The sequence below is a fragment of the Mesocricetus auratus genome, unplaced genomic scaffold, assembly GCF_017639785.1.
Source record: "Mesocricetus auratus isolate SY011 unplaced genomic scaffold, BCM_Maur_2.0 Super-Scaffold_4256, whole genome shotgun sequence".
Taxonomy (NCBI): Eukaryota; Metazoa; Chordata; class Mammalia; order Rodentia; family Cricetidae; genus Mesocricetus; species Mesocricetus auratus.
Genome location: NW_024429182.1, coordinates 116434704 through 116578882, shown reverse-complemented (window position 1 = coordinate 116578882; position 144179 = coordinate 116434704). Strand labels below are relative to the sequence as shown.

The 144179-nt window shown below is 45.5% G+C and overlaps 2 protein-coding genes, 1 long non-coding RNA gene and 2 other non-coding genes across 9 annotated transcripts in view; 1 reads left to right on the top strand and 4 right to left on the bottom strand.

Annotated features, from left to right (window-relative positions):
• Positions 1-2140, bottom strand: part of Furin (furin, paired basic amino acid cleaving enzyme) — a 13238-nt gene extending 11098 nt beyond the window's left edge. Inside the window, exon 1 of one of the 3 annotated variants that reach the window (XM_040729619.1) lies at positions 2003-2140. The gene's annotated coding sequence lies outside the window, so the exon portion shown is untranslated. Of the gene's footprint in view, positions 1-696; positions 953-1629; positions 1651-2002 lie in introns of those variants that run through there. The other 2 variants (XM_040729624.1, XM_040729622.1) reach the window with 2 other exon arrangements.
• Positions 2141-19023: 16883 nt separating this feature from the next.
• Positions 19024-19982, top strand: LOC121135375. 2 transcript variants are annotated; one of them, XR_005872516.1, is made up of 2 exons: positions 19024-19111; positions 19407-19982. It is a non-coding gene; the product is annotated as an uncharacterized LOC121135375 (long non-coding RNA). The 2 variants fall into 2 exon arrangements; XR_005872517.1 differs by having other exon boundaries at positions 19075-19186.
• Positions 19983-52377: 32395 nt separating this feature from the next.
• On the bottom strand, positions 52378-130056 carry Blm (BLM RecQ like helicase). 2 transcript variants are annotated; one of them, XM_040729605.1, is made up of 22 exons: positions 129933-130056; positions 109288-109388; positions 107462-108147; positions 103070-103238; positions 100181-100308; positions 98546-98678; positions 97598-98265; positions 95314-95505; positions 93164-93282; positions 91744-91857; positions 90152-90250; positions 89663-89811; positions 76613-76719; positions 75717-75877; positions 69363-69558; positions 64686-64876; positions 61852-61990; positions 60684-60883; positions 59696-59888; positions 57550-57672; positions 55630-55831; positions 52378-52717 (listed from the first exon to the last, which is right to left on the bottom strand). In XM_040729605.1, exons 2-22 carry the CDS (start codon positions 109383-109385, stop codon positions 52540-52542), a joined length of 4245 nt encoding a protein of 1414 aa, XP_040585539.1. In that variant the 5' UTR covers positions 109386-109388; positions 129933-130056; the 3' UTR covers positions 52378-52539. The 2 variants fall into 2 exon arrangements, with proteins under 2 accessions (XP_040585539.1, XP_040585543.1); XM_040729609.1 differs by lacking the exons at positions 107462-108147; positions 129933-130056 and having other exon boundaries at positions 109288-109390.
• Positions 124283-124418, bottom strand: LOC121135599. Its single transcript, XR_005872708.1, has one exon. It is a non-coding gene; the product is annotated as a small nucleolar RNA SNORA70 (small nucleolar RNA).
• Positions 130057-132331: 2275 nt separating the features above from the next.
• Positions 132332-132461, bottom strand: LOC121135623. Its single transcript, XR_005872725.1, has one exon. It is a non-coding gene; the product is annotated as a small nucleolar RNA SNORA31 (small nucleolar RNA).
• Positions 132462-144179: the final 11718 nt, after the last annotated feature.

Below are 144179 nucleotides of genomic sequence, written 5' to 3'. Positions count from 1 at the left end.
AAGGGCCCCAAAGACATGTCTGGGAGTTACAGCTCCACATCCCCCTGGGAGATAAAGCCACTATGTGTGACTAATCAGGTGCTCCAGAGCTAAGGAGTAAGGGGACTCCAAGCCCCCATTTAAGAAGATGTGTGACTTAGAGGCAAAATCGTGTGGAAACAGGGCCTGTTCTCCTGTCACAGCTGAAACCTCTTGGGTTTAGACATCAGGCAGACTTCCTGCCCAGAGATGGGAGACCTGCCTATAGCTTCCAAATTATGGCTGGGACCGTCTGGGTCTAGCTCAGGTTCCAGCAAACTGTAGATGGGGCTACAACTGCCGGGCGTTAAAGGTGATTAACCAACTATTTAATTGCCTTGCAGCACTGCAAAAGGGAAGCAACTGAGAGCTTCAGGCACAACTGACCAGGACGGGATCCCATCCCCACCCCCACCCCCAAGAAAGGTGATCTGCCTCCCTCCACCAAGTGTCCTCACCTATGGCAAGGGTAGCATATGGATCCCAGTCATCAGACAGCCCGGCCTCATCATATGACACAGAGGGAGGACCAGCCCCCCAACTCGTGCTCGAGCACACCACACACACACACACACACACACATACACACACACACACACACACACACACACACGACCAAGAGCTGAGAACAATGAATGAACAGGCTTCTCCCCACCCCCATCCCAGACTCTGACTCACCCTCTGAGTCCCAGTTGTCTCAAACCAGGAGGCTGGATGTATTTCTAGCCTCTCTGGGTCAGTCCTGCCCAGCACTCAGTATGGGCCTGGCTACGTGGTTCCTAGTTGTTTTCTTGGGCAAAGCCTTTTCTCCCTCCCTAGGACCTGCCAACAGAGACGGCCACCCCACGTATCAGAGCTGCACCTACTGCCAGGTGTGGCTGCTGTTTCCTGGGACCTGGAGCCACAGAGCAAGTCACTGAAGACTGCTGGGAACTCAATCAGGTCTCTCTTTCTAGCAGAGACCCTCAAGGGAGGTCCTGTGACAGGCACACTGACACTCCCATGAAATTCTAACTCCTAGTCCCAGCTTAACTACTGTTCCCGGCATGATCTTACACAAGTCATTTCCTCTTTCTGGGCCTCAGTTTCCTTGGTGGTTAAAAACTACTAAGCCAGCGGTTTTCAAACTTTTTCCTTTTTAAAGCCAACGAATCCTCTTTTTTAAAAAATGTAAGTGTTAAAAGCCCAGCATAGGAAACAGACAAACACCGAATCTGCTCGACCACTCTCCTTTGCTGTGTCCACACCTGGCCAGCAGCCACAGGCCCTCACTGGGCCACATCACCTGCGTTGCCTTGGTACTTCCTAAGTGAGAGAGAAGCCCGGCGCTCCAGAGAGATGAAAGTCAAGCCGGCTTCCCCCAGGCGCAAGGACCAGGGGCGGTGGGAAAGTAGGCACTGGCCATAGTGTCTGCCTTCAGACCTGTCTGGCAAGCAGGCCGCCCCTCGATCAGCCACCCGACGGGGGCAGCAGGGGCCTCGGCCAGGCCTCGGCAGAAGGCAACCCAGACCTCCCCAAGCCGGCCTGCGCGCGCCCGCCCGCCCGCGGATCCCGCCCCCGACTGCTCCGGCCGCACAGGTGTGCGAGCCGGCCGAGGACCCCGTGCCCTACCAGAAGCGCGTCCCGCGGGGTCCAGGCCCGAGCCGCCGGAGCCCCGGAGGACGGCGGCCAGGCGTGAGCACCCAGCGCCCGCGGAATGCTCTGCCCAGCCCGCCCCAACAGGGGCCCCGCCGGCGTTTCCTGAGGTCAGAGGGCTCGCCCTGGCCCCAGCGGAAAAGTACCGGCGCGGGCCCAAGCCCCGCGCTCAGGTGGGCTGCGTTGCTCCCATCCTCCCACCGCGGCGGCCGGGAACCCATGGCCAGAGCCCGGCGGCCGGCGAGGCCCGGGGCTGCGCCGCCCGGCTCCGCGTTCCCCCGCCCGCTCCGGGCCCGGCTCCCCGGCGGGCCGCCTTCCCGGCCCCGGGCCGCGCGCCCTCGCCGCTTACCCTGGGGAGCCGGGCGGGGAAACTTTTCCGGGCGACCGCCGCGGCTGCTCGGGCACCCCTCGGCCGAGCGCGGAGCCCGGCGGCGGGGGCCTGGCTCGGGCGGTCCCCGCGCCCGGCAGCGGCGTCACGGCGCGCAGGCGGGGAGGCGCGGCGGCGCGGCCTCGGCCCGGCCGGAGACCAGGGCAAGGCTCGGCCTGGGCTCGGGCGCGGGCGGGGGCAGCGGCCCGGCCGCGGCGGCGCGGCTTGTTTACTCGGGCCGCTGTCACGGCGGCGGCGGCGGCGGCGGCAGCGGCGGCCCCGACTCCTCCTCCTCCGCGCCGCGCCCTTCCCCCTCGCGGCGCCACCTCCGCGCTCCGCGGCCGCAGCCCGCCCGGCCCGCTCGCAGCCCGTGCCGGGCGGGCGTTCCGAGCGCCCCACGCGGCGGGCCCCGCGGCCTTAGGGCGCCCTGTCTACGGCTGCCGGCGGGGCGGGTAGGGAGCGCGGCTCCTGCGTGCCACCCCCAGGCCCCTCCGTTCACGCCGGGCTCGGCTCTCGGCCCCGCGGATTCCCGGGCAGGCGGTCTCGAAGACCCAGACCGGGAGTCCGCCGGCGGGATGGCCCGGGAAGAGCCGGGAGTCGTGGAGAGCCCAGGCTGGCCCTGCCTTCCCCGCGGTCCCGGCTCCAGAGCCCCGAGTTCAGGGATAGTCCCGGGAAGCGCCCTGGGATGGCCGACCTGGCTGGGGCAACTCCACTCCGGAGTCGGACCTCACAGCGGCAGGGCAACCCTCACGCCTCCTGCTAGAGGAGTCACAGTTTTATTTGCTTCTGTAGAGACAGGTGGATAAACAGAAATAGCCCACCTCCTTTCATGTTTGGCCTTTTTTTCCCCTGCAACAACGGAGAGCCAGGCACCGAGCCAATCAGTTCACTTTATCTTCTCCTATGTACATTTTTTAATCCACATAATCCGTTCAGGCTGATTTATCAATCCCACTTTACAGATAAGGAAACTGAGGCATGCAAAGTTTAAATATTTTTCCTTAAATCACACAACTTAGCAGGCCTCAGATTTGGCAGCACTTCACCCCAAGCTACTTAGAATATACCAACCAGAGTCCTTCCCTCCCTCCTGGGTTCCTGCCCTAGAAAACGGCTGTGCTACTTGGCCCAGGTCGACATTCTGCTTGAGCTGAGAAAGAGGAGGGGAAACGAGCCAAGAACATCCCAAGGCTGGGTTGTTCCAAGGTCGTCGGCAGCCTCTGCCCATCCCTTCTTGCTCTCTGTGAGATAACCTGGCTACATAACCCTCTCCTGCCCTCTCCTGTGAGTCTTTAACATGGGTTTATGTACAGTCAGAAACAAACGCCCCTGAGTGCTTCTAGGAGCTAGGCACTAACCATCCTAAGCCATGTGTTAACTCTTCATCCGAACCACACACCCCACGAAGTTCACGCAGCAATTATTTAGGTACCTTTTGTTTATCCCAAGCTGTTTTTACTGAGGATGGAATCTAGGCCCAGGGAGGTTAAATCTGCTAAGGAGCCAAGAGTGGTAGCACTTGCCTGTAATCCAGAACTGGGGAGGCTGAGGCAGGAGAATGGCCACAAGTTTAAGGCCACCCAGGACTACATATCAAGACTTTGTCTCAAAACTCCAGAAGAGATAGACAGACAGACAGACAGATAGATATAGTCATCCAGCAAAGTTGATCTCAAATCCCTCTGGCACTGCTTTGTAGTGTGGCAATCTTAAATTCACAGGGCCTCAGTTTACCCCTCTGTAAATGGAAACATGTATGCAGTTAATGGAGTGTTATAATTTGAGGACCCTTAAAAACACTGCAGACACAGGGTCGTCAAGGTCTGGAGATAAGTCTGTCAGTCCTTCTGCCTCCTCCCAGTTTGGGCGCTTTCTCTTAGAAGGAGCTGGGATCTGTAGGGACCACTGAGGGGGAGCCCCTACCAGCTCACGCCATGCACAGTTGGAAGAACAATGTTCCTGTGGTGAGACCGAGGCAGGAAGTGACTCAGAGTTCTTCCTCAGGCTGTGAGCAACAGCACCCATTTAGGGGAAATAGGGACAGGGTTGGCCCTATCTAGCAAGGGAGTCCCCCCCCCTGCCCCTCCCAACTGTCCTGTGACCTAAAAGAAGACACCCCAGAATGAAAGCCTCTGGGGTTCTACCCGTCCGTGGAGGCTGGCCCAGAGGCATCTCAGTAGATCTTTGGAAGGGAAGAACTAGCCAGAACCCTGAAGGCTGCACCCAGACGTGACTGTTTTCTCTTGCCAGCCTTCCCCGCTGATGCTGCCTTGAGAGGGAAACAATCCCTATGGGCGCCTCCTTGAGGGCGAGGGCTATGTGGAGGGACCAGGCAGGCGAGCAGCTGCTTCTGCTCTGTCCTGCTCTCATTTGGAAGTTCACATAGATTGCATTTGCAACACCTCTGCGGACAAGAATCTGGGCGTCTTTCTCAGCTTAGTTAGAGAAGGCCTTACCTTTCTGAAGCAAGCCCGGCAGGCAGGCATTGGCTGTCTAGCGCTCTCTGCCCACTGACTGAAGTCTAAGCTCCCAGGAAACCGAGCTGTCTCTGACACTCCTGAGGAGTCCACCATGGGGACACTTATCTGTTCTACAGAATCCTTAGGACTTGGAGTGACTGGAGTCTGGAGATGGGAGAAGTGTGGCCAGGCAGGGCGGGGTAAAGGAAGGGCTGGATCTCTCTTTATCCTTAGATTTGGAGTTGATCCATAACTAACCACAGACAACTGTAGAGCTAAAATCCACCCAGTCCCTTTGTCCCCTTGGGGAGCTGGGGGGTCTCTGCCTTTCAAACCTCCCCCACCCTGAGGCACCCAGAAGCCTTCGGTAGCAGCCATCCTTGGTTTAGGTCACCATACACAGCTTGTATGTATCAAGGGTGCACCCTGTCTCTGGATGGGCGAGCTTTCTGCTGGCTTGCTGGCTGGATTGCTAGCTTTCTCTTACCTGAATCTTCAGTAGTGTCTCCATAGCTCCTATAATACAACAATGAAAGCTTTGAGTCATGTAAAATAGGGTAAAGCGTGCCCATACTTCACCATCTAGCTCCAGAGAACCCACGATCCATCCTGACTGCTTCTGCTTCCCTGTGGACTGCTGGTGCCCCGGTGAGGCTCCTGTCACATCAGGCAGTAACTTCCCAGCTCTGTCTAAACCACTTTGGGAGAAAAAGCCTTTTATATGACAGGCCAACTGGTGTGTCAGTAGGTGGGGGGAGGAGCTTCAAGCTAGAAGTGATGTGGCGGTGACGTATCTGGTCACGTTGGAACTGAATCCCAGCATGACTAGCCCTTCTCATTTTCTTGTTTATTGGGGCGGTCTGCCCTTACCTTTTACCGCTGGCTCCTCTGCATCCCGCACTTGATGGGTTACTGGCTTCCTTTGGCTAGCCGTATGTCTTCAACCTCACCTTCTGTGCCCAATGACTGCTACCCACAATTAGGCACCTAATAAATGCTTTGGGTGCAGCCCTGTTTGCCAGGCATTGGCTGAATACCTGCTGGGTGCCTTGCCCTGGTTCCCTTGGGGCTTGTCCTCAGGAAGCCAGAGTTGCCTCTGACCTGAGACTCAGCAGGGTCTCTACCTTTGTGACCTCGCTGCTCCAACCAGCCCACTGCTCCTCCTGCACCTTAACAGCTGACCACCATCACTACACATTGAACTTCCCATCGGTTTGTCGTTGGTACAGGGTTTCTCTAGTCTCTGTGGTGTGCACTCACCGGGCACCAGAGAACATTGGCCACCTCTCTGGTCTCAACACCAGATGCAAGTCCCTCAGTAATAATGTCCCTAAGTTCCTAGACTTTGTCAAATTCCTTCAGTGGCAAAGTCACTCCCCCAGAGAAACCTCTGGTCCTCAGTAAGGAATGGAAAGTTCACAGGGTGGAGATGCCAGTCTGGAGGCATTTAGGAGTTGTGGCTGGGAACCATATACCCAGATTGCTCTCAAATGCCAGGCTACCTCGCATGGCAGTCTGACAATGGGTTATTTAGTGTTCAGAGCAAACGATGTTACACATCTTCATGATACCTGAGGACATCACTTTCAAAATGTTAACGACAAGGTAAATCAAGGACCATACTCTATTGACTGAGGTGGGGAAGTGGCTGGGATAGCTTAGCATTAGACACTATACTCAGAAAGGCACGTCTATGATTGCTTGGGTAGGGAGGGGCCAAAGGAAGCCTCTGTGATGGACGTGTTCCTTATCTTGATTGTGGTGACACTGTCATGGGTATGTACATGTGTCAAAGCATACTAAGTTGTATACTTTAAGTATATGCAGTTTAGTGTGCCAGTTATACTTCAATAAAGCTGATTTTGGTCATTTACGGTTTTAGCGCTTCACAGACACATTACTCTGAAAATTCACACATGGAGTAGCCCATTTCTCAGCTATACTATACATGAGAGTTACTGTAGCACTGAAAATAATAAGTCCTGGTCACATTTATAACCCAAGCCCTCAGAGAGGCTGAGAACTGGTTTGGGTTTGAGACCAGCCTGTACTACATAGTAAGACCCTTCTAAAATAAAATAAAACTCACTCTTGGTGATGCACGTCTGTAATCCCAGCACTTGGGAAGCAGGTGGATGGGGCGGAAAAGCAGGGGAACAGGAGGGGGGGCCGGGGGGAGGGGAGGCGGGGGCAGGGGGAGGCAGGGGAATCAGGAGTAGAGGCCAGTCTCAGCTACAACCAAGTTTGGGATCAGCCATGGCTGCCAAGAACGTGGAGAACAGCTGGCTGTCATGTCATGGAGATGCTGTCCATCCCCCAGCTCAGGAAAGCTTAGTCCTGTCAGATGTCATCAAACTGACATGTCTGGAACAGCATTATCAAGGGCTCGAGAAGTAAAACAATGAATGTAGTGTGGATAGCCAGGAAAGAAACAGATGATGCTGGAAATTACAGGTTCTTTCACTAACTTTAATCCTTAAACCAAATATTGCAAGAGAAAAAGTCAGCTAATACCTGGGGAAGGGCAGCGCTTTCTCCACAGGGCGGGTCCACCTGGGGAGCCAGCCTGCCCTGTATAGGCTGCCGCCCACCTGCCTGAGAGGCCCACGAGGGAAGCCTGGGAGTGGCAGACCCGGGAGCCTCTGCTAGGGACCAGATTCCTTTGGACCCCTGGAGACCCCAAGGTCCAGAGGAGCCTTGAGCAGAGTAGGGGGTCCACTCATCTCTCAGGCCAGTTAGGCTGGCTGCTGCGATAAAACCCTGACCAAAGGATATGTGGGGGAGAAACAATTTTATCTTAGGCTTTGCAGTGAATCATTGAGGGAAGTATGGCAGGAAGGCAGACGGGGACCTGGAGACACAAGCAGAGATCGTACACCAGTGCTGCTGGCTGACCGGTTTCCTCGGCTACCTTCCTGATACAAGCCAAGGACCACATTCTCGGGGTGGCAACCCAGGCCCCGGTGGTGGGCAGGCCCTTCCCACGTCAGCTAGCCATTAGGAAAACGCCCACCGAGATGTCTACAGGTCGATCAGATGGAGGCAATTCCGCATTTGAGGGTCGCTCTTCCCGGGTGTGTCGAGTTGACAGCTGAAACTAACCACGACATTGATGGAGCACCTTCAGATGGTGGACTTCTTCCGGTGTCCCAGATGTGGTGAGGTCCCGATCAGCATGTACCATCTAGGAGATAATGAAGGGGTAGGGACGTAGCTTGAAGAGCACTCTCTGCCGGGGACAGTGTTGGAGTGTTAGGACTTGCAAGGCACCATAATCCAGCACTCAGGAGACTGAGGCAAGAGGATTCTAAGTTCAAGGTTAGCCTGAGCTTTATAGTTCCATCCTGTCGCAAAATCATCATCATCACCATCGTGTGGCCTCCTTGGGAAGAGCCCTGGGATGTCAGGGAAGGCCCATGAACACACATGATCAGTCAGCCAAGTCTCGAAAAAGAAGCGGAGGCTCCAGAGGAAGGGTGAGGTGGAGAGAGCCCCAGGAGCAGGGGTTGGAGAATAGACACGTGGGAGAGCGGGTAGAGTGGGAAGCAATGAGACAGGCAGCAAGGACAAGCTCACAGACAGCACACGGCGGCAGGAGCTGAGATGCCAAACTTAGTGCTCCAAGGAACGGACACTTTTCACAAGTTCACTTACTTGCCCCATTTATTTAATTTTACATTCTTACTATGTAGACAAAGTTTGTCTAGAACCCACTAAGTAGCCCAGGCTGGCCTTAACACACTCATTTGCCCCCTTGTAGAAATAAAAGGTGTATCTGAGGCTAGGCATGGTGGTGGCTTAGGCCTTTAATTCTACCACTCTGGAGGCAGAGGCAGGTGAAGCTCTGCTGGGTTCGAAGCCAGCCTGGTCTATAGAGTGAGTTCCAGGAGAACCATGGTTATGTAGGAAGACCCTGTCTCAAACACCACACACACACACACTCACACACACACACACACACCTGTGGGAAGGCAAGAATAGGACCCACAACATCCCTGCACCGTAGGTACTATATCTGACTCTCCTGACATGACACGGGGACTCTCACAGTCAGTACACAGGTGTGTGGGCTCTGCGCTGGCCTGCGGGGTGGGTAGATGCATAGGTTCTATACACCCCTATGAGAAAGGAGTCTACAGGATGAGAGAAGACGAGAGCAGCTTGGGATCCCAAAGCTCAGTCAAGTAGGTGGACCAGGTGCTTCTCCCTAAACTGCATCCCCCGTGGGCATCTTTGGAAGGAGACAAAGAGATCCTTTGAATTCCCAGCCTTCATTGGCTCGCTGTAGGGCATCATCCTCATGCCTTAGAACTATTGCTTCATTTGCAGCTGGCTGCACACACAGCTATTATTGTCCCCATTTCATAGGTCCTGAAACTGAGGTCTAGGGATGTCTGGGAAGAGGATTTGGACGGGAGAGTATAAATGGGGACAGCCCACCCACCTACACCACCCTGCCTTCTTCTGTCCCTGCATGAGGGAGCTCTGGCTGAATCAGACTCAGCTCACTCGGGAAGGCTCTGTGGGTGGCACAGCTGTGGTTCACACTTGACTGTCTTGGATCAGTCTTGCTCACCTGTGTTGTCACAGTAGGTACACTGATTTTTCCATAACGTTCACTAATGAATCACCAAATGCCAGCGAACCTCCCCCTGAACTTGGCAGGCGATGGTATAGAGTGCCTGAGTAGTCCTCGCCGAGGCTCAGTTTCCTCATTTTTTCAGGCACAGTATTAACAGTACTGACTTATCACGTTAACTAAGTGCTCAGCACAGGGCCAGGCAGCCACCAAAGTGGCTGTGACTGTGTTGTGTCCTCAGAGTACTCAGGAGGTGCTGGCTGTGGTCGCTCCTACCTGGCTGGCACCCAGGGCTTCCTCGTAGAACTGGGAACTCACGGTTTTCCTATGAAGGACGGGCCAGTCCCCTCACGTGGCTGTCCATGTACAGTACTGCCTTCAGCGAGGTCTTGGCTCCTGGGCAGCCCGTTGGAGCCTGTTTATTCATTTGGCAAGCCACTCGTACCTTCCACCTCTCCCCTCTGCAGTCGCAGACCTGCAGTTGTCTGAGGCAGTATCTCTAGACTTTTCCACACGTGGAACCTGTGGGCAGGGCTGCTGGGACACATGGACTGGTCTGACTGAGACCAGTGGGGCCTTCCTAGCAGCTGTCACCTGTTTGGGGGACAGACAGGATCTAGAATTCATTCCGGTTACACCAATGGGCAAGAGTCTCTGAGGGGGTCCCTGGTGGCCTTGCCTCATAAGGACAGTAGCTCTGCTGCTCCGGCACTGTCTTGCTGAGGGCTCTCCTCACAGGGCTGGGGTAGCCCCACCATCCTGATCTGGTTCTCTGTTCCTCTTGCAATGCAGGCATCCTCTGCCTTGAACTCTGTACATCGTCTTAACACAGTGGTTCTAAACATTCCTAATGCTGTGACCCTTTAAAACAGGGTAACCCCCAAGCATAACATTATTTTCATTGCTGCTTCGTAACTGTAATTTTGCTATTGTTATGAATCACAATGTAAATATCTATGTTTTACAATGGTCTTAGGTGACCCCTGTGAAAGGGTCTCTTGACCCCCAAAGGGGTCACAGCCTTTAACAGGAAATAGACCATGGAATCTCCCCAGCACCAACATAAACGAGGTTTTATGTAGCCTAGGATAGTCTCAAACTTCCTGTGTAACTACAGAATGCCTTGATCCTCTTGCTTTCTATCCTGAATGCTGGGATTACAGGGCAAGACGAGCTAAACATTGGCTCTTTTTTTCTTGTTGCTGTTTTTCAAGTCAGGGTTTCTCTGTGTATCCTTGGCTGTCCTAGAACTCACTCTGTAGAGCAGGCTGGCCTTGAACTCACAGAAATACACCTGCTTCTGCCTCCTGAGTGCTGGGACTAAAGGCGTGTGCCACCACTGCTGGTTTAACATTGGCTTATTTTATTTTATTTTTTTGTTTTTGTTTTTTCAAGACAGGGTTTCTCTGTGGCTTTGGAGGCTGTCCTGGAACTCGCTTGGTAGTCCAGGCTGGTCTCGAACTCACAGAGATCGGCCTGCCTCTGCCTCCCAAGCGCTTGGAAACATTGGCTTTTTTGATGCTGAGTGTACCTTGTGTCTTGCTCTTACGTGACTGTCAGGACAAAATAAATAGATGAGTGATGACACAAAGGTCAGAGTACACAGGGAAACCGTTGCTCCCTCTGCCCTCTGTGCAGCCCCCTGTTGCATCTTACTCATCCCTGCAATGTCTCTTTTGTTTGCTTCTTTCTTCTTTTCTTTTTTTCTGCCAGAGTTCACTCTGTAGTCCAAGCTGGTCTGGGGCTCACTATGTAGCAAGAGTTAGCTTTGAACTCTTGATCCTCCTGCCTCATCCTCCCTAGTGCTTGGACTATCAGCATGCATCACCATGCTTGGGTCTCCATTGTTTCATTTGGAGAAAACACACACACCACACGCACACACACACACACACCTGTTTACATACCTTTTCATATTACATTTTTCTTTATTTAGCAATATATCTATATTAGAAAGATGCACATGCTACATAGCTCAGTGGTGGAACTTTTGCTGACCCTGTGTGTGGCCTTAGGTTTGAGGCCCAGCATCACAAAAGGGAATGAATGAATGAATGAATGAATGAATGAATGAATGAAAACTGCAAACCCAGCAAAATGCTAAGTAACTACGAGTTGAATGGAACCAGATGATGTTATCTGGCTGACACCAAATTGCTACTAGTGGAGAGATGACCAATTAGAGCCGATCTTGTCTGAGACAGGCCTCGGGATGCTGCCCTGTGCTGGGGATGACTCAGTTCTCCCCCACTTTTCTCTGTCTGAGTTACTGCCTACTTCTGTTTGCACAGTGGGCTGTTACATCATCTGGACCTCACTTGGCTTCAATGCATCATTTACACGTTAAATCCGCCTCTGTTCTCTCCTTGCTCACCAGCAGCAATTAAAAAGGACTACCCCACGCCAGCACAACCGTAGACACAAATGCAAACTTGGGCCGTGAGATCACATGTCAACAGTAAATTGTAAGTTGGTCATGCTGACAGGGCTGATCATGATTGCAGTAGCGAGCTTACTATTCAAGACACCAAGTCTCATACTCATGGCTCTTTCTTTTCTTTTAAAGACAAGGTCTCTCTTGTATATCCTAGGCCTGCCTTGAACTTCCTATGAAGATGAGGATGACCTTGAATTTATGATTCTCCGGTCTCTACTTCCTAAGCTCTAGGAATGTACATTACCATCCCTGGTTTATATGGTGCTGGGAATTGAACCCATGGCTTCATGCATGCTAGGCAAACACTCTACCAACTGAGCTACATCCTCATTCTACACATGATGTCTTATTTATTCTTCTCCAAAGGCCAGTGAAATAAATATAAGCCATTTTACAGATCAGAAAACTCAATCTTGAGCTGCACCTGATGTCATAGACCTGAAATCTCAACTACATATGAAGGTAAGCAGAAAAATTTTGCAAATTCTTGGTTGCAAACTCAAAGTAAAAAGCAGTCTGAGGGGCCAGGTGGTGGTGGTATACTCCTTTAATCCCAGCACTCGGGAGACAGAGGCAGGCAGATTTCTATGAGTTCAAGGTCAGCCTGGTCTACAAAGTGAGTTCCAGGACAGCTAGAATGTTAAACAGAGAAACCCTGTCTGTAAAACAAAACCAAAAACCAAACCAAACCAAACCAAAACAAAACAAAACAAAAAATATAACCTCAAGTTTTAGCCAGGTTTTGGTGGTGCAGTTTAATCCCAGCACTTGGGAGGTGGAGGCAGGCTGAATCTCTGTGAGTTTGGGGTCAGCCTGGTCTACAAAGTGAGTTCAGGACAGCTAGAGCTACACAGAGAAACCCTGTTTCGAATACCCTAAAGGGGGAGGACTGAGGATATACTATAGCTCTCCCTCTAATCCCCAGAATCAAAATCCCCTTTCTCCTGATAACCAAAAGACAGAAAACACTGCCCAGTTTTAGGGGCACTGAATAACTAGCCAAAGTTTAGGAAATGATGTCACAATTTGAAGCTTTTAGTCTAATTCTGAGAACCACTAGGGCTGGTGAGTAACAGGGCCAGGGACCCAACTATGGTCTTTGCCATCAGTTCCTGGCATCGGGAGTTCCCTCTGGCTAGATCTGGAATGAACGGGGCCTGAGGCTGTGGGAGGAAGGGAAGCAAGGTAGGCATGTCCCTGTTGGAACCTGGATTCCCGAAGTACTTAGTTCCTGTGGTCCTGGAGCAAAGCACCTCACCTTCCTCATGTGACCTGGACTCCTCTCATACAAATCAAAGTGAACAAGCACACACACTGCAATGCCATTTAGGAGATAATGGCCTATGTCCATGACTGTAACAATCACTCTGTTTTGGGTGCTGGCAGAGGACTCAGGGTTCTGCATGATCTTGCAGAGTCCTTGGCAGGCCAGCCTGGGCTTGGGACTGGCAGTGCTGAAGATGGAGCATGTGGGACTAGGCATGTGTAGTTTAGTGGCAGGGCACTTGCCTAGCCCTCGGCGCTGCCCCCCCCCCACGCACACACAGAAAAGCACACTCAGGGCCATTGTTCCCTGCAGCACCCACCTCTTCCCCTCCTGCCTCACTTCCTCCCCCACCATCTCTGTTCCTGCTGCCCTTTGCTTATTCCCGGTTCTGAGCCTCTTGGCACCTGAAACGGGAACTGCATCTCCAGAAGAGACACAGGGCAGCCAAGCAGGCCTGGAGTCGGGGCTTCCCGCCAAACCTGGATCCCAAGTCACCGGCAGACCTGAGCGTCATTGGGTTTCCTGGCATCAAGCAGATCCCTGATTCCAGTCCCAAGATGGATGCCCTGGCGGTCGTTTATGATAGGGGCTGGGCGGGTAGTTGTCCAGGAAGGTCACCCAAACACATCAGACTGAGTCCCAGGCCCCTGCATGGCTTCTCCAGGCCAGAGACTCCAGAAAAGGACCCCAGAGCTCAAGGATACATCAGAGGAGGACAGTGCCCTGCTCCCCATTCCAGGTCCGGGTCTGAGGATGCCAACACACTGTCTGACAAGCCAGTCAGCACCCTCTGCCCCAGCCTGGGTTCCACACAGCAGTCTGTTTTTGCTCTTCCTAGTCTAACACAGTTGGCTGTAGAAGCTAAGCTCCAGTAGCTCAAGCAGCATGCCAGTCACTAGCCAAGCTCAGGTAAGTGGCCCCACCTTGCAGTTCCTAGAACAGTGGCCATTTGACTCCCTATGAGCAGGTGCATTCGTAGGAGGGGGTTCCCAGTCTTTCACCTGGGTATGGCGTCTGCTAGACACTAAACTTTTCCTACCTAAAACATTTACTTTCTTACATTACAAAAAAAATCATCTATTGTAGAGACGCAATTGTCCTCACTCCTGTGCCCGTCTTACCTTATTTATATTTTCTCTGCTCTGGGCTGTACTGGTGACCCTGCTGTTTCTCCATCTGTCCCACCACAGGGCCGTTGCATGGGCCATCTTTGCCTGTGCCTCTCTCTGCCCAGGTGCCTACACCCCTCCTGCCTTTGGGGGCTTTTCGTTCATGTCACCATTTCTAGCAACTGTACGTTAAAAAGCTTCCATGGCACCTGGGCCGCCCTCGTCGCTTCCCGTTCCCACCACCGTCCTCTGTGCTCTGGTCCATCTGTTTGTTTATTGCCTTTGCTTCCCCACTAGGCTCAGATGGGCAGAGGTCTCTGTTGTGTTCACTACTATCTCTAATGGCTAGAAATGTCACCCAGTAGACCATGCCTCTGTATTTGCTGAATGAATAGTTTCACCGCAGAAAACTTCACTGTAGAGAACCTGTTTCTACATAAAAACACAAAGAAGTAGAAAATTCCTAGAAGGTAGGCATGGTGGCACATGCCTGTAATCCCAACGCCCAAGAGGGAGAGACAGGAAGATAGGAGTTCAAGATCATCCTCAGTTACATAGTGAGTCCAAGCTGGCCTATAAGGCGCTCTAAAAACGACAAAGCAAGGCTAACTGCTGGGGTGCCTGCCTTCCACCCCTCCACCCCTGGAAGCAGAGGCGGGCAGAGGGCTGAGTTAGAGGATAATCGGGTCTAATAAAGGGTCCCGGTCAGCCAGGGAGTCCCTGTCTCAAACAGACAAAAACCAAATAAAAGGGGCCAGAGAGATGGCTCAGTGGTTAAGGACACTGGCTGTTCTTCCAGAGGTCCTGAGTTCAATTCCCAGCACCCACATGGCAACTCACAACTGTCTGTAACTCCAGTTCCAGGAGTTCTGACACCCTCACACAGACATATATTTAGGCAAAATATGAATCCAAATAAACAAACAAAATGACCAATAAGATGCCTGGACTCCACCACTCTTCCAGACGAGCTCGCAGTTTCTGGAAACCATTCAAGAGGAAGCCAAATGGCCTTTAGGGGAGGGATTACGGAAAGATGTGTCGAACTGAGGTAAGATTAAGAATTCCCTGTTCAGCAGCCTGGCTGTGGTGGTGCATGTCTTTAATCCCAGCACTGGAAAGGCAAGAGGCAGGAAGAGGCAGGAGGAAGCAGGAGGCAGGCAGATCTCTGTGAGTTTGAGGCCAGCCTGTTCTATAAAGTGAGTTCCAGGATAGCCAGGGCTACGCAAAGAAACCCTGTCTCTAAAAAAAAAAAATCTATCTATATCTATCTGTTTAATTGTATATTCCCTGCTCTAGAAGTTTGCAGAACATCTGTCTACTTCCCTAGTTAGTCTCTGGAATTTTGAGACCATAGATGACTCTTCTAACATGAGGCTTTTCCCTTGGTCCTCTGCCCTGGGTGGGGAGCCCTACGACCCAGAAGGCTTGGGAAACGGGGTGGAGTGGAACCACCCATCAGAGCCAAACAAGACTGCCTCACGAGGAAACAGCAGAGGCCTGCTCGGGGCTTAGCACACAGACGTGGGTGGAGTGCAGCCAGCTTTCGGGTGCACCAACCCGAGTTTATTTGGGGAATGCAGTCCCAATAGACACGGGAACCCCAAATGGGTCCCCTCCACCTACTACACATCCCGAAACTCCACCATGAGAGCCATTTAGGTTTCTGAAATTTCTGAGACAGGGTTTTGCTGTGTAACTTTTTAAAGTCCAGGCTGGTGTCCAACTAAAGGTAGTCTTTCTGCCGAAGTTTCTCACGTGCTAGGATTACAGGTGAGGCACTAGAGCTAGCAAGTGCTATGCTTTTAGCGTGCGTGTATGCGTGTGTGTCTGTGTGTGTGTGTGTGTGCGTGTGCATTATATGCGCATGCATGACTGTGCACACCGAGGTGTGGGTGGAGGCTGGAGGTTAACCTGAGGTACCATTGCTTGTTCTATTTATTTATTTATTTATTTATTTATTTATTTATTTATTTGTGGTTTTTCTAGACAAGGTTTCTCTGTATTGTTTTGGAGGCTGTCCTGGAACTCGCTCTGTAGACCAGGCTGGTCTTGAACTCACAGAGATCCGCCTACCTCTGCCTCCCGAGTGCTGGGATTAAAGGCGTGCACCACCAATTCCCGGCTCATTGCTCTCTCACTAGACCTGAGGCTCCTGCTTAGGCAGAAGGACTTGGCACCCCAGGACTCTGTCCTCTGGCTCCTGAGTTCTGTGGTTACAGGTGGTCACATCGCCTTTATTTCCTGGTGCTGGGGTTGAACTCAGATCCTGCAAATGCTTTAAGGACTGAGCCATCTCCCCAGTCCTAGTCTCCTGCTTTTAAAAACGGGGTTGATAGTGGCTTGGGAATAGACTGCTTGCTGGCAGAAGAAAGGCTCCAGGTCAAGGCCCTAGCACCTTCAAACAAATGAGAAAACCCAAACCAGAATCTGCTGCAGGGAGGGCCGCGTAAACCAGGTCTGAATTTGCATGTCATCCCTGACAGTGGGTGTAGGCTGAGGTGAGGGGAAACGGGGACACTGCTGGGAAAGGTGGTGACCTCAGAGTGGTGTTCTCCGTGACAGGAGTCCTCAGGATTGTGGCCTCCAGACAATGGCTGCTGCCTCGTGGATAACCCCCAGTGTGGGCCCTAGCCCTTATCTGGGGCAGGAAGTGGCTATGGGAAGCCTGAACCAATGAGAAACTCCCTCAGCGCAGTGTTTCCTCAGGACTCATCTTCACAGAAATAGGTTACTGGGGCATCTCACCTATGAGGACATTAGGGGAACTTCTTGAGGGTTCACTGAAACAGGCCACACGAGCATCCTAGCTAAGCAAATTCGGAGGCCACAGTCATCAATTCGTCGTCTTAGCCTGCGGCAGGCAGGCCTTGTCAATCCATCAAGAGGGATGGAACCCTTTGTCCAAAGTGTTCCAGTCACTGCTGCTCTATCCGGGGTTACCCACGAGTCCTGGGTCTGGGGACGCATGACTAGAATCCCAGAGCTTGGAAGGCTGCAGGAAAAGGATTGCTGTGAATCCAAGGTCAGCTTGGGTTACATAGGGAATTCCAGGCCAGTCTGGGATACACGTATGTTCCAGGCTAGCCTGCAGTACACAGCAAGACCCTGTTAGTTTTGTAGGCTGGGAGCTGTGACCCAGGTCTGAGGTTTTGTGTCAGGACAGTAGGGCCAAAAAAAAATAGAAAAGTGCCCACGTGTGACATGCCGGGCAGAAGATGACATGCCAGCCCTACATGTCAACAAGCAGAGTGTGAAGAAGCCCCGGGGTGCTGAGTGACCTTATAAAATTTGGACTTTCTGAGTTCCATGAGTCAGCTGGGCAGCACTGGACAGATGTTAGGAAGCCCAGGGCCCAGACGGGTAGCTGACTCCTCATGTCCATTTGAACCTTCGGCCTCAGGGCCTGTCCTAGGCTGATCCCATAGTACCAAGAATGGTGTCTTTGCTGGGTCTATGACATGGGTGACACATATGTGTCCTGTCTCTTGGATTAACCATCCAAGGTACAGATGGCAGAGCTAACACAGCCGAACAAGTCTGCCTCAGGGTGGTCCCTGCTCTGGACAGGTCATCTCTACTTCATATTCCTGATCCATTGCTGAGGAATCTGACCCAGAAATAGCTTTGTGAAGCCTCGGTTTCTTCATCCATTAAGTGGGGATGATACCTTCTCCTGAAGCAATGCCACAAGAATGGGCTGGACTACTTCTATAAAACACTTGGCATGATGCCCGACACACACCAGGTGTTCACACAGGACAACTGGCAAGGTGACCTGACTGGGAGACTTTTCCAGCTGTAAGAGACCAGTCTGTGAACCCATACCTTCCTGTGGGAACTGCTACCTCATGCCTATTGAGTAGACACCAGAACCAGAATACATTGGCCAAACTTGCCAGGGGGGGTGGGGGGGTGGTGAGAAAATTCTTCTCTATGTGGGAAATGGCAGAGGGTGTTGTTCTCAAGTATTCCTTAGCCAGGCCTCAAGTGCCCTGTAGCCTCCCCTGGTGTGTGTGTGTGTGTGTGTGTTTGAGTGTGTGCTCACTGGAGTGTGACTGAGGCCCCTCCCTGTCCTGTCTTCTCAGAGAAACTCTGGGACCAGGGTGAGTAGCCTCAAAATGTTCCCAGTTGGAAACAGACAGGAATGTACCTGCCCACTCTGCCCGGACCTGTACCCCAGGCCATCTGCTGGTCCTCAGTCCCACGTGCCCACTCATATCTCCAGAGAGGAATGGGAGGCTCTGGGTGGGAGGATGTTTGGTTGTTGTCTATGTTAATTTGCTTACTTTTATTTTGAGACAGGGTCTCACTAAGTTGCCCAGGCTGACTATGAGCTCGTATTTCTCCTGCCCCAGTCTCCCAAGTATCTGAGCTTAGGCCTGTATTCCCTCCCAGGCCCGGCCAGTGTCAGTGGTCTGTTGTTTGTTTCTCTCATGATTTTCTCGGTGAATGGATCCGAGATCCCTTTCTGCAGTGCTTTTTATTGCCAGCTGCTGCTTTTCATCCTACATCAGGGAGCAGTAGCCCATTACAGAGCTTGCATCCAGCATGCGTGAGGTGCTGGATCCTAGTCCTAACCCTAAAACAAACAGGAATCTGGGGCTTTGTGTTGCTTGGCGAAGGACTTGAGGCTGGATCTCATTAGTAACCATGATTTGCATTAAAAAAAAAAGTCACGCCGGGCGTTGGTGGCGCACACCTTTAATCCCAGCACTTGGGAGGCAGAGGCAGGCGGATCTCTGTAAGTTCGAGACCAGCCTGGACTACCAAGCGAGTTCCAGGACAGCCTCCAAAGCCACAGAGCTGTCTCGAAAAACCAAAAAAAAAAAAGTCAGAATAGCAGGCCACGCTGGTCTAATGTCAAGTTCTAGCAGGTCTACATAGTGAGACACACACACACACACACACACACACACACACACACAAGCATGCACGCACAAACAAACCCAAATAGCACAATAAACACTATTGGACTCCACCCCTCCAACCATGAACCCAGAGCCAGGAACATAAAGGCGAGGAAGGGCTCTAACCAGGTGACGTGAAACCAGGTGACAAGGCCTCAGGGTTGCACTGCAGCTGCGAACGCAGCAGGCTTCCTGCACCTATCTAAACTGACATCAGCCTAGGGCTGGGCGGGTCCATTGCTCAGGCTCTAGTCAGCTTCCTTGTTCCTCAGTCCTTGGAAACCTCAGTCACCGCCTGAGAGAATCCAGACCTATCTCCTCCTATCTAAGGTAGCTAGCTGACCTTGAGGAAGCTCAGGCCCGTGGCCCCAGGGGGTGGTGGTGGGACCCGGGCCAGATGGAAAGGTAAGTGACCAGCAAAGGTGACTTTTTTCCCCCACATCCGTGTCACTGCTGAATCGGAGTCCTTTGGAGGACGAGGAGGATGTGGGTTTCTGAATAGTCCCCAAGGCCCCGGGAAAGAAGGCAAGAAAAGCTGAGAGGAAAGCCCAGCAGACACGCCTGTGTCCCCACCTGTGTGGTCCCCTCCCTTTCTCAGACCTCGGTCTTCCTGCTGTGACCACAGGTGCCACCACTCCCACTCCATACTGCTCTCAAGTACCTGCGCTGAGGCAGACCTGCCCGGACAGTGCCAGCGACTGGCTGAGGCCAGCAGCTCTCCTCACCGGGGACTCCATTGCAGACTGGAAGGGCTCTTGACATTTGGGCTGGGACAGTTCTTTGGGTGTGGCTCTGCCTAGCCCTGTTCAGCAGATAATGACACCTCCTCCGGCCTAATAATTGAAAAGACTTCTTGCAGGGTGGGGCAGGGGAGAGGATGCTGATAATGCCAGCACTTGAGAGGTCGAGGCTGGAGAAGTATCAAGCTTCAGGCTGGCCAGAGCTACACAATGGCCTTCAGAAGTCAACAGCCAAAGGGTCCCTGTCCTGGTGAGGATGGGGGCAGGACTCCCATCCAGACGCTCTAGGACCCTGCCACTGCAGACCCCTGGTGAGATCCTAATACAGTCCATCCAGTGTCAGCTCGCTGAGAATGGCCACGGAAGTGTATCCTGTCTCAGGCATTATTCCCTTTTGTTGCCCCCTCATGAGGTGGAGTTGGCCCAGGCTGCTTGTTGAATGAAATACAGTGAAAGCAATACTCTTTGGGCTCCAAAGTTAAGTGTCCGCCCCTGCCCCCATGCTTGGTGTGTGAACCCTCTTCGTTGTGGTGAGGAAGCCCAGGCCACATGGCAGGGCCACACAGAGATGTCCAGCTGGTGCTCAGTGCTGGTCGTCACCAGCACTAATAGCCAGACACGTTTGTGAAGGAGCCACGGGGATTCCAGCTGCGGCCCTGATGGCTTTTCTCAAAGGACAGACCCAAGAACCTATAGGTCAGAGTTTGACTCTCTTGAACAGGAAGCCAGGAGAGTTTCTGCTGCAGGTCAGAAACCACTGAGCTTTTGGCCCAGAAGGTCCTGTGATTACAGTGGTGGTCTCAGAGGCCGTGTGCAAAGTGGAGAAGCCAGGGGTAGGGAGGTCAGTGACGCGGCTCCTGCCCTGCCCAGACCTTTGTGCAGAGAGGCTTAGGCAGGGAGGTGAGGGCAGAAGGTGAGAGCAGGGCGCTGGGAAGGGCGCCAGGGAGCCCAGCTGGGGAGGGGGAGGGGCTCAGGCCTGCAAGAGATGCCCAAGCTTCGAAGCTGGTGGGGCAGTTTAATGAGACCCTGTCTCAGAAGGAAAAGACACTGAAGGCTGGGCCGCAGTTCCGTGAGATCCCAACCTATGGAGAGGGAATACCTGGCCCAGTTACAGTGCTACCGCAGAAGCAGGGGAATGACTCCCAGGAGAGACCTGCACACATGGATACTGTGGCAAGGATGTCCTCACACCCGCACATACCCCCACATACACACATTCACACACACATACACACACACACTCATACATACTCACACCCGCACATACCCCCACATACACACATTCACACACACACACACACACTCATACATACTCACACCTGCACATACCCCCACATACTCCCACATACCCCCACATACACACTCATACATACTCACACCCACACATTTACTCCCCACATACATATACACATGCTCACAATTCACACTCATACATACTCACACCTGCACATACCCCCACATTCACACTCATACATACTCATACATACTCACACCCACACATTTACTCCCCACATACTCCACACACATTCACACCTATTTCTGTGAAGATGAGTCCTGAGGAAACACTGCGCTGAGGGAGTTTCTCATTGGTTCATACACGCATTCACACCTAAACATACTCACACCTGCACATACCCCCACATAGACACACACATACACACGCATTCACACTCATACATACTCACACTCATACATACTCACACCCACACATACCCCCACATACACACACATTCACACCTAAACATACACCCACACATTTACCTCCCACATACTCCTACACATTCACACACACGTACTCACACACGCATTTACACCTATACATACTCACACATGCACATACCCCCACATACACACACACTCATACACACATATTCACACATTCACACACGTACTTACACACACATTTACACCTTGAAGACTAATAATAATAATAAAATAAAATTCAAACACACACAAAGCATAGAAAAAGAAAAATTTAAAACCAGGGAGACAAAAGACAAAAGTTTTCCATTTCTTCCCGTTCAAATTGTCTCTAGTGCTCAAAGCTTAGGCTGTCTCACTTTTCCGGGCCAGCCTGTGGTGCCGAGAGGCCTCTGATTCAGCTCCCCCGCCCCAGCGGAGCCTGTGACTGCTTGGCGTTTGCCTGTGACTGCGTGGCATGTCTCTTGTTGGACTGTTGTTTCAGGCTGTGGGTTAAACCTGACGCCTCGTGCTTGCTAAGCCCACTCTGTGTGTGAACCACGCCTTCCTCTGCTCCTTGATGTGCCCACTTCACACTGTTTCCGTGTTCAAGTACCCTGCTGACCAGATGGTTCTTTTTAGCCTGACTTAAATCATTTTTTTGTTATTGTTGAAGAACTAAATAATTTTGAGGCTGATTCTACTGCTGTTTGAAACTACTTAGCCTAGATTGACCTAGAAGTTACCATGACCCATGTGGGCCACCACAGGTATGTACTACCATGCCAGGCCAAGAGTTAAATGTCTACGTTCCTTTAAACACAAATATTGAATTATTTTATATATGTTTATGGGTGTTTGCCTATGTGTCTATGCATGCCTGGTGTTCTGGGAGGGTACAGAGTCCCCGGAACCATCACCCCGGTGCTGGTGACCCAACCTCAACACAGTCTGCAGCTCCATCCGGGGCTGTTTTTTGTTTTTCCAGACAGGGTTTCTCTGTATAGCCCTGGCTGTCCTGGAACTCACTCTGTAGACCAGGCTGACCCCAATCTCACAGAGATCCGCCTGCCTCTGCCTCCCGAGTGCTGGGATTAAAGTTGTGTGCCACCAACGCCAGGCTCGTCCCTGTTTCTTTGTACGTGTTTTTACTTTTGTTTTTTCCAGATAAGATTTCAAATATCCCCTGGCATTGGTGGCACACGCCTTTACTCCCAGCACTCGGGAGGCAGAGGCAGGCAGATCACTGTGAGTTCGAGGCCAGCCTGGTCTACTGAGCAAGTTCCAAGACAGCCTCCAAAGCCACAGAGAAACCCTGTCTCGAAAAACTAAAAGAACCACAAACAAACAAACAGGATTTCAAGTGTCCCAGGCTGGCCTTTAACTCAGTGGCCGAGGACAGAGGACGGCTCTCCCACCTCCACCTCCCAATGCTGGGATTTCAGGTGTGCACCACACTGTTCATGCTTCACTGAGCATGAAGCCCGGGGCTTCCTGTCTGTTATACAAGGATTCTACCGGCTGATCCCAGCATTTAAACTGGCTTTTTGTTTGTTTGTTTTTTGGCTTTTAAAGACAGGGTTCCTCTGTGTAGTGCTGGCTGGCCTCAAAGTCAGGTACTTGCCTGCCATTGATTCCCTTGGGCTTAAAGGCATGCGACACCACACCTGACTGTTTTTTTAAAGACAGAGTCTTGGGTACCCCGATCTAGCCTTGAACCCCCTGCACAGACAAGGGTGACTTTGAACTCCTGCTCCTCCTGCATCCACCTCCCATGTGCTGTGATTTCTTTCTTTTCTTTTTTTCTTTTCTCTTCTGGGGAGATGCTTGGGATTGAACCCAGGACTGTGGACATGATAAACATGGGCCTTCCTACTGAGACACACCCGCTCGGCTACCCTGCTTAGCTCCACCCCCAACCCTATGCCTGAGACAATCTTCTGCCATCAGAGGGAGTTGAGGGAGGTGTTGCTCTGCTGAGGGCACAGCTGGATTTACTCTCTGAAGTCCTGTCAAGCTGCACACTTAGCGCTCATCTCTCTGTGTGTGCAGCAAGTTTCAAGTGCACTTTAAAAAGATATATACCGGGAGATGGTGAAACTAGTCTGTATTTTCTTCTCCGAGTTACAATTTTGTTATTCACATGTGAGCCCTGAACCCACCTGTGGTTGGGAAAGAGCTAATTTTACTCTTCCCATATGGGCCGCCACTTGCCCCGACACCATAATAAAAGAGTCTGTCTTCTCCCGGTAGTTACAGTTGCCTCTGTCATATGGTGAGTTCTCCTGTTGGCGCTGTTCCATGACTGTGCCCCGCCCCCATCGAATCTCCATAGCCTGACGCCAAAGCCTTTCTGTCTTACTTTCTTTAAAAAGATTAACTATCTAATGGGGCACAGTGGCACCTGCCTGTCTGCCACTTGGTGAACAGGAGGCCTGGATTACTTTCTTGAGGGAGTCTTAGAAGAAAACATAATCTCTCAGTGGGTCCTGTCAGGCACTCAAAACTCTGTTGACATTGTTTGATCATTGACTCCTAAAATCTTCATTACTGTTCTTTTACTCATATTTGTTTATTTTTAAACGTTATTTATAAGACGAGGAGTGATGGCACACACCTTTAGTTCTAGGGAATAATTAGGTCTTGGGAGGCAGAGGCAGGCAGATCTGAGTTCAAGGCCAGCTTGGTCTACAGAGTGAGCTCCAGGGCAGTCAGGGTTACACAGGGAAACCCTGTCTCAAAAAACAGAAAAACCAACAAAAAATTTTAGTTTTTAAGTAACTACTGCTGCATGTTAGGTACTGCGTGCTTGCTTAGGGCCTGGAGCCTTGAGCTAGGTCCAAGAATGGTGGATCACTTGCCAGCAGTAAGGCCTGGGTCAGTGGCTTCACCTTCCAAATAATTACATCCTCCTCCGCCTCTTTTTCTGCCAGGGCCTCCTCCAGCTACGGAGAGTCATGTGTGACAATGCACACAAAAGCATGAACTCATAAACGACAGTTCCTCTTCGTGGGTAATAACGATACAGATGACATCAGACACACCGCTTCCTTTCCCTCAGTAACTCAGTCAGTCCTTTCATATAGCCCAGGCTGGTCTTGAACTCACTCTGTAGCTAAGTGAGTTCTGTGCCCATTAGCTGGCCTATGACTTGTGATCTGTTTACCTCTGCTCCCCAAGTGGGGTTCCTGGCTTGAGTCACCACAACCTATGACCTGTTTTGCTCAGTGACTTCACCCTGTGCACAGCTTGGAGAGGAGAGGTGGGGAGGGACATTGTAACCTTGTGTCTGAGTTTTCAGTCCATACTTTTAGGTGGGAGCCTCAGGAGGGACAGCTTCCACTATCCAGAGCAGAATGGCAGTGCCTGTTCTGAAATAGCAGAGTGAGTTAGGAAGGTGTGAACAAGGAAACAGAACAGAAGAAAAATAACTAAGTCAGGTGTGGGTGGTGAACGCCTGTCAGGACAGCACTTAGGACGCTGAGGCAGGAGGATCACCATGAACTTGAAGACAGCCAAGGCTACAAAGTGAGACTAAGTGGGGGAGGGGTTGGAAGACAGGGGTAAGGGAGGGAATATGGGGAGAGACGATTAACACTACAGGTCATTTAAGGGTCAAATGGAAACCTACTATTGTAGAAACTTCCTGAAAAATATATGTGTGAAAAAGAATGGGAGTCACCAAATAACAGGGGAGACAATGCCCATCTAGATATCATTTGCCACCGAGTGAAATCTCCCATGTGGGCAATAATGAGTCATTGGCCAGAGGGGCTCCATGGGAACCCCTCTATCTCAAGCTATTGCCAAGGCTATTGGCTGCACCCCCACAAACTATGGTAAGGCCCTACTGCTAAAGACAACACTTACATATCTCAGTAGACATGGAGAAGTTGAGCTGGTGCCTAATTAAAGCCTTCACCCCTGCTGACTAGTGTTCCTGGCTAACAGAAGAGAAAGGTAACCACCAGCCCAGCTACAAACTCTTTGATCCACAACGGTGACCTGCCTTTAAGATACACTGATGCAGTAGCGGCCCTAAAGTTGTGGGGGTGACCAATCGCTATCTGATTGAATGTGAGGCCCACTGCCTGAGATGGAACACATACCTGACCCTCGGGTGGCCAAGAACCAGAGGCTGGATGGGCCTAGGGGACAACCAAACACTATTGTTCTGCTAAAGGAACACAGCAGTAAAATGACTCCTAGTGAGATTCCGCTGCACCCATAGGTCAGTGCCCGGCTCAGCCACCATCAGAGAAGCTTCCCGTTGCAGTAGATGGGGACAGATACAGCGACCCACAGCTGGAACACATAGTCCTAAATAGGATGCCTTCGTCAAACTCCTTTCCTCAGGGCTCAGGGAGCTGTGCAGAAGAGGAGGGAGAAAGATTGTAAGAGCCAGGGGGGATGGATGACTGCAAGGAAACAGTGACTTTCAGACAGCATGGGACTGATGTACGCATGGACTCACAGAGACTGGGGCAGCACACGCAGGGTCCCTGCACCGTTCAAGACAGACAGGGTCCCAGCACCGAGAGGATGGGTGGACATGGACTCCCTCCCTTAGCCAAGAAGCTGTCTGCAACTGACACCTTCTTACAGGGGGAAAAATATGCTCCCCAGCGGAGTCTCACCGGGTATGTTAGCCACATGTAAGGGCAGGCTCCATGCCCAACAGTAGGTGGTCCACACAAAACAAACGCGATAGCATTTTTGTAGGTTTGGGGTTTTTTGGTTGTATATTATGATTTCTGGTTTTGTGGAGGTTTTTTTGTTTGTTTGTTTTTTTGAGACAGGGTTTCTCTGTATTGTTTTGGAGGCTGTCCTGGAACTCGCTCTGTAGACCAGGCTGGCCTTGAACTCACAGAGATCTGCCTGCCTCTGCCTCCCCAGTGCTGGGATTAAAGGCAAGCGCCACCAACACCCAGCTGTTTTTATGGATTTTGTGTGTGTGTGTGTGTGTGTGTGTGTGTGTTTTGTTCGCCTGTTTGTTTTCTAAGGAGAGAAAGAAAGGGCATGGGATTGGGTGGGTGGGGAGGATCTCGGAGGATTTGGGGAGGGCAATTGCTATCAATATGAAAACAATAGAGTGGGGCATCGGGAGGAGGACAGCTGCCTGGCTAATGAGAGACTGGGCCCAGGGCCTCCTGCAGGAACTAGGAAAGAGTTCTGCTACCCCAGCCTCTTCAGGGTGTTTTTCCTAAGGATTAGGGCAGAAGGGACTTTCTGAGTGTGTTGACTCAGGCAGATTGGAATCTCATTTTCAGGAAAAACTGGTCTGTCTGGGGCTGCATCTTCTTCCTAGAAGCTTGAGTATGGGGCCAGTGGTGGAGTCTGCCAGGTCCCAGCCCTTGGGGACTCCAGGGAAAAGGACCAGGAGTTCAAAGTCATCCTCTGCTTAATTAGTGAGTTTGAGGCTAGCCTTGGCTACAAGAGCCCTTGTCTCAAAATATAAATAAAATAAGTTGCTAGTCCTAGATCCAGGCGCTCGCTCTTAAATCAATTAATAAACATTGCTGATGGGAGAGCTCGGCTTCATGACTTACACTTGTAATCCCACACTCAGGCTGGGGCAGGAGAACCGCTACACGATCAAGGCTAACCTGGGCTATATATCAAGGACCACGGCTGATGGGCTATGTAGAAAGACAGTGGTCTCCAAAAACCCAAATCAAAACCAAAGCAAAATGCAAAAGAAACTGGGCTCCGTGTCTAAGAATGTTGTCTAATACACGCAGCGGTCAAAGAGATTGGTGATGGCTTCTCCAGCTCCGCCCAGTGTGAGAGGCTACCACCAGCGAGGCCCTCAGCCTCTAGGTTTTGATGTGTTCGGATGCAGGTGTGTATGTGTCTTGCTGCTACTGGGGAGGTCAGGTGACAACTTTTGGGTGTCAGCCTTCACTGTTTACCTCGTTTGAGGCTTTGTAACCAAGTCAGCTGGCCCTTGCACTCCAGGAGTCTCTCTCCTGTCTGCCTCCCGTTTCCTGAGGGGAAAATGGGGGTTATAGACTCTTGTGCTACTGTGCCTGGCCTTTATTTGGTTTCTGGGATCTGAACTCAAGTCCCAGACTTCTGCAGGAAGTGCGTTTCCCCATGGGGCCATCTCCCTAGTCCTCTTCCTCCTGTCTGCTCAGTTCAGGCTCTGGATTGTCCCGAGCGCGCACACACACACACACACACACACACACACACACACACACACACACACACACACACACTGTTTTCATGAGCTCCTGCAATGCCAGGGCTGGAAGGAGATACACAGGGGCATGGGCACAGGGGGAGCCCCAGGAATGTCCGTGGATCCTAGAGGCCCCAACTGTGAAGGAAGCAAAACACAGTCATTGTTGCAGAGCTCCAGCAGGGACTGGATTCATGTAAGGCCACCAGGAGTGCAGGCGGGGATGCTCCCCCCCCCCCGCTAAGGACAAATAAAGGCCAATTTCCTTGGGATCCTCTGGCCTCCGTAAGAGTTGGGGCCAGGCTTCTTTCAAAAGGCTAAGCTAGGCTCACTCAGTTGCCTTGATGACTACCTGCCTCCATAGCTGTGTCCCTTCAGCTATTTACACAGAGAACCCTGTCTCAAAAAACCAAACCAAACCAGAAGAATAAAAAGGGTGCGGTTCCATGGAGGTGCTCATGGGGCTGCTCTCGTACCCGTGAATATATGCTTGTTCCATGCCCATGGGTCTCCACAGACTGCTTAGCTGGGAGACTCCCAGGTTCTTCACTCAGTTCCCCTGCTCTGCCTGACTCCCCCCCCCGGGCCCAGCACTGGGTCTGTGCAGAGGAGAGAGATGGAAGATGGAATGCCCAGCTATGTGACCTGATCTCCACACCTTGCCTCAGTTTCCTCATTTGTGAAATGGCAACGCTGTATGTACCTCCCAGAGCAGGCCTTCAGTAACAGTTAACTCGGTACTGGGAATGTAGGTAGAGTGCCTAGCAAGTCCGAAGCCCTCGGTTCGACCCCATCCTCACTTAAAAGCAGGTGCACGCCTGTAATTTCAAGCAGGAAGGTAGAGGGAGCAGAATCTCAAGATCACCCCGAGTTCCAGGGCAGCTTGGGCTACAGGAGGCCATCTCAGAAAACGGCGAACAGTACTTGCCTGGTGGGAACTTCTAGGTGGGGTGTGTGTGGATGGGGGAGGGGGTCCATGGTTTGCTGGGTCTGCAGAGATGAGTCATAGCTTCAGGGCTCTGGGCCTGCCTGTCACCTCTGTGTGTCAGGAATGCTGAGCCGCCTTCAGTGCCCGCACAGCAGACGGTACACTGCAGGGGAAGAGTTCATGTCGCTCTTCCCTGAGGCTGAGACACAGGAGGTGACAGCCCCTGCCCTCCCCTGGGGTCCCGACATTCCCCTGCCCTGCTAGAGGTGGAGGTGACCTCAGTTCACCCCAGTCTTGAGAAGGGTGCTTGTGCTGGGACTGGCCCGGGGCTTCCTCTATCCGGAAGTTCAGTGAGGTGCTTAGGAGGCACAGCTCAGGCAGCTTGAGGGGAGATGAGGCCATACAGGGGTCAGAGTCAGCAGGGCGAGATCTTCCCATAAGGCTCAGGAGAGGAGGCATCAGGGAGTGACCAGCCTGTGTGTGTCAGATTTCAGGGGAATGCTTGGGGGGGGCGGCTGGAAGAAGCAGGGTTAGAAGGAACACAGCACAGGCAAAGCGTGGGGGTTCAGTCCCGACTGACCCAGTGACCTGAAGGCATGGGGCCGGCCTGGGCTTTCTGCTCGTGAGGGTGGGAGGACGAAGGACCTCAGGTGTCAGGGTGTCCGGCACCTTCTGCAGCCTGCCTGGGGGCTAGCTAGGAGACACCTACCTGTGCTTAGGAACCCACACTAGGGCAGACAGGCCGCTGGAAAGAGGGGCTTGAAAGCCTGAGAACCAACTTACCTTTCTTGGTAATTCCTAGTCCTCAGCCACCCCAGCTAAAGTGTGTGTGTGTGTGTGTGTGTGTGTGTACGTGAGCGTGCGCACTGGTGGTTGCGTGTGTGGGTGTGATTTGGGACCAAACCCAAAGCTTTGAGCACGATAGGTAAATACTTCACCAGTGAGCTGCATCCCAGCCTCATCTTGCTCCGAACAGCTGGGAGTCCGGGCGCATGTCCCAGGGCCTGATTCACACTGGGCATATCTTATCTTTAGCTGTGACCTTCAGAGACTCTGGTTCTCACACTGTCTTCCTGAAAAACCTATTTACATTAAACTGTCAATGACTCATACAGTTTAAAATGGAGTGACTATCAGGCCTGGGTATTCATAGGAATTATCCTGTGTGTGTGTGTGTGTGTGTGTGTGTGTGTGTGTGTGTGTAAGGTGATAACTACTGTTTGATTTGCTCATTCTCAAACAACTCAGGAGAAAACAAGGAATAGGATAGTGGCCCTCCCCTTTTATATTGTCAGCTTCAGCATTCCTGTCAGTACAGCATTCTTGAGGCTGAGGCAGAAGCATTGCCATGAGTTCCAGGCCTGGGACTGGGCTATTGCTTGGTTGGTACAGTGCTGGCCCCTGGTGTAGCTGAAGTCATGAACTCTATTCCCAGCATTCGATAAACCAGGTGTGGAGCAGACACCTGGAACCCTAGCAGTCTGGGGATGAGGCAGGAAGGTCAGAAGTTCAGGGCCATCTTTGGCTGTTTACCTACATTGAGACCAGCCTGACTTGTAGATCCTGCTCACAAACAAACAACAAACAGAGAGAGGCTGGCAGGATGGCTCAGTGGGTAAAGAAACTTATCCCTAAATCTGAGGACCCGAGTTAGATCCCCAGGATCCATATGGCGGAAAGAGACAATTGACTTCTTTATAGATATATTTATTTTATGCAGTATGGGTATTTTACCTGCATGTATGTATGTGTACCGTGTGTGCCTACTGGTTAGAGATGGTTGTGAACCACGGTGTGGGTGCTGGCCACCGAACCAGGTCTTCTGCAAGAGTCACAGGTGCTCTTGACCCCTGAGCCATCTCTACAGCCCAAGAGAGTTGACTCTGGACAGTTGACCTCTAACCTCCACACATGCACTGTAGCACACGGGGATGAGCATACATATACCCACAAGAAAAATGTAGTAAGAACTTAAACAAATAAGTAAGAATGCCAGCTAGGGCCAGGTTTTTCTGTTTCATTTTTCAGCTCTATTCCCAGAGCCTAGAACTTGTTGATACAGAACAGATGCTTGTCACAGCCATTGTCCTGTGGCAGGGTTGGAAGAATTCCCTCTCTCTCTCTCTCTCTCTCTCTCTCTCTCTCTCTCTCTCTCTCTCTCTCTCTCTCTCTCTCTCTCTCTCGCTCTCGCTCTCGCTCTCGCTCTCTCGCTCTCTCTCTGAGACAGGGTCTCACTGGCCTGGAGTGGGCTCCAGCTCATAGAGGTCAGCCTTATTTAGTCTCCTAATTTCTGAGCTTGCAAGATGAATCACTGTGCCCAGCCTGTTTTTCTTTGTTTTGTTTTTGAGGCAGAGTTTCTCTGTGTAACATCCCTGGCTGTCCTGTGGACCGTCTGCAGACCAGGCTGGCCTCAAACTCACAGAGATCCACCTGCCTCTGCCTCCCAAGTGCCGGGATTAAAGCATTCGCCACCACCACAGCGGGGCTTCTTTCTTTTTCAAGACAAAGTCTCACTATATAGTTTAGGCTGATCCCAAATTCATAGTAATCCTCCTGTCTCAGCCTCTCAAGCGCTGGGTCTGCAGATGTGCACCATCACAAGCAATGCGACTTCCATATTTACATAGAGAAGTTTGGCACAGAGGGGCCTGGAGAAGGGAAGGTAAATAAATGTTAGGTCTGAATCACTCCAGATGGTGGCCAATTGTAGCTCAGCTTTAGAGTACACGTGAGACCTGGCTCCAGGCTCCAGCACCAAGAAGAAAAGGGGTGATCTCTGACCTGTCACCTTCTGCCTTTTGTTGCCTTGAGACAGGACCTCACTATGTAGCCCAAAGCTAGCTGTGAACTTGCAGCAATCCTCCTGCCCCAGCCTCCTGAGTGCTGGGATTCTAGATGCTACCACACTTGGTTTAAGAGGACTGAATTTTATTGGAGTTCAACAGGAAAAAAAAAAAAAAGAAACAAATTGCTGAATATCAGACAAATCTTTTCATGAGATAAGCTGTTTTATTAATGATTTCTCTAAGGTTAACAACTATTACGAAGGTTGCTAAGAACTAGGAATGTGAGGTTAAGGAGGTTACTCGGTGGGTAAAGTCCTTGCTGCACAAGACCTGAGCTCAGACTCCCAGCCCCCACCGGTAAGCTGGTGGAAATGAGGGTGTGGAGGCCGGTGGACACTGCTACCTGGCTAGCCAGGCTAGATAAAACAGAGAACTCCAGGTTCAGAGACCCCGTCTCAAAAATCACGAGGCTGGAGAGATGCTCAGTGGTTAAGAGCACTTCCTGCTCTTCCAGAGGATGTGGGTTCAGTTCCCAGCACCCACATCAGGCAACTTGTAACCGCCCATAACTTCAGCTCTAGGAAATCCGAAGCTCCCCTGGACCTCCTTGGGCATTTGCCCTTATATGCACACAGCCACACACATGCAAACACATAATTAAAAAAAAACAAAAAAAGAACTGGGTGTGGTGGCGCACGCCTTTCATCTCAGTGCTGGGGAGGCAGAGGCAGGCTGAATCTCTATGAGTTCCAGGCCAGTCTGGTCTACAGAGCAAGTTTCAAGTCAGTCAGGACTCTACAGTGAGACCCTGTATCAAAAGATATAAGGCAAATGGCTGAAGAGATGCTGAGCGGTTGAGAGCACTTCCTGCAAAGGACTGGAGGCTCCCAACCGCCTGTGACTGCAGTCCAGGGCATAGCCTGGCCTCTCTGGGTACCACTCACCGATGACACGCACTTTCACAGTCACACACATGCTTAAGACAGAAATAGAAATAAACCTTTAAAAAAGTTTAAAGGTGGTGGGCGGGTGGCACAGCTCAGCTGTATGAGCCTGGTGGCCTGAGTTCCATCCCCAGAACCCAAGTAAGGGCAGGGGAGAACTGACTCCATCTAGTTGTCCTCTGTCCCTACATCATGCTTGCACACACACCCAATAATAAGCAAGTTAAAAAGAAAAAAAAGTAGAAATCAGTTGAGGAAGACATCCTGATGTAAATTTCTGGCTTACACACACACACACACACACACACACACACACACACACACACACGCTCTCACACACAGACACACACACACATGCACACACAAGCACGCATGCTTGCACACACACACATAAGCACACTTGTATACAAAAAGGCATTGGAAGCCAGATGTGATGCTGTGGCTGTAATCCCAGCTCTCAGGAGGCCAGCCTGAGCTGCACAAGGAGATCCTATCTTGGAGATGATTACTGTCTGTTGCTGTGATAAAATACTGACCTGACCGAGAGCAACTAGCTCAGGCCTATCACCCATTACAGACTAGAACCCATTGTCACGGAAGCCAGGCTGGAAGCACAAGGCAGGACCCTGGAGGCAGGAACGGAGCGGAGGCAGGAACTGAAGAAGCGGAGGCAGGAACTGAAGCGGAGGCAGGAACTGAAGCGGTGGCAGGAAGGGAGCGGAGGCAGGAACGGAGCGGAGGCAGGAACTGCAGCGGAGGCAGGAACTGCAGCGGAGGCAGGAACGCAGCGGAGGCAGGAACTGCAGCGGAGGCAGGAACTGAAGAAGCGGAGGCAGGAACTGAAGCGGAGGCAGGAACTGCAGCGGAGGCAGGAACGCAGCGGAGGCAGGAACTGCAGCGGAGGCAGGAACGCAGTGGAGGCAGGAGCGTAGTGCTGCTCTCTGACTTGCTCCCCATGGCCCATTCAGCTCACTTTTCTACAACCCAGGCCCACCTCCCCAGGGGTGGCCCTGCCCACAGTGGGTTGGGCCCTCCCACATCAATCATAAATCAAGAAGGTGCCCCACACATTACCCACAGGCCAATCTAATGGAAGCACCTTCCCAGAGGACTCTGGCTTGTGTTGAGTTGACCAAAAAACCCCCACAGAGAGAAGAGAACCAATGCTTCCCTTAGAATAGGATCATTTCTCGTACTGAAACGGATGCCCTTCTTTCTCCCGACTCCCTCCTCCCTTTACACCCCAGCTCCCAAGTTTTTATCTTTTCTGGAATAGGAAGCTTGGCCTCATACACTAACGAACCATGTCTCTGAGCCATACACTCAGTCTCTGGATCTTTCTCCTGAGCCGGGGATGGAACCCAAAGCCACATACCAGCTAGATGTGGTCCATCCATGAGTTATACTCTGAGCTCCAGTTACCTCATACTTTAGGGGATGTGTGTCATCATCAAACCAAAGCTGTGGAAATCTGGCAGCAGCACAGAGGATCTTGTCACAGAAATGAAAATGAATGGTGCCCGATGGAACGCAATCATTCGCTGCCCTGTGGGTGTTGGTCAACTCTGCATATGTATGTAAATCTATTCAGCATTCCTTCTTTGCCTACATATATGTGTTCCAATTTTCTTCTGAACCAGCTGTCATATATTATTCATTCCTTAATTGCTTAACAAGTTAAGTAAAATTTTTGACATGTGTTCATTTCGTATTTGTATGAGAGTCAGGATTTTTACCACTAAAAAAAAGTACCCTTTTAATGGTTAGCTAGATTTCGTTGCCGAGCAGTTTTCGTCCTACTTCCAAAACGGGCTCGCGGGTGCTATTTTCTCTGACCTTTGCATGTTCTCTATAAATCTGAACAACTTCACTGGGTGTAGTATTCTTGGCTCCCTCTTTCCCACACAACTGTGAAGGCTCAGCTCTCGTGCCCTCTGGCACTGAATGCTACAAGCAAGCTTGACGCCACACGGCTTTCTCCTGCTTCATTGTGTACGGCTGTGTGAGTGCGTGCACAAGCGTGTATGCATATCCACATGTGTGGGTGAGCATGGTGCGAGCAGGTGCACGTGTGGGGGCTGGAGGCAGATGTCTGGTGTCTTCCTTCATACATTGAGGCAGGGTCTCTCACTTGAAACCAAAGCCTGCCTATTCTGCTAGTCTGGGTGGCCAACTGGTCCCAGAGATCCCCTGCCCGGCACTGGGATTATAGGCAGGCCATCACCCCAGTGGTGCCATCCAAAGTCCAGGCCTCATGCTCGCACTGCAAACACTTTACCCACAAAGCTTTTTTTTAGTCCCTTGTTCCCTGCCTTCCTTCTTTTCCCTCCCTTCCTCCTTCCCTTCTTCCCTGGAACCTCACCTCTACAGTCTCACCTCAAACTTACTTCAGCCAAGAATGACCTGGTTCTGGATCTTGCAGCCCCTGCTTTCCAAGTGTTGGGATTAGAGTTGTGCGTGTGCTGTACCGGATTTCACGCAGTGCTGGGGGCCGAATCCAGAATTTTGCACTGCTAGGCAAGCATTCTACCAGCTGAGCTATATCCCTACATTTGTTTGTTGTAAACATCTTACGTAGTCCAGACTAACCTTGAACTCACTGTGACCAAGGCTGCCTGTGCTGGTTGATTTTTGTCAACTTGACATAAACTAGAGTCACCTGGGAAGAGGGAAACTCAAATGAAGAATTTCCTAAATTATAGTGACCTGTTGGCATGTGGTGGGGCTTTCTGGTTTTTTTGTTTGTTTGTTTGTTTATTTTCGTCTTTTTCTGTTTGCTTGTTTTTTGAGACCGGGTTTCTCTGTGTAGTCCTGACTGTCCTGGAACTCACTCTGTAGACCAGGCTGGCCTTGAAGTCACAGAGGTCAATTTACCTTTGCCTCCTGATGGCTGGGATTAAAGACATGTACCACCACCACCTGGCCGGTGGGGGCATTTAAAAAATTATTATTTTTTTATTGCTAGTTGATCCAGAAGTGGGTGGCATATTCCTGTCACGTCTGCTGCGCGGCCTGTGTCCGAAAACGTGCAGAGGGTGTCGGGTATTGAAAAGACAGAGACTCGTTCAATGATATAAAGAGAACTTTAAACAGGCTCCAAAAAGGTTCAAGAAAAACTTCCTAAGAAAAGCTCCCACCAGAGAAGCCTCTGCTCTCTCCTCTACCCTGGCTGGTTCTGCCCTGACCCAGAGGTGGATGTGTGTGGGTTTTTGAAGGTGCGGTTAGTCTCTGGACAAGGTCGAGGTCAGGGCGGTTTCCGTGGGAAGGCCTTTCCCAGGAACTTATTGTATCATTTTTAGTAAACATGTTTTTACTAAACATTGTCTTACAGCTGCCTACTCCCAGGCAGAAGGGGAAGTGGCCAGGAACTTATTGTATCGTTTTTAGTAAACATGTTTTTACTAAACATTGTCTTACAGCTGCCTACTCCCAGGCAGAAGGGGAAGTGGGTCTCTGCTCAAGGTCTGGTGTTCCCACATATTCCCAGACAGGTGAGTCTGGGCTGAATGAAAGAGTTGGTTGAACATGATCCTGGGTGAGCTAGTAAGCACCTCGTCTGTGGTTTCTGTCCAGAGCCTGCCCCAACTTCCCTTGTGATGGCCTGTACCTGAAGTGTGAGCTCAAACACACCCTTCCCCTTCCGGGCTACTTTTAGCTGTGGCATTTGTCACAGTGACAGAGTAAAACTAGAACCCTGGCCTTGAACGCATGCATTGATTTCTGTCCCCTTTTGTTCTAGGGTTCCACTTGCCTCTGTTTCCCTGCTAATGTGGATAATGGCATGTACCATCATGCCTAGACTTCTTCTTCTTCTTTTTTTTTTTTTTTTTTTTTTTTTTTTTGGTTTTTCGAGACAGGGTTTCTCTGTGGCTTTGGAGGCTGTCCTGGAACTTGATTGGTAGTCCAGGCTGGTCTCGAACTCACAGAGATCCGCCTGCCCCTGCCTCCCGAGTGCTGGGATTAAAGGCGTGTGCCACCAACGCCCGGCTGCCTAGACTTCTTTATACTTAAAAAGTTTAGGGACTGGGAAGGCACCTCAGAGGGTGAAGTGCTTTGCTGCACAAGTGTGAAAGACTGGGTTTGAATTCCCCCAAACTGGGCATGGTGGTGGTTGCGATCTCAGTGCTCCTTGGCAGAGATTAGGACCGAGAAAGGCAAACCCCTGGAGATTCTCATCAGCTAGCTCGAGATTTTCTCAAATGAAGCAGGAGGCCAAGACTGACACATGAGCACCATGGCCCATGAGTCCCACTCACACCTGCTCACACACAGGCTCACACAAAAGGTTTAAAAGAAGTCTAGTGAGCCAGGTACAGTGGGGCTTGCTTATAACTAGAACTTGGTAGGGAGGATGAGGCAGGAGAATTATCATGAATTTGAAGCCAGGCAGGACCATGTAGTTAGTGCGTACAAGGTAAACCAAACCCATACCTGGCACATGCTTAGCACATGCCTCACCAGCTTTATATTTTAGGACTTGCAAGCTGGTGAGTCTTCATGGCCTTATGACCCTGGTACCGAGGGCGGTGTTCCATTAGAATGTCTTTCTAGTTGCGGGCTGCTGTCTCTCCCTGAATCCACTTCAATCATGCTATGATTTCAGGTTTCGGCCCCTGCTATCTGCTTTGCCTTCTAGATGTGTGTATACCCTAGGGCAGTTTTAGCCAGGTAACTGGTAATGGGTGCTGTTGGGTGATAAGTTTCGTACCCCAATGGACATTGTCTTTTGTTTGTTTGTTTGTTTTTCAAGACAGGGTTTCTCTGTGGCTTTGTAGACTGTCTTGGAACTAGCTCTTGTAGACCAGGCTGGTCTTGAGCTCACAGAGATCCGCCTGCCTCTGCCTCCTGAGTGCTGGGATTAAAGGCTTGTGCCACCACCGCCCAGCTCCCAATGGATATTGTCTTTTTGCAGATGCAATAAATTAGATCAGGATGAAGGGCCTAGCCCCTCACCCAGCCCCTGCCTTGGCAGCCATGACAGGCTGCAGAAAAGACCCAGCAAGACAAAGGCCCCTGACTCAGCAACATGTGCTGAACTCCCGACCTTGCACGGCCTTGCCCTCCATCCAGTGAGGAACCAATCAGAAGTTAGCTAGCTGGCGGGCTCTAGATGTGCTCTGGAATACAGAGCATAGCAACCACCCTGGGAGGGGCCTCTGGGCATAGCAACTTTGCTGCAGCCTACCAATCAACACAGGGCAGGTCGTCCAAGCCCAGAGGTGCACCAATCCTGAGACTGTTGCTATGCAACTAGCGCCCCCCCCCCCCCCAGAGACTCCCAATATATTCCCTGCCCCACTGCTGTTCATGGTCCCTCCTGCTTCATCCGTGTGCTGTGTTGGATGGTGGGAGGACCCGAGTTAACCTGTAAAATTAAACACTCTTTGCTTTTGCATTGGATGGGTCTCTTGGTGATTTTGGGGTTCAGAGTTTGGGCACAACAAAGGTTTAATCTGAGTAAAGCATTCCCGGGTGGTCCCAGAGGAAGGGGAGAAACCACAGGGAGAACCACATGGCAGGTAGGGGACCCCCCTTAATAGCCTGTAGGCATGGTCTTTAGCATCTCTGGGGGGAGGCGCTGACCCTGCTGGGCATTCTCAGGGGCGGGGTCTGGAATGGGAGGAGCAAGGCTGGGTGCATCCCAGCCACCTGCAAACCTTCTTTCCTTTTCGCTGTGGCCTGAGGGACCAATTTTCAGGAAGCCGCCTGTGGTCCCTTCTCCAGTCACTCATGTGATCTCCTCCCCCGGCTTACTACTTGGTGAGGCTCGTCATGCAAGTTTCTGTCTTCTGTCAGTCAACCCTTGCAGACACTGCTTATTTTGACACTGCAGCCAGCCCTCCCTCAGCACAGCTGTGAAAGTCAGGCATAGTAACTCGGGGCTGTGATTCCAGCACCAGGAAGCTGAGGCAGAGGATTAGCAAACAGTTCAGGTCCAGCCTGAGCTACAACACAGTGAGACTCTGTCCTAAGACCCTAGCAGAGCTGGGCTGGACTGAGGCATCCCTGGCTCACACATAGCCTTCCTATTATCCCTTCAATGCCATGTGCCCCAGGCTGACCCTGCCAGCCAGACCAGTGTCCCCTCTCAGCCAGTGCTGCTCTGTGTCCCTGGAAACAGGCCCAGGAGCCTTTCAAAGGAGGCTGTCTCCAGGGGTTGTCAAGTGTGGGCAGGAGCCAGATCTCCTTCAGCCTGCTTTTCCAGGACACCCCTGGGCTTCACGCCCCTCACGCTGTGTGTTCTGACGGTCTGGCTGGACGGCTGCCTCCGGCAGGTGATGAGGTGAGCAGGCCCGGGGCTGAGGCCTGCTGACTCATGCCCAGGGCATTTGCCTTCTAGTCGAGAAAGGCATGCGGCTGCTTACAAAAGTCCTTATGGCATCCAGCCCTTAGCAGCCGTGGAATGCCCAGGTGGGTGGGAAGATTTGACCAAGTCCCCATCTATTGATGAGGCCTCTGAGGCCTGGAGATGGGAAGTGACGCTGTAAGTCTTGACAAGCAGGGCCTGAAGAATCAGAAATGCAGACTCCAGATCTGTGGCCTGGGATCTGGGCGGGCCATCTCCCAGGGCAAGAAGGTCTTGGCCCATGCCACCAGGAGCCCTCTGCTTATCTCTGGGCCTCAGAGGCAAAATGGTTGTGACCTTCCTCTGGGGACTTTGGTTATAAACTTCGCCTAGGGAAAATGACCAAATTAAGGGGACTGTAGCCAATGCTAGCCCTCCCAGGAGATGAGTGACCCAGATGTGTAAGCAGAATAGAGAAGGTGGGTGGCCTGTGGTCCCTGGAGAGTGACTGGCTGGTTCTGGCCTTTGTGGGATGATCCCAAATCTGCCATTTCTCTCTGGGCCATTTCTGGTCTTTTCCTTTGTGTGCCCCATCGCTGTCTTTCAGGGTCCCTGTCTTGGGGACCATGGTTTGGCATCACCCCTCGTTGCACAGAATTTGCCCAAAGGGTGTAAGGTTGTAATTTGTCCCTCAGTGTAATGGAGTCTGTGGGCCACAACCTCAGCTCCAGCTTGTGCCCTACCCCAGGAAACCCCTGGGAGCACATCTGGACGGTGCAGGCTGGGAGTGGGGGAGAGGGATGGCTGTGTCTGTGGTTCTGATGTACCATTGGACCCAGAAACCCAGGGGAGGAAGTGCATGTCTGCTTTGTACTGGGGGGAAGTTGGCCCTGAAGTACCACCCACAGGTCTGGGCTTCTGGGCTCTTCAGTACAGCCCTAAGGGAGGCAGGCCAGCCATTACTCCTGTGGAATTCTGTTTAAGAGAGGAAGCTGAGGCGAGAGCGAGAGCGCTCTGGGAGCAGATAAGCCGGCGCCTGACTGGACCAGCCCACCGCTCCTTGCTGTGAATGTCTGAGCTGCGAGAACCGTGCGGTGCCTCCTCCCCTGGCCGCCGCTCTGCCTCGCCGAACACCGCCTCGCCAGTCTCTGATGATTCAGGTCCTCCACCCTGCATCTCCCGGGTTTATCTCCCCACGCAGGCTCCCGCAGCTCTAGTCTACCGATGGCACACAGCACTGCCCGGGGCTTCCCTCCTAACACGCCCTCAGCGCCTGTTTTGTCTCCTGCTGTGGGGAGGGCCTGGCCATCCAGGAAGGAGCAGCCTGCTGGCCTCAGACAGGCGGGTACATTCCTGGAAGTGGCCGAGCTAGCCAGGCCTTCCTCGGTTGCTTCACCTGCTGGCAACACTAGCTCCTTTGACAGCTGTGGTCCCAGCCCGGGCGATTTGCTCGCCTTATCTGGGCAGGGCTCGGAATGATCTCTACCCAGGGTATGCTGTTGAGATGGCTCACAGGCAAGTTAAGCAGCTACTCAAGCTCGCGCAGCCAATGGGAAGCTTGGCCTTCAACATAAGAAACCTGAGTCTACCTGACCAGCTTCCCCACTAGAAAATTGGTAGGAGGGCTGGAGAGATGGCTCAGTGGTTAAGAGCACTGACTGATCTTCCAGAGGACCTGGGTTCAATTCTCAGCACCCACACGGTGGCTTACAACCATCTGCAGTGGGTTTTGACACCCTCTTCTATCATAATGGTATCTATTCAGATAGAGCACTTATATACACAAAATATAATAAATAAAATCTTTTAAAAAAAGACTCCAAGGAGCAGGTGGGAGGTGGGGACGGGGAGTGCCAGGAGAGAAGGGAGGGGAACTGGAATTGGATGTAAAAATAAATTAATAAAAAATGTTGAAAAATAAAAAAGAGACAAACTGAATATAAAACAATAACAACAAAGTTATGACAAAAAAGGTTTAGGTATAAAATTTTGGACTAAGATTGGATTGATAAATTTAAATTTGGACTGGACATTATGAATATAATTCTTACCTGATAATTGTTCTTAATGTTTATAGTTTACATTAAACATTTCTTTTTTATTTAGACAAAGGGGGAAATGTTGTAGAATATTCCTAAGAAAGAAAGAAAGAAAGAGAAGAAACTTGGTAGGAGGCGTCTATTGCTAGACCGATTGGTTGGATTCTGTTGGGCCCTACCCGGAGAACTCTGAGCAAATATTACAACCCTGGTGTTTAGAAAGCCTCTGTCTTCCATTAGCGTACACAGCCCCTCCCTAAGAGTCCTCAGCAGACCTCATCATGGACAGCCTTTGCTTGGCCCAGTAGGCAGGGAGACAGCTCTGCTCGGGGCGGACTTGGGTGATGATGTGCCCTTATTTGACCCCACAGGCTGGCAAGGCCTGGGAACTGTCAGTTCACACTTGCTTCTACAGTTTTCAAGACATTTCCCTTGCTTCCAGTACACTCTGCCAAGTGCATGCTGGGAGTGGCAGGTCTGTTCCTTGTTGCCAGGTCTCTTTAAGATACACTTTGTGGGGCACCGCGGTGGTGGAGGGGTAAGAGCTCAGTGATAAAGCACCTGCCTAGCACGGGTAAAGCCCCAAGTTCCTTCCAAAGCACCATTAAAAAAGAAAGAAAAAAGATGCACTTTGGGCACGGTGTATGGTGTTTCACGGGAGGCCGGGGGAGGAGAATTTCTACAAATTCAAAGCCAGCCTGGTCTGCGTGATGAGCTCAGGGTTAGATAGGGCTGCAGAGTAAGTTGCTGTCTCAAGAACGAGCGGGCTGGGGTGTAACTCAATTGGTAGAGTGCTTGCCTGCCATGCACAGAGCCATGGGAAGCTTGGCTTTCAACATAAGAAACCTGAGTCTACCTGACCAGCTTCCCCACTAGAAAATTGGTAGGAGGGTTGGAGAGATGGCTCAGTGGTTAAGAGCACTGACTGCTCTTCCAGAGGACCTGGGTTCAATTCCCAGCACCCACACGGTGGCTCACAACCATCTGCAGTGGGTTTTGACACCCTCTTCTATCATAATGGTATGTATCCAGATAGAGCTGAATACGAACAAAGCTGGGCACGGGCAAAGGCGTGGTGAGAACCCTGCTCAGAGGTGGAGGCGGGGTGAGCAGAGGTCCCCTACCTCTGGCTACATAGCAGGGCGAGGCCAGCTTAAGATGTATAAGACTCTCAAGTCCCCCAGTTGCACTGCAGAGCTGGGAGGCTCAGAGCCCGGCCCCTCTTATGGAGAGAGTATGCTGGTGGCGACTACTCTGTGCAGGGATCTTCCACTTCCGAGTTTAACATTCTCTGTGCCCCGTGGGCAGGCACTTCACTGAAGACGGAGGTAAGAGCTAACACGGAGTACAAAACCATTGTTTTTGGCTGTTGTTGTTTTGAGACAAGGTGTCACTTTGTATCGCAGGCTGGCCTGGAACTCACAACACACAGCAACTCTGGACTGGCCTTGAGCTCAGGGCAAACCTCCTGTCTCAACTTCTTCTTTGTTTTTTTTTTTTTTTTGTTTGTTTTTGTTGTTTTTTTTGTTTTTGTTTTTGTTTTTTCAAGACAGGGTGGCTTTGGAGGCTGTCCTGGAACGAGCTCTTGGAGACCAGGCTGACCACGAACTCACAGAGATCCGCCTGCCTCTGCCTCCCGAGTGCTGGGATTAAAGGCGTGCGCCACCAACGCCCAGCCCTGTCTCAGTTTCTTAAGTGCTGGGATTACAGGTGTGAGCCACCACATCTGGTGAAAGTCTTCATTTTTATAGCTATGAAACCAAAGATGAAAGAGGAAAGAACCAGGTGTAGTCAGGTACACCTGTAGTTCAGGGCTTAGGAGACCGAGGCAGAAGAAATGACTTGAGCTCACCAATTAGAGAGCAGCCTGGGCTACAAAGAAAAGGGGAGAAAGTCTTACCCAAGTCCAGGAAACTAAAACCCAGGGCTGACCCTTGTTACCCTTTCTTCAGCAAGAGGCTAATAACACTGGGTCCTAAACCATAGCAACAGACCAGGAAGTCTGTAAGAAATGCTGATCTAAGGTCCCCCAGACATGTTGAGCCAGCTGTCTTCCAGTAGTGCAGGCTGATGCTGTAGTCAGAGCGGGAACCACCATCCCCGACTGCTGCCTTCCCAGCTGGGATTTGAAGCTACGTGCAAACGGAGGTTTGAACTCCCATCCTCCCCATGGCCCTGAGGTGCTTACAAAGCTGCACCCAGTGCAAGGGAACCGCAGGTTCACGGGAGCCGAAGGCAGCTGCTGGGGATTGTAAAGCCAAGCACACGATAAACGATACAGGCCAGTAAATGGAGGCTGGGCCAACTGTATGAGATCAAGTAAGATACAAGCACATCCAAAACATCAACACATACACAAAGGGACTGCAATGAATACTGAGGCCAGCCAGAAGAAACCTGGCATTTGTCTTGGAAGTAAGGGAGGGACTAGGCCACAGCAGCTGGGATCATCGCCTCTATGGGCCGTAAGACATCATGGTTCATAGACTCAGGTCCCTCTCTCCACCCTCTTATCCTCTCTCCCTTGAGAAGGGAGTCTAGGCGAGTGTCCCCTTCACACACTTCATCTATTCATTGGTCCACCCTCTTTCCCTATCCACCCACCCCTCCTCATTTTCTCCCTATTCATCACTGCCCAGCCCCCACTCACCCACTGATCCCTCCGTCCACCCCCTACAGACACCCACCTGTCAGGCAAGCATTGGCCCATCCATTCTCAGCCCCCAGGCACTTGGCATGCACCAGCCCTCTGGGGAGAACCCAACCTAGAAGCAGAGGTAAAAGCCTGAGGTACAGGCAGTGGCAGAAATGTGCCCAGTGGGACTAGGATTTCTTTTGTTTTTGTTTTTATTTTTTTATTTTTTTGAGACAGGGTTTCTCTGTATGGTTTTGGAGACTGTCCTGGAACTCGCTCTTGTAGACCAGGCTGGCCTCGAACTCACAGAGATCCACCTGCCTCTGCCTCCCGAGTGCTGGGATTAAAGGCGTGTGCCACCAACGCCTCGCGGGTCTAGGATTTCTATGTGGGGCCTGAGAAAGCTAGGGAAAAAAAGAAGAGAAAGGAAAAAAAAAAAAACCAACAGGGCTTCCTGGTAGCCTGGTGCTGGTGTCCCACAGAGGCACAGCTCAGGCATGAATCGAGCATGTGAGCAGACAGCATTCTAAGCACACACAACAGGCTAAGTAAAAGGGTCTGCCAACTCCCTAGAGCTGGGGTGCTTAAATGCAGCTCCCAGTTAAACACAGCTCTCGGCCAGGCCTGAGGGGCATGAAACTCAGCTCTCATGGACCCAAGTTGTCGCTGGAACTGGCTGCAAGCACAAAGCCTCTTAGCAGTTTAAGGTTTGGCTCACATAATCAGAGAACACCACAGGTGCCCAGTAAAGCAGGTCCAGACTGAAGAAACTGCTAAACAGGTTACAGTATGTTAAAAAATGTGCATAGGTACTCAAGAAAGACAAGAAAATGGGGGGTTGGAGAGATGGCTTAGTGGTTAAGAGCACTGACTGTTCTTCCAGAAGACCTAGGTTCAGTTCCCAGTACCCACACGGCAGCTCACAATTGTCTATAAGTCCAGATCCAGGGGACCCAACATCTATGGCAAAACACCAATACACATAAAATGAAGATTAAAAAAATAAAAAGAAAATGGGATAGACAATCATAGGAAAAATAGTTAAAAATAATAAAGTCTTTAAAAGAGAAAGTAAAGTAATATAAAGGAAAAAGTCCACATAAAGATGGGAAATGCACAGAGAGTCTGGATCCTGTATGGTGTTGCGTTGACTTTGAATTTTTTGAAGGCTGATGAGCAAGATGACAGCGACTGAGAGACAATGGATTGTAAAAATGAAAGCCGAATTAAACCAGCCTAGATACTTTAGGGATGTCTCAACTTTAAAATGGAATTCTGAAAACATATTGTGTTGGGAGAGAGGTTGTGCTTTTGTTTCCACAGGAAATGAAATGCTATAGATTCCTTCAAGGTTAACAAAGATCATGTTTGATTGGGGGAGACCTCCTGAAAGTCTTGGCTACAGACATAAAGACATAAACGAGAAAAACTTCAAGACAGGGGACATATATACTGATCCCTCTTCACAGGAACTGTTCTTAGACTGGACAACAAATGTTACAATTAGTTTCCAAGACTTGACCATTATCTCAATTTTCTTGTGATCCCCTTAAGATGCTGTTGACTCCAGACAACAGCAAGCAGTCTACAGAACATGACACCCACATTTATTGTTTAGGGGAGATATAGGAATATAGGATAGAAAGACAACTATTAACCCCAAATATTTAGCAATGGTATGGATTTTGGCATACTGATACAAATTTAAAGTTATTTTTGTTATGCTCTTGTTTAGGGTATTGTGCTTATGAAGCTCATTTAAAAATGTAATGTATACTTAAGAAATGCATGTTCATATTTAGTCATTTAAAATAACCAAATTTATAGTCATATGAGGTATGTTTTCAAGGTTAAACAGATATATTTTAGATAGATAAGGTAATCTTCAAATACTTCAGAGACATACAAACTATGGCATTTAGGATGCTTAATAACCTAAATCTTTTCATGACAATGAGACACATCTACTCCTGACAGCACCAATCTATTTCATAAAAGGATGATGGGCATCAGAGAACCTCCATATGGAGTTTGGCTTCAATGTGGAAAAGCTCGCCATTTGGGCAAGAAACTGTTCTTGTCTTGACTGCTGAAGGCATACCTGAACATGTGGGACAAAGGGAAGTGACTGCTGAACTTTGCCAAGATAGTCCTTCAAAATTCCTGCTTCACGGAAAAGTCTGCCAGATATTCTAGGCCTGTAGGCCAAAGATGGATGCCCCACTGTTGCAGAGGAACCTTGGGTGACTGTCCAGGTGTCTCTGTCATTTCTATAGTTTTGGAAGTGGCTTGCACTGAACTTCCTGTTTACTCAGGTAATATGATATCCTTCTGGGGTCTTTGAAGGAGTTGAAGATTAGATATAGTCACTGTTTTCCTTAGTTATAACAGAAGGCAAATTAGGTACAAAACTTTGGACACCAAGACAGGATAAATAATGGGATATTTTCTCTGAATTTACCAAATACAAATGGACTGGATATTATAAATATAATTCTTCCTAGATAATTGTTCTTATTGTATGTAGTTTTATTATGTTAAAATTAAAACCGTTCCTTTTTATTTAAATAAAAGGGGGGAATGTTGTGGAACAGAATATTTGTTTAATTAAGAAAAGCTGTGTTACATTTGTTTGTGTTGCAGAGTAATTGTTTAATTATGCAAAGATGTGTTGTTGTTTTACCTTGCCTGCCTAAGGCACCTGATTTGTCTAATGAAAAGCTGAATGGCCAATAGCTAGGCAAAGGAGGGCTGGGTGGGGCTGGCAGGCAGAGCAAAAAGGGGAGCCAGTCCGCGAGCGAGCGAGCCAGGGAGGAGGCAGGAAAGCAGGATGGGTAGTATGTAAGTGATATAAATGAGCCCCAGGGCAGCACATAGACTAATAGAAATGAGTTGATTTAAGCTAAAAAAAAAAGCTAGGTAGAAACAAGGCTAAGCTAGGGTCAAGCATTCATAATTAATAAGCCTCCATGTCATGATTTGGGGGCTGCAGGTCCAAGAAAGCCTGACACCTGGGAGCTGCTTGGGGAAGAGGGTCTGTTTCAATCTGTTTTTTGTTGCTATAAGGGAATACCTGAAAGTGGGTCACTTATAAGGAAAAGGTTCAATTAGCTCAAAATGTAAAGGCTGGGAAGTCTACGGTCACAGCGACTGCTTCGTTTCCGGTGAGACTGTGGTTTGACTCATGGCAGAAAGTGAAACCACGATGGGGCACACATGCTTTGCAATGTACCATGAGGTCACTAACTAGGTGGTTCATCTTTTTATTTTTGGTCAAGTTGACACAAGCTAATATCATCTGGGATGAGGGAACCTTAACGGAGGGAATGCCTGGAGGCGAGTCTGTGGGACATTTTCTCCAGTCATCACTGTTGTATGAGAGTCCTGCCCACTAAGGGTGGAGCCACGCTGGACAGGTGGGCTAGGAAAGCAGCTGAAAAGCCACAGACAGAGCCAGTCGGCAGCACTCCTCCATGGCCTCTGCCTCAGCTCCGGCCTCCAGAGTGTTCCCTTGAGTCCCTGCCCTGCGTTTCCTCAATGATGGACTGTAAGCTGTAATGAGCCTTTTCTTGCCCAAAGTGCTTTTGGTCATAGTCTGTATCACAGCAGTAGGAAGCAAACTAGGACACTAATAAAGTCTTAGGGACTTAGCCCACAGGAAAGGCATTAGCCCCTGTTCTCAAGGCCCCCCATCGCCAGCCACAATGACAGTTCAGCGCGATCTGCATTTTGATTGGCTGTGGTTTTCTGTAGTGGTCTCCATCTGTTGCAAAGAAAGGTTTCCTTGATGAAGGGTGAAGACTACACTTATCTGTGAGTGTAAGTATTTGGACCATATTAAGGATTATGCTGGCTTAGTAACGCATGTAACAATGATTAAAGAGATCATGAATCTGAGAGCAAGGAGGGATATGTGGGAGGGCTTGGAGGAGGAAAGGGGAAAACAATATAATCACAATTATTATTATTATTATTATTATTATTATTATTATTATTTTGGTTTTTCGAGACAGGGTTTCTCTGTATTGTTTTGGAGCCTGTCCTGGAACTGGCTCTTGTAGACCAGGCTGGCCTCAGACTCACAGAGATCCGCCTGCCTCTGCCTCCCGAGTGCTGGGATTAAAGGCGTGCGCCACCAACGCCCGGCTATGATCACAATTTTTAAAAGAAGAGAAATAATAATAAAACCATACCACACAAGAGGCCTGTAGCAGGCTTTCTCTTGGGTCACCAACAAGCTCCCAAATCATGACATGGAAACTTAATATCAGTTATGAACGCTCGGCTTTACCTTATGCTTGTCCTACTAGCTCTTTTTCTTTTTCAAGACAGGCTTTCTCTGCAGCTTTGGAGGCTGTCCTGGAACTAGCTCTTGTAGATCAGGCTGGTCTCGAACTCAGAGATCCACTTGCCTCTGCCTCCCGAGTGCTGGGATTAAAGGCATGCACCAACAACGCCTGGCTCCTACTAGCTCTTATAACTTAATTTAACCTGTTTCTCTTTATCTATGTTTTGCCTTGGGGATTTTTACCTTTCTTTCATTCCGTATGTCTTACTTTGTCTGTCTGTCTGACCAATGCCTGGCTGGCTGGCCCTGGGTGCCTTCCTTTCTTTCTCTCTCAGTTCTCTCTTCCTCACTAGATTCCTCCTCCTACTTTTTCACTCTGCCCACCAGCCCCTCCTATCCCTCCTCTGCCTATCTATTGGCTGTTCAGCTTTTTATTAGACCAATCAGGCGCCTTAGGCAGGCAAGGTAAAACAAATGCAACATATACTTACATAACTAAACAAATATAACATATCTTTGCCTAGCTAAAGTAATATTCCCAACATAAACAAATGTAACACATCTTTGCCTAGTTAATGTGTCTAATATGCACGAAGCTCTAGATGCAATCACAGTAGCACACAAACAGGGTAAAATGGCACACATCTGCAATCGTAGCACTTAGGAGGCAAAGGTAGAAGAATCAAGAGCTGATGGTCATTCTTGGCTATACAGCAAGGAGGCTGTCCTGGAATGCATGAAACTGTCCAAACAACAGCGCTTTCCAGAAGACAATATCCAACCCACATAGGGTCCTTGCAGAGATCTGGGTACCCCCCACCTTCTGCCTGGGCAGGTGACTTGGTTAAGGGTGACTGTCTCTTAAAATGAGGAGGGCAGTAGGCTATGAAGGTTTCTGTTTAGGGAGTAGCTCCCCAGGTGTTGAGACAAGGGTCTGTTTGTTTTTTCTAGTAGGTGAAGGGAAGACAGGAAGGTACAGAGCACCCCAGTGGGGATGATCAGACACCAGATCCCTGGCCTGGAAGCCCCAGTCCAGTTCCTACAGGAGTGCAGACTCTTCATGTCATCCACGACTGGCACCCCCGCCCCCACCAGTCCCGTACTCCTATGGTGTTTTGCTGTCATTCTTTTTCTGGAGTGTTTTCTCATTAGCTGCCACCTTGCTGAGGGCTAGAGCTGGGTGTGGGGCCACCAGCAGGGCATGGTAGTGTATGACTGTGGTCTCGGTTACTTGGGAGTTTAGGGGCCAGCCTGAGCAACAGAGTGGGGTCACACCGCCTACCCCTCCTTAAAGAGAGGGTATCCACAACCTTCAGGGACAGAGGCAGTGACAAGACAGATGTTTATAGTGCAGATGAGAAACTGAACTGGTTCTGGTGGTGTGCACCTATACTCCCAGCTACTCTGGAGGTTGAGGTGGGATTGCAGATCCAAAGCCTTCCTGGGCAACTTGGTGAGACCCCATCTCAAGAAGTAAAAAATAGAGCCGAGGATGCACTAAGTGGGGAAGTGTTTGGACAGCATGTGTGTAGGCCATTTCAATCCCCAGTACTGGGGAGGGGACTCATTGAGGCCACAGCTTACAGTCACTTGACTTCTCAGGTCAGGGCAGTGTCTTGATGATCATACCTTGGCTGGACACAAGAGCCCCAGGCTGACCCTAGATGCTTGAGTCCTTGTCCTTGCCCCAGGCACACAGCTGTGCCGGGATGTTGGCTTGTAGAGCTTGAGTAGGCATGTGTGTCTGCATGGCTAACCTCCAGCTATACAGCACAGCCACCAGATGTTGACACTGCTCTATGACATTAATGGGGTTACTGTTTTGCTAGTCATTGAGGGAGGGACCTCAAGCGCTCCCTTATGGAAGAGATCCAAGGATGCTAAGCTTCTGCTGGCCTCTGGCTGTCAGTCTTGGTGTCTCTGGTGTCTGTCCTTCCAGACCAGGATGTTAGAGGCTGTTAATGACCAGAAGCCCCAGGTTTCTCAACTCAAACCTTACCCATGAGGAAGTCTTCTCTGGGGGAGGTGTAGCCCTGCCTTGGCAAAGGGTCACACAGCTCCCAGCAGGGCCTGAGACAGTACCAGGCCAGGCTGGCCCTTGTATGAGTATGACTGGCCCTGTGTGGTATCCACGGGGCAGACAGGTCTTTTGGGGACAAACAGACCTCAGCCTAGAGTCCATACAGAGCATCATTCTGGCACCTCCTGTTGTCCGCAAACCACACTGCACACTTGGATGGATGTAAGGACCTAGTCCCAGGGCTTCCATGAGGATGGGGGAGTATGGCCTACCCTCCTTGGGGATTCGTGAACTTAAGTTCTGGCTTCTTGGCTTGTCCTTTTGTTTGTTTATGTAGGGTTTCTCAGTGTAGCCCTGGCTCACTCTGTAGACCAGGTTGTCCTCAGACTGAAAGATCCTCCTGCCACCAGGCCTGGTTTGGTCTGTTGTCATTCCAGTCATCACCAGAACAGGTCTAAAGGCTACCCCAGCCACTGTGTAGCTTGTTTCTGCCTCCTCTCCTGTCAATCGGGAACACGTGGCTGAATGAAGTAGGGGGTAAAAGCAGGTAACTGTTTTGGAAGCCCAAGCTTGCAAGGTCTGCTCCCTAGAACTTTGCTCTGCCCTGCACAGTGCAGATACTGAGCCCTTGTCTCAGAGCACCCAGGAGCTAGGCAGAGGGACCACAGCACCCTTCAGGGTCGGGCAGGAAGTGGGCCTCTTGTGTGAGACCCACTTGCCTCTTTGGTCCCCACCAGGGAGGTTACACAAAGGCTGCTAGAGCTCTCTGTCCAGGCTGTGGTCCCTCTACCTGGACTCTAGGCCCTAGATGCCCCAACTAGACTGGGAACCGGACTTCCAGGCCTATGGCAGTCCTCCACCTACAGTTGTGGAGCTTGGAGAAAAGATTTGTTCAGGCTTCTGGAGCTTTCGAAGGAGGGAGGGAGTCTTTCAGGCTGTGGCAGGGGGTGGAGGTGCAGCAGTTTCTCAGGAAGAGCTGGGCCCTGGGGCTCCATTTCCTCTTGTGGAGAAGCTGCAGCTGACTCTGTAGGCTCGCTGTCCCTGGAGCTGCTGTAAGGGAGCAGGTCGGAGCAGGCAGCCCCTGAGGCTTTGGAAAAATGGGTCTGGGAGAGCAGGCTGGAGTGCTTAGGGAGACAACAGAGAGATTCTTGAGCACATAGACCTGGGTCACCTATAATTTATTGTCCTAACTGGAACACTTCTGAGAATGAAGGGGGGCTGTGCTAATTACACCAGGAAAACAGATATACACTGGGACTCTGGGGCAAGCAGGCCTGTGCTACCCTGCTCACTACCGCTTCCTAGCTGTGTGTGTCTGGGTAAGTTATATAACCTTCTGAACTCTGCTCCCACATAGAAGTGTTGCTTCTTAGGGCTGGCTGCTGGAGTATGAGTGGATTCGAGCTGCTGGATGGCCTCGGCGTAGACTTGGCTCTCCACATTTCCTCTGTGAGGTCACGGAAGGCCACTTGCCCCTGGAAGTGATCAGTCACCCATCAGATCTCTGGAACACAGGGTCTCGTGGGAGTGTGCGTGAGACCAAGGTTCCACGGAGGCTGAGGAGTCGACAGTCCTGATCACTGTTCCTGGGGAAGGCTCCCGGTTAGACATTGCTGGTGGACCCGCCTCGTGCCTTCCCTTAGGCGATGTTTGTACAGAACATCACAAGGCCCCACGCTTCACTGCCTTTGCTGGCCTCCTCTGGGGGTTGCCACACGGAGTGGTGAATTCCCCCGGGGATTTGCTCAGCCTGGAGGCCTAGTTGGAGGAAGGAGGTAGCTGTGACTCCCATGTCAGTTCCAAGAGTTCCACCCTAGGCTGTTTCTCTAGAGCCGAGAGAAGCCTGTGTCTGCTGCTTGTGGTTGTCAGATTCTACACAAATCAAAGCCCCCACCCAGGCTCTGGGCTGCAGCCAGGAAGTTGGGAGAACTATCCTGTTTTTTTATTTTGGAAACAGGGTCTCATGTGGTCCAGGCTGCAGTGAAATTCATGTAGAGCTGAGGATGACCTTGAACTCTCAACTCAGCTGGCCGAGAGCACAGGTGGCAGCAGTCCTGCCTTCCAAAGACAGGCTGCCATAGGGAATGCTGGGCCCTGCTAGACCCACAGCTCTCCAGGTCACCTTGGTCCTCCAATCCTTCTTTGCATCCCAACTGGGGTCACGGCTTGCAAGCTCTGGAAGGCTTTGAAGCAAACAGCTCTTAGCTGGCTCATTGGCTAGTCTCTCCATTAGACAGCTAAAGGCTCCTGGTAGTCCCTCAACCTAGGCATAGTCCAACTCAGTCCTGAGGTCTCAGATCAGTGGTCTGAAGGCTTCCAGCTCCCTTCTTTGCAAGGTCAAGAAGTCGAGTATTGCACAAGGGCAAACCAGGAAGTATATCAATATTTAATACATTTTTGTTAGCAGAGTCTATTTGGCTATTTTCATCCAATAGAGATTAGGCAGGCTCTTCTTTCTTTTTCAAGACAGTGTTTCTCTGTGTAGCCCTGGCTGTCCTGAATCATTTCCCTGCCTCTGCTTCCGGAGCGCTGAGATTAAAGAAATGCACTACCACTACCCAGCTATTTTTTTTTAAATAAGAGAATGTGTCTCTGTTGCTCTGTTTGGCCCTGAACCCCTGGGCTCAGGAGATTCTTTGGCTCAGCCTCTGGAGTCACTGGGATCTTAAGCTGTGTGACACTATACACAGCCCTAGTGTTGACAATTTGACAAGCAAAAGAACAGCACCTCATGTTTTAATCTGTACTTTTAATTAGGGAGACAGTATTTTCACACATATTTGTGGGTCATTTTAATTTTTTGGGAGGGAGACAAGCCTATTCACAACCTTTGTTCTGTGCTGACTTTTTCTTAATGATTTATAGGAATTACTATGTAATATATTTTCTATTTTCTCTGTCATTTGATTTTTGTTGAGCTTGTTTCACACAAGACATTCTACAGTTTCACAATGTCCCATGCAGCCTTTTCTTTTGGCTTCAGCATGTCATGCTACACTCAGAATTTCTCTGGGGTAGATGATTTAGTCATTGCTTCAGATGCTCTGAGAAACAATGGCTGCAGGCTTGCAGTGGCAGCAAAGAAAATGTTTATTTAAAAATCAGAACTATCACACGAGATACATTTAAATATTAATAGACAGGAGTGAAAACTTCAAACGGTGTTAGAAGACTAACAGCTTTCTAGTCACAGATGGTCAGACGCCGACAAACAAGATCTGTGCGCTGTTAGGAGACTGCATACGAAGGCCTGAGGAACGCTCGATTTACAGGCTTCGGGGGAGCCATAATCCCCAATTTTCTACTTGCCACTGATGCTGCTTGAGAAGCACATGAGGCTGAGCTGGATCCAGTTACACCAGAGAATTTACTTTTAGAAGACGTTTTTCTGCTTGCAGTAGAGACCCTAAGATGTGGCAAAAGAAAGAAAGTTAAAATGCTGAATGAGACCAAGTTAATGGTCTTTGGTAACTTCCTAGGAGAACAGGCATGATTTTCTTTGGTCTTGTGTTTGTCTATATTTTCAGTCTGGAAATCCCGATAGGTGGTGAGTTTCCCTTTCTAAAGCATCTGAGTTCTGTGGTCTGTGACCAATCCACAGACCCTCTCTCCAGTCACACATTCCTCAGCCCACTCAGAGTCCTCTGGATCTATTCTGACAAAAGAGGAAGTGAGGACATCTCTTAGAGACCCCAAAGCTCTGGCCATCAGATAACTAGAATTACCTCACTGGCACAGTTGCGAGCAAGACAGCTTTGTGGGTAGCGGAGATGGGGCAGAAGATGGGGCAGAGCCTCTGGGTGGCCCTTCCTAGCCACACTCGTCCTAAGAAGGCTGCAGATCTGGCTCCAAGCTGCCTCATGCACTGGTCTGGCATGTGTCCTGGCCGTGTAGCCTGCAGCTCCCCCAGCTATACCCAAAGACCTGCCAACTCCTCCTGCTCACTGCAAACAGGGAAGAGGGCCCTGCTGCAGCTGCAGCCTGCGCTCAGCCTGCGCTCAGCCTGCACATCACTTCTCTGCTCTCCTCTAACACAACAAAAGTACAAAGCGCCCTGCCAGTGGGTTTACAGAGGCTCTGCAAGCCCACTGAGGTCCACTATCAGTTCCAGAATCCAGGGCAGTCGGTGCATCCCAGGGCACTCTGCAGGGCTAGGTGAAGAGTTTTTCAACATTTTAAATCTCTTGCTGAAGGGAAGGCAATTCCACTGCAGATCTGGCAGAGAAACAGCCTGAAGTTTCCCTATGCTGATTTCCTGCTGAGAAATGAAGCCCGGAGCAAAAACCTGCTGTTTATGTTGATTTACAGAACGAACCTGCCAACAGCAGCCTCCATTTCAACGGCTCACCCATTTTCCTCCCACTCAGAGCCCAGAACACACCTGGCCCATTGTATGCCATTCTGGAGATGTGAGCCCCAGTGGTCTGATGGGGTGAAGGGCTCTGGCAAGGAGCCCCAAGTAGTCTCCCACTGCACAGGTGAGCAGCGTGGGGCTGGAAACGCCCTGGGGGTGGGCTGTGAAACCCAGAAGACCAGGGCAAATGCAAAGAAGCTGCAGCTGGTGAATAGTTACCAAGCTGGTAGGCAGAGGAGAATCCCTTTTAAACCCACAGACTAATTACGCCTGGCATGGAAACTGGTGCTGGCTGTAGGATACTATGATGTTGGTTTTGTGTTCTGAGACAGGGTGTCATATAGCTCAGACTGGCTTTGAACTCAATATTTATTACCTTGAACTCTGATCTTCCTGCCTCCTCCCTCTCAAGTCTAGGGTCTTAGGCATGGCCCTTCATGCCTGGCTTAAGTATGAGCTTCACTCCTTCTTAAATTATATTTTAGGTGACACAACAAAGAGCTTCTCTCTCACTAACAGATTTGAGAATTAAATAAAGGAGCTGGCAGCACTGAACAGCGTTGGTCTCCTTTTTTCTAACAAGCAAAGCCAGACGACAGGTCTCTACGTTTTCAAGAAGGGCCCACAGACACGCTGAGTGAAAGTGCTCTGAGCAGTCTGCCAGGCCAGTGTCCAATCCCACCTCTGAAACTGACCAGCGAGCCTGGCCCCAGGCAAGCCCTTCCCACGAAGACCAGGCGAGGTTTCCTACTCTAAAGCCAAGCTTTTTAAGGTTTCATGCTCTGTGAGCGACTAAGGCAATGAGTGTCTCCCAAGGGAGAGGAATAAATGAAGGAAATGAGAAAATGTCCTCACTGAAGAATATCTGGTGGTCACTTGCGCACTCAAAACCACAAAATTAATGAATGCCTTTAACTCCGTACTCTGGCAAGAGGGTTAGCACATGTAAGACGTCTGTTTATGGGTTAACAAGAAATGACAGTTTGGTGACTTGCCTTCCTTTCTCTTCACCCACTTAATCTTGCTTTTATCACCCAGAAGGGGAGGGGGTAGAAAAACAGCAGAAGCAAACACAACAGCTTGCAAAGTCACTGGGCTGTTTCCTCTTTTCTAAGCCATTCTGTTGTAATATAACGTTCTCTGTGGACACCGTACCAGGATGGAAGGCAAAGATGGAGGCAGAGATTGGGAGAGGAGTTGGTGGACACAGTCCAATGCTGGGACACAAGCCTGTTGCCTGGCCCTGGCCACTCTACCTCTGCTTCTTGTCAAGACATGTTGCAGCCTGAAGCCAAGCAAGACAGGAGCCACTTACACAGCCCTGGCCTTTGGGTTTATTTCCCTGATGCGGTATCTTCTCAGCTACCCTACAGCTAGGAGGCCATGTCTCCAAGACATTAAAAAGCAGGGGGAAGGCTGGGAATGTAGCTGAGCTGGCAGCTTGTTCAGCATGCGGGAGGCAATGGGCTTGACCTCTGCACTGCAGAAACCATGTGTGACGGCCCATGCTGGTAACCACAGCACTTGGGAGGTAGAGGCAGAGAGGAGTATAAAGTCAGGGTCATCCTTGGTTATAAACCAAGTTCAAGGCCAGACTGTGATACTTGAGACTCTGTCTCAAAAAAGCAGCAGAGAGGCCACAGGGGGAGGGCAGCAAACACTGGCAAGCCCTGCTATTTACTCAGTGGATGGGCTGTATTTTTGGTGGAAAAGTACCTTAAGAAGGGCAATTACCTCAAAACAAATAATTCCATGGTAAGGTCAAAGTTCAAGATGTTTTTGCAAACTTTAAAATAGACTATTTTAAAAATCTGAAGCCATCCTTTTATTTTGGTTCAGGTTTTGACCATCAACTTATTAACTAATAATGGCTAAATTAAGTGCTTTATGTAAACCTGAGCACTTATGTGCGCCTCTGTTTTCCCCCTTTCACTGGATGCTGCAAAAGACATCAAAGACCGTACCCCTTTGCCTTGAAGCCACCGTAACTAGTTCTTCTCCTCTTGAGCCTTTGGGAGGCTGGCATTTTCTTCCTCTTCCTTTCATTTCTAGTTTGATTTGTAAAGTAGTGAGAAGATACAGGCTCCTCCTCATCAGGCTCCTCCGGGGTGCTCCTTCCAGTGCCTCTGCCGCCCGTCAGGGTGATGCCCGGGGAACTGTTCTCAGCTGCAGACAGGAAATGCAGATGTTCACCGTGACCCTGTCTTTGGAGCCCAGCACTAGCTGCTTTCATGGTGCTTCCCTGCTACAGGATCCAACAACTCAACAGGAATCAAACATTTCTATTTTGAAAAGCTCAAGTGTGTTCAATGGCTATTTATATTATTTAATCAAAGACAATCAAAACTTATTACTTAACAAAATTCGTGTTAAGTTTGAACTCAACTGGAGATGCCAGGTTAGGTCACACTGCTGCATGAGGCCTGTGTCCATTTTCCTCTGTGCATAGTCCTTGTGAGGTGAAGTGAAGGGCCCCGTAAGTATTAGTATTAGCTGATTTTATTTATCATTTTAAACATGCTGAGAAAACAAGTCCAATACGAAAAGGTAACAGATTATGTTCTCCCTCATCTTTAAGCAATAGTCTCTTAATGACACCAGAAAATTACTACCATATTTTACTCTCTGCAGACAGAAGTCATTCCTTTGCATAATTGTTATGAATACTTCACATATCAAGCATATCCTGGCCTACGTGAAACACGTATTTGCAAGGGAGAAAGCAATTTCCATAGGTATTTGCATCTTTTTGTTTTGTTTTTTGAGACTACATTTCTCTGTGTAGCCCTGGCTGTCCTGTAATTCACTCTGCAGACCAGGCTGGTCTTGGACTCACAGAGATCCCTCTGCCCATCTCCTGAGCGCTGGGATCAAAGTTGTGTGTGTGCCACCACTGCCTGGCTCTTACTTTATTGACTGATGAAGAGGAGGAAGGAGCCCAGCCCACCTTTGGCCATGCTGTCCTTGGGAGGGTGGTCCTGGGGTGTATGGGAGGGCAAGCTGAGCAAACCCAGTGGGGAACAAGCCAGTAAGCAGCGTTCCTCCAAAGCCTCTGCTTTAATCTTGCCTTGGCTTCCCTTAGTGGACTATGACTTGGGATATATAAGCCAAACAAACCCTTTGCTCTCCAAATGGCTTTTGGTTATGGTGTTTATCGCAGCAATGGAACCCTGACTAAGACAGCAGGTCTGCTGAGGGTGATAACTTCGTGTATGGCACGTTGGTGGAGGGCACAATCTGCCCCTTTACCGTCTCCACAGAAAACACTTCTTTGCTCCCAGTTTCCCTCAGCCAGGGACTTCTACACCAGTGCTGGGGCTTATGATAAGGCATCACGGGACACACCTAAGGCAGCCTGTGGGAACCTCTGCTTTGATGTCCTCACTGAGTTGGGCTTTTCCAATGACTAATAGCAAGAGCGTTCCAATGACATGTTCATTTCCCCAAAGCATTTAAGCTCCACTCTTACATGTTATCTTAGACATGCTTGTTAGATAACATGTTCCTTCCTCAGATAAGGAAACTGAAACACACAGAGGTTGCTGGTGTCCTGCCAAAGATCACACAGTGATATGATGGCAGATCTGGAATGGGGTCCAGGGCTTGTGACTCCTTGGGCACTTGCCTGACAGAACAAAGTACAGGCCCACGGGCCCAGAGGTTCTCGTGTGTGCTCTATTAGCAGGTTTAGTGACTGGCTTCCCTGGGGACCTAAACACCATGTCCTCTTGGACGTGCCTGCCACACCACGAGGGCTGCTCCTGGGACTTGAATTTCAGTGTGACAGGTGTAGGATGCCTTAACCACGTAATTCCAATTCAGTAAGATGCATTGCTTAACATGAAAACAGGCTTTTAGAAAACATGCTTGGCAGGATACTGAACCTGGCAGTGTCCATTCTGAGTATTTCTGTAGTACTGGAATAATTTCTGCACCATATTTTTCCAGCTTGTCTTCAGTAACACCATCAATCTGAAGCAAAACCTCAGGATCAGAAGATAAAGATTCTGCGTGTAGACATAAAATTAAGAATTTAAATTACCACTCACAGAAAACCCACTGAATTCAAGCACATCCACTTTTAGCTCATGTTTGTTAAGAGTCAACTATTGCTGGGTACCAGGCACATGGGGAGTTTCCTAAAAGGCAAAGTTAGACTTGAAATGCAGCAGACAGGTCAGGGGGCAGGACCCACCACCCATTTTCAGCAGCAAAGGCACAGACACCAGGGTACTGAGGGAGACAGCCAGGTGCCTGGGGGAAGTAGAACGTAGGATCTGTGCGGTGTGCTCAGGGTTCCAGCACTTGGCTCTTGCCCACTGTCCCCAACACCAAGACTTGTCTAGCTGCAAGACTGATGTCCTGCATTTGTTAGAAACACCCACATCCTTTTTTGTTTTTTTCTAGATGGGGTTTCTCTGTAGCTTTGGAGCTTATCCTGGAACTTGCTCTGTGACCAGGCTGGCCTCGAACTCACAGAGATCCGCCTGCCTCTGCCTCCAAAGTGCTGGGATTAGAGGCGAGTGCCACCACCGCCTGGTGGGAACACCCACATTCTATTTCTAGCTGATTCCTTTCCTTGCACTGCAGTCATGCACCTCAACAGACACTATATCGATGCTGCCCCAGCTCTGGCTTGTTCCACACAGTAATAAAGTATTGTCTTTGAGAAATGACTGTATTTTTTAGCTTTCTTGCAAGCAACACTGAGAGTACTTTACACGACCTAAAAAAGATGTTCAGAGCCAGGCGTTGGTGGTACACACCTTTCATCCTAGAACTCAGGAAGCAGAGGCAGATGGATCTCTGTGAGTTCAAGGCCAGCCTGGTCTACAAAGTGAATGCCACGTCAGGCTCCAAAGCAATACAGAGAAACCTTGTCTCAAAAAACAAAAAACAAAAACCAACCAACCAAACAAAAAAGAAAACAAAAGATGTTCAGAGTCGATAAAGCAGTTACATTTTTGTCACTGAGATGTGCAACTTTCTGTTGATATCTTCTGGCCTCATTGAAAAAGCACCTGTATTGGAACAAAATGGGTAAGTGGGGCTGCAGCTTATCAGACATGGGTCTCAGGGTTAAATTCCCAGCACAACACCACTATGAGCCAAAACCAAAGCCAGACTGGGAACGCCAGTGATGACACAAGGGAAACAGAGGCGGGCAACTGAGCAGGACAGGATTTGGTGGTGGGATGGGAACGGAACAGAGTGATGATCATGAGGTTTCATGAAGGAAGAGCACAGAAGGGAACATACTGCAGTCAATTACAACAGCAACTTATTTTCCAGAGACCTTACCACTGAAATTCTGGGCTAAGCTATCTCAGCCCATGGAATAGCTCAGATCAGCAAATATTTCTTAACTAAAGACATAGCAGTGTCACAGATCCAGATTCAGAGACGCCTAAGATAGTTTCTTTCATGTTTACATCCTCACTACAAAACACTTGCACAGAAATAGCTGAGCATCATGAGGGAAGGCAAAAAATAATTGACATCTGGCTTTATAGATGGCAATTATTCATATCCTAACATTCAGCTTTAAAGAAAAGTATAAGATTAAAATTATAGCACATATCTGAACTGTATATATCTTAAATGTTTTTACTTCAAGAAAGAGTTTAAATGGTGTCTCTGGGTTGAAAACCCAGAGATTAAATAAAAAATAATTAAAATAGACCAAGATTTACAAAAAGCCCCTTAGCAGCACTCAGGAGGCTAGGGCCAGAGCATTAGCTGTTTGCGACCATCCTAAACTACACAATAAGCTCCTGCCTCACCATGGTACAGTGGCACACGTCTTTAATCCCACCAGGTAGGAGGTAAGGCAGGCAGGCAGACCTCTGGGAGTTCAAGGCCAGCCTAGTCTGCACAGTGAGCTCCAGGCCAGTCAGGGTGACAGGATGAAACCCTGTCTCAACAGCAACAAATGAATTCAAGGACCCCATTTCAGAGACAACAGAGTCCTTTGGTAAGAACGTGTGGCCACTGATCTGGGCCAGAAGAGCAGGGCACACAGGCACTTACCTGCAAGCTTCTTGAGTGTAGCTGTATTAAAAATATTGAAGTAATGGACTCCAAAGACTTTCCCCAGCAATTTGCAGACCTCTGTAAGTTCTCCAAGACATTTCTTAACTACCTCTTCTCTCTGGGATACTTTGGCCACTAAAGCTTTTTGTTTTTTTATGCTGCTGGAATTTTCTGTTTCCATGAAGTCCACCTTAGTGAGAAAGAAAGCAATCAGAGGAGGGGGCAGAAGCACACTTGTTCCTTCACCTTTTCAGGGTCTGACGCCATTACTGCTTTATTTCTACTCACTAACATAACACAGTGTGTATGTGTGCATGAGTGTGCACGTATGTATGTCATGGTGAATGTGTAGAGCCAGGACACACTGGAGTCAGTTCTTTCCCTCTCCTTGGGTTCTGGGGATCAAATTCAGGTTGCCAGGCTTGAATGGCAGTACCTTTACCTCTGGAGCCACGCGCCTATCCTGTATTGCTTTCCTGACAGAAGGTAGTAAACCCCCCTTGGGAACAAGAGCTCTGCATTTTCCATTTTTCTATTTCCAGGGCCTGGCACATGAGAATACCATTAGTGCTTATTTAATTTTACTTTTATTTATTTGTGTGTATGTGTGCGTGCCTGCATGCACATATACATGCATGCTATAGTGTGAATGTCAAAGACAATTTACAAGAACTGTTCTCTCCTTTGTCCATGTAAGTCCCAGAGATTTAACTCGGGTCATGAAGCCTGGTAGCTGGCCCATAATGCTTATTTAATGAATATAGGAAAGTTTAGTAGCTTGAATATCTATTAAATTAATTTTGATAAATGTCATATTAATTGGTTCAATTTCAAGATCTCTTTCCAATTAAGATCATAATACATTCCTAAGGGAATGTATATGTAAATCCAGTACCTAAAGCTTCAGGAAGGATACCAAACTTTGTCAGGATATATTCTGGTGCATTCACTGTGAGACAGTAAAATACGCATATGAAATACTTACCTTTAAATGTCCATTTAGCACATTCTGGGCTTTAGTTCCTAGCATCATATAGGCGATTGGTTGGTCATTGGCATTGATATATAAGTCTTCATCCAAAATTTTGTCCAGTATCAGTTTTTTAAAAAGTCTTTCCGCATTGTGTCGCGAATAAGAAGATCCCTTTCCAAATATTCCTGACTGAATTTTTGCACTCTTACTCCCTAGTAAGGTTCAGAAAGTCAGATGAGTAAGTATAGCTGTATCCTTACTCATACAGAAGAGGCTAGAAAGTCATTCAAGGATGTCTTTGGACAAACGGAAAGGAGCATCTGTTCCACAGAAAATCCCATAGCACAAACAGACCCTCGTCTCTGAATTAGGAGTTATCTGAGGAGAATCCCAAGGTTTCTGTGGTGCATGTCCTTTTTCTCTGAGTGATGGGGTGGGAGTCAGCACCTGTGTACAGAGCTTGCCCTCTACCCAGGCCCTGGCTACTCCCACTTTTCCTTGTTTTATAACATGTTGGCCAAAAACCACAGCAAAATTAAGCTTATTATTTCAAAATGTTGCATTCACAGCTTATAAAACTGTATTAGAAAAACAGAGCAAAGAAATTAGGAATTCATGTAAGTGCCGACAGCTTCACACTACTCTACTTTGTATTTCTGTGCAGCACTGATAAAGTCACACAGCACAGCTCATGTTGTCGGTTCTCTGAGACAGGGTCTCATGCAGCCCAGGCTAGCCTCACAGTTGCCTCCCATTTCTACCCTCCAGGTGCTTAGAATTACAGATGTGTCACCATCACACCCAGATGTGCACACCCAGGTGTGTCTCCATCACACCCAGCTCACAGAACTCTTGAAAAGAATTTTTACTTAAATCCATGGTGTGCACACATGTGCCACAGCTTTTGCTGTTCAAGCTGAGGACAACCTTGCAGGAGTTGGTTCTCTCTCAACCACTGGGACCCACAGGTTGAATTCAGGTTGTCAGGCTGGGCAGCAGGCGTCTTTACCTGCCGAGCCGTCTCGCTAGCCCTCCAAGACCTTTGGACATTTTTTTTCCAGTGCTGGGGCTGAACCAAGATCCTTGGGTGAGACTAGTGACTTTTTATTGCACTTGTAGTCACTTCTTTAGATGTTTAATTTTAACTGATATAATTCATACAATACAGCAGATGACTTACCCAAGAAAATGTCCACCAGCATGTTCAGAGTAAATCTTCCAGAAGGACCTATATTTCTCGTTCCTGGTGATGAACTGTGTTCTTTAACAAATCTTATAATACTTTTCACATCATCCGTCACATCTTTTGTTTTATAATCCTATGAATAAAAAAATTACCTTCTGCTGTAATTAAGATGAGGAGACCCAGATTACTAGAGCTTAATATTAATTTTGATAAACCTTTTAGTTCAAAGGAAGTTTCAAATGTTCATTCATAAGTTCTAGAATGATTAGGCCTCTATTGTAGGTATGTTATTGTTGCTTCAGACATGTATCTTGTCTTTCAACTACCTACCAGCACTCTGAGCAGGAAAAATAAGTCCTTTAAGCTTCATATCTCTTGGACCAGTGCAGGGTATTTTTTGTCCCTTATGAGATGATAGCCTTTAGGTTTGAAAAGCACTGTCCATTAGTGCAATTCACAAATTGTCTTACCTTTTTCCAGTCTTTGGTGCTACTGTTTTATTTTATTTTATTGACAAGGTCCCACTATGTAGCTCTGCCTGGTCTGGAATTCACTATGTAGACCAGGCTAGCATTGAACTCATAGATATACCTCTTGAGTGCTGGGATTAACTATCTGGGCCACCAAACAGGATGATCTCTTTTTTTCCTAAACCATTTCCTTTTAGTTCTTCTTCTCATTTCCTCATCACTAGATGATCCTTCTGCTTTCATCTATCTTAATTCTCCATATTGGCATGTACCCTAAATTCCTAGAACAGAGCCTGTCACAGAGCAGGTACTCTGCAAGGAGCATTTCTAGGGTGTGGAGGGCGGAAAGGGCAATGGATCTATAGACTCCCCACCAAGAGTAAATTACTCTCTGCTCTGTTTAGCCCTACACATTGCTGTACCACTACTTATTAAGCTGTATTACACATCTGCCTCCCTTCAGTGGGTGTTCCTGGCACACTGTAGGTAGTTAAATAATATAGAAAGTGTGCAAAAGACTGTAAACAGTGAGGCATCATAAACATGAGAACATGAAACTGTAAGCCAGGTGTGGTGCCTCAACGTCAGTAATACCAATACTTGGGAGTCTGAGGCAGAAGGATCACTGCGGATTTGAGGCCAGCCTGGGCTACACTGTGAGTTCTAGGACAGCCTGGGATACTATTCTAGCTTGCTTTCTGTTGCTGTGATAAAACATTCTGACCAAACGCAACTTAGGGGGAAAAAAGACTTATTCCAATTTATAAGTATCACCGAGAGAAGACCGGGCAGGAACTTGAAGCAGAAACCATGGAAGAACACTGCTTGTTGGCTTATGCTTAGCTGGGTTTCCTCTATAGACCAGGACCGTCTGCACAGGAAATGCTGCTGCCTATAGTAGGCATCACAGGCTAATCTGCTCTGGGCACTCCTGAAACTGTGACTCCCTTCTCAGATGACTCTAGGCTGTGTCAAGTTGACAGAGAAATCTAGGTCAATTATAGATCTCCTTTTTAAATTTTTTGTTTGTGCTTGTTTTTTATCTGTGGCTTTTTATCAGGAGGCTGTCCTGGAACTAGCTCTTGTAGACAGACCAGGCTGGTCTCAAACTCACAGAGATCCACCTGTCTCTGACTCTAGAGTGCTGGGATTAAAGGCATGTGCTACCACTGCCCGGCTAAAAAGGGTAGAAGCTTAGGAATATAGTTCTTTGGTAGAGCACTTATCTAGTATGCTTGAGGTCCTAGGATCAATTCCCAGTACTGGGGAATTGTGTGTGTGTGTGTGTGTGTGTGTGTGTGTGTGTGTGTGTGTGTGTGTGTGTAATTGCCATAAGCACCTAATGAATGAATTCAACAGTCTCCAGAATTATTTTAGGTCAGACAGTATTAAACGTATCCAGAATTCATGTCATCATCATTATCATTACTTTTTGAGACATGATCTCACTAAGGAGCCCAGGATGGCCTTACAGTGTCTTTCTCCTCTCAGTCTCTGAACTGCGGGGACTGTATCGTCACGTCCTTTTCATTGTTGCTTACAGTTAAACAAGCAGTTTTCAAACATCATATTATTACTACTACTGTTTTGAGAATGAGATCTCTAATGTAAGTTATAGTTGAATTTAAAGAACCCTGCTGTCCATGTTGGATCTTTTTGGATGCTTTTTTTTTTTTTGTGACTTTTGAAAGGTTTCAAGTAGCCCAATGGCATGGATGCATTATGTAGTGAGGGACCACCTTGAATTCCTGATCTTCCTGTTACTGCCTCCTAAGACCATGCCTGGCCTTTTATTTATCTATTTACTTATTTTTTGGTGACTGGGTCTCACGATGTAGCCTTGGCTGTCCTGGAGTTCACTATGTAGACCAGGCTACCTTAAACACAGAGAGATCTGCCTGCCTTGTTCACAACCACACCTGGCCTACTTTTTTTTTAAGTTAAAAAAATCCCAATTATTTAATTTCCTTCTTCTTCTTTTTTTTTTTTCCCCCTAAAATAAGGTTTATCTGTGTAGCCCTTGCTGTCCTGGAACTTGCTCTATAGGCAGTCTGGCCTAAAACTCAAGAGATCTGCCGGCCTGACTCCTGAGTGCTGGGATAAAAGATGTGTACCATCTGGGGTTGGAGAAATGGCTCATTGTTTAAGAGCACTGGCTGCTCTTCCAGAGGACCTGGGTTCAATTCCCAGAATCCACGTAGCAGCTCACACTGCCTGAAACTCCAGTTACAGGGGATCTAACATCTTCACACCAATGCACATAAAATAAAGTTAAATAAATTATTATTATTTTTTTTAAAAAGGTGACCACCACCACCACCCAGCAATTACTAAGTAATTTTAAATGACATATTTTACCTTTGTTTTACAGCAATTGTCACAAGAAACATCTGGGTATTTCTTACAAAAATCAGGGTTAAATCCTTTTTCACCAAAGTACGCTAAAAGCTGTATTCTTCTGCATTCTGTTATATTTTCACAGTAATGTACCATGCTATATAAATTATTGAAGTGCGTCTCCTTTGTATGATAGTTTCCATCTTTTTCCACTAAAAGAGATGAAGAGCAAAAAAATTTTTTTTCTGTTTTTTTCAAGACCAGGCTGGCCTCAAACTTAAAGATCCTCTTGCCTCTGCCTCTGTGTGTTGGCACTGAAGGCATACACTACCACTGTCTGGCTCAATGTAAAATTTTTATAGCAGAAAACTAAATGAATATAAAAATAATATTTAGAGTGGATTTCATGTAACTTCCTTTTCTGCTTTAGTTTGGTTTTGGAGAGTAAGGCCTTGCTGTGGTTAGAAGAACTTTAAATAACCCTGCTACCTCGGTTTTCTGTGTGCTACCACAGCAGACATGAACCACCGAGCTCTGCTAGGTTTAGATACTAAGTAAGAAAATTACTGTTAGCATCCTAGTGCCAAGGACATCCTTTTATAGTGCAATAGAATGTTGGATTGCTTCTTTTTTTTGTGGCAAAGCCTCACATTGTATCCCAAGATGACCTTGAAATTGTGGAATCCTCCTGTCTCAGCCTCCAAAATACTAGATTACTGGCATAAGCTATGTCACCCTAAAATGTTTAATTTTCCCTTTTCAAATTGAATTTTCTTTACATCTTTATTATCCCCAATGATAGAGATTTGTGTAATACTTTTTCTGTATACATACATACATACATACATACATACATACATACATATATAACTGTGCATCTAGAGGAAGCAGGTAGTCCCTATAGCTGAAATTCTGGTGAAACTAGTACTTCCAAAACTGTGGTCAAGAATCCAGAGGACTCTAGAGAACTCAGAGGTAGGATATTCTAAATTTAAGAGAAATAGCAGTACCTACCTATATCTGTTGACCACCACCCAAACTAGTTATTTGAGGTAGCTCATAATTCTAACATTGCATTACATTATATTTCTGGTGAAGCCATAGCTTTGTGAAGTTGGAATTTTTGTAGGTGTTGTGATTAAAATGAGTAACGCAATAAAACAAACATGACTAGTATGGAGGTGCACACCTGTAATCCCACCTCTAGGGGACATGAGGATCATGAATTTGACACATGTCTAGGTTACATAGTGAGACCCTGTCTCAAAATAAGCAAACAATAAACAAATAAACAAAAACCAGGACTGGCCAGCCACATTGTTGCACACCTTAAATTCATTCCAGCAGAGGTGGCAGAGGCAAACAGATTTCTCTAAGTTTAAGACCAGCCTGGTCTACATGGTGAGTTCCAGGTTAGCCAGGGCTACAGGGTGAGACCCTGTGTCCAATAACCACCTCCACCCGACAAAATGCCTGGAGGACTGGGGATGTAGTTCAGTGTGGTAGAGCTCTGCCTAGCAGACACATGCAAGGCCCTGTGTTTCATCCCTAGCATGCCCTACACAAGCTTACAGAAAATGGAAATTAGGAGTGGTAGGATCCTATTTGACTCCAAGGTTTAAAAATGTGAAATGGGGCGGATCTTTGTGAGTTCGAGGCCAGCCTGGTCTACAGAGCGAGTTCCAGGACAGCCTCCAAAACAATACAGAGACACCCTGTCTCAAAAAACCAAAAAAACAAACAACAACAACAACAACAAAAAAAAAACCCCAGTGTTCTTAGCTGCTGAGCTACGTCTCCAGCCCATCCAAAAAAAAAAAAAACCCAAACAAACAAACAAACAAACAAACAACAACTTTAAATGGGTTGGGTGGTGGTGGCGCACACCTTTAATCCCAGCACTTGGGAGACAGAGGCAGGCAGATCTCTGCGAGTTCGAGGCCAGCCTGGTCTTCAAAGAGAGTTCCAGGACAGCCTCCAAAGCCACAGAGAAACCCTGTCTCAAAGAAAAGGAAAGGAAAGGAATTGGGCTGGTGAGAAGGCTGAGAGGGTTAAAGGTGCTCGTTGTTAAGCCTGATGACCTGGCTCCAGTCCTGGAACCCACACGGCGGAAGGGAAGAAGAACCAACTCACGTAAGTTGTTCTGTACCACCACACATGCACTGAGGCACGCACGTGTGCATGTGCACACAGAAAATCAATTAAAATGCAGAAAATCCACCAGCGGATATTTTCCATTCATAGGCAATCATGGTTACTATTTTCCTTCCAGTTTTGAGTATTATTTTTTCAAATGGTTGCTAGGATACTAGGATTTAAATACTTATTAAATGATTTTTGCTTAACAACACAAATGAAATGCTTTCAGTTATGAAAGGTCATATCTTGATATTTTGGATTTATCATACATGGGACACTGTACTTAATGTACCTAAACTACTGAAGATCCTAGCATAGTAACAGAGCAGCCTGTAAACTGTTGGTTACTGACCCCTGTAGTTGGGGCTATGTCAAGCTAAGGCTGCTAACACCCACATCACAAGAGAAGACCAGACTGTATTTCACTAGCTCATTAAACTTCAGCACTAGGGGCTGGAGAGATGGCCCAGTGGTTAAGCTCACTGGCTGCTCTTGCAGAGGATGTGGGTTTGGTTCTCAGCACCCACATGGCAGGCCATAATTGGCTATAACTCTAGCTCCAGGGAATCTGGTGACCTCTTCTGATTTCCACAGGCACCAGGCACATCAGTGTGGTACATATACAATCAGACATTAACATATACACATAAAATAAAAATTAGAAGCCCCTCTAAAGCCTCCCCATAGAAATTCAAAGCATAGCTCAACCGAATGTGTAAACCTATCATAAGACAGAAATCAGCCAAGCCACCATGAACGGAAGGCTGCTCTCTGTACAATTCATTGCTTTGTGCTGAGACTCATTTTGGTACGGGCTTTGCAGTAGATGAACTGATCATTCAGAGGTCTGTGACTCACTAGCTCTATGTCCCATACTCTTCTCTGCAATGAGGTTATGTAATAGTCTTATTTCCTAGAGCTGTGTAAAGACAAACCGAATTGATGAGCAAAAAAGCATTGAAAACAGCATGAAGAGCTGGCTTGCTAACTCAGTGACGCAATCAATACCAGCACTGATGAGGCTGCCGCAGGGGGATCACAAGTTTAAGACTAACCTGGGCTGCAAAATGAGACCATATCTCAAAACAACAACAACAACCAAACACAAACACACGGAAAGTGCGTATGTGCAGTACAAAGGAAGCAGCGTCTGGGCCAATCCAACGGCTACACTGCAGGAGGCCATTCCTCCCACAGCTGCTCCCTCAGGTGTCTCGGGGCAAGTTATAAGTCTATTTGTAGCTGTCTTTCTCACAGAGTAACTGTGCTTCCAAAACTAGTTCTTATGAATAGGAAAGGTAGTAGAGTCCCAGTGTGGCCAGTGCCATTTCCCATGCTCAGTATCTGTGCCAGAGTAAATGAGACAGTAGTCTCAAAAACTATGGAACAGGGCTACAAAACACACTTAACTAGCGCAACAGGAAAAAAGAGTGCACAAATTATAAAATACAGATTCATTTGACCTACTAAGACAGTTGAAACTTATCCTAGCACATAACTGTACAAATGCTGAAAGGTATCTGCACAAGGCTGTCTAGTGCTATGTGGTGACAACAGTGACTAGCACAGTGATATAAGCAACTTAAATAGCTATTGAGAACGGATTGTTTTAGCAAACCCCAAATAACACTGTGCAATTTTCTCTAACACTATGTAATTGGTACAATTATACAATATATCTACATACACACATACATATATGAATCTATAATACAATTGCATTTACATTTTATTTTTAAAATTACCTTTATTCACTTATGTGTATAAATGTACACACACATAGGAATATGTACATGTATGTACATGTGCTAGCTCATATATGTATGAAGGCTGGAGGACAGCTTTTGGGGGGACTGAACTCAGGTTATCAGGCTTGGTGGTAAGCATCTAACCATTGAGACATCTTGCAGAGCACCATTTACATTTGAAAACACTTGCATTTGGAAAAGGGGAACACCAAATACAAGATGCTGCCAGCCTCTAATGGAAAAGGATAGAACAGAAGAGGGCTGCCACTCTATTGCCTCCCTTTCCTTTTTCCTTTTTTCCTTCCTCCAAGACTGGGCCTCATCATCCTCCCTTGCTTCTTCTGAGACAGGGGTTCATTATGTTGCCTAGACCAGCCTCATCTCAACTCCCAGGTCGAGCAACAGTCCTACCTCAGCTTCCCCAGTGAGTGAGACTCAGTTATTAGGCCTCTGAGGCCCAGCTTTCTCCCACTCTCCCTTAAACAGGATCGTAGTACAAGAGTTCATTATTTCTCTTTTTTATTTACCTATCTATCTTTCTGGAAATGGTGCTGGTCTGGGAAGGTATAAGCAAGCCACCGTCTGGGGGCTCAGCCTGCCTGGTCTGAAGTACTCTTCTTTGTGCATGTCAGGATCACTTGACCTAACAAACAAGTATGCAGTACCTTCACAACAAACTTTGCAATACATATTAAAAGCCCCTATTTTTCTATGACTATTTAATGAAAACAGGACCCAAATACTATAACAGAAGGGGCAGACTGTTCTCATGAGCTGGACAAGACAATGTCACCAGAGGTGTTTGGCTTACTCATTATAAGTCTCTTCAGTCTAGTCACATCGTGATAGGTATAGAAAAGCAGGCAGTGAGATATCTCCCCATCTCTTCCAGCTCGGCCAGATTCTTGGTAGTAACCCTCCACAGATTTAGGGAGAGATGCATGAATCACAAATCGAACATCAGGTTTGTCAATTCCCATTCCAAATGCAATTGTTGCACAGATAACCTGGTACAAAAATAAAAGCCTATTAGACCCATATACATTTAAAGGAACACTTTAATAATAGATACTTCCAAAACTATCCCTGATCTTAAATAAAAATGTAAAATAATTGCACACAACGGTAATATCTTAACTTGGTCCCAGTATTTAGCATGAACAAGGTGAGATTTTCATATTGATAACTTGCTATTCTATTCAGATCCAAGAAGGTAAGGAGACGCTCAGGGTGGCAGGCTCTCCTGTATAACCTGTTATGACCATCTGAAGAGTCCACAATCAACTGCACAGTCCTCTGTGTACTGACTGTCTGCTCTGTTTCTGACAGGAATTGGGGCGGGTGTTGCTTACACAGCCATGACGTCCAAGTTCAGGTGCATAAGCAACGTCTTGAGCCCTCAGAGCTAACTGCTGCCAGCTCTTCCCATGACTTAGGAAGAAGGACATTCTCATCTGCTCTATCATCAGTCTTCCACATGGTGCCAAGTGACCACACACTAACTTATTTTCCAACGGCTGATTTCAAAGTAAAAGCTTATGAAATTTTAGCTGTTTCTTAAATTTAATTTAACTTAGATAAAAGCCTAAGACTCTTATACAGAAACAAAACAACAAAAACCATAAAAAGAAAACAGAAAGGCCAGGGATGGACCTCTTCGGCCCATACAAATTTTTATTTAGTGGAAGCTAGGCAACAGTTAATCTTTAGGAACATGACAAATTTGTTTTCAAGGGTATCTATTTCAAGGTCTGAAGAGATAGCTCAGTATATATTACTGCTCTTGCAGAGACCAGAGTTCAGTTTCCAGCACCCACGTTGAGCAGCTCACAACTGTCTGTAAATTACAAGTGATCCAATGCCCTCTTCTGGCTTTTGTGAGCACCTGCACTCATGTGCACAGAATTAAAAATAAAATAAGCTGGGTTTTGCAAGCAGCTCTATACTTTCCGGACACTCTAGCTCCGGGGAAATCCAACAGCAGTGCTGGACTGAAGGCACCTGCATTCACATGTGTACATTCTGTCCCTACTCTATACACACAGTTAAATAAAAAGTAAATCTTAAAAAAAAAAAGATCATTTCAGTTGAAAACCTAGGACTTATCTGACCAAGGCCAAAATACTCTATGTTCAGGCAAAATTACATTGTACAAATAAAACTGTCTTTTTTTTAGCACTTAAAAAAATGACTTGCTATTGCAAGAACAGCATTTCAGAAGTGACAGAAATATCTAGCAGTCATACAAGGGGTAATGACATGATTTTGCCACTATGACTAAAAGAGGAACTACAAACCACATGCACAACAGGGTCAGCAGATCAGCATCGTGTTAGCACGGGATGCACTAACCAAGGTTATTCAACCAAGGTTCTGTGACTATAAGGGAATGCCCCGGAAAGAGCTTTTACTGCAGTCTCTAATGATGCCGGCCCACAGCTCCACCAGACTACCTGCAGGCGTCTCTGAGGCAGGGTGCACCCCCCAGTGTTAGGGGAGGCCATGGCTATGAAACACACGATACAGGTTATCAAGAAGTCAAATGATGGCAATTCTTTCTGAAAGGTCTTCCTTCTGCTTTTGTTTGTGACAGGCTCAAACTCATGAGCCTCTGGCCTCAGCCTCCCAAGTGATGGAATTACAGGCATAAGTTACCATGCTCTATTATGAACACTTACACAACTGGGAAAAATGGCTTTGTTGAATTCTAACTTCCTTATTTCTATGCTGTTTTTAAATTTGCTGCTACACATTTTTTAAATTAATTAATCACTGTTGTTGTTGTTTTTTTTTGGAGACAAAGTCTCCAAAAATTTTGTTATATAGACCAGACAGTCTTTGAACTCACAGATATCCTCCTGCCTCTGTCTACCTAGAGCTGGGAATAAAGGTGTGCACACAATACCTGGCTCATATATACGTATGTATGTATGTACTTTAACCAAAAAATTTAAACTATTATATTTTATATCCTGAAGATACAAGTTCTGTTTTGCTTTGTTTTTTGAGACAGGGTTTCTCTGTGTAGTTTTGGAGTTTGTCCTGGAACTTGCTCTGTAGACCAGGCTGGTCTCGAAGTCTTGAACTCAGAGAGATCCACCTGCCTCTGCCTCTGAAGACACAATTTACGTTGCTGTTTACCTTTTATTTACCCATGTGCATGTGATTAGTTTTTAAGTCATTATTAGCAATTCTTTTCTTCTGGGGAATTTTAAAGCTTAGTTTTTCAATTACTCAAGAGCATATACATAATAAAATACCAATCACAGTCGTTACTTTGCACTTAACCTCTATTAAAAAATTATTTTGTGTACACACCCTGTAGTGTTGTGCATAGTGTATGGATGTGATGCATGCTCATGAGTATGCGTGTCTACATGTCTGTGTGTGCAATGTGGTGTACATATGTGGTGCATGTGCACGATATGCAGGTTTGTATACCTATGTGAGTGCATGCAGAGCCCAGCGCAGGGCACTGGGTGCTTTTCTATAGCTCTTTGCTTTCCTGCCTTTGCGACAGGGAACGCTTGAGTCTGCCTGTCTCTACTCCCCGTGCTGTTACAGGCATGCACAGCCGCGCCTTGCTTCTGTTTTCTTCCCCTCTGTGAATGTGCAGGTATAGTGCTTGTGTATGGAGGCCAGAAGCTGAGTCTTTCTGGATCACTCTCTCCTTTGTTGAGTCAGGGTTTCCTATTTGAAGCCAGAATTTACCTACACATAGTCAGTCTGGTTAGACAGCTTGTCCTGGTGACATTTATATAGGTTCTGGGAATCTGAACTCCAGTCCTTATGCATGAACAGTGAGTACTTTAACCACTGAACCATATTCCTGAGTCCTTGTTAAAAATTATCTATCTTGAAAGGGGTAAACTAAACTCAAGGGCTTTACTTCTAATAATTTAGAAATAAAGAGACTAGACTCTCACTCAATCCCCTGCTTTAGTAGTCATGACAGGCTCCAGAAAAAGACACGTAAGGCCTCTGACACAGATCCTCTAACCTCCCGGAGCCTAGGGCCAAAACTGAACACAAAGAAACTCCAGACCCCCCCCCTCCCCAAGTCTCCTAGATGGTTGGTTCCTGAGAACTGTTTGGTCACATAAGAAACTCCAAGGGGGACCAAAACCTCCCCTGTAGTCTCCAGGATATAGTTCTGAAAACTATTGGTATCTATGTACAACAGGCCACCTGCAAGTAACAAGACAATGGCATAGAAACCATAGAATGTTCCCTCTCCGCACTGACCAATGAGAATAATTGGTACACAGGTATTTCATGCCAAAATCTGACTGAGAAATGCTCCTGATTGATTGTTCCCAAATGTCAACCAATCAGAAACCAACCCGTACCTACTGATGTAATCCTGTAACTTTTGTCTATAAAACCTAGCAGTAGACAGGAAACTTCAGTCCCTCTGGAGGATGCTGTGTCAGCTTGCTAGATGAGGGTCTCTGTCATGGTTGGATGAGCAATCATTAAACCTTGCTTTTGCAGTTTGGTGGGTCTTCCTGGTGTTCCCTGGGGACTTTGCAACTTGAGCACAACAGTCTACATAGCCTTGTAGGTACTCACTACAGATCAGGCTGGCCTGGAACTCACGGCAAGCTTCATGACTCACAGTCATGTACTACTGAACCCAGCTATGTTTTATTTTAAAATAAAATACTGCATCAAGTGTATGTGTGAGTGTACACATGTGCATGTACCATACTACATGTGTGAAGGTGGAAGTATAACTTGTGAGAACTGATGCTTTCCTTTTTCCATGTGGGTCCCTGGGATCCAACTCTGGCAGTCAGTTTTGGTGGCAAGCACCTTTACTCACTGAGCGAGCCATCTCTTCAGCTCTGTATATCTTATTTTGGTATAAGAATCTAAAATGGGACAGGTGGTGCTGGCGCACACCCTTAATCCCAGCAGAGGCAGAGGCAGGAGGAGCTCTGTGAGTTCAAGGCCAGCCTGGTCTACAGAGTGAGTTCCAGGAAAACCAGAGCTGTTACACAGCATATGTTCTTATCCATTTAACTACCCCTCAGCTTTTTGTTGTTGCTGTTGTTGAAACGGGGCCTCCTGTAGTCCAGACCAGCCTCAAACTCAGCATGTAGCTGAGGATGGCCTTGAACTTCTGATGTACCTGCTTTCACCTCCTGAGCAGGGATGTTATAGGCATATATTACCATGTGCAGCTTTATGAGGTGCCTAGGACTGAACCTAGGACCTCACTTCTAATTACATTTTATACTTTATAATTTAGTTTTTACATGTAACCTACTGCAAACCAATGTTCATGTTATTATTCTTTTTGGTTTTGTTTTGTTTTGAAAACAGAGTTTCTAGCCAGGCAGTGGTAGCACACATCTTTAATCCCAGCACTTGGGAGGCAGAGGCAGGCAGATCTCAGTGAGTTCAAGACCAGCCTGGTCTACAAGAGCTAGTTCCAGGACAGCCTCCAAGGCCACAGAGAAACTCTGTTTCAAAAAATCAAAAAACAAAACAAACAAACAAAAAACAAAACAAAACAGGGTTTCTCTATGTAGCTCTGGCTGGCCTTGAACTGCCTCTGCCTCTCAAGTGCTAGGATTAAAGATTAAAGGCATGCAACACCACTGGGGGGGGGCATGTTATTGTTCTTATTGCCAAATTCTTTTATCACCACTTGAATATTCATCTACGAAAATTTTAGAGAAAGTTTTTCAAAGGAAAAAACGATTGGACCTTTGATGAGTTAAATACACAGACGTGTTTGAGAAGACTGAACTGTGCCTATTTCAGTGAAGATAAACCAAAAACTACTTTCTTATCTGAAGTCTTTTTTTCTTTTGAAGCAGGGTATCACATTATATCCTAGGTTGGTCTGGAACTCTTGGCAAACCTTCCACCTCAGTCAGCCCCACCTGAGTTGCAGGAATGGGCCACCACACCTGGCTCTGCCTTTTGTCATTTTCAACACAAATGACAATGAATGGTTAGTCTCTCCGCTTCTGACTCTGAAGACTGTCCTGTGTTTGGTACATGTATCCTTTTATTTTGTTTGTTTGTTTGTTTTTTGCGACAGGGTTTCTCTGTGTGGCCCTGGCTGTCCCGGAACTTGCTCTGTAGCCCAGGCTGCCCTCGAACTTGGAGATCTACATGCCTCTGCCTTCCAAGTGCTGGGATTAAAGGCGGGTACCACCATGCTTAGTTGGTACATGTATCTTTTTTTTTTTTTAAAGATTTATTTATTGTCGGACAGTGGTGGTGCACACCTTTAATCCCAGTACACGGGAGGCAGAGGCAGGCAGATCTCTGTGAGTTCAAGGCCGGGCTGGACCGACAGCCTCCAAAACAATACAGAGAAACCCTGTCTCGTAAAACCAAAAAAAATAAAAAAATAAAAAAGATTTATTATTTATTTATTATGTATATAGTGTTTTGTCTGCATGTATGCCTGCACTTCACAAGAGGGCACCAGATCTCATTATAGACAGTTGTGAGCCACCATGTGGTTGCTGGGAATTGAACTCAGGACCTCTGGAAGAACAGTCAATGCTCTTAACCTTTGACCCATCTCTCCAGCCCTGGTACATGTATCTTATGAATTAATTTAGAATACATTTGACTACTTCATCTGTGTCCACTATCCTGCTGAAGTTTTCCTTGGATGCAATTATTATTCTTAGGATGAATTCCTATTCCTTATTACTATAAATAGCATTTTAGCCCTCGACTCAATTTTTGTTTCCTTTCCTCATAACATTCTCAAATTATTCCCTGCATCATGGCTTTTCTGTCAGTCTTACTTTGATGTTTATTACCTTTCAGATAAAAACAAGCTCAGAAAGTCACTAAGCCTGAAGACGTAAGTCTCACACCTGGGGCCCACATGCTGGGAGGCGAGAACAGCCTCCTGAAAGTTGTCCTCTGACATTCCCACGATATGTAGCATGGGCATATGTATGGCACATTCTCCAACACACACACACCCCTCTACCTTATAAAAACAAAACAAACAAACAGAAAACAAAGCTAGGTAAAAGGAAGAAGCAGGAGAATTGCCCCGAGTTCAAGGCTGATCTCAATTACATAGAAAGACCCCTGTTTCAAAAAAACAAAACAAAAACTATATTGTCTACATGCAAAGCCGCTGCTCCACCGGGAAGGGTTTGCTGACTTCTGCAAGTGTCACCTGGCAGCCATCCTGGTTGATCCACTTGTTCTGCACCTCATCTCTGGCAGAATCACTGAGACCTGCATGGTAAGCCAGAGCAGCAAGACCATCTCTCTGTAACGTGTCAGCCATCGTGTCACATTCCCTCCTGGAGAGGCAGTAAATTATCCCCGAGTCATCTGCCAAAAAGTAAAAGAGGATTGGAGAAGCAGAAGCAGGGCTTTTCACTCAAGCAACACATCTACAGTGTGTGCCCTGTGAACAGTCTGTAGCCTTATGATTCAGGATGGCCACACAGAAGAGCTCAAGCAAGGGGTTCATGAACACAGGAAATAAGACTGGACTTGTAACCCTGTTCCTGCAAGGGCAACCTGGACTAATCCTGGACTGTCTCACACCAACTCTACAACGGTTTAAAAGCTCAATACACAACATATAAGATAAAGAATTATGAAACAAACATACTATAGCAATTAAAAGTGCCTCCTATGTTTATAAAAGTCATGGGAAAATGATCAAGATGTTGAAAATGGGTTACATGGAAAGTTGTTATGAAGCAGAATCTCATTTTAGCTAGCCTAACTCAAAGGCAAACACATTTGGAGAAGGCACTAAAACAAAGGGCTGTGTTATTCATATACTGATAGACGTAAGAGAAAAAGGCACTGAAACCAAGAATTATAATGTAGGTGTGTAGGAGGCATATCTAATATATTTTGTTAGGGTTTATTGTTATAGAACCAAATGAGATTTCCAAATTATATTTTCCCCACAAATAGCAAGTTGGTGCTATCATAATGCAAAAAGAAATGTTTAATATGCAATTTTATATATTAATTATAGTACAGTATATATAGAAAGGATTTTTTAAATCTATTGCTTTTAGACATAATTAATTACATGACTGTACTCACATGGGTGATGCTTTCTGATCCATTCTAGGCAATCAAACGCCACTTTTTTGGGTTTCTTTGGTAATACATAGTATTTCAGATTGTGTCTGTTAAAGCTCATGCTAAACCTAAAAGATTCAAACATAAAATTTAAGTATTGTAAAAAAATATATTTTCACCTACTATCATAGACTGAAAAGTTTTTCATCCAAAATATTTGCCCCAATGTCATGGCATTAGGAGGTGGGACCTTGGGGGGTAATTAGTTGGGGAGAGTCACCAAGGAGATTAGGATCCTTATAAAACCAAAGGGGCTGGAGAGATAGATCAGCTGTTAAGAGCAGTTACTACTCTATCAGAGACCTGGAGTTTGGATGCCAACCCACATTAGACATCTCAGAAACATCTGTAACTCCAGCTCCAATAGAGCCAACATCCTCCAGCCTCCACAGGCACCCACAAAGACACAAGATGTGTGCATACACATAGTAAAATAAATCTTAAAGAAAAAAGAACAGCAACAACAAAAACCACCCAAAGAGAGACCTCACTGACCCTTCCCTCCCTAGTACTTATGGCTCCAATGGGAACACCAACAGACAAAGGATAAGTTGGAACTTTGATCTTGCTTTCTTGGAATCCAGAGCCACAAGAAATAAATTTATGTTGTCTGAGTCACCCAGTCTATGACACTATTATAGCAGCTGAAATGAAGGCAGCATCTTTAAATATTAAATATTGATTTTTCTACTATGCCAATCTCATTAATAAGCTGTCTTATATTGCCAGTTATCCCTGGCAGGTGATATAATGGAACACTGAAATAGATATTAGGTTAAGAATTAAAGATTAAAAATGGTGATAAAGAAGAAGATATATCTACAGACTAGATGATGGAGATAAGGACTGCAGATGAAAGAAAAAAGACAAATCAAGAGTACAGTCTCAAAGATGATGTGAATGGAAACCAGAGACAGGGCCTAGAGACAGCTCAGAGAGAAAAGTGCTTGCTGTACAATCGCAAGGCCCTGAGTTTGAATCCCCAGCACCCACGCAAAAAGTTCTGCAGCAGCACACTCCAGTAATATTGCCACTGGCAGGTAATGACAGGAGGATCCCAGGGACCCACCTTGATAGCCAGGTAATTGGTAATTAGCCTGATTAGTGAGCTCCAACTACATCAAGACACCCTGTCTTAGTTATGGTGGAAAGAAAGACACCAGATGCTGGCCTCTGGCTTATGCACACATTAGCAATATACCTGCATACACATGTATAAAACACACACATATGCGCACACACTTACAAAATAGATTCTGTCTAAAAAACAAACAGAAAACAGAGATGGCTAAAAGATTTAAACAATTAAGGAAAATTATACAGTAAGTGTAACCTAAATGTTAAAAAAGATACGTGCATTAAATGAACAGATGGAGAGAGCATGGAGCACTTGGCTTTTGTTCTGGGCAAAGGGAGTGCAGGGACTCTGGCGCACACGTTCCTCTTCCTCTAGGTGACTGCTCTCGGCTCCCACTTACTCCTTAATGTTCCCTCAGCTCAGTCTCTGCATCATCTTCTGTATTCCTGGACTCCCCTGCGAATTCTTTCTTTCTGTCTCAGGATATCTTGTAGAAGCACAATTCCAAGGGTGCTAAAAGCATCTCCTGACCCTATATTCTCTCTCCTTTACCTCTTTCCCTCCCATGGCAGAATTCTCAGGAGATCAGGTTCTGTCTTCACCCAACCAATCACACATCCCACTTTCCTTCTTTTTCTGCTGACACTATTCTACCTAATATTTGCTGTTATGTTTTATTTTTCATTGCTTAAAAATTATTAGCTGTGCAGTGGTGGTGCACTCCTTTACTCCCAGCACTTGGTAGGAGGCAGGAGGATCTCTGTGAGTTCGAGGCCAGCCTGGTCTACAAAGTGAGTTCCAGAACAGGCTCCAAAGCTACAGAGAAACTCTGTCTCGGAAAAAAAAATAATTATGGGTGTGTGTGTCCATGGCATATGTGCAAAGGTCCATGTAGGCTCTCTCCTCTGTGTGTCCCAGCGCCCAAACCCAGGTTGTCAGTCTGTGTGACAAGCACCCTAACTCACTGTACCATCTTCATGGGCTCCCTATTTTAAGCTAAAGCAAAGTAGAGGGGTTACGACACGGTCCCTAGCCCAGGGGCTCTCTACAGTCCAGGTGTATTCTTCCATGGAAAGAAAACCTTGGGAGAAGTTCATGTAGAGCACAGACATATCTGTGCCTGAATCAACACTGCAAACAGTTAGAAACCTTAGGTTGCTTGTATACGGGGGACAAAGGTGAGGGAGACCCATGCCTGGCCTTGCTGTACTGGATTCTAAACTGAGCTAGATGGGCAAGCGGTGGTGATCAGAGTGTATGCGTCGTGGTGGTCCTTCAGCTTTCTGATGTTCCCACTCATGTTGTCGGCTGGCCATCCCCTCTACCCTCTGTCACAACTTTATATGTTGGTGGGGCTTCCCTACACCTCTGACTTCATTCTCCCTTTGCCTGCTCCTTAGATGAGAAGTACCCCCAAATGTCTGGATATCTTCTCTTCGTCTTTCCAACTGCCCCTCAGCTTAGGTTGTTTTCAGAATCCTGGACCACGTTCCAAGTGTTTAGAGCAGTGGTCTAAAGCGGAAGTGTGCACGCCCCAGGATTTCATTAAGATTTCTAAGAGCACATGAGTTGAGATGCTTCTAAGGCAGCAGATCTCAAGCTATGGGTTAAGACCCCTTAGGCACTGAACGACCCTTTCACAGGGGCCACCTAAGACCATCAGGAAACACAGATATTTACATTATGATTCATAACAGTAGTAAAATTAGTTATGAAGTAGCAACGAAAGAAATTTTATGGTTGGGGGTCACCACAACATGAGGAACTGTGTTAAAGGGTCACAGCATTATGAAGGCTGAGAGCCCTGCTCTAAGGAACCCAGAGTCTCAGCTTTCATGTCTATTTTCCCTGGAACAGAAATGAGAATGATCCAGTTACCTGGCTGGTTGTTCCTTTCCCATTTCCTACTTTACAAGCCTCTTTCTAAATACAAACAATGAGATATCACCTTCCACCCATTCCAAATTTTACCACCACACATTGTTTCAGGGCATCAAACAGCATAAAGTAAATTATGACATGGGTACAGTTGAAATTTCTTTCATCAAGCATCAGAAATCCTTGGCAGCGTTGCCTGTGTTTATCTGTGTCATATATTTTTGTTAAGGGTAAGGAGTATCATTGGGAACACAGAACTCCAACCTTACTGGGGTTCTAAATTCAGATGTAATGTCATCAACGTGGTGGGCATGATGACTCTCACCCTCAGAAGGGCTGACCCTGAAACTGCCGTAGGATGCACGGCTCTGAGTCACTATTTAACAACTGTTTACCACCAGGCAAGAGGATATGGAGTTCAGAGCTAGACAGAGAGAACCTGTCCAAAATAATCTGCCTAGCGATATGAATGATGAAGAAATTTCCAGAATTATGTGACCTGATGTGAGCTTCCTACTGATGGGCATGCCAGGGGAACTGTGTGTAGGAATGACTTTACACTTACCCATTCCACATTTTAAATTACTTTTTTTTTTTTTTTGGTTTTTAGAGACAAGGTTTCTCTGTATTGTTTTGGAGGCTGTCCTGGAACTCATTCTGTAGACCAGCCTGGCCTCGAACTCACAGAGATCCGCCTGCCTCTGCCTCCTGAGTGCTGGGATTAAAGGCGTATGCCACCAACGCCCGGCTTAAACTATATTTTATGTTCAGAAAAGCAGTTCATTCATTTAAAACAACAAATGCTTTGGATCAAGGGATCTAAACATTGGGATGTACACGGAGGAGTCAGAACCCTCATAGATGTATGTTGGAAATGTAAAATGGTGCAGCCCCATTGAAAGACAGCTTGATAGTTCTCTAGAGGGTGACGCAGGGGCTGGAGAGGGTAAGAGCATGCACGTCTAGCGGAAGTGCGGAATTTGGTACCCAGCACCCACAATAGCAGCTCAAAACTGTCTGTAACTATTCCAGGGATCCAGTTGCTTCTTCACAAGCACCTGAATCACCCCCCCCACAATAAATAAAATAAGCCTTTAAACGGTGAAGTAGAGCTATCATGTGGCCCGATGATCTAACTGCTAGGAATACACAGAGAAATGAACACACATGCCACACTAAAACTTGTATACACTTATAAGAGCACTACTCACAACAGACGTCTATACCAGGTGAGTTGCTGAAGAAAGTACTAAAACAACACAATGGAATATTTTTTCCAGCAACAAATCTTTTTTTAAATAATTTATTTAACCTTATTGTATGTGTTTTGGTGTGAAGGTGTCAGATCCCCTAGAACTGGAGTTACAGAAAGTTGTGAGCTGCCATGTAGGTGCTGGGAATTGAATCCGGGTCCTCTGAAAGAGTAGCCAGTGCTCTTAACAGCTGAGTCATCTCTCCAGCCCCTCCAGCAACAAATCTTGAAAATATTTTGCTAAAAACTAGTTAATGGGTCAGTGAGATGGCTTAGTGGATAAGAGCATTTGCTGCCAAATCTGTGACCCAAGTTTGATCGCCAGGACCTACGTGTGGAAGAAGAGAGCCAACCCCAGTGTGCTGTCCTCTGACCTCTGTCCTCTGACGTCCACATGCTTGCTCTGGTGGTCATACGCAACTTAGGAAGTGGTCATTCATAAAAGATCATACACACACACAATGAATGTCTATATGACACACCCAGTCTAGGCAAACCTACACACAGAAAGTAGATTAGCGGTTGCCTAGGGCTGGTGTGGTAAGTGGAGAAAAGGGGAAGGAGACTATAGATAACAGGTAAGGGTTTTAGAGGGTGGCAAAAGTTCTCAAACTGTGGTGATGGTGTACAAATTAGAACACACCATAAGCCACTGGATCACATGTTAAAAATATGAGTTGGATGATGTGGATATATCTTATTAAAAACATCTGGAACATAATTTGAAATTTTGTTTGATTTGTGACATAATTGGAAAACCAGAACTATTTACTACTTAATTTGGTCAAATAAACCTTAACTAAAAAGAATAAAATGAAATGAGATTTGAACATAAACTTGCAGATCACAAATCCAATTAAAACCAAAACAAACAAATCATTCTACCACAAAAGGTCTGAAGGCCACTAATGGAGAGCAACATTTAAACAGTTTGTTATAATGGAAAAGTAAACAGAACTTCAGAGTTTATTGCTTATAATAAATTCTACAATGCCTGTTGGAAAACAGGATGTTAGGATTCACCAGATACCCAACTAGAGACAGTGCCTACCAAAAATTAAACAGAAAATACACACACACACTCCTAGATGATTCTTGCCCAGTGAAAGAAATGAGAGGAGTTTTTTATTGTTTTTTTTTTTTTTTCCGAGACAGGGTTTCTCTGTATTGTTTTGGAGGTTGTCCTGGAACTTGCTCTGTAGACCAGGCTGGCCTTGAAATTGTATCTTTTAATGAGTTAAGACTTTGTTTTATAGTTCCCAAATCTACAGATGAGTTGACTCAGTCCGTACATTTTTACTCTTGTGGATGTAAGTCCTGAGAAATGTCGCTGACATAAAGGTGTAAACGGGAACGAAAAGCATTTTATTACAGCATTAACACTCAATTATTCGAATTTCTTCTGAAGCATATGCCAAAATTACATCATGATTTGTCATCAAAAATTATTTTTAATTATCTGTCAACTGGCATCTCAGTTAAGTACTCTAAATTTTGTGGGATGTAAAAAATTGGAAAGTATTTGTCTAACAAGCAATGTTACTATTTAGTCTTTTCTGAACCGTATACTGTTAAAAACTTTACTAGGTTTTATCTAAGACATGTGAGGTATTCTTTTTACTTTTTCAAGAGGAACCTCTACCCTTTACCTGATGTACTTGAAATATCTTGAAAATATTTTCTGTTTACCTTTCTTAAAAAAAAAAAAACCAAAAAGGCAGGTTCTTGCTATGTAGCTCTAGCTATCCTGGAACCTACTATAGACCTGGCTAACCTTGAACCTAGAGAGATCCACCTACCTCTCCCTCCTGAATGACTTGGCTTGGTTTTGTTTCAGGCTTGTAGCCTACAGTAACCTCAGATTTGCAACTGAAGCTGGCCTTGAACTCCTGATCCTCCTGTCTCTGCCTCCCAAGTACTTGGAATTACAGATATGTATTAACATGTCTGGCAAATTTATCATTTTAAAGGCAACATTTAATACTACTTAGTCAAGAGACAGTGAAATCTAGTTTTGAGGGTAGTTGTTTGTTTGTATTTTAAATACTTGTTGAGATAAGATACAGGTGTTTGTAGCTTTTACATTTTCATAGAATTATGTACTTGTCCCTATAGCCTAAGTCTGGAATACACTTCCATTGTCCTCCAAAATGGAGTTGAGTTTTATTAAAATTTCTCTCAGTTAGATGTTGGTGGTACATGCCTTTTATCCCAGTCCTCAGGAGGCAGAAGCAGGCAGATCTTTGGGAGTTAGAAGCCAGCCTGGTCTACATAGTGAGATCCAGACAGTCAGGACTACATAGAGATCCTGTCTCAAAGTAAATATTAGTTCTCTGTATATAAATTCTGTAAGAATTAAAACACTTTTCTTCCTCCTCTATCCTTCCCCCCTAGTGCTAGGAAATTTACCCAGGGCCTAAATGTATTCTAGGCTAATACTGTGCTACTGAAATATTCACAGCCTAAGTGGCAAATGTTAAAGAAAATTATTTTATTTATGTGTCTGTGTGTATACGCTGTGAGTGGGGGTGCACTCTGAGGCCAGAAGGTAGCATGTGATCTCCTGTAGCTAGATATAGGCAGTTTTAAGTTGCTCAAAGTAGGTATTGAGAACTGAACTCAGGTTCTCTGGAAATGCAGCAATCACTTTTAATCACTGAGCCATCTGTGCAGCTCCAAATTACACTTTGACAATGTGTTTTGTGAATTGTGAACATAAAATGGTGACAGTATTTGCTTAGGGGGCTGGAGAGGTGGTCATTAGTTAACAGTACTTGTTCTTGTAGAGGACCCAAGTTCCATTCCCAGCACTCACGAGGTGGCTCATAACCATCTATAACTCCAGTTCTTAGGGTTTCGACCACCTCTTCTGACTTCCACAGGTACTGCATATACATGGTACACATACATACACGCAGGCAAAACATTCGTACACATTAAATAAATCTAAAAAACTACAAAGAGAACTGTTGCTATTTACAAAAGCCCACTTGTTCACGGCTATCATCTGTTACACAGAGTTTGAGGATAGTCTGACATGCATGAGATTGCCATCTCAAAAGATGAAATAAAAGGAGAAAAAGAAGATGAAAATAAATAAAATAATCTTGAGTGGATGGTGCACACCTGAACTCCTCATGCCAAGGTAGGATAGAAATTTGAGGCGAACTCACTAAGCTAGCTAGTGAGTTCTAAACCAACCTGGACTACACAGTAAGATACTGTTTCAAAATGAGTAAGTGAAAGCTAGTAAGATGCCTCTGTAATCAGAGGAGCCTGCCACTACACCTGCCAACCTTAGTTCAGCCCTAGGGAACCGACATGGAAGGAGGGAGCTACCCTCTGCAAGCTGTCTTTTGACTCCCACACAGTACATGCATGCTCAAACACACACATACAATAAATGAAAAAAGTTTTTAAATAACTGAAGTAAAAAAATTAAAAATACCTTCAAATTATGTGTATAAAGTATATATGAAACAATAAATCTCCAATTAGCCTTAAGTCACATCCCTAAAATACCTCTTTATGTATATGCAAATGTTCCAAACCTAGAAAAATTTCAAATTTAAAATACTTCTGGTCCCAAGCATTGGGGATAATTAACCTGTAGTTAAAATGTCCTGAATAGCAAAAATCTGTGAAGTTAGAAAGTCAATGAATGGTTGCCTGGGGCAGAGAGGAAAAGAGATTAGCTGATAATGAGAACAAAGCTCTTAAGGGAGACAAAGTGTGCTAAAAGTAGATAGTGGTGATGATTGTGTAACTCCGTGAAAAAACCAGAAAACAATGCCCTGAATCCTGTTCTTAGACAGGTGAGTTTTATGATATCAAAGGCAGACACCAGTACAGCCATGGAAACATTTTAGCAAGCCACTCCTCCTAAGAGTCCTGCATCCTTTTAAAACCGTCTGAGCTCTCTGTACTGTTAGCTTCCACACTGGGTTATAATGCTGACTTCCTAATTACCCTAGTCTACAATTACATCTTTAGTCATGACTTCCTTTTGCATTTTAGAATACTATTTAAAGGGTTCTGCAGGCAGACTTCTGGGATTGTAGTCCCCACTCCTATATTTGCAAGTTACTTAATTTCTGTGTGACTGTTTTATCTTTTAAAAATAACTTTAAAGGGCTGGAGAGAAAATCTAGTGGGTAAACGCTGATTAGCCTGATAACAGGAGTTTAATTCCCAGGACCCATATGGTAGAAGGAGAGGACCAACTTCTACATGAAAACAAATTTAAATTACATTCATTTTATTTATTGTGTATGGTGGGCATACAGAGGTCAGAGGACAACTTGAGGAAGCTGGTTCCCTCCAACACTGTGTCTTGGGTATGAATTCAGGTTCTCAGGACTGATTAAGTGCCTTTGCCCACTGAGCCATCTTGTCAATCTTTTAAAGTTTAATTTTTAAAATTTACTTTTATAATTTATGTGTATGGATGCTTTACCTGCGTGTATGTCTGTGCACCCTATGCAGCAGTGTCCTCTAAAGCAGGAAGAGAGTGTTAGATCCCTTGGAACTAGAGTTACAGGTGGTTGTGAGCCACCGTGCCATTGCTGGGAATCAAACCCAGGTCCTGTGGAAGAGCAGTCAGTGCTCTAACCACTGAGTCATTTCTCCACCCTCACACCCCCAACATCATCTCATGCACTATACACAGGTCTACACAGTGAGTTCCAGGCTAGCCAGGGCTACATAGGGAGACCTTGTCTCAAAAACACAAATAAAACAAACCAAGTGCTGGGTTTTCAATCATGTGTGCTGTGACTCAAGTTTGTCACTTGACTGTGACATATCTAGAGAATGAAGGAATAGAGGATTATATATCATGCAAGACTTTTTTTTTTTTTGTTTTTTGGTTTTTCGAGACAGGGTTTCTCTGTGGCTTTGGAGGCTGTCCTGGAACTCACTTTGTAGGTTCCAGGCTGGCCTCGAACTCACAGAGATCCGCCTGCCTCTGCCTCCCGAGTGCTGGGATTAAAGGCGTGCGCCACCAACACCCGGCTCATCATGCAAGACTTTTGAGAGAGCGGATACACAAAATGTCATATACAATAGCAGGAACAGCAGATAGCACACTGTGGGGCAAGCTGTGTCAGCTATCACTGAAGCTGTTAAACCTGGGTCTGACTCTGGTCTCCCCTGGTTCACCTGTAGGGTCCTCCGAGAACAGCAGGAGATCTTGTGTTTAATAACTAGCCATTCTCGGACTTCACAAGCTCAAGAGGAAGAATATCATCCCAGAACTATAGGAAGAGAGGCGCCTGGGCCACCACTCTAAACCTGGGAGCACCTGACTTCACGAACACCACGACATGGCAGCTGTTGGCAAAGTAATACAAATAGGACCTACTGGCAGAAAAAGATCAGGGAACAGTGTCTCAGAAAGCGCTTCTTAAAATCTACTTCTACTATGGGAGTTGTAAGTTCCTAAAGCAGAAATAGCAAATCTATTAAGTAATCAACAGAGTTACATTTTACCCACATGTACCAAACGCTTCCATATGTTTCGCTTACTCATTCTTAACGAGTATCAGATATGCACAAAGAATCATGTGCTAGCATCCAGATATGGATACTTTCGAGTTCTCAGGCACATTGCTTTCTCACAGTTCCAGGAAAGAGACTCAAGGTGTCTACCTCTAGATCAACAGGTGCACTGTTCATTCACACATAAAACGTAAGTCCTATATTTCCAGAAAGTCATTCAAATGCAAGGGAATTTACGTGACTTCTTCTGACTCTGGTCTTTTGCCAATTAATATAACTGACATCTCAGTGGTACAGCATTTGTTTAGTACTTGTAATCCCAGCACTGGGAAAGCAGAGACAGGTGGATCCCTGGACCTTTCTGGTCAGTCAGTCTAGCCAACATGGCAAACTCCAGGTCAAGGAAATCCTATCTCCAAAAAACAAGGTGGATGTCTCCTAAGGAACAATGCCCAACATTGACTTCTGGCCTCCAGAAGCATGTGTGTATGTACACATCCATCCATCCATCCATCCATCCATCCATCCATCCATCCATCCATCCATCCATCCATAACCCAGCATGGTGGTGCACACCTGTAATCACAGCATGTGGGAAGTGCAACATCTCAACAAAAACCATGAAGAGGGGGTGGAGTGTGGGGGAAGGGGGCGGAGATGAAACATTTTTAAACAAAGTATAACATTTGTAGGAACAAATTTCTAGCATTCAGCATTTATTAAAACCTAAAGTATAACATTTTAAATATAGTGTTAAGGCACATATCTAATATGGAAGCAAGATACATCTCTTACCTCAAATTTACATAAATATTCCTTATTGCAAGTAACATTAGATTAAAACATTGCATTCCACATTTTGTGATTATACACACAAAATTCTGAGAACTCTAAAGTTCTTGCATTCAAGTATGGTCATTAGTGGTATGTAAAAGAGCTATTAGCAACTAAGTATTTTCATGCTGGTACCAAACAACTTAAAGGAACCCAAAGTACTGCATGAACTGCTTGCTTTAGTTCTGAGATTCAGCAGCTGCCAATCTGATCTGAGAAGACTCTGCAACTCCAATAGCTCACGACCCCAAAGGCTTCGTAAAGAATTTGAAGTTAGGGAATAACTCTCTGAGAGCTTCTTTGTTGTTTTTATTTAGATTTATTCATTTTATATGTATGAGTGTTTGCTTTGCCTGCATTCATGTGTACTGTGTGTGAACTTTATTACTTTTATGCTTACAGTATGGGGGAGGGGCAAGGTCTCAATATGTAACCCTGGCTGGCCTAGAACTTGATATGTAGACCAGGCTGGCCTGCCTCTAGTCTATCAGGTGCTGGGACTAAAGGCATGCACCACTGTTATGTTCACATTTACACAGCCAGTTTCTCTTTCTTTCTCTTTGGAGGCTGGGTCTTATGATGGTGCCTAGGCCATTTCCAACTCCTGAAAAGCTGGGTCTACATGCATGTGCCACCATATCAGCTTGTTATTTAAGTGAACAAAAGCTGTGCTTTAAAAATGCACTGGGGCCGGGCATTGGTGGCGCACGCTTTTAATCCCAGCACTCGGGAGGCAGAGGCAGGCGGATCTTTGTGAGTTCGACACCAGCCTGGTTTATAAGAGCTAGTTCCAGGACAGCCTCCAAAGCCACAGAGAAACCCGGTCTCAAAAAACCAAAAAAAAAAAAAAAAAAAAAAAATCCACCGGGGACAAGGCGAGCTGGAGAGGTGGCTCAGCAGTTAAGAACCTGCTGCTCTTCCAGAGGATCCAGGTTCAGTTCCCAGCGCCCACATGGTAGCTTACAATCATCTGTAATTCCAGTCCCAGGGATCTGATTGACATCTTCTGGTTTCTATGGGTACCAGGTACACATGTACCAGATAGACATGCAGACAAACACTCATACACATAAAATAAAAACAAATCATTTAAAAATAATCCACCTCAATACTCTGTTCAGCCATTATTCCTTCAGGCATTCTACCTCAACCTCAAAACCTCAGTACACAAACCTAAGTTAAGTATTTGCTGAGCAAATGAACATAATAAAGAATGCATCTATCTCAGCAAACTCAGGCAGAGGGACAACAGCCTAATATAACCTAAATATACACGGCAGAATATTTTCAAGTGGCTTTCATTACCAATAGTTATGGATTTGGTGGTAGGAAGAAGCATGTTGCTGAGATGAAGTGATGGGGGATATTAGATCATACTGTGAACCCCAAGTTTGCATTTGTGTTAAGTAAAATTAACCCTGGGTCAGGAGGCTGAGTTAGCAACTAGTTGACAGAAGGTAATCACAGAGCATCAGAGGACATCTGGAAGAGACGGATGCGTCAGAAGGAGTAAGGAGGGATCTTGAGTGGCACAGCTTTTATGTTTGTTGGAGCAGAAGGATGGTCTCTTTCAGAGATGCTAGCAAGGAGAAGGTTAGCTAGCAGGTTTTCACCCCAGCCTCTGAACCTCAAGTCTTACTTATAAATAGAATGATAGAGATTTAGTTAAAGCTACCTTTAGGCAACGGTAGTGCCAGTGCCTTCAGGAACAGATTCTCACCAGGCTGCACTCAGGCTGCTGCCAGAAGAGCAGGCTGGTAACTGCAGAGTTGCAATTGCTGGCTAAAAAGGCAGATTAAGGCACAGCCACTGTGCTGAAGCTAAAACAATGGAATCCAAGTGAAAGGCTCTTCAAAGAGGGTTCTAGACTCTTCTCAAATCGTGCATATAAATATAACTGAGACTTTTAAGAAAAAAAAATGACAGCAGGGTCATCTGTTCATTTCATGAAGTACACTTTGGAGTGTGGAAGCCAAAATAAGATATGTAAAAGCTAATCTTTTAAGAGGATTACACCAGGGTCGCCTAGTACCAAATTTGATTTCTCAGTTCCTCGGTATAGGATGGGATAATTTTACTTTTGTTTATGTTTATTTGTTTGTCTATTAGGGCTTACTTGTGGAGGCCAAAAGGCAACAAGGCAGGAAGGTGCCAGAGTTCTCATTCTACCGCAGAGACGCCAGGGGTTGAGCTCCAACAATCAGGCCTGGCCGCAAGTACCTTTCTTTATGTGCTGGGCCAGCTCAGCTGCTCTGGAGTTTTGTCAAGTAAAGAAAAATCTCAGATTCTGTTCCCAAATTTTACTGTACCTGGAATCACTTGAGGATTAAAAAAATCTTCCAGCTTCAAAAATTCTAATTTAACTGCCCTGGGTATAATCTGGATACTTGTAATGTTAAGGCCAACAGAAGACCCCGATGTACAGAAAGAAGCTGAGACTCAAACGCCATGCACACCTTTAACAACTTACACCTGAGGTCTGAGGATCTTCAGCTGCGTGAGGATGTCCTTCTGTACCCTGGGGTTCGCAGTGGCCGTGAGAGCCATCACTGGAACTGAAGGAAACTTCTGTCGAAGCATATTCATCCTTTTGTAATCTTGACGAAAATCATGACCCCACTAATTGGAAAAAAACTGCTTTCAGATTATTTGTGTATCAGCTGGGTGGTGGTGGCACACGTCTTTAATCCCAGCACTCGGGAGGCAGAGGCAGGCGGATCTCTGTGAGTTTAAGGCCAGCCTGGTCTACAGAGGGAGTTCCAGGACAGCCTCCAAAGCTATACAGAGAAACCCTAACTGGAAACACAAACACAAAAACAGATTATTTGTATGTCTCTTCTATGAAAGCCAACACGGGAGGCAGCAGAATATTCATGCGGTGTGTGCTGCGCATCAGCGCTGCGGCTGGCTCTGAGCACTACGGTGGAATAAACATCGATACTTATTGAGACTGACTTACCTGACTCACACAGTGTGCTTCATCAATGACAAAGCGTGCCAAGAGCTTCCGCTCATATAGATTCTCCAGAGTGGAAATCAGCCTGTTACTTGCACAGACCTAGATCAGAGACAGGGGAGTTATAAACACACCACCTGAATGATCACCACTACCATTACAATTGCCCCCATTACAACGACGAACCCATACACAAGAAAAAGACAGAATTTTAGTATGTTCACTCACATTCAACAGTTTTACTTAGCAGGTTAATGGCTCAAAAATTTTTTTTCTGCCTCAGCATATCTGAAGATAACTGAATTCACTTTGGTAATAGCACTTAATTCATTTTACCTTTTTTTACATTTATTCATTAATTTTGTGTAGGTTGGTACACATGTGTGGAGGTCAGACAACTTAATGTGTTTGGTTCTATCATGCGAGTGCCCATCATCAAACTCAGGTCACAGGGTTATGTGGTAAGCACCCTTTCCTTCTGAAACACCCTGCCAGTCTGGTAACAGGATTTTAGATGTATGTTTGGCATATGCATGATATCTGGGAGAAAACTGTATGTATTATACATATAGGTAGTTATATGTTTGTACTCTAGCTTTATCTAGAAGCAATGACATCCCAAGCACGTCTTGAGAGGGACATATGTAAAGGACACAGAAGCCAAGGTGACGAAGCTTCCTCACTAGTCAAATCTAACAATTTAGAAAATCAAAATACATAGTGATAATTGACTGAAACTCACTACATAAATTAAGAACCCATACGTTCACACTGATAAATACACAGCTCTTATTATGCCAGAGTAGACTATATTAGTAAAATCAAAACTTGGCATTCATTACAGTAATAACTGGGAAAGAATCATCAGTGGGTACCAAAACTTGTGGGGAAGCTCTGGTGTCTAGCTGGGTATTTCTATAGTCTCGGGATCTCCTACAACAGGGCATCTACTAATTACAAAGATGAAAGGGAATGAAAAAGTACAAAGGAGAAGCAGCCGGCAGAACTATTTCAATCAAGCGATTGGTTAACGAGCGCCACTGGTGATTGGGTGAGTCAAAAACAAGTGCCTTCTGATAGCGTTTATGGGAGCTCGGCACCACATCTGCAACATCCCTGCCGATTGAGTAACATGAATTTAACCAGCAGGAAACAAGACAAATTCAAAACTGGCCCTTACCTTTCTAAAATGTCAAAATTATGAAACTTAGATAAAAGGAGATTACACTGGGATTTTCTTTTTTACAAAGGTCATTACCAGAAGGTTAATAGGTTAAGTAACAGTATGTGTCACTGTATATTTCCTGGTGGGCAATTTTGCACTGTGGTAACTAAGGAAATGTTATATGGTCAGGAAATGCACAATGAGGTAAATTAGGGTTAAAATGGTAGGTCTGTAACTCACTCTCAAATATTTCAGAACAAACTGGAGAAAGAATGAATCCTAAACGAGATGGGGAAAATTTTTACATTTGTAGTCTGGGGCAAAGGCCTAGTTCTTGTAATGTATATAAAAAGTTATGACCAAGTTCTTAACACAGATGTATTTTAGTGTGTTGTAATATTACACTGCAAACAATGAGGTTAATACAAACCTTTTCTGGAGTAACATACAATAGCTTGATAATTGGGTCTTTTTTTGATAATTGGAGGTAAATATTTGCAGCTTCTGAGTCAGTCTTATCCCCCGTCAGATATGTAGCAGGAATCTAAGTTGAAAGTAATAATTTAAATTTCATTTTGTTTATAATATTAATCAGACATGATTATGTTTTTAGGTTTTATAAATATAAGTCACATATCACAGCTGCCAGAAGAAACAAATCTCACTATAATAACAATCAATGCACACATGTTTATTTTTAAGTTTTGTTTTGTAAGTCAGGATCTCACTGAGACTCAAACTTGTGATTCTCTTCCATCATCAGCTTCCGAAGTGCTGATTATAGGTATGTGCCATATTTAGCTAGTACATATATTTTTAAAAATTCATATTAAACATGACTCAAAATAGCCTTTCCACCTAGGTGTGGTGGCATACACGAGGAATCCTAGCACTCAGGAAGCTTAGCCTGTATATGGCGAGGTGTTTCTGTGTCAAGAAAAACTGCAAAAACCTCCCCATTGTTCCTTTAATTTTCTATATTGCTTTCTCTCTTCTATCTGTAAACAAAACCATGATATATGTATATGTCTCTGTGTGGGACAGGATCTCAATATAACCCTGGCTAGCCTGATACTTGCTAGAAAGTCAGGCTTGCTTCTAACTGACAAAGAGGGTCCTATTTCTGCCTCCCAAGGGCTGAGATTAAAGGTGTGCGCCACCATGGTTGGTCTGGCTACTCTAAAGTTTTTGATGCACCTTCAAGGTTTCATTGTGTAGTGACGATGGGTGGTGACTGTAACACTGTGGACAGCTGGACAATGGTCACCATCACTGCACTGGCATTCTTTGGAAGAAAAAAAATCAAACTATTTGTCACACTGAGATGATGAGATTCATTACAGTGTGATCAATTCTTCTCAATGTGAAGAACTTAGTAGAATGTAGTCATATTCCTTCAATTCAGCAATGAAGAAAAAGACAGGTATACAGGCACACACATGTGCATAGGGAAAGAGAACTACGATGATCTCACAAGAGCCAAAAAAAGAAATGCCTTTATATTCGTAAAAAAATTACATCAGCAAAATATAGGGTAAGAGCACTCACTGAAATACATTCTTGTATAAGAATAAAATCAGAACGAATTACAGATGGTTGTTTGAATCACAGTGTCTTAACACATGTGCTTATTAACTTTAGAGCTTAATTTAAATACATGCTCTACCTATTTAATCTTATTTATTTTTCATTTTTTGCAGCATGCTAGGAAGCACTCTGTCATGGAGCTATATATCCAGAACAATTTGGGAATTATTCTTATAATTCAAACAACAGTTAATAAGATTTCCTAGCATACTGAAATGTGTTTCTAAGGCACATTTTTATTAATAGCTTAAGCAATAACTTACATCAAAGGAAGTCAGCTTTTGAACTTGATCTACTATTAGTGATCTCAAGGGAGAAATGACAATTGTGACCCCAGGAGAAACACAGGCAGGCAGCTGGTAACACAAACTTTTACCACCTCCTAAAAGACAAATAATGAAACAAATTGTCAGCTTCCATCTTGAGTGTGAAGGAAAAAGGAAACCAAAGATAATACTTAAAATAATTAACAGGACATCAAATGGTATTACCCACAGGGCCGGCAATCTGTCCTAATGAATGAAATGAACTCTTTAGGAAATTAAAACAATGTGCAGTCTTTCAGGACACCTTGTATAGGCACATGCAAAAGCACACCAAGAATCAGAGCAAGAAACTGAAATCAAAAGAACTATTTCAAAAGACTACCAGAGAAATCCAAATAGAATAAACTCTTTTTGTTTCTGGCAATATAAGCAGTTTCTAAAAATCCTAAGTCTAGGACTAACATGACTGCTTTTAATATAATGAAATAAAATATACAATAATAAAAACAAAGATTTAGGCTCAGTATTAAGACACTCCTCAACCCTACCTCCTACCTCAAGCCCTGCTGAGGGTTCTGCACACACTGGCAATAGCTTTCATAACTAAGCTACATAGACCTCAGGATTTAAAAACCATTAGGTCAAGTCTTCTAATAAAGCTTTAACTACCAGTACTGTGATTTTTAAGGTAACAGTCCCAGTCTTCCTATGAAATAAAAGGGTAAAACTACATGTGTACATAATTAACAGAAAACAATGAAAAAGAAAGCAGGTGGTGCACACCTTTAATTCCAGCACCTGGGATGCAGGAAGGCAAAGGCAAGTGATCTCTGAGTTCCAGGACAGCCAAGGATACACATAGAACCCTGTCTCAAGCAAACAAACAAAAAACACAAAAAAGAGTTGTCCAAGAGAAACTACTTGGAATCTTTTTATTTTATCTGTCAAGAGATTGAAACCAGTCTTTAATCCCAGCACTCGGGAGGCAGAGACAGGAGGATCTCTGTGAGTTTGAGGTCAGCCTGGTCTACAGAGTGAGTTCCAGGACAGGGTCCAAAAGCTATACAGCGAAATCCTGTTTCCACAAGAGGGGGAGAGGAAGAGAGGAAGAGAAAGGGAGAAAAAGGAAGAGGGAGGGAGGGAGAACTTGAAAATAGCTCCTGAAGCTGGGAAGAGCCATTGAAAGCCTCTGATTAGATGGCTGCCAAAGTCCTTTCAAGAACCACAGCAGGGTTGAAATGGAGGCACAGTGTCACTAGTTAATAAAGTCTGGAATGTGGACAAACCAGCACTGTCTCATCTTTAAAAGCAGTCTGAGGTCTGGAGAAAGCTCACTGAAGAAGTCTGGCAATGAGAGCGTGACTGCCATGGAAGGCATGTAAAGGTGGAGGCTGAGAGCTGACTTCCAAAGTTGTCCTCTGACTTCGTGTGCGTGCCTTGGCGTGCACAAAGCTCTCCCAATGCCCACCATATCTACGACTATGTGATAATAAGAAATAAATAAATTCAGACCATTCTGAAAGAGTTCAGATGTCAAGTCAGCTTCCGATCCTAACCACTTAGCCAACATTCTTATGTGTTTAACATCAAATCACTGAGCAGCTCTTAGATGCTTTTTTTTATAACAACCCATAGTCCTGGTCTCTTCAAGACTGAGGCTAAGAAAGAACCACGCTGCATCCTTTTCATTTGGGCCTCACAAGTGGACGCTATACTGCATACTGTCCTCAACAGTATGGCTTGTCCATGGCACACCCCTCCCTGGAAGCCTGGGCCTTTACTCCAGAATGGATGACCAGAACCACCACGGAGCACTAAACATTAGCCAGAAATGGTCATGGTCTCTCATATCCATCTTCTGTTCCCTCCTAGGCTCATTTAGATTAGAAAAAAGAAAACTTCCCAAAGAAAAACTCTATATCAGGTCAACCCAATGAGCTGTGAGTTCACATCCTTAAGGAGTTAGAAACCTTATCATGTCAACAGAACAGAGGCTGAAGTGACAGACTTTCTTACTGTGGTTTGGGGGGTTTAAAGGGTCCCTAAACAGTAAGAATAACGGGAGCTGTTCTTTTTGTTTCTATTAAAGAGCTTTCATTTAACATCTGCCAATGGACTCCTGCCAATTCATATCTAAAAATACATACCAGTGGGCATTAGGATAAAACAATCTTCACCGAGCAGCGCAGCATTGATCGCCTCTAGCTGATTAGTTCTAAAATTATGTAAGCCAAATTTCTTATGAAAAATCTTCATCATTTCTTTTGTATGAGGAAAATTAAGACTTTGAAAATGTTCATGTTTCAGATTTTTTGATGACAAATTTTGTTCCAACTTATCTACAAAAACAATCAATGTTTAAAAAACGTGAGTGTATTAATACAGTACCAGTTTAGCATTCACCTTCCCCCAGCAGAATCAATGGCACACTTTCTCTACAGCATACTTTAACTGTTTACACGGCTTCCTTCCCAATTAATTTCAGATGTTCCTCAGGACCTAAATCTAGTCTCTCCTTGATTTTTCTGTAGTCCCTATCAATACAATTTATCCATCTTTCCTCCTCCCCCTTGGTTTCAAGATAGTCATACCCTTTTTACTTGCTTTATTTCTTCTGTGCTAGCAAGCAAACCTGCGGTTTGTACGTGCTAGGCTGTAGTGCACGATCACCAAGACACAGCACAGTGTGCAGCACACAGTGACTACCCCCCAGCCACGCTACTGGCTTTGAATTCCCTTTCCAGCACTGAGCTCTTGACACATTCTTATCTGGAGATTTTCTAGTCTTAAAATCTTAAACATAATCTGTGTGCAGAGAAAGACTAGCTGTTTCCTAATGTCCTCCTAAATTCCCGTCCTACACACATCCAACTGCCTGTACAACACTGCTTTCTTTTAAAAACATTTTTAAAATTTATTTGTTATTCTAATGGGTATGAGCGTTTTTGTCTGCATATATGTCTGTGCTCTACATGAGTGCCTGATACCAGGCCAAAAGAGGGTGTTGCAGTCCCTACAGCTGGAGTTACAGACAGTTGTGAGCTGCCATGGGAGTGCTAGGAACCTAACCCAGGTTTTCAGAACAGCATTTGTAACTGATAAGCCATACACACACACACACACACACACACACACACACACACACACACACACACACACACACACACACACACACACACACCTACTTGAATGACTTTCCTACTGAAAATAACCCTTCTCAGCTGTGCGGTAAATCAAACTCTGCCTTCTGACTTCCCTGTTTCTGTGAATGGTGTCACAGTCACCCAGGTCTGAAACCTCAGTGTCACCTGAACTTCTCAGATACTTCTTCACTCTCTCACATTTCTCTCTGCTCTGCATCCTCACTGGGGAAGCTGTGGTTCAAGAGAACAAGAGGCTCTCACACATCAACTCTGGCAGCTCCTCTCACTCCAACACTCAACTGTCTCAGAGATAATTGCAGACATCGAGTATGACACATTCTAACACACCAAAATAAAACCATTAGTGGCTATTTTAAAGGTCAACAGCATCACTGTAAGAACAAACTCAGCTATTAAGTCATCAATGCAAAAATAGGGAGGGCTGTACTTCATAAACCTTTGCACATGTCTTCTTGTTTCAGTAAAAGCACTCTGAAAAAACTTTATAGAGCTGACGCAAGCCTTTACATTTATTTAGGCTTTACTGAGCTTCTGCAGTGGCTTAGTTCATTCCTCATTAAACTGCGAGCTCCAATATGGCTTCTGTGAAACCGTCCAAGAGCCCAGCTCAGGACATGGCACCATGAGCCTTCACTGATCATTTAAAGCATGTTTTGAGACAAGGTCTCACTCTACAGTCCAGGCTAGTCTCAAACTCACTGTCATCTTCCTGCCTCAGCCTCCCAGGTGCTGCTATTAAACGTGGGAGCCACCATGATTAACTTAATATACATTAAATTTCTGATTTCATATCTTCCTTATGCTGCCTCACATTTTAATGTTGTGAGACATGAACCAGTTCAATCCTTTATAAATGAATTGCTTCTCATCATCCAGAATTCTAAAAATATGCATATTTAGAGCATATAAATTCACCTTTTTTATTTTTGCCTTCCCCCAAATCACTAAAAATTTGGCACTCACAGGCCTTATTGTTGCAGGGACTAGAAAATATTAGTTTAAAGGCAGAGCGCATTGGTGATGACTTCAGAGCCTTACTACAATAGGTTATAATTACACATTTATAAACCTACAGCTGCTACAGAGACAAAAGAGCAACTTGCTTTTGAAATTGTGATTTGTAATTCATATTATCAGTAGAAATTTGCATAGAAACAATGTGGTGCTCAGGCAATAATGTGCTGCTATGCCTTTTATTATACAATTCTTATTTTGGACAGTTTTGTTTTCCTATAATATTTAAGCATCTAATTCATTTTAGACTTACCAGTGTAATTCTGAATTGACTCTGAGAGCATTTTATTTTGAGCAGTTGACACCACTGGAAGAGACTTTGTCTTGGCTGAAGAGATCCTCTCTGACAGAGATTTAATAGGCCCACCTTCCTTGATAGGTGGGTAGGCAGCCGTGGAGGATTTGCTGGCTGAAAAACTGTGCATTATATTTTCCCAGTCGTCATCATCATCATCATCAAAGTCATCAATGTTAAAATTATCAATATCATAGGAAGCCTGGACTTCTCTCTCTAAGTTATTTACTAAAGCAGCGTGTTTATTCTGATCTTTCACAGTAGTACTTGTGAGAACATTTCCTGGGAAAGAAGTGCTTTCGTTTCTTTTTTCTGTCCTTAGTGTTTCAGCCCAGTTGCTACTTACAAAGGACTTCTGTAAATGAGAATTCAATAACGGCCTTTCAAGGAGATTCTTCGTGGTGGCTGAGAATCCTGTCTTCCCTGGAGTGGTGGTTGGTAAGCATTCCTCAGTAGAAAAGGAATGTGAGGGAAAGGATGGAGAATTTAACTCTTTACTAGGATGCCCCACAGGGCAGGAATCACCCTGCACAGTGTTACCATGTGAGTCAGGCCTGCATCTCCACAGTGAACTCAGAAGACTGACATCCTTTCCATTAAAACCAGCTTTGGCCAGAAGCTCCCTCCTGAAGAAAGAGAACATATTAGATGTGAATAGTTTGCTATAGTAGCTGTGAAGTCTACTTTCATTTTTTAACCCCAACAGAAACTATAGAAAAAATTTTCATTTTTTCCTGTCTCAAAAACTTAAACAAATGGTTTGAAAATTAAGTAAGTTTACAACACAGTGATGGGGCCTATCATCCTTATGTCTAGGCCAGAAAGCATGGACGTTCTGCTTGTTTCTTTACTCGGAGGAGTGGAACTGCAATCAGATATCTTCCAGGAGGAGGATGATCACGATACCTTATGTTTCGCTGTTGAAGCAACTCGTTCCCACAATTCAGAGCTTTCAGTTCATCAATAGGAACAGTATCGACTAATTCACAGATGTGCTCCATCACACGCATAAGCTGCTGCTGTACACTCATCTGTTTGTCTATGAAGCAATTACAAAGAAAGAGCCCCAAATGTCAGGGAAGCACTCTGCTGGTGTGCTGCCTCACAAGCCACCCCAATTTCTTTATTAAGCCCCACAACTAAGAGACACCATTTCAGAGGAGCTGATGTTTCCAACGAAGGAAGAAAACAAATGATTCGGGGAAGTAATGTAAGCAAAGAAAATGCCCACTCAACTTCACATGATATGAAGGAGAAAAGGTCAGTTTACACGGGCTCCAGGAGACAGTATTCTCTAGAGGCAAGGAGATAAGAAAGGGCAAAAAAAATGTTCAGAGAATGAGACCACATGGCCGCAGATGAGAAACAGTCAGCTGACGGGCTTAAGGGGCAGGAAGGAGACAAAAGTGAAAAACAGGGCCATACTAAAACTGTCAGGACAACCATGTGCATGAGAAAGACCCAGGAAGTGTGGATGTCCGCTGGCAACTCTGGGACAAGGACGCGGCTGTGAGGTATTCAACAGTGAGCTGCTGAATCCCCGTCATTCTGGTTCTCTATGTAAGGAGCCTCAGTCTGGAAAGAAGAGACTTTACAATCATCTGAAAAACTTGAAGCCAAGGCAGGTTCAGAAATACCAGCACATACACAGTGGTAAAGAGTCCAGATCTCCCTGCTAGACAGACTACATCCCACCTCAGAATACAAGGAAAACCCTGGGTAGGGCCTCAAAGGAAAGTGAAGACAAACACTATTCTTTTTAAAATCACTTTAAAGAAAATGATTGTCAAATTTACAACCTAGTGACCTTGTTGTCAACTCAAGGCAAACCTCTAGAATATATTATCAAAATGCTGCTTTGTAGCTCTACAAGAGGAAACAATTATGGAGTTAGGAAGAGAGCATAAAAACAAAAGAGTCATCTTAATGCTCTGTCTTTGGAAGGATTACTAGACTGGCAGGTAACAATAGCTGCCATTTCCTGATGGCCTACAGTAAGTACACCCTGAAGTCCAACAGTTGTCTAGCAAGGCAGGCAGGCTGGTGCTGCATGCCTACAATCTTAGGTCTCAGGGAATAGAAGCAGGACCATGAGTGGCTGAGAGAGGACTCAAAAGATGTGTGTGTAAAATTTACAGAACTTTCTGTAATTTCAGTACTCAAGAAGCCAAGGCAGGAGGATTGCCAAGAAGTTCAAAGTCTGCCTGGGTTACATAACAAGACCCTGTCTCAAAACAAACAAACAAAAACCAACAAAATATTTCTAGGGGTTTTTAATTCACCTAACAAGGATTACATTTACATAGAGGCAAATCTTGGCTCTACCTGTGAAATGAGTCAACAAGCAGCATTTTCAAGACAGAATGAGCCTTGTGAGATGTTGAGTTCAGGATGACAAAAAAACACTAGCTAATAAACGAAGTAGGATGATTTATGGTATCAGAACAAAGGATACAGTACATACACCATTTTATACTATGCAGCTACAGTATGCAAATACAATTATTTTATTTACAGAACTGAAACATATGGTTTTTATACCGTCACAGTCTGTATTGGTTCTTGGATCAGGCTTCTGTATAGGCATTTCCTCTGGTTTTGACAAAAAATCTTTTGAGGTACTAAGAATGTCTTTCTCTTTGTCAGAGTCATCAAGATCCTTTAGCATACTACAAGAAAAAAAAGTTAAATCAATCATGTTATAGACGAAATGCACACAACTTTGTCTTCCACTCTTTTACAATAAATATGTAACAAATAAAGGAAAGATTTCCTTTTCTTTTGTTTGTTTTGAGACAGGGTCAAGGTGCACATGATGGCCAAGAACTTGCTATATGGTTAAGGCTTACTGCCTCTCCTTTCTAGTGCTGATATTAGAATCTGGATGGGATACATGTTTGTATCTCTCTTTAGCTGACCCTCAAGTCTCCCATCTTCTGGTTCCAAGAGACCCTTTCAATTTCTATCTCCAAGTATACCCTTTCAGTTATACTAGGCGCCAATCAAACTGCACCACTGACATTCTGTGTTGTCTAGGGTGACAGATTTTGCTCTTTCAATTTGGAAAACCCACTGTCCCAAGCTCTCTGTACCCAAACTATACATGTTCTTAGAGTCTCACACATTACTTCACTGCTGTCCCCAGAAAGCAGTTCCTCATGACACTGTTTTCTGAGATTCCAAGCAGTTTTACCCGAACTTTTTGTATTAAGCCAATGTGCATCATGTATGCATGTACATATATATTTGTTAGATATTATATAAATATATTAATTAAAAACACAGCCTGTTTGATTGGACAGAAAAGTATTTTAAGCTAGGTGTGGATCACACCTATAATCTCAGCACTTAGAGGTGGGAACTGGAGAATGAGTTTGGTGCCATTCTTGACCACAAAGAGTTTAAGTTGAGATCCTTCCTAAAATGCAAACACAGTGCTGGGAGATGACTTAGTTCATAAATCCCCTGCAGTGCAAGCATGAGGACCTGAGTCTATATCCACCTCATACACTGAAGAGGCAGAGAAAAGTGGATCCATAAGGAGTGGCTGGCCAGAGAGCCCAGCCAAACTGGTGAGAGAGCCTATCTCAAAAATAAACAATAAATAACATACAATAAAGAATCCTAATAGTAAGAAATAAATATGCATAAAATTCAAGCATATATTAGACATAATCTATCCAAGAAGCTTCTATTTCAATTTTACAATGTGTGTTGGCTTGAATGAAAATGGCCCCTATGGGCTCATAGGCACTATTAGGAGGTGTGGCCTTGTTGAAGGAAGTGTGTTGCTGGGGGTGGCTTTGAGGTTTTAGAAGCTCAAGCACATCTTTCTCTCTCTTCCTACTGCCTGCTGATCCGATGTAGAACTCTCAGGTACCTCCCCAGCACTATGTCTGCCTGCACGCTGCCATGTTCCCCACCACAGCAATGATGGACTAACCCTCTGAACGATAAGCCGGCCTCAATTAAATGTTTTCCTTTATAAGAGTTGCCTTAGTCATGGTGTCGCTTTTCAGCAATAAAACCCTAACTAAGACATAATATGTACAGTTATTCACATTAGGCTGCAACGGAAAAATAATCAACCTTGTAAGTAATCATTTCCAATTGCTAAATATCTAAATATTATGCTTTGGATATGGAAGAGTACTGTTTGAAACTCCTGGCGATGCCCTTTTGAGAAGTTGTAGAAATCTTTGGGACAATGGGTGCAGCTGGCAGACAGAGGCCACCAGAGGTGGACCTTGAGAGTTTAGCTCAGCCTTTCTTCCAGTTCCATGTTTACATCCTGTCCACCTGCACTTGAGAGTGACCGGTCATAAGCTCCTGCTCCACATGCCTCCTACTGCGATGGACAGTACCCTATGAAACTGTAAGCCAAAGTAAGTCCTCCTTCTCGGACACCGTCAGAGAGATGAGAAAAGTAACACGCTAAGCAAAGGAACTCAGGGAAGAACTTAATAAATTAGGAAAGAATAAATTTTAAATGTAGCACCGGGCGTTGGTGGCACACGCCTTTAGTCCCAGCACTCAGGAGACAGAGGCAGATGGATCTCTGTGAGTTTGAGGCCAGCCTGGTCTACAAAGTTACACAGAGAAACCTTGTCTGGAAAAATCAAGAAACACTTCCTTCTCTTCCTAATTCAGATGACACACTACAGGGATCTGTTTCTGTCAAAATAGTGACTTAAACGGGGCTAGAGAAATGGCCCAGCTGTTAACAGCACTGGCTGCTCTCCCAGGGGATGTGGGTTCAATTCCCAGCACCCACATGGCAGCTCACAACTGTCTGAAACTCCAGTTTCAAGGGATCCGGCCGGCATCCTCACACAGACATTCATGCAGGCAAAACACCAATGCACATAAAACATAAGTAAATGAATTATAAAAAAATAGTGACTAAACAATATAGTAGTAGATATCACACACTTAACTGGACTGAGATATGGATCAGTCAGTTATCTTGTCTTAAGTCTCTGGAGTAGGAGTCTTTCAGATGTGACTGGTAAAATAAAACAGTAATCCCTCTTCACCCCCATTATGGTAGTTCCCACCTGTAATCCTGACACTTGGGAGACTGAGGCAGGAGGATCCTGGATTCAAGGTCAGCCTGAGTTACACAGAGTTTTGTTGTTGTTGATCTTTGAGACAGAGACTCACTTTGTAGACCAGGCTGGCCTCAAATACAGAGATTGTCTACACTGCCTCCCCAGTGCTGGGACTAAGGGGTCAAGCCACCAAACCTAGCTAAGAATGGTTTCTAAACAACCAATAAATAAATAACAATGTTTGGATGCTTTCATTTGAATACAAAATAAACCAAAGAAGCACAAAGAATACTTATATAGAAATGATATTATATAACTAAACTACATTACTTAAGGCATCTTAGAAACAAACAAGAACCTTTATTATTAACTATTTAACCTGCAGCATTTTGAAGAGGAAGAAGCTGGAGAAATGATTTCTTCTTCTGGAGAAGGTGGAACAAAATCTATATCATCATCATCATCATCATCATCATGCTGAAAGTATAGAGCTTTCTCAGTTGACTGCAATTTAGCTTCATCTACGTGGTTCTTCTTTTCACTATTATCTAGAGAGAAACAGTTGGCAAACAGATTATTTGGATAATCAATGACACGGGAGGCACAAGCTCTTATGAGTGATTGCTGTTTTGGGCAAGTCATACACAATCACAACATTTTATATGGCGTCTCCTGCAGGTTGATGTTGGCTGACTTCTTCACAAAGAAGAGAGTCAACAGGAAGAAGTATAGGGCTGGACTAAAGCCAGAGATTTGCTCAGGGCATTCAATACCTATCTCATGTTTCGTTTCTTCTGTTTCCTACTCATTTAAATAAGAGCAATGTGCAGCAGGTAAGTCTAACAGCACAAACACTTGGGTTTGTTTTGTGTCTGTTTGCTTGTTTTGAGACAAGGACTTGCCACACGGTCTAGACTTTTGGACTGTTTATCTTGCAGACTCCACCTCCTGATCCAAGATCACAGGTGTGCCCCCAGAGCGGGTGTACACACTGCTGCTATACAGATAAACCACCTCTGTCACAGAGTGGTCTTAGCTACTGGTGCTCTCTGGTTTTGCCTTTACCATGCACCTAGTATCCTCTTAAGAAACAGCAACACAGTAGATTAAAAAAAATCAATCACTTTTCAGCCCTCTCTCATTGTGCAATAATTTTAATGGAACTGAGTGTTTTAAGATTTTAGTCTCAGGATATGGCATGTACCTGTGACCTGAGCTACTAAGGAGGCTGAGGCTGAAGAATGGCATGTAATTCTAGGCACCCAGACACTAGGCATGCACATGGCACGCAGATACACGTATAGGCGAAAGACCCATACACATGACATTTAAAGAAAAAGATAACAAAGATAAACCAGGGCCAGCGAAATGACCAGTGGATTGAATAATTGATGCTCAAGCCTGGTAAGTCGAGCTTCAAACTCAAGAGTAGATGGAGAGGATGGATTGCAAAGTTGCTCTCCTGACTTCTAGCATCCCCACACACATACCCATAATAAATAAAAGAGCTATTCAGGAAATGCCTTTAAACACATTGTTTTCAATTTTATGTATGAGTGATGAGTTTTGATTTTATGTGTGTATTTCTTTATTTACTTTTGAGGTAAGGTCTCAAATTTTAAGTAGCTTTAGCAGTCCTAGAACTCACAGAGATAAGCTTGCCTCTGCCTCCTGAGTTCTGGTGGTGTATGAGTGTCTGCCAGCACGTGTATGCACCATGTGCATTGCTGGTGCCCTCAGAGGTCAAAAGAGGGAATCAGATTTCCTGGAACTGGAGTTATGGGTGGTTGTGAGCCACCATGTGGGTGCTGGGAACTAAACCCAGGTCCTCTGTAAAACAACAAATGCCCTTAACTGATTAGCCATCTATCTCTGTAGCTCCTGTTCCATAATATAATCATACACCACATGACATTCCTGCCAACAACCAAGCTCCTACAGGACAATGGTCGCCTAAGTTAAGATAAAGCCAAAATACTTATATAGTGCAATGCCTTACTCTTCTGTTTCTGGTAATACAATTACTTACAGTATATAATACTCGACATAATGACACGGTGTATATATTTACTAATGTATTCCATCTAATGTAGAACAGTCTCATACAGGCCCTTCAAGAGGTATTCTAAACTGGGTGTAGTGGCACCTAGGAGACAGAGGCAAGTGAATCTCTGTAAGTTCCTGGTCAGACAATATAGTAAGGCAATATAGTAAGACCTGCCTCAAACGAAAGAACAAGTGGTATTGTGTAAGAATGCACAGGAGGGTGCTGGGTGGTGGTGGCATAAGGCTTTAATCCCAGCACTTCGGAGGCAGAGATAAGCAGACCTCTGTGAGTTCAAGGTCAGCCCAGTCTACAGAGCAAGTTCCAGGACAGCCAGGGTTATGCAAAAAACAAAACAAAAAAACAAACAAAAAAGGAATGCACAGGAGAGTCCAGTGTGGTGGTTTTATAGACCATTAATAAAGAAATGAAAGGAGAAAGGTAGGAGAGAAGGAAAGGGAGGGGAAGGAGTGAGGAAGGAAAGGGAAAGGAAGAAAGGAAAAGGGTGAATTCCGTTTGGTAGCTTATAACCTTAATTTTAGCATTCAAGAGACAGGAGTATCCAGAATGTAAGAGTAGGGGCCGGAGAGATAGCGTAGCACATTAAAAGCACTTGCTACTCATGCAGAGGACCTGGGTTGCAGCTTTTAACCAGCTGCAACTCCAATTCCAAGGGATCTGATGCCCTCTGGTATTTGAAGGTACAAAGCACATACAAAAAGCACACACGCGCTATCAGGTAAAACACTCGTTCGCATACATATCTCTTAGATATGGCTTCTACTGCTGTGATGAACCCACCATGACCAAAAGCAACTTATGGAGGAAAGGATTTTTTTCATCTTACAGCTTGTGCTCCATCATCCAGATAGTCAGAGCAGGAGCTTGGGGAAGGAATCTGGAGGCAAGAATTGTTGCAGAGACCATGGAGCACGTCTATTAGCTTGCTCATCCTGTTTTTCTTACAGCACCCAGGACTATCGTGGGGGGGGGGGCAGCACTATCTAGGGAGCTGAACCCTCCTAAATCAACCATCAACCAAGAAGATGTACCACAGGCCTGCCTGCAGGCCAATCTGATGGGGGAAAGTTTCTCTTCCAAGTAACTCTAGTTTATGTTAGCTGACATAAAACTAATCAGTACAACATAAAATAAGGAAAAAGAAGAAGAAAACATTTTGCATGGCTCTACAATCAATGTTTTTTATGGTTTAAGTGTGACTACAAGAATTAAAGTTTAAAAATTACAATGAACTAAAAGTAATTATTGAGAAAGTGTATAAATACTGCAGTATTTATAATCTACTGAATGGCTAGCAACATCCTACACCTCCACGTTCACTTTCTGCCTTCTCAGAGAAGCCTGTAGTTCACCAGCATGTACTCTACTCAGTACAGAAAAAATTTAAAATGCTATATTTATATTTACTATACTTTTTTTTTTGTTTTGTTTTACGAGACAGGGTTTCTCTGTTTTGGAGGTTGTCGGTCCAGCCTGGCCTCGAACTCACAGAGATCTGCCTGCCTCTGCCTCCCGAGTGCTGGGATTAAAGGCGTGCGCCACCAACGCCTGGCTACTATACCTTTTGTATACTCAGAAATGTTTGGATACTGAACTCCTGGAATTCAGCTGTAGAGAGGGAGGAGTGATGAGCAAAGAGGTCAAGACCATGCTGGGGGAACTCACAGAAAGAGCAAGCATATGACCCCAATCTGACAGCCTAGGAACCAGCACAGGACTGAACCAGGCCCCCTGAACGTGGGTGTCAATTGGGGGTCTTGGGCAGTCTATGGGGCCTCTGGCAGTGGAACCAGTATTTATCCCTAGTGCACAAATGGACTTTGGGAGCCCATTCCCTATGGGGGAGGCCTAGATCCTGCCCCAAATGATGAGACAGACTTTGATGATCCCCCATGGGAGGCGGGATGGGGGGCTGGTGGGGGCATGGGAGGACAGAAGGGAGAGGGAACTGAGATTGATATGTAAAATCAAATTGTTTTTAATTTAAATTTAAAGAAAAGAAAAAAGAAATGTTTGGATACACAGATATATTCCATGGTGTTACAAACACCTACAGTATTCACAGACATGGTTTGAGATTCTGAGCAAGAGGCAAACCATATAGCTTAGGAGTGTAGTAGGCTCTGCCATCTAGGTTAGAGTAAGTGCATTATAGTATCTGCAGGATGACATGGCCTAATAACACATTTTTCTCAGAACATATCCTTGTCACTAAGTGATACATGATTGTATTAAGCCACATGGTTAGACATTACCATCAATATTTGGTATATAATTTATGGCAGCAAGCCATTAAGAAATTACACATACAGAAAGGCTCACCTCACTTTCCAATCCTATCACTAGCCACCCATTTTAACCTCTGCAGACCTTCCTTTCTTTCTTTTTGTTTTGTTTTGTTTTTCAAGACAGGGTTTCTCTGTGTGGCTTTGGACCCTATCTTGGCACTCGTTCTGCAGACCAGGCTGGCCTCGAACCAATAGAGATCTGCCTGCCTCTGCGTACTGAGTGCTGGGATTAAAGGCGTGCGCCACCACCGCCCGGCATCAGAACTCCATTTCTACATGTATAAATTCACAGAGCTAACTCCGGCATAGCAGATATCAAGACCCTCAAGGACAAAAACTGCTTATGGCTGTTCCCAATGTTAGCTTTCAATTGAAAAGTATTGTAAACCTACAGAAATGAAGATGAGATGATGGCTACCTTTTTCAACTCCCAACTGAGTTTCCAAAGACTGACTCTCCTGAGTGTCCTTCTTCACGAGCTCTTCAGAGCCAGGGTCGCTGTCAATGCAAATCACATCACTGCTTAGGCATTCCGACTCATCCTTCTGTTCCTTAGTTAAATCCACTTGCGAGCTTTCAGGGGAAGACAGAGTCAAGGCAGCCTTTACCACATTTGCTTTATGAGGTGGTGGTTTAAAAAAGTTTCTGTTAGGCTTTTTTGGTTTCTGAGCAGTGCTTACTCTTACGGCAGGGTTTCTGTTCAGTGAAACAAATGCATTTGATGCTGAAACATCAAAGTCATCCAGATCAGCCCAATCGTTGACGGAATCTGGTGAAGAACTAAACTCTAATTTCTTGAAAACAGCAACATGGGGTTTCTTTACAGCTGGGGTCTTGGGGGTAGTACATAAAACTTCCTGAGGAATCTGCAGCAAGTCCAGCTGTGATGGCTTGGCCCCCTTGGTTTGCTGTCCTCCCAGAGAGGTTTTAAAGAAGCCATCAGTCCCAGGTTGCTGCTTTGGTGTGTGGAGTGGAGGAGACTCAGTGGATGGAAGGGCCTCAGACACAATCACATCTTTATCGCTTAATGCGGGTGTTTTTACCACTGACACACTAGTTATAGACACATCGCCCTCTGACGTTTTCTTTTTAAAAGTAAAACCTCTGAAAAATAATGGAAAAACTGAAATTAGATGAATTCATTTGTTTCTGATGCTGGAGACTGAACCCAGGGCCTCATTTATGCTAAGCAAGTGTTCTAATATAAGCCTAATCCCAGCCCCCTGATAGATCTACGTCCACTTTAACAAACTCATTCACCTATAAAACATATTTTCAAACACAAGCTACATTAATTTTATTACAAAGGAGCACAGAATCCATCTCCCTCTGTGGCTTTAAAATTTTACCAGGTAACAAATACATCTGGTTGCTCTGATCCTTCCCATTCAGAGGCTAATTACTGGGTTTGAGAGTTCCTAGGCCAGTCCCACACACACCATTTCTCAGGCTGGCAGTCCTTAATGGCACCTTCAGAAGGAAGAAACAGAAATCGTGGAAAAAGGATGACACGCAGACGTGGCTTTTGCCACTCTTAGCAAAACAGATTCAAGGAGAAGGGGGGGGAGGGAGAGAGAGAGACAGAGAGGGAGAGACTGCTGAGATGTGAAGGACATAAAGGAGGCAGGAGTCCTGGCTATCAGAAAGTAATGACATGAAGGTCAATAGTGACTTTAAAGCAACTTTAAAGTCAAGTGCCTGAAGCAGTGCTTGCAACCTAAGGGCAAACCACACACAAATTATTATTAGGCACCATTAGGACTTGGGGTATAGCTTGTAGGACAAAATTAGATGGTCTGTGTTCCTACAAAGTCTGGCAGAGCATATGAGATTATATTAAAGTATAATATATGTTCAAATTCACAAGAAAATTCATTACTTGTTTAGCCATCTTTGCTGAACAAGTAAGTATGTGCGAGGAACTGTATACAGCTGCAAAGCAATCACTAGCCACATCAGTTGGAAGATGCCCTACTATTAATTAGCAAAGTGGGAAAACCACTGAGTTCCCTCGTTTCCTCTATAAAATGGAAGAGCCAGAAGAAGCAGGGTGTGGTGCTAATCCTAGCACATCCCAGGCTGAGGCAGGACTGCTGCCAGTGTGAGACGAGCTAGCCTGAACTACAGTAAGTTCTAGGCCAGTGCGAACTACAGATGGGATCCTATCTCAGACAGAGCTGAAAGACAAGAGCTCCATTTGTATGACACCTGTGTTATCATCTACATGCTAATGAATATACTTACGAAGATTTTGGTTTTGCGAGGCTGGACTTATTATTAAGTTTTCTGGCTGAGTGACGCTGCAATTGCTCCTGTAGGTTGTTCAGAGGAACAGCAGCCATGGTCTAAAAAGGAAGAGGGCAACCATTAGTGGAGTTAGGTAATTTGTATCATTCAGGATATTTATTGAGGAGGTACAGGATTTGACTCAAACAGCCACTGTTGCAAATGTGCCCAAAGTAACATGCTTTTATTGTTTTATTTTCCTCTCTGTCTCTCTCTCAACAGATTGCTTTAACATTTACATCTGGTGACATTTAAAACACATAATTTTTAACCAGCCAAAGACTTATTTGAATAACAAAATGGCCTGGTTTCCCCCTTTCCTCAACAGACACTAAATCAGCACAATAAATATTAGAGAAGCAATGATTAGCAAAGGGCTTGTGGAAAAATGGGACCTAGACACGGCTTGGAGGACAAATGGGAAGTGGACAGGAAGTGTGTGTGTGTGTGTGGGGTGGGGTGGCTGGGGGGGGATGATCAAAGCAAATTTGAAACCCAGAGAACACCCAGTAAGCGAAGTCTCTGTCCAAAGGTAAAAATGGAGTAAAGATAGAAGAGCAAAGGTTGACCAGCAAGAGAGCAGGCTGCATAGTCATCTGGCTCCAGCCTAGAACAGTGTGCCACATCCATTTATAGCCCTTGTGTAACGAGCTGCTGCACTGCTTAGCTTTCACCCAGAGAGAGCACAGCTCAAAACACCTTGAAATCACTGAGCTAAAGAAAGACAGTGGTAATCTACAAAGTTTTAAAAAGTATTTGAGATAAGTTATAGCCCCTTTCCCACTCTATCTGGATTTAAAACAAAATTTACTATTAGTGTGCAGGTGTGCATGATGGAGAGGCACACTTGCCATTTTGTACACGTGGAGGCCAGAGGACAACTTTCTGCAGCGGCTTTTTTCCTTCCATCTCTATGTGCTTTCCAGGGATCAAACCCGGCCCGTGGCTTGCAGAGCAAGCACCTTTACCCACTGAACCACTTTACAGGTCCTTCTGCTTTTTCCTGACACAAGGTGTACTGTTTTAACTAAGAATGGCTCTCATAGGCTCTTGTAGTTGAATGCTTAGTCACCAGGTGGGGAAACTCTTTGGTAGGATTAGAAGGATTAGGAGGCATGGCCATGTTGGAGGAAGTGTGTCACTGGGGGTGGGCTTTGAGACTTCAGAAGCTCAAGCCAGGCAAGCCTCTCTCCCTCCCTCCCTTCCTCTCTCTCTCTCCCTCCCTCTCTCTCTTTTCCTCCCTCCCTCCCTCCCTCTCTCTCTCCCCCCCCTCTCTCCCTCCCTCCCCCTCTCTCTCTCCCTCCCTCTCTCTCTCTTTCTCTCCCTCCCTCCCTCTCTCTCCCCCTCCCTCTCTCTTCCCCTCCCTCCCTCTCTCTCTCTCTCCCTCCCTCTCTCTTCCCCTCCTTCTCTCTCTCTCTTCCTGCTGCCTGCAGGTCCAGATGTAGAATTCCCAACTACTTCTCCAACATCACGTCTTTATCTGTGTGCTGCGTGTCCCCCACCATGATGACAATGAACTAAGCCTCTGAAACCTAAGCAAGCCCCCAATTAAATGCTTTCTTTTTACAAGAGTTGCTGTGGTTAGGGTGTTTCTTCGCAGCAACAGAACAATGACTAAGATAGAAATGTTTATGGTTTTATAAGGAATAGTTCTATCATGTAGGCATAATAATAGCCTGACTAAATATATATGCATTTTGTGATTGTATGTGGGATAGTTATATCATGTTAGGTGTAATTATGACCTGGTTATTGTTTTCATTTGGAAATTGTGCAAGACATAAGGACATATGATTGTGTCAAGTTGACAAGGTGTAGACCTGTGATGGCTACTCTCGGTTGTCAACTTGAATACATATGGAATGAACTAAAACCCAAATGGCTAGGCACACCTGTGAAGGATTTTTTTTTATGAAATCATTTGAAGTGGAAAGACCCACTTTTAATCTGGATCTTTGAGATGAAAAGATACATCTTAAAGCGGAACCAGAACTTCTGCTGGAAGCCTATCTAAAAGACATGAAGTGTCTGCTGTTTGCTTGCAAGCCCATTCCTTCACTGGCATTAAAGTCTACTTCTTCAGGATTCTGGTGTTTACTGAAGCCTAGCTGAGACATCCAGCATTATGGACTTTTGGACCTTCTGCAGGTAGGTAGCCATTGCTGGATTATCTGGACCACAGCCTGTAAGTCATTCTAATAAATCTCCTATACATATACATATAGATTCATTTCCTAAGTTCTGCTGTTCTAAAGAACTCTGACAGCCTAGGCTGTCCCCAGACTCACGAAACTCCTGTGTCCCGTGCTGGGATTATAGGTACATGCTACCATAACCAGCTTACCATTCTATTTTGATAATATCTTTTATTTTATACCATACATATAAATAAATATATATACCATATATAATATATAAATGCATAATAAAATGATATACATAATATATATTTGGTGGGAGGATTAACAATATTAGATAAGTCACACTACACTGTTCTAGAAATTCACTTCTGAAAATGGTGATATTTAAATTGATTCATACTTTCTTAATTCAGTAACTGGAATTGCCTTATTAGTTTCAAAATCAGGGCTGGGGATACAGTTCAATGAGTAAAATATTTGCCACACACTGGTGAGGATCTGAGTTTTGACACTAAAACCCATGTATAGTGCCTATCTGTAATCTTGGTGCTTCTACAGTGAGCAAATCCAGGAGAATCTCTGGAAGCTTGAGAGCCAGCTGGCCTGGCGTATGCAAATAGACAACAAGGAAGAGATTCTGACTCAAACAAGGGAGAAGCAAGGACTGACATACCCCTGCACTGTGCACATGCATGCACACACACACACACACACACACACACACACTCACTGACTGAAGGGGTGGGGCATTCAAAACAATGAATCCTTCCTTACCTCTCTGAGTGACTACTTTTTTCCAAGAATCAGTCAGTATGAAGGCATAAATTAAACATACTCAGTATGCTTTAGTCCAATATAGTCTGTGGCGTTTCAGAAACCTTACAAATGTCAATGCAATGTGTTCCATGCTGGCCAGTGGAACCCATTTCAGATTAACTTATAACAACCACAAGTACAATTTGAAAAGTGATTAAAATGTCCTTTACATGGAAAGAGAAAAGCTATGACAACTTATGCTACATAGTGAGACACAGTTTCAAAAAGAAGCAAAGTAAAAGTAGCAAGCAAACAAACTGGAAAACCGTACCCAAGCCAGGCATGGTGTCTCACACCTGTAATTCCTGCAGCACTTGGGAGGCTGAAGACGGAGGATCAGAGTTTGAGGCCAGTCTCGGGTATATAGTAAGCTCAAAGTCAGCATGGTCTATACCTATCCGAAAAAACAAATGATGAAAAGAACAGATGATTAAAGGAATCTAATTTGAACTATGTCTTGACATAATAAGATTTCAGATCAGAAATTGAGGGAGTCTACATTATTTAACAACCAGATCATGATATTCGGGGGTAGTCTTTTTTTTTTTTTTTTTGATGGGACTGAGGAATGAATTTAGGGCTTCACACACTCTAGGCAAGCACTCTATCACTAAGATACATTCTTATCCCTTTAAAAACTTTTGAGACAGGGTCACACTAAGTTCTCCAGGCTGACCTTGAAACAAAGATCCTCCTATCTTAAACCTCCCCAGTAGCTGCATGACAGGTCTATGCTACCAGCCAGGGCTCTAAGAGGTAATCTTATAAAATTAGGCCCATTAAGCCTAGTGGCGGCTCACGCCTTTAATCACAGCATTCGAGAGGCAGGGGTAGGAGGATACCTGTCTAGTCTACAAAGGGAGTTCCAGGACAGGCTTCAAACCTACACAGAGACACCCTATCTCAACAAACAAACATGAGCCAAGCATGTGGTGCAACAGCACAAGAGAAGCAGAGACAGTCAGACTTCTGTGACTCGAAGGCCAGTCGGCATAGTAAGTTCCAGGCCAGGTGACACAGACTGTCTTAACATCGAATCAAATCATTATGATAGATTAAATAAAGCTTTTTTGTTGTTGTTGTTTTTCAAGACAGGGTTTCTCTGTACCTTTGGAGCCTCTTCTGGTACTGGCTCTGTAGACCAGGCTGGCCTCGACTCACAGAGATCCGCCTGCCTCTGCCTCCCCAGTGCTGGAATTAAAGGCGTGCACCACCAATGCCCGACTTAACTAAACCTTTTTAATAACACAGAGGCATGACAGAGAAAACAAGTTTTTTTGGGAGGGGGATACCTTTGCTTTCAAATAATGATGAAATTTTTAGACTTCTCAAAGTTAGAACAACTTCTCTTTCTAGGTCAAAGTTTCCTTTTATTCTTTTTGTTGTAACAAGATAGCTATTTCAGAATATCAAGAGATGGACTGCCAAAAAGGCTATTCTAAGACACTTGGTGCCAAGACACTGTAGTTTTCTGCTGAAAGTGGAGGTTTTAGGAAATTGTTCCTAAAAACATAGCCAAGCTCTACAAGTCTCGCCAGGTGACTTGTCAGTGGGGAAAGGTCATCTTCCCTGGGCAAAAGTGGGAAGCCTCACATGTGAGCAATCATAACTTCATAAAGCTCAACTGGGACCTAGAAACAAGGGGCTCTCTATCAAACCAAACATCAAGCAAACAACTTCTGAACAGAAATTTTAGACAGGATCCTCATGAATGTTTTATGCTCTCTTTAATATATATACAACAGCTTATCTTCTGAAAAAGGTAATGTGAGAGTTAATTATCAACTTGATAGACTCTGGAATTGAAAAACCTCGGCATCAAAGTGCCGGGCACTGAACCGAACCCTCTGCCCAAGAACCGGGGCCAGACCACTGGCTGCAAATGCAAGAGGTGATTTATTGAGTACACAGGCGCCTGCGGATGCTACTGCAACTCGGGTGCAGAACATACCGGGCTTGCAGGGAGTACAATATTTATAGAGTTTCAATGGTTACATAAGTAACAGGCATTTCATTGGCTCATCTTGGGGGCAGGGGTAGTTCCCACGGACTAAGTTTCCTGGTATTACTTTATGAAAGACCCCGGCACGCTTCAGCAATTATTATCCGGGTCCCACGACTACTATGGTGATCATAGACACAACTGGGGGCAAGGGTAGTTGCCAAGGACTAGGTGTCCTGGTATTGTCATATGAAAGTTCCCAGCACGCTTCAGCAATTATTATCCGGGTCCCATGATTGCTATAGTGATCAGACACAATTGGGGGCCAGGGTAGTTGCCAAGGACTAGGTTTTCTAGTATTGTCATATGAAAGTTCCCAGCACGCTTCAGCAATTATTATCCGGGTCCCATGACTGCTATAGTGATCACAGACATCCTGTTTTGAGGGTGAGACACCTGGTCTGGGTTTCTTTCATTAGGCAACGGCCTGGCCTTGCTTTTCTTTTCCTAGGGGGTCCTGGGTAGGGGTCTTTCAGAATCAGTTGGGAAAGGAGTCTGTAGGTGTGCCTGTGAGAAAATATATTGATAACATCACTTGGAATGGGAAGACACATCTTGCCTATGTGTGTGACCTTCCCTGGGCTGGGGATGCAGCATGATGAGGAAGAGGGAGCAGAGCAGCTACCAGGGCTCATCCACCCCTGCTTTCTGACTGTGAGTACCACGTGACCAGCTCAGGCTCCCGCTGCTTGACCTCCCTGACTGATGGACTTGTGCTCTGAACTACAAGTTAAAATAAACCCCTTCTCCCTGAAGGTACTTTGTCAGGGCACTTTATCACAGCAACAAAGGAAACTAGGACAAGACATGCAACACTGTTACTTAAAGTAGAAAAACAGCTGTCCAAATGTATTCCTGAATTAATTATGGTTATCAGTGCCTTAAAGTTCATTTTTCCAAGAATCTTCTCATGTACTGTTTTTTAAAAAATAGGTTTGTCTCATTTAAAAAAAAATCTACCACATGATCATTTCATTAAATGCTGAAAAAGCCCTTGACAAAATCCAACACCCCTTCATGATAAAAGTATTGCAGTGATCAAGGTTACCAGGGACATACCTAAACAAACAAGCCAACAGCCACCATCACATTAAATGGAGAGAAACTCAAAGAAATTCCATAAAATCAAGAACAAAACAAAGCTGTTCACTCTCTAGCTAGAGCAATAAGAACCAAAGGAGATCAAGGAGGTATAAACTGGAAAGGAACAAGTCAAAAAGTATTGCTATTTGCAGATGATATAATATACAAATGCAACCCTAAAATTCTATCAGGTAACTCCTACAGTTGACAAACACCTTCATCAAAATGGCTGGATACAGATGAACTCAAACAAGACAAAACAACAACAACAACAAAAAAAAAAAAAACCAGAAGTCCTTCTATATACAAATGACAAATGGGCTGAGAAAGAAATCAGGGAAACAACACTCTTCACAATAACCACAAATTATATAAAATATCTTGGAATAACACTAACCAAGAAAGTGAAAGACCAGCCGGGCGTTGGTGGCGCACGCCTTTAATCCCAGCACTCGGGAGGCAGAGGCAGGTGGATCTCTGTGAGTTTGAGGCCAGCCTGGTCTACAAAGTGAGTTCCAGGACAGCCTCCAAAGCTACAGAGAAACCCTGTCTCGGAAAAAAAAAAAAAAAAGTGAAAGACCAGTATGATGAAAACTTCAAGACTTTGAAGAAGGAAATCAAAGAAGATATCAGAAGATGGAAAGATCTCCCATGCTCAGGGAGCCATAGGATTAACATAGTAAAAGTGGCCATCCTACCAAAAGCAATCTACAGAGTCAACAATACCCATCAAAATTTTAACACAATTCTTTACAGACCTTGGAAGAACAATACTCAATTTCACATGGAAAAACAAAAATTTCAGGATAGCCAAAACAATTCTATATAATAAAAGAACTTGCTGGTCAATAGGGGCGCATACCTTTAATCCTAGTGCTCAGGAGGCAGAGGCAGGTGGATCTCTGTGAGTTCAAGGCCAGTCTGGTCTATGGAGCTAGTTCCAGGACAGCCAGAACTATTACACAGAGAAATCCTGTCTCAAAAAACAAAACAACAACAAAAAACAGTAGTCAGTGTTCTTAACTACTGAGCCATTTTCCCTCCCATTGTCTTGCTTTCTTTTTGAGAAACGGATTCACTATGTAGCTCAGCTGATGAAACTCTCTCCTGACTATAGCTCCTGAGTGCAGGGATTACAGCAGTAGCCATTATACTCAGCTCCTGAACTTGGTTCACACACAGTCTTCTAAAAAAGATGTCTGTCCCAGAACTCAGGAGGCAGAGGCAGGCGGATCTCTGTGAGTTCGAGGTCAGCCTGGTCTACAGAGCAAGTTTCAGTACAGGCTCTAAAACAATACAGAGAAACCCTATCTCAAAAAACCAAAAGAAAAAAAAATGCCTGATAAAACTCAAACCATTATTTTATTTTACTTTTAATTATGTATATGTGCACACTCCTGTGTGTGTGTGTGTGTGTGTGTGTGTGTGTGTGTGTGTGTGTGTGTAAGTGCATGGTGCCCATGGACACCAGAGTCTTTGGATGCCCCTGGAGTTGGAGTTGCAAGTAGTTGTAAGTTATCTATTATGGGTGCTGGGAACCAAATTCAGGTCCTCTGCAAGAACACTATGTGTTGTTCTCAACCACAGAGTCATTTCTTCCGCCCTAAGCTCAAACCATTTTGAACAGATGCATTAAAATAGAACCATTCGGGTTGTAGAATTGACTCAGAAGCTACAAACACTGGCTGCTCTTGCAGAGGACCAAGTTTGGTTCTAAACACTCACAAGCTGGCTCACAACTGTCTATCACTCCAATTCCAGGGAATCCAACAACCTCTTCAGACCTCAGCAGGTATGGTACACAGACATATATTCAGGCAAACATTCACACACATAAAGTTAAATAAATCTTGAAAAAAAACCATAGCAGAAGTATTTAAAAATCTAGAACTGATATAATGTCTTATTTTATACTAGCAGTGAACCTATTTTAAAAAAAAAAAGCAAAATCAAGACTGTTCTCTCATTTCTACTCTTGTACTGGCCTTTTTTATCATGGCAAAAAAAAAAGGAAATAATAGAAGAGATAAGTTTATCCTTACATGGAGACAACATGATTACACATTAACACAATCCAAGAAAAATCAGTCATAACAATAGGTACTTAAAACTTCAGAAAATAAAATAAAAGATAAATATAAATTCTCAAAAGTCAAATGCATTCTCATGTACTACTAATAACTAGAAAATATAGTTTTTAAAAGGCATTCATTTACAAGAGTAATGAAGAGTATTAAAAAACTATCAATTAACCCATCAAAAAACATATATAAGTAATATGAAGAAAATGACCAGACACTACTGGGAAAAACAAAAAACTTATGGAAACATTCATACTCTTTTTTTTTTTCCAGGTGCTTAATACCATTTTACTCTTGCAGGTGTTTAATTATTGGCTTTAGACACACGTCCTCAGAGAAAGAAGAAGAAGGAGAAGAAGAGGAAGAAGGAGAAGAAGGAAAAGGAGGAAGAGAAGGAGAAGAAGAAGGAGGAGGAGGAGGAGAAGGAGAAGAAGAAGAAGGAGTAGTAGTAGTAGTAGTAGTAGTAGTAGTAGTAGTAGTAGTAGTAGTTAAAGGCCAATTTAAAATCTCATGAAATTATCCTCAGCCTCCTTGACATTTTCCAGACTGGTCTTGTTTCACTTTTTTCTTTGATATATACATTTTATTTAATTTAGAAACAATCTTATTTTACATATCAATCCCAGTTCCCTCTCCCTTCCATCCTCCCACACCACCCACCAACCCCCAATCCCACCGCCCCATCCACTCCCAGGGGAGGGTGAGGACTTCCATGGGGGATCATCAAAGTCTGCCACATCATTTGGGCCAGGTCCAGTCCCTCACCGGTGTGTCCAGGTTGACAGTATCCCTCCAAAGAGAATGGGCTCCCAAAGTCCATTCGTGTACTAGGGATAAATACTGATCCACTACCAGAAGTCCCATAGACTGCCCAGGTCTCCCAACTGACACTCACGTCCAGGGAGACTGGTTCTGACCTTTTCCTTTCACAGGTTAGAAGTTCAGCTGGTTAGAGTCTTGCCCTAAGGGTACCCCTCCCTTTATTCTAATACAGATCAGAATGCCCCTCCCTTTATACTAATATACATTGGACTGTCCCTCCCTTAATCTAATACAGATCAGAATGCTCCTCCCTTTATGCTAAGCAGATCTATCCTTTCCTTAAACAGTCATGTTCTTAAATGAGAGGTCTAGTTATAAATTAGTATATGAGTTAACAAAATTCTAATTAAAATACTACAAGAATATTTTCAAACACCTCTAAGATTCAGCTGAGGGCCAGGTAAGATAGGCCAGCAGAGAAAGCATGTCCTGTCACGCCTGAGACTTAGTGTGATCCTAGGAAACTGCATGTGAAAGGAGAGAAACACTTCCTACAAGTTGTTCTGTGGCTTGCGCATGTGTAAGTGCAAATGCACACACACATAAACTGCAATAAAATTGTTCATATTTATATAATAATCAGAGAAAAGGAGGTTATCAATTTTAGGAGCTGGAGGAAGGAAAGGGATGGGAGAAAATGATTTAATTCTGTTTTAATTAAAAATTTAAAAGAAACTCAAATCCAAAATAAAATTCGTAGACAAAAGCATAAGATAAAGGTACTAAGTAACACCAGAGTAGCATCTAATGACGCGGGTCAGCAGGAGAGCTCTAGCCTGGCATGCCAGTGGCTCTAGGTGTAAGCCCCAGTACCACCTCCCATAATGACAACTTAAATGTTATAGTACTCATCCTCAAAAAAGAAATTCTAACACCTAACATACAATGTAAAATATATAATGAGAAGCATAACATAGGGTAAGACTCATTCCGTACAAACGTGATGAGGACAGTAAGTCAGCACTGCTCTCCAAATAAACAATGGGAAAGTGACGGCTCAGGCTAAATCTGAGCTGAGGCCTGTTTCGTAAATTTTGTTTTACATGCTCACGTATCGCCTATGGTTGCTTCCATACTGCACAGGAGAGTAACTACAGAAACAGCCAGTCATTTATTGCTGGATAAAACAAAAAAAATTCTGAAGTTATCCATCCAATCTTTTATTTATTTCCTGAAAAATTCTGGAGCCATAATCTCAACAACACTGGGGACCGAGAAAAGTGACTAAAGCACAGAGGATGTCTGTCTAATTTTTTTTTCTCCGAGACAGGGTTTCTCTGTGGCTTTGGAGGCTGTACTGGAACTCACTTTGTAGACCAGGCTGGTCTTGAACTCACAGAGATGCGCCTGCCTCTACCTCCCAAGTGCTGGGATTAAAGGCGTGCACCTCCACCGCCTGGCATCTGTCTAATCTTGAGGACTACATCACCAATTTACAAAAAGACTGGAGGAAGTCAAAGTGAAGGCTCATGAAGGTGTGGAGTCTTCTAGAAACCAGCATTCCCACGAACTATGTTCTTTGGGGAAGAGGAAACAACAACAACAAAAATCCAGCCCCACTTCCCACGAATCTATAGGAAAAGTAAAGTTAGCTGTTTCCAAAGGATTAAGTAAGGCTAACACGCAACACCGAAACCATAAACCCAAGAAACTTTCAATACCTAAGTGAACTTAAATAAACAACTTTAAGGTATGAATTTAAAGCCAAGGCACTTGACAAGCACAAAACTCTGTCTAGAAAAATACATCTTTATTCTAGACCTTAAATAATTCCAAAAACAACTCACAAGGACAGGCATAGCAATAGCCACACACACAAGGCATGGGAAATGAGAACTAGTAAACACAGCCCGATAGTCAACGCTATCAGACCTGAGATATGACAGCCAGAAATACTATTTTGAGAAATAAAAGGAATATTTGGCAGTAACTGCAAGACCCCAAAAATGTAAACTGGACAATAAGCCAATAGAATGGGTAGCACGGTGCATATCTGTAATTCAGGAGGGGCCTGAGATTGGAAGACTGAGAGTTCAAGTCCAGCTCGGGTTATAGCAAAACTGTGTCTCAACAAAAATATAGTATCTCCAACATAAAGAACCTCTACCTGTGTCTCAACAAAAACAATATAGTATCTCCAACATAAAGAACCTCTACCTGCCCTGACAACAAAAATAACTAAAAATCAAGGGTGCTAACCAGATATTGTGGTACATACCTATAATGCCAGCACTTGGGAAAATTACTGCAAATTTAGGGCCAGCCTGGGCTATAGAACAAGTACCAGCACACCCAGAGCGAGACAGCAAGTCTCTGACTGAAAACCAGAGTCCAGGGTTTAGGAGGATGACAGGACTTAGGGACAATGGGAAGGGGCCTAGGGTTTCTCTGTGGGCTCACAAAAACGGTCTAACCTTGATTGTAGTGGTAGGTGCACACATCTCTGAGTATACTAAGTGTCAACTGGATTAAACAACTGGATTTTATGTGAAATATATCTCAATACAGTTGTTACTTAAAAAAAAATGGTGCCCCTGCCAGGTGGCACTTTAATACCAGCACTTAGGAGGAAGAGGCAGGTGGATGGCCTACAGAGTGAGTTTTAGGACACCTAGAACTACACAGAAAAGCCCTGTCTCCCAAAACAAAAAAAGTCCTCACACATGCACACAATAAATAATTCAAATGTGGGGGTTTTTTTGTTACATGAGTTATTAAACATGTACAAGGATCCTGACTGAGTTCAGATCCTGGCACAAAAAAATTAAAAAATTTAAAAGAAAAAAATTTCTGAAAAAGAAAATAGGCAGTGGTGGTGCACAGTCTTTGATCCCAGAGAGGCAGAGGCAGGTGGATCTCTGTGAGTTCAAGGCCAGCCTGGTCTACAGAGCGAGTTACAGAATAGTCAGAGCTACGCAGAGGAACCCTGTCTGGGGGTGGGGGGGGCACAGTGGCATACACCTATAATCTCAACACCCAAGAGGCAGACACAGAAGAGCCCCTCAAAAGATCCAGGTCAGTCGGGGCTACACAGCAAATAAGGCCTTGGTTTTTTTGTTTGTTTGTTTGTTTTGTTTGCTTTTAAGTAATTAGAAATAAAGACATTTTAAATTATAAAAGGCCAGTAACTTGCCATCAGCAAATCAAGTTATTTTACATATATAGTACATCCTTAAAGTACATCCGCAGGTGTCTTGAAACCAATCCCTCATAGACATTGAGGGATGATGGTACTTTGAACACAGATTATTTCACATTTGGCCAATGGGAGAGGTGCTGCTTCAAGCTGTCTTTTTAAAGTTTATTGTATGAAACTACATGACACATTACTTTCCATCATTATCATTTTAGAATGTTCTTTGCTGATCAAGCCTAACAACTTGAATTCAACCCCTGGGACCCAAAGTAGGAGAAAACCAACTCCGAAAGTGGTTCTCTGACCTTCATATGTGCGCCATGGCACCAAGCAAAAGTTAATTAGGATGTTTAATATTCAAGAGAGTGGCACTGCTGTGCATCAAACTCCACAAGTTTTAAATTTTATAACACTGGCACTTACCCATTAATTAACACCTTCTTCGGATGCCTCCCTCCTTTGAGACACCAGCACCCACTGCCCTGTAGCCCTGTAGTCTGACTTGTCTATTTTTCATTTAGTGGAATCACAGGGAGCTTCACTGAACAGAACATCATCACTTAAGTAGCATGAGTGAGAACTTCTTCACTTTAAAGCTGAGCAACGTCCTATAATATACATTTTACTTATGTATATACTACATTTTGCTTATGTTTATCTCTTGATGGACATTTGGATTGCTCCTACTTTTTGGCTACTGTGTTAGTCAGAGTTCTGTAGAGGAACAGAACTTATACAATGAATCTGTCCGTGTATATAGAAAGGGGATTTATCAGAATGACTTACATGCTGTGAGCCAGCTAACCCAGCAATGGCTGTCTACCAGCAGAGGGGCCAAGAGTCCAGCAGCTCCTCAGTCCACACGGCTGTCTTCAGTATGTGCCAGAGTTCTAAAGCAGGCTCTAATGCCAGTGAAGGAATGGACTTGCTAAAGAGATCAAGCAGGTAAAGAGCAAGAAATTCCTTCTTCCATGTCCTCTACATAGGCTTCCAGCAGAAGGCTTGGCCCAGATTTAAGGTGTATCTTCCCACCTCAGAAATCCAGATTAAAAGTAGGTCTTCCCAATTCAAGTGATTTAATTAAGAAAAAAATCCCTCACAGGTGTGTCCAACCATTTGGGTTTTACTTAATTCCAGTCAAGTTGCCAGAATTGTAGCACAGTTACTGTTAACACTGCTATGAGCACGAGAATAGAAATACTAGACAAATCAGCTAATTTTCTTGTTGCTGTGTCTGAATAAATGCCTTAACAACTTAAAAGCAGTAATTGGTTTGATTTATGTTTCACAGTGTCTGTTCATCACGGTGGGGAAATGAGTGGGGCAGAACAGTTCACATCATCCAGGCCTGGAAGCTGAGAGAAGGGAGTATGAGGGACTGGAAGAAGGAGGAAGTGGCCTCCCTCTTCAACTAGATAACGCCTCCCAACAGGCCATCACCTTGGGAAGTCATCAAAGGGCTAACCTGCTGACTAGGCCCGAGCCCCCAGGATCTAGGAAACACCATCACAGACATGCTCAGAGTGTGCACGGAGTATCCTAGGCCTTCCTCAGTCCAGTCTCACTAGCACAGCGCAGGAGAGATGGCTTTGCTGTTAAGATCACTTGCTGCTCTTGCAGAGGACCCGCGTTTGGTCCCCAGGACCCACATGGTGCTCACAACCATTTATAACTCCAGTTCAAGGGATCTGATACCTTCTTGTGCACCAGGCATGTTCATGGTGCACATACATACATTCAGGCAAAACACGCACACACATTAAATAAATAAATCTAAAAATGTTTAAAATAATTAACTATTACATTTGAGGACTTGATTTCAGTTGTCTTGGATACATCCCAGAAATGGAATTAATGGAGCATATGGAAATTCTTTTTATCATTTGAGGAACTACTATACTGTTTTCCTCTGTGATACCATTTTTTACACTGTTACCAATAGTGACCAGGGCTTCTAAATTTTAAGCATCCTTAGCAACACTTGCTATTTTCTGGCTTTTTTGTATTTGTATTTGTTTTTGTTTTTTTATGAGACAGGGTTTCTCTGTATTGTTTTGGAGGCTGTCGGTCCAGCCTGGCCTCGAACTCACAGAGATCCGCCTGCCTCTGCCTCCCGAGTGCTGGGATTTAAGGCGTGCGCCACCTCCGCCCGGCTGTATTTGTGTTTTTAATATGACAGTCACCCTATTGGATGTGAGGGTTTCTTTTATCCTGAATATTGGCATTTCTCTAACAATTTATGAAAATGAACATGTTTTTCATGTGTTTACTGGACACTGTGTATCCTCTCTAGAAAAATCCTTTGCTCATTCTATACTTTGTTTTGGTGTTAGAAGCAAACTCAGAGCCTTTCAAAAGGTACAAGCACTATGTTAAATTCTCAACTCACCTATGCTCTTTCAAACTGGGTGTTTCTAATTTGCTAAGCTATATTTCTTTATATATAATTTTTTCATGCAGTCTGAAGATGATTTTAGTGTTAATCTTTTAACTGGATGTGAGATTAATTAGTGACCATAGTTTGGTAGGGTGTGATCTCAACACAGTGGAGACTCTCAGGAGTACAGGGCCCACCACTTGCCCAGGGCACCATAGCTGAGCGGCTTCTCAGCTACTATGCCTTCAATTAGCCTGTATTAAACTTGGTGAAGCCCCATTTCTTTGCAATGTGGATCTTCTGGTGCCCAGGGAACTTGAACTTGGCTCACACAAGGTGTCAATCACATGTTCCTTATTCTGCAACTTGGTGAGGATGGACATGAAGACCTGACCAGCATGAATCCTGTCTATTATGCCCAAAGGCAATCTGTATACATGTCTGAAACATAGGTTGAAGACAGAAAGAGAGCAAACACATGAATATCCACCAGAAAACTGTCCCCAGGGTCCCTTGGGGCATTTCATACAAGCAACAGGCTGCACACATTACCAAGAGGTGCAGCAGCTTGGCACCACTGCACGATGGGTTCTCATGAGGAAAGGGACCTGACCAGCATAATTGGTAATACTAGGGTTAATTCTTTATACTTAAGTACAAATCACCAGCAGCCATCTGGTCCTGAGATTTTTCTGGTATCTAAGAACATTTCTGATTAAGGTATTCAATCTACTTACTAATTCTAAATCTGTTCAGTTTTTTTTCCTTTTTTTCCTCCCCATGATTCAGTAGTTATACATTTCTAGAACTTAGACATTTAATATACATTATCAAATGTGTTACAGGTTTTCTGTTGTTTGTGACAGAATACCCGAAACTGGGTAACTTACAAAGGAATGGTTGACTTTAGCTTACAACTATAAAAAGCAGGAAGTCAAAGAGCATGGCTCCCGTGTCAGTTTCTGGTGGGCCCCTCATGATGGAAAGGGGTCATGCAGAAAAGAGAAGATGAGACAGACACATTCCAGTGAAGACATTCATGAATCATGAGGTCTCTCTTGCCATGACTCTAATACTTCCCAGCAGGCCCCACCTTTCAACAATCATACTGAAGAATTAATGTGCCTACAACTGAGCCCCTTTTTAAAAGATTTTTTAAAAAGTTTTTCTACATATGAGTATTCTGTCTGCATGAATGTCTGTGCACCTTGTTCATGCCTGTGCCCAAAGAAACCAGAAAAGGGCAGCAGATCCCCTGGAACTGGGTTCCAGGTTGTTGTGAGCGGCCATGTGGGTACTGGGGACTGAACCCACTCAGCTGCCTCTCCAGTCCCCATGGGACACACTCAAATCATGGCTGTCAACATATAATTGTTCATAGCACTTTCATAAAAAGCATTTTATTCCTTTGTGTCCCACCTTATACTGGGAACAGAACCTACAGCATTGCCACTGAACTACAACTAACCTTTTCACTTTTTATCTTGAGACAGTTCTTATTAAGTTACTCAGGCTTATCTTAAGCTTACTCTGCAGCCCAGGTTGGCCTTGAACTTAATTGTCCTGCATCAACCTCCTGAGAAGCTGAAGTTATAGGCCTGTACTACCAGGCCAGGATAAAAATCCTTTTAATTCTATAGTCTGTTGTAACAGTCTTTCTTTCATTCCTTAGTTATTGGAATCCCCTTTCTTTCTGTGGGGTTTGAATGAGAATGCCCCCCATAGGCCCATATATTTGAATCTTGGTCCACAGTTGGTGGAACTGTTTGAGAAGAATTAGGAGGTGTGGCCTTGTTGGAAGAGGTATGGCTTTGTTGGAGATGTGTTACTGGGGGCTTTGAGATTCTAAAAGCCTGTATCATTTCAGCTGTCTCTCTGCCTCCAATTTGCAGATCAGATGTACGCTCTCAGCTACTGTTCCAGCACCATGACTGCCTGCCTGCCTGCTGCCATGCTTCCTGCCATGATGGTCATGCACGCCCCATGAACCCCCAAACTAAATGTTTTCTTTTATGAGTTGCCTTGGTCATGATGTTTGTCACAGCAATAGAAAAGTAACTAAGGCACTTTTCTTGTTCATCTAGCTAAAAGACTGTCAATTTAAAATCTTTTCAGGGACCAATGGCTCAGTGATTAAAGGTACTTGTCACCAAGTCTGACGACCTTAGTTAGTTTCTCAGAACCCAGATGGAGGAAGCCAGAAAAGGGCAGCAGATTCCCTGGAACTGGAGTTACAGGTTGTTGTGAGCTTTCTTAAATTGTCCTCTACCACATCTTTTCAAAGAACCAACTCTTGGTTTTGTTTGTTTCCTAATTGCTTTATTTTCTATATTTCATTGGTCTCTTGTGATCTATATTACTTCCTTCCTTCTGCCAGTTATAGATTTAGATGCTGGGACTACAGGTGTGTGACACTATACCTGACTTCATTGTTTTTTATTTTGTCTGTTCTATGTGGACTTTAGAATCAACATGTCTAGCACCAGAAAAAAAAAAAAAAACCTTATCTTTACTGAGACTACATTAAATTTGTGTTAACTTATGCAGATCCAATGCTTTAGGATGTTAAGTTATTCTATCCTGGGAAGAGGACTTTGCATTTGATTAAGTCAACTTTTGTAACATTTAGCAGTGTCTTAAAGATTTCTCCATTTATATTTTAAAATCCCTACACATTTTAATCTTTTTGTTTTTACTATAATGAGACTATCCCTTCCTTACATAGTCTAACTTATTTGTTAAACAATTGGTCTTATATATCAGTTGTACACTGTTATCTTACTGAATTCTCTAGCTCTCTCTCCTCTGCATGTGCTGTTTTGGAGACAGTCTCACATAGCTCAGACTGGCCTCAAACTCACCATGTAGCTAGGATCAATTCTCAGGCAGCCACATCCAAGTGCTGGGATTATAGGCATGGACCACCAGACCGGGCTAAATTCTTTTTTAATTTAGTTATTTTGATTGTTATTTATGTGTTCTAGACACACTCTATTATCATCTGCAGGTAAGGACAGTGGTACTTTATTTTCCAAACTGTGTGCCTCTGAATAATTTCTCTTAATCCGATTTCACTGTCTTAAGCCATCAATACAATATTAAATAACTGGAGTTGGTGAAGGATTGATATCAGAAATTCAAGGCAAGCCTCAGCAATATAAATAGTTCAGGGTCAACCTGGGGTATATGAGATCCTGTCTCAGAAAAACTAAAATATTGAGTATAATGCCTAATGCCTCAGGCAGCTAAATCAGGCTCTGTAGCCCAGGCTGGCCTCGAACTCACAGAGATCCGCCTGCCTCTGCCTCCCGAGTGCTGGGATTAAAGGCTTGCACCACCACCACCCGGCTATTACTTAGCCTTTAAAAAGAAGGCAATCCTACAACACAGGTGAACTTTGAAGACATTCTAAGCAAAACTGCCTGTTACAGAGGGACAAATACTACATAATTCCACTTACAGTAGGGTAAAATTGCCATGTGTAAGGAAATGAGCAAATTCAATTTAATTAGCTCTAGGAGTGAAAGATGAGGATGCTGGAGAGCTGCGGTACAGCACTCTGCCTACATTGTATTTATTATTCACCAAAAGAAATTTGAGACAGCATGCAAGAGGTCAGGACCAGCCTGGGCTAGCACTGTCTCAAAACCGAAAGTGAAACAAATCCATTCAGAGATTTCAGGTGTTCTTATCACAATAAAATAAAAAATAAAACTGGTATAATCACATAACACAATATTTTATTTTTTTATTTTTTGGTTTTTCAAGACAGGGTTTCTCTGTGGCTTTGGAGGCTGTCCTGGAACTCGCTTGGTAGTCCAGGCTGGTCTCGAACTCACAGAGATCCGCCTGCCTCTGCCTCCCAAGTGCTGGGATTAAAGGCATGTGCCACCAACGCCCGGCCACAACATTTTAATTTATTAATAAAATTTTGTTTTGGTTTGGTTTTTCAAGACAAGGTTTCTCTTGTGTGGCTCTGGCTGTCCTGGAACTTGTTCTGTAGACCAGGCTAACCTCTGCCTCCCAAGTGCTGGGAAAAGAAAAAAGAAAAAAGCTAAAGGATGGAAAGACTTTCTAAATGTAATGGGCATTTTAATGTTTGTTTGGGGTTTGGCGACAGAGTCTGATCATATAGTGCAGACTGGTCTCAAACTATGTACCTGAGGAAGATGTTCAACTCTGCCTCCCCTTTAATGTGTGTGATTATAGGTTTGTGCTACCACAGGCAGCTTCTTTCTGTTTTTGAGATGTAGTCTCCAAGCCACTGCTGGCTCTCCATTCTCCTGTCTTACTCACAGTGCTGGAGTTTTATGTGTGAACCACCACTCCTGGTAGGAGCTGATCTTACTTCACAGGTAGCCAAAACACTCACGGGCTTTTGACACTAGACCGTTCTGATTATTCTGCAATGACTTTGGACCTAATAAGATAGAAGAGGCCTGTGAAATGGCTCTGTTAGCAAAGTACCTGTGGTGCAAACATGAGGACCTGATTCCAGGTCTCCAGAACTCACCTAAAAAGTTCCGTGTGGTGACGTGCATCTATAATGCCACTGCAGGGGGCTTGCTAGTTTTATCAGTGGGTTTAAGTCCAGATTCAGTGAGAGGCTGTTCCAAACACTAAGATGGAAAGCAACTGAGGAAGATATACCTGGCCTGCTTATACACACACACCCCTGCACAGACATGAGCAAAGACACACTCACATTCCTACTCCCCACAAAAGACAAAAGGAAAAGTACAGAAAACAGAGTGACACCTATATGCCCATCATCCAAGTTTAAGATTCTACACTCTGTGCTCTCCTTTAAAGGTAGATATTTCAAAATATATAATTTAAAGTATCTGGGTTGATGATGACACAGGTCTGTAACTCCAGCACTTGAGAGTTGAGGCAGTAAAATCATGAGTCCAAAGCCATCTCAGCCATCAACAAATCTAAATTGACCTTCTGACAGAATAGCAGCCAGGCTAACAAAATGTTGATTCAAGCTAAGGTGCGGCGTTCAGACTAGTCACCTCAGCACCGGGTGGCTAAAGTAAGAAGAGCCTTTCAAGTTTGAGACCAACCTGGACTACAAGAGCCAAAACAAACAAACAAACAAACAAAAATGGCAACCATGCCCTATCTTGAGAACTAGCATTGAAAATGATTTGATAGTGGTGGTCGCAGCACCGAATTTGGGAAGTAGAGGCAGGCAGATCTGCAAGTTTGAGGCCAGCCTGGTCTACAGATTGAGTTCCAGGACAGCCAGGGCTAGAGAAACCCTGTCTCAAAACTGCCCCCTCCCAAAAAAAGTGATTTGGCACCTAGAAATCCTATTTCCTCCAAGTAAATAAATCTAAATTGACCTTCTGACAGAATAGCAGCCAGGCTAACAAAATGTTGATTCAAGCTAAGGTGCTGTGTTCACACTAGTCACCTCAGCACCAGGTGGCTAAAGTAAGAAGAGCCTTTCAAGTTCCACTACAGATCCAATTGATTTTCTACTCCCCAGACTTCTGCCTCTCCGCTGCTCCATCTCGTGACCCCTCAATCAGTCTCCCCTACCCCTACCCCTTAATGTGGTAGGTACAGGAGCGTTGTGTGGCTGAGGGTGGTGCCAGCAGCTGTCAGGCCGGTTCATCCCAGCCATCAAGCGACCTCTGGGCAGGCTGGGGGAGTGGGAAAGCCTGCGGCAGTAGTATTTGCTTCTGAGCTGGGCTGGTCTTACTCAAATCTTATCTCTGCATCCAAGCCCACGCCCTTTCGGCAAAGGAGGCCTGAGCCTCGCATTCTCGAAGTCTAAAACCAGGGCAAAGCAATTTCACCTCCTCTAGAGTCTCGGGAGCATGTGTTGATGAGGGGTCGTAGCAGCCTCACACAAACTCCGGGAAGCAGACGAGATCGTTTCTCGCGTGTGACAGACAAAAGACACGGTCCTGGGCCTTAAGGAATGTGTGGACCACAAGACTCAAGCCTCGGCCGCCTGACACGGCCTTTTCCGGGGCTCCGGGGCTCTCCTCTCCTCTGGACTTCTCGCAACAGGCAAGGCTACGAAGAACTGGGGCGGACGACTAGGGGGAGGGCCAAGGCCTCGGGCTCCTGGCCGGGAAAGGCCGGTTACCCGGCGGAGTCACCGCAGCCCGGAGTTCGTGGAACTCACCTCACTCACGCTCACGCTGCGCCAGGCAGAACCATTATCCAAACTCCGCGCGCGGACAAGGCCCTCCGGCGACCCGCTCCACTCGGTTCGCGCCGCAAGAAGGATGGTTCTGATTGGACGAGCCCTGAAGCAACTAACCAATACCGTGGCCTCTGGCACTTGGCCCCGCCCCCTAGAGCTGCTCGGGCGGGATCACCAGAGCACACACTCCCAAAGCCCAATCAGAATCCAGTCGGTGTGTCAAGTGACTCTGCCAAGACTACCCTGCTTCCAGCGCTAGGCTTTGTTTGTGAGGTTTTTTTGTTTTTGTTTTTGTTTTTTCTAGTCTGGGAAAAAGGCACCTGAAGCCAACCTCTGACTTGATGGACGTTTTCTGGTGTTCGGAGGTATCTGAGACTTTCCAGTTCCCATGAACACAGGCGAAGTGTCTGTGTTCGTTCTTCCACTGCTGACTGTCACTAATGCGGAACTGGGGTCGCAAACCTCAGATGCTTCAGAGGATATGCACAGTGCCTGAGTGTGAAGCTTCGTTCTTGTGCCCTTTGGGGCTAGAGAGACAGGCGGCTCAGATGTTACGAGCACTGACTTCTCTTCCAGTTCTTCCAAAGGACTGGGGTTTAATTCCCAGCACCCACATGACACCTCCCAACTGTCTGTAACTACAGGATCCAACACCCTCAAACATACAAACAGGACCAACACCAATAAAGTAAGGATAAAAGACATGTGGCCCTGGGTGATGTTTGATCTTCTAGTTTTATAATTTTTTACTTGATTTTTTTTTCTTTTTTTCTTTTTTTTTCGAGACAGGGTTTCTCTGTGGCTTTGGAAGCTGTCCTGGAACTCACTTTGTAGACCAGGCTGGCCTCGAACTCACAGAGATCCGCCTGCCTCTGCTCCCGAGTGCTGGGATTAAAGGCGTGCACCACCAAGGCCCGCTTTTACTTGATCTTCTAGTTTTATAATTTTTAATTTTTTTTTGAGACAGGACCTTACATAGTCCAGTCTGGCCTCAAACCTCCAAGTAACTGTACTAACAGAAGATGACCTTGAACTCCTGACCCACCTACCTCCACTTTCTAAGTGCTAGGATTACAGCCTTTTCCCACTATGCTGGGCTCTTCTTTCTAACTCTTTCTCTTCCCACCCTGTCTTCTGTACTTATCCTCTTATAAGAAGGAGCAATCTCAAATTGTTTCAGCCATATGGAAAGCAGTACAAAGAATTTCAGAGACTCTAAAAATTAAGCCACTGCATGACCTAGCAATAGCTCTTCTGACATATACCCCCCAAAATTAATAAATCACAAAGTTCCTAGAGCTATCTGCTTTCCCTTGTTCATTTGAGTCTCATGATCCACAACAGATAGACAAGATGTGAAAATAAGCGGTCGTGATAAAGAGTGGAAAGAGAAACTCTAGCTCGTGCTAATGGAGTATTACGTAAAAAGAACGAGATCTTAGCCGGGCGTTGGTGGCACATGCCTTTAATCCCAGCACTCGGAAGGCAGAGGCAGGCGGATCTCTGTGAGTTCGAGGCCAGCCTGGTCTACAGAGCGAGTTCCAGGACAGCCTCCAAAGCCACAGAGAAACCTTGTCTTGAAAAACCAAAAAAAAAAAAAAAATGAGATCTTGCTATTTGCCACAATATGGATGAGCTTGAGAGACATTGTGCTAAGTGAAACAAACTAGACACAGAAAATTATTGCATGATCTTACATGTAGAATCTACAAAATTCCAATATTCAAATCCAAAGAAAACTGGTGCAGAGATGTGGGTGAAAGGACATATAGAGAGAAAATATCTAGAAATCCAATATGAAAGTCCTGTTCATTGCATTTCTGTTAAAGGAGCAGGTTTTATAAAAACCAAGAAAGGATAACTGCAGGTGATGACTAAATTCATTTGTTTTATTATAGTAGCCTTACTATCTATATGTGTCTGCATCTACAGGCATCACGCTGACAAATTGGTACAAATTTAATTTAAATGTACTTTAGTTTTAGACGACCTACATGACATGTTTTTTCTTTTTTTCTTTTTTTGTTTTTTGTTATTGTTGTTTTGTTGTTTTTTCGAGACAGGGTTTCTCTGTATTGTTTTGGAGGCTGTCGGTCCAGCCCGGCCTCGAACTCACAGATCCACCTGCCTCTGACATGTTTTTTTCTTAAAAAAAAAAAAAAAGAAAAAAGAAAAGAAAAGAAAATGTCCCCACTACAAATAAATCATGGTCAAAATAAAAGCTCAAGATGACTTCAGTCCCATTTGTCCTAAGTCCTGGTGTTGTGTGGATGGTAAGCAGCAGCCAGATATGGTGACAGGTGATAGATCCAGTTTGTTACAAGAAGGCCGCATTAAGGGCCTCCCCAGCTTGAACTCACACAATTTACCTACCATATACATGTACTCCCCAACTCAATCTGGACTGCCACAAAGACAGGCAGGAAGCACAGGGAGCATTTTCCTTGGCATCCTAGTACAAGCCAGAAGAACAACCACCAACTACTCAAGGTCTGTCAGTGGATGCAACAAAAAAAATTTTAAAGCAATATGTCACTATGTAGCCCTGGCTGTCCCGGAACTTGTTTACAATAAACTAGGCTGGCCTCAGACTGATCTGCCTTGCCTCAGCCTCTTGAGTGCTGGGATTAAAAGCGTGCACCATCACACCCAGCATTGGTCGTTTTTTTTTTTCTTTCTTTCTTCCGAGACTGGGTTTCTCTGTATTGTTTTGGAGGTTGTCCTGAAACTCACTCTATAGACCAGGCTGGCCTCGAACTCACAGAGATCTGCCTGCCTCTGCCTCCCAAGTGCTGGGATTAAAGGCATGCGCCACCAACGCCCGGCTCCTCTGCGAGTTTTTAAATAGTGCATAAACAAAGCTGCTGTTTTGAAACAAAACCCAGTCTTACAACATTCCCCTAGAGGCCCTTCTTTGTGGTAAACTAAGAAGAAATTTGGTTTTGTTTTGGCAGCAGTGGAGAGTGAAGCAAAAGCCTGCTGTATGTTAGACGGATGCTCTATCGTGAGCTACATCCCCAACCTCACTTTCCCCCAGTTTTGATACATTCTTATTACATTTATTTATTTATATGTGTGGGAGTGTGTGCATAGCACATCAAGCATGTAGAGGTCAGAAGACAATTTAAGAGAATTGGTTCTCACCGGGCGGTGGTGGCACACACCTTTAATCCTAGCACTCAGGAGGCAGAGGCAGGTGGATCTCTGAGAGTTTGAGACCAGCCTGGTCTACAAGAGCTAGTTCCAGGACAGCCTCCAAAACCAAGAAAGAGAGAGACAGAGACAGAGAGACAGAGACAGAGAGTTGGTTCCCTTCTGCTACCATGTGGAACCCTGTCCCGCGCTACCGTCTCGCCAGCAAGAACGACGCAGAACACTCGGATCCTTCTGCAGTAAAGCTTTAATGCATCTTGAGAGATAGATGATCAGCTTCTTAGAGGGAGACCCCAAGCTAAGAAACCCAGCCCCTTATATAAGCCTAGGAGCTCCGAGTGAGATGTGTAGAGCCGGGATTGGTGGTTTGCACATCACCCCAGATGACGTCACGGGAGAGGCACAGTTTAAACGGTTAACTCCAACTGACAGCGACAGTTAACTCCAACTGACAGCGACAGTTAACTCCAACTGACAGCGACAGTTAACTCCAACTGACAGCGACAGTTAACTCCAACTGACAGCGACAGTTAACTCCAACTGACAGTGGATGTCAGCGCCATCTTCTAACGGCAATAGCGATAGCGAGGGCGGCTCCTCACATCTCCCCTATTCATTTATTTTTGAAGCAATAGGACACCCACAACTTTGGAGTGGAGATAGAGGTCAAATCCCCATGTGCAAATTCGGAACATGTACAAAGCTCCTCTCCAGGGTCTTATCCCCAGAGGAAGTCCTGACCAGTCCGATGTCTTTTTTCTGGGGGAAGGAGATCATGACATAGAACCTTCATGCAAGATGACTTATCTCCCAGGAGAAAGTCGTTATACCGCAGACCTCTCCTGTGCAGTGCTTAGCCTTGCAACTCCTTGGGCTGCTGAAGCCTACCCACTCTATCCCGTGCAATGAGACTAGCCTCGTGGGGTGCAAGAGCTGGGAGGCCAGCGACCTATTGCTTTAACATGGTTAACCAAATGTCAGGGGATGCTCCGTGTTCTAAGGCAGCAAGTGCTTGTGCCACCACCACTTTCTCCTTTTGTTTGGGCTCTGAGCGTACACACCATCCAAAGCATCAACACTATTCCACAGCAGAGAACTAGGCTAAATGATCCTACCCCCACCCATTCCTTAAAATAAGAAAATGCAGATGAAATCCAGGGGGAGAGGTCTTCCATCAGAGAAAGATCCAGATGCGTCGAATTCACTTGCAGGATCGCCATTCTCAACTCACGGAGTGTCTGCTCAAACTCAAAAGTCCAATTCTGTAATAAATGTTGAGACAGAGCTTTTGACAGGTTAGCTGCTCTTGTAAAATTCTCATATTGTACTAAGTGACACAAAGGCCAGGCAACTTTGTTCACATCCCAATTTGGCCATCTGCCACAATATATCCAATTGTTCCTGAACCAAATTAATCTGTTGGTTTACCAACATCAGGCCTCCTTGTATCTGAGAATTGGCAGTGGCCTGTTTATCTAGGACCATGGTCACAGTGGCCTATAGTTCATTAATGGTTTGAGTTGTCTGCACAGTGGCAGAAAGTGCAAGGGCCGAGGCGGTAACCGAAGCAGTAACCGCGGCGGTGGCTATCAGGCCCACAATAATAGCAGAGATCCCAAAAATCTCGCTTTTCCCTAAACAAACTCAAATTACTTGGCGCCTCAACAGGAGCTGGAATAAATCGAGGCATGCGCATTACCAAAGCAAAAGGGTGCTTAATAGCATCCCAGCATAATGCATAAAAACAATTCTAAGCAGAGCAATTTATTTCTTTCTGATTCTTACCTAAGGTATCATTACTCACAACCCAAATAAAGGGCAGCTGAATAATTAGTTCTCTTAAAAGGGGTATACTTAACATTGGAGGAGGACCAATCAGATGATCCAGAGCTCTGTCCCTCACTCAGACTGTTGCCTAATGCCCCTTTCCAATCAAAAGTAATCTGTCCCTTCTCACTATCATAGGAGAAAGATCAGTACAGCTTCCATTAATTCAAAAGGATTAGCATTAGATCTTTCTGGATCCATATGAATAAAATTATCCTTTAATGAAGAAATCACAGTAAAGCACAAGCTTCCTACTAATGACAAGGTTCTCTCATCCTGAAAACTCTGTATCTGAGGATCTAAAGGCAAAAAGGCAAGCCCCAACTCTCTATTATTTGTGAAAAATCTAGGGAACACCTGGGCATTCTGCATCACTGGCATCGGTAGGGGGAAGGTAGACATGATGGCCCACCGTAACTCTCCCATCATACTAGGAACCATCATCCCGAGTAGGAGAGTCTTCATCACCCACTTGGCCTCCATCCTTCTTATTCTGGAGTTGTGAAGGAGCTCTTCGAGTGAGTCTTTCAGGGATCCACAGGGGGTTTTCTTCCTCCTGTGGAAAAACACACACAGCTCCCCTGGATCTTATAAGAATAGGATCCGGGCCTTTCCAGAGATCAGTCAAGACATCTTTCCATTTTACCATTTCTTTTGGCCTATCAGGCTCTAAACTGTGGCGATCAGCCGCAGTGTGGCCTTGGGCATCACAGTTCAAGAAATTAAGGGTAAAAAGTGCCATGGATACAGCAACTCTTGGTACCGAGGGTAGAACATCCTCAATACTCCCCTTTTGTTTAATCAGATATGATTTGAGTGTACGATGGGCACGTTCCACAATGCCCTGTCCTTGAGGGTTATAAGGTAGGCCAGTTAGATGGGTAACATCCATTTGCCGACAAAACTGTCGGAATTTTTGAGAGGTATATGCTGGTCCATTGTCTGTTTTTAAAATTCTGGGTTTTCCCCAAGCACTCCAGGCCTCAAGGCAATGTTGAATCACATATGAGGCCTTTTCCCCTGTTAGGGGTGTGGCAAACATTACGCCAGAACAGGTGTCAACAGAAACATGAACATATTGAAGCCTTCCAAAAGAGGGAATATGAGTAACATCCATCTGCCACATCTGCAATGGTCTAATGCCACGTGGGTTTATTCCCATGTGGGGAGTAGGTAAGAATTCGCAGCAATTCTGGCATTGAGTAACAATTTCCCTAGCCTCTTTCCTGGATAGAGCAAAACGACGGCGCAAGGTCTCAGCCGTCACATGAAAGCGCTTATGGAATTCTTTTGCTGCTTGTGCATGGGTAGACAAGGCAGCGGCCACCAGCTTTGTAGCCTTGTCCGCTAAGTCATTCCCTAAGGACATGGGACCTGGGAGTCCAGAATGTGCTCGGACATGGGTAATGAAAACAGGAAATCTCCTATTTAACAAGGCAGCTTGTATCTTCTGAAAGATGTTAGCAACTCTGCTGGAGGATCTTATTATTCCAGCTATCTCAAGGAGATTAACTGCATTAACCACATAAGAGGAATCTGATACAATATTGAGGGGTCCTGGAAAAGCCTCAAGAACCTCCAGTACTATCAGACATTCTACAACTTGAGGTGAAGTTTCATTATATTGTTTAGATATAACCCTATCCTTGACCACATAAGCTCCCATACCAGTTTTTGATCCATCAGTGTACACCACAGTCCCATCTGGGAGTGGGTCTTTAGCTGTCACTTGTGGAAACACTATAGCCTGGTTTAGGGCAAACTGTAAAATTGGATGCTTTGGAAAATGATTATCAATTTGTCCTGAAAAGGAAGTAACTAAAACTGCCCAATCACTAGATGTGGCTGCCAAGGTCTGAACTTGTGCAGCAGTATAAGGCACAATCAAGGAATCAGGATCCCTGCCAAAATGTGTAACAGCTGCTTTTATTCCGCGAAGCGCGAGCTGTGCAACAGCATCAGGGTACCAGTCAATAATCTTAGCAGGGGAAGCATTTGGATGAATCCAAAGTAATGGTCCATGTTGCCACAGGACTGCAGTTGGCAATTGAGCTGTCTTAAAAACACACAGATTAAAAGGTAGTGACTCCTCAATTCGTTGTAATTGTGCTTCCTGTAAGGCCTCTTCCACCATCTGTAAGGCTCGGTGGGCGGCAGGGGTAAATTTTCTGGGTGAGGAGATATGAGGCTCACCCTCCAGGAGATCGAAGAGGGGTTTTAGATCAGCAGATGGAATTTTTAAAAAGGGCCTCAACCAATTTATATCTCCCAGAAGTTTCTGAAAATCATTTAATGTTTGTAAGTGGTCTTTGCGAATTTCTATTTTCTGAGGAACTATATTTTTGGGAGTAATCTTTGAGCCCAAAAAGAGGCCTGTATCTGCAATTTGAACCTTTTCTGAGGCAATCTCTAATCCCCACTGTTTTAATTCAGCCACCAGCATGGGAAAAGCCTTTTGTAAAACATCTAACTCTTTGTGACAAATAAGAATATCGTCCATATAATGGATAACGATTAAAGATGTAAATTGCTTCCTAATTGGCTCCAAAGCCTCCTGCACATATAGCTGACATATTGTTGGGCTATTGGCCATGCCTTGCGGCAGTACCTTCCACTGAAATCTCTTGTCTGGTTCCATATGATTAAGAGAAGGGATAGTGAAGGCAAACCTTGGTCTATCCCGTGGGTAAAGTGGAATAGAGAAGAAACAATCCTTAATATCTATAATAATAAGCTTCCAATCTTGAGGAAGTGCAGAAAGCAAAGGAAGGCCTCTTTGAACAGGGCCAAAAAGATGCATCTGATTGTTAATGGCCCGCAGGTCGTGGAGTAATCTCCACTTCCCAGATTTCTTCTTAATAACAAAAATTGGTGTATTCCATGGGGAGGTAGAAGGCTCTAGATGCCCCAGCCGTTCCTGTTCTTGCACTAATCTTGTGACAGCCTCTAATTTTTCAGAGGATAGAGGCCATTGAGAGACCCATAACGGCTCCTCTGTTTTCCATGGTATGGGTCGTGAAGCCTCAACGGCCCCTAAATAAAACCCAGTCCTTTTCTACCCCGATTTCCGTGTTGTGTAATGGGTTTTATTCTGCCTTGTTCTTGCCTACCCAAGCCTCTACCATTTGTATACCCCATCTTTGCCATAATGGCTGATGCCTGGGGGAGTATTCATTAGTTAGGGTCATGCCCATGGCTTGTAACACATCTCGTCCCCATAAATTTACAGGGAGTGGCAACACATAGGGGGTAAAACATCCCTGTTTGCCTTCAGCATCCCGCCAGGTTAAGGCTGAGGCACTGATGGCAGGAGAGGACTGGTATCCAAGACCTTGTAGAGAATGAGATGAAACAACAGTGGGCCAAGACTTCGGCCACCAATGGAGTGAAATAATGCTTTTGTCTGCTCCCGAATCCATTATCCCTTCAAATTCTTTTCCATTAATTAACAATTTTATTGTAGGTCTCTCATTTAGGGGTATAGCCAGATAGGCTGAATCACTTCCAGAAGATCCCATAGCCCTTTTTTGTAAAGTGTAGGTTTCTCCATCCCCGAGGGAGGGCAGCAACACCAGTTGTGCAATTCTATCTCCCTGCTTTATAGAAAATACACCCCGAGGGCTAGAACAGAGAACTTGAATCTCCTCTTTATGATATGGGTCAACAATTCCAGGATATATAATGAGTCCCTGTAAAGTTAAGGAGCCACGGCCCAGAATAAGCCCAATGGTGGCAGGGGGCAAAGGTCCAGGGGAATGGACTGGGACCGGTTGAACATTCATTTGGGGCATGAGTAAGAAGTCGGAGGCGGCACGCAAGTCCATTCCGGAGGTTCCTCGGAAACCTCTACTTCCTCTTGATTGCTTTTCTGAAATTGGTTCCCATATTTCTGAGGGCCCTGGGACCATGGGCCCCGTGACCCGTTTTTTGATTGGGGTACCTTGGATTCTTCAATAGGGGGCAGAAGCCTCCCTTTACATCCCGGACTGACCTGCATTCGCTAGCCCTATGATAACCTTTACCACAACGATAGCAAAGCTTCGATTCTCTTGTTCTTTCAGGGGCTTGACAATCTTTCTTAAGGTGCCCCATTCTCCCACAATTAAAACAAGCTTTTCGATTAGATAAATCTCTATACCTGTGCGTTTGTAAAATGGCGGCAGCTAGTCCTGCATTGGTTAGGGGTCCCCCCAGCTCCCTGCACACTCTGAGCCAATCTTGTAAACCTTTGCTTTTGCGAGGGGCGATAGCCGCTCGACATTCCTGGGTTGCTTGTTCATAGACAAGTTGCTCAATCAGGGGCATAGCTTGTTCTGAATCACCAAAGATGCGACTGGCGGCCTCTGTCATTCTGGCCACAAAGTCTGAAAATGGCTCTTGGGGTCCTTGGACAATCTTTGTAAGGTGTCCACTGGACTCTCCCTTTTTGTGAGGGCCTTCCATGCTTTAATAGCGGCGGCCGACACCTGACCATAGACGCCCCAGATGTAGTTGGTTTGATTAAGGGCATGTTGACCCTGACCTGTCAGCATTTCAAATGTCCACTGCCTCTGATTCTCATCTTCAGCCGTGGCATTAACTCTAGCTTGTGCCTGGGCTGCATCATACCAGAGAGCCTTCCATTCCATGTATTGTCCCATGTTGGGAAGCACTGCTTTCACTGTCGTTTGCCAGTCAGTGGGAGTCATGGCAAAATTAGCAAGCCTTTCCACCTGTAATGTGGTAAAGTTAGCATTGACCCCATAATTACGAACGGATTCGGCCAATTCTTTAATTTGATTGTAATCTACGGGGGTATGTACTCTTCCGCCTTCCACATTCTCGAATACTGGAAAAGCCATTTGTATTTTTCTCCGTTCCTCTAAAGGTAAAAAGGAGTCAGTACCAGTATTCAGCCGAAGCTCATATGGCGGAGGCGCTGAGGGGCGTGAGCCCGCCGGATTTATAGGCGGTGGCCTCACATTCATTTTTGTTTTCAGTGGCCGGTGTCTATCAGGGTGATATCTTTTTTCCTCATACCGTGCCACCTCCTCCTCTAGACCACCTTCTTCGCTAGAATCCAGAGTGTCAGAATCAGAATTATCTAGCTCCAAGGCTTCTAGCTCTACTGCAGGGTATAGACTAGATTCTGGCTTTTTCTTTTTCTTAGATTTGTTAAGGGGTGAATGATAACTCCCTTCTTTCTCTCCCCCTTTCTTAACTTCCTGGGGAGGGCCTTTTTTCTTAGACATGTCTTTTCTTTTGCGAGCTCCCATTCTCTCACTCCGTTCAGTTTCTGACATGCTATCCTGAACTTCCTCTAAGGTTCCCTGACTTTCTATTATAGCAGGGTGACAGGCCTCATCCTCCAAGCAGTTTTTAACTAGCTTCCAAATGGCTTTGGTACCTAAGCAGAGATCTCCTTCTGCATGCTTCCTGTCTAGTTCTTTACCTAGCTTGTTCCATGAGGCCACAGTGAGGGACCCGGAACAAGCATACCATGGTGCCACTCTATCTACCTCCTTCACAAAATTTTGAAGTGTTCGTGGTGCAATTTTAAGATCTCTTTGTTTTAGCACAGTCTGTAAGGCTGTAACCACTGACTGTGACGACCCCATCGCGCTGACAGCTTATCTAAAAAACGCGCTCAACTCCGTTACCAGACTGACAGCACCAGACTGACAGCACCAGACTGACAGCACCAGACTGACAGCACCAGATGGACAGCGCCAGATGGACAGCGCCAGATGGACAGCGCCGTTCTGTCAGCACCAGCCACGATGAAGGAGAAGGACAAACAGGACTAGCACCAAAGCCTCCACTGACCCGTCCCACGGTGATGACAAACTAAGGCCAAAGTCGAGAAAAGGGTTGTTCAGGATAAAGCATACCTCTCTGAACCTACGTCCCTGCAGTTCTGAATCCGCCCCGTCTTCCGAGGGGTCTCCCGCGGCGCCGGCGATGTTGAAGAGTTCCCGGGCTTCGGCACCAGATGTCCCGCGCTACCGTCTCGCCAGCAAGAACGACGCAGAACACTCGGATCCTTCTGCAGTAAAGCTTTAATGCATCTTGAGAGATAGATGATCAGCTTCTTAGAGGGAGACCCCAAGCTAAGAAACCCAGCCCCTTATATAAGCCTAGGAGCTCCGAGTGAGATGTGTAGAGCCGGGATTGGTGGTTTGCACATCACCCCAGATGACGTCACGGGAGAGGCACAGTTTAAACGGTTAACTCCAACTGACAGCGACAGTTAACTCCAACTGACAGCGACAGTTAACTCCAACTGACAGCGACAGTTAACTCCAACTGACAGCGACAGTTAACTCCAACTGACAGCGACAGTTAACTCCAACTGACAGTGGATGTCAGCGCCATCTTCTAACGGCAATAGCGATAGCGAGGGCGGCTCCTCACAGAACCCAAGGATCAAACTCAGGTCATCGGTTTGGCAGCAAGTGCCTATGTCTGCTGAGCTATCATTTGTTGTTGTTGTTGTTTGAGAGCCTCATGTAGCCCAGGCTGACCTAGAACTGATGATCCTTTCTTTACTTTGACTGCTAGGATTATTGACACATGCACTTACCTCCCAACCCTTTACATTTTTTGTTTGTTTGAGACAGGGTCTCACTAAGTTGCCCAAACTAGCTTTGAACTCACTTTGTATTCAGGCACACCTTGAAATTTCTTTCTTTTTGAGTTTTTGTTATTGCTATTTTTCTTTTCTTTTCTTTTCTTTTTTTTTTTTTTTGGTGTTATGAGACAGGGTTTCTCTGTATTGTTTTGGAGGCTGTCCGTCCAGCCCGGCCTCGAACTCACAGAGATCCGCCTGCCTCTGCCTCCCGAGTACTGGGATTTAAGGCGTGCACCACCACCATCCGGCTTTGTTATTGCTATTTTTCTTACTTGCTCTTGAGACAGGGTTTCTCTGTGTAACCCTGACTGTCCGGGAACTCTGTTCAAGACTAGGCTAGCCTTGAACTTGGAGATCCACCTTCCTCTGCCTCCCAAGTGCTGGAATTAAAGGTGTGCACCACCAAGGCCCAGCTATGCATTGAAATTTCAGTGCCTTTGCCTCCCAAGAATCAGGCCTGAACCACCAGGCCCCACTATTGAGCAGCTCTTCAATTCCAAAAACACACAGAATAGAGACAAGAAATGAACAGCGACGCTCACAAGCTGTAGTGCCTGCATGTTGAATTCTCATGTATGTTTATCTTCGCTGTTCTTCAATTCTGTCCCCAGTCAAGCCACTGTGTTAGATGGGTCTGGAATAAATACCGCTCAAAGGAGGGCTCAGCCTATAGAGCAGGCGGAGACATAAATTAATATTCACAGTAGCAGTACAAGCTGCCTGTAGTGGTGTGTGCTTGTAAGTGAAACACTAGGGCTGTTTCACAGGAGAGCTGCATGTGCAGACGTGAGGGCCAGGGGGAGACTGCAGCGAAGGTGTCCTGAGAACAGAGGGCAAGGCCAGGAAAACGGGAGGGAGACAGCTCAGTGGAAGAGCATGAGCCTAGCATGGGTAAGGCTCTGGACTCCAACCTCTCGGCGGAGCCTCCCCACCCCCAGCCCCCCCACCCCGCCAAAAAAACAAAAAACAAAGCTCAGTAAACTAGAAAGTCTACAAGGCCCCTTTGATAAGAAAATGGAGGTTAGAAATGCATGACAAGTGGAAGGAAAGGGGCCCTTATCTGAGTCTGGGTCCTCTCTTGAGTTAAGTGGATGGACATTGTTGGGAAGACCTGAGAGGAGAGTGGGTGCTAAGAGGCCTGCCTGGTAAAGCCTTGGGGAGAGAGAAGGGGTGCAGGTTTGTGTCTACATGTACTGTGATCTCAACCAACCTTTAATTAATTAATTTTGGTTTGCCAACACGGAGTTTCTCTGTGTAGTCCTGTCTGTTCTGGAACTCACTCTGTAGACCAGGCTGAACTCGAACTCAGAGACCCATCTGCTTCTGCCTCCCAAGTGCTGGAATTTCATTTTGTTTTGTTTTTTGTTTTTGTTTTGTCTATGTGGTCCTGACTGGCCTTGGACTTACAGAGATAGGCCTGCCTCTGTCTCCTCGGTCCTAGGACTGAAGGTGGGCACCACCATGATCAAATTGAATTTTCATTTTATTTTTTTAAACAGTATTTACAGCTGGATATGGTGGGTCATAGTTGTACTCCCAGAATTTGAGAGTCTGAGTCAAAAGAATTGCCTCAAGTTTGAGACCACCTTGGATCATAGAATGATATCATGTCACAAAACAAAACAACAACAACAAATTCTCCAGCCCTCCAAATTGTATTAGGTATTGTAATTTAGAGATGATTTAAATTATACTGCAGGGTCTGGGAATGTTCAATGGTAGAGAGCACTTGCCCAGAAAGCTCAAAAGCTCCTGTCTTGCAGGGGGTAGAGGATAGGGAAAGGGAGGAGATGACACCAGATTGTATATTCTAAGAAGATAAGTGGATATCTGGCAATGGAAACAAATGGGGTAGGGAATTTAGGCAAGTCAACATTTTTAAAGAGAAAGCTGAGGCTACAGCTGGTACTTAGTTGGTAAAGTTGGTAAAGTGCTTGCCTGGCACACACTAAACTGGGTTTGATCCCCAGTACCACATAAACCAACGGTGGGAGCTCATGGGAGGTAAGGCAGGAGATTCAGAAGTTCAAGGTCATCCTTGGCTGTATGAAATCTTGGAAGGAGGAGGATGGAGCTGGGTATGGTGGCTCATGCCTGAAACCCCTCACTTAGAAAATGGAGTCAGGAAGAGATCACAAGCATAGGCTACGTAAGAAGACCCTGACTCAAAAACATACAAGATGGACTTTAATCATCACCTTAATTAAAGCAAATGTGTCTGTTTAAGGCAAACTTCCTGCCTCAGTCTCTCAAGGACTGAAGTTCAAGGAACAAGCAACCATGCTTTGATTTGTATCTGTAGTTGTAAAATCTGACGTTACTTCCGTCTACAGAAGAGCCTGAGCATTATGCTGGGCAGCGCAGAGAGAGGTCTGTGTTCTAGACAGAGAAGGACTGAAAGAAAGCAGATCGAAGAGCAGAAGGCCCTTCCAGGTTACTGTCCCCGTGAGACAGGGACAAACTGGGAAGCGTAGCAGGCTTTCTCAGAGCACCACTCCCTACATCACGAAACAGAGGAAGCAGGAAAGTAGGACATACAGAATGAAAGAAAGGTATAAACCCCCAAGGCAAAACGCAGATGAAGAGAAACAGGTTAAATTAAGTTATAAGAGCTAGTGGAAGCCAGGCAGTGGTGG

Bases quoted from the DNA above. Each gene is read 5' to 3' on its own strand.
- Blm (XM_040729605.1), bottom strand. From the start codon at position 109,385: ATGGCTGCTGTTCCTCTGAACAACCTACAGGAGCAATTGCAGCGTCAC. The intron at 60,884-61,851 runs GTAAGTCATCTG...GAACCTTACTAG, and splicing joins GCTGGTGGACATTTTCTTGG to GGAGTAAGAGTGCAAAAATT. The intron at 59,889-60,683 runs GTAAGTATTTCA...TTTCTCACTAAG, and splicing joins TGCTAAATGGACATTTAAAG to GTGGACTTCATGGAAACAGA.